Source organism: Saccostrea echinata, unplaced genomic scaffold, assembly GCF_033153115.1.
Source record: "Saccostrea echinata isolate AGI-Se365-2 ecotype Australia unplaced genomic scaffold, CSIRO_AGI_Sech_v1 ptg000016l, whole genome shotgun sequence".
NCBI lineage: Eukaryota > Metazoa > Mollusca > Bivalvia > Ostreida > Ostreidae > Saccostrea > Saccostrea echinata.
The window spans coordinates 22256604-22400782 of NW_026889765.1; the positions used below are offsets into that span (position 1 = coordinate 22256604).

The 144179-nt window shown below is 31.9% G+C and overlaps 5 protein-coding genes, 1 long non-coding RNA gene and 1 pseudogene across 6 annotated transcripts; 5 read left to right on the forward strand and 2 right to left on the reverse strand.

Moving 5' to 3' along the window:
• The first annotated feature begins 10239 nt into the window (after positions 1–10239).
• On the forward strand, positions 10240–21699 carry LOC133188220 (uncharacterized). Its single transcript, XM_061323596.1, has 6 exons — positions 10240–10311; positions 15636–15778; positions 17010–17151; positions 17602–17744; positions 20024–20201; positions 21013–21699. Exons 1-6 carry the CDS (start codon positions 10240–10242, stop codon positions 21697–21699), a joined length of 1365 nt encoding a protein of 454 aa, XP_061179580.1.
• Positions 21700–39402: 17703 nt separating this feature from the next.
• On the reverse strand, positions 39403–40934 carry LOC133188221 (uncharacterized; annotated as a pseudogene).
• Positions 40935–41553: 619 nt separating this feature from the next.
• On the reverse strand, positions 41554–42997 carry LOC133188222 (uncharacterized). The gene is made up of 3 exons (XM_061323597.1): positions 42859–42997; positions 42619–42780; positions 41554–41930 (listed from the first exon to the last, which is right to left on the reverse strand). Exons 1-3 carry the CDS (start codon positions 42995–42997, stop codon positions 41554–41556), a joined length of 678 nt encoding a protein of 225 aa, XP_061179581.1.
• A 5953-nt stretch (positions 42998–48950) lies between these two features.
• LOC133188223 (uncharacterized) lies at positions 48951–57628 on the forward strand. The gene is made up of 13 exons (XM_061323598.1): positions 48951–48975; positions 49705–49861; positions 51215–51291; positions 52453–52609; positions 53550–53620; positions 54360–54516; positions 54671–54747; positions 55075–55228; positions 55313–55386; positions 55639–55792; positions 56271–56347; positions 56883–57036; positions 57571–57628. The coding sequence occupies exons 1-13, from the start codon at positions 48963–48965 to the stop codon at positions 57626–57628; spliced, it is 1380 nt and encodes a 459-aa protein (XP_061179582.1). The 5' UTR covers positions 48951–48962.
• Positions 57629–60253: 2625 nt separating this feature from the next.
• LOC133188552 (uncharacterized) lies at positions 60254–62272 on the forward strand. The gene is made up of 3 exons (XR_009721308.1): positions 60254–60292; positions 62105–62158; positions 62245–62272. It is a non-coding gene; the product is annotated as an uncharacterized LOC133188552 (long non-coding RNA).
• Positions 62273–62836: 564 nt separating this feature from the next.
• On the forward strand, positions 62837–68589 carry LOC133188224 (uncharacterized). The gene is made up of 10 exons (XM_061323600.1): positions 62837–63018; positions 63135–63211; positions 63344–63500; positions 64135–64205; positions 64319–64475; positions 65047–65117; positions 65373–65526; positions 66761–66834; positions 67186–67342; positions 68462–68589. The coding sequence occupies exons 1-10, from the start codon at positions 62837–62839 to the stop codon at positions 68499–68501; spliced, it is 1140 nt and encodes a 379-aa protein (XP_061179584.1). The 3' UTR covers positions 68502–68589.
• A 15305-nt stretch (positions 68590–83894) lies between these two features.
• On the forward strand, positions 83895–91612 carry LOC133188551 (uncharacterized). Its single transcript, XM_061324020.1, has 11 exons — positions 83895–83945; positions 84040–84066; positions 86048–86204; positions 86372–86424; positions 86667–86823; positions 89919–89995; positions 90147–90303; positions 90496–90563; positions 90785–90941; positions 91273–91340; positions 91491–91612. The coding sequence occupies exons 1-10, from the start codon at positions 83897–83899 to the stop codon at positions 91337–91339; spliced, it is 969 nt and encodes a 322-aa protein (XP_061180004.1). The 5' UTR covers positions 83895–83896; the 3' UTR covers position 91340; positions 91491–91612.
• The last annotated feature ends 52567 nt before the right edge of the window (positions 91613–144179 follow it).

The window sequence follows — 144179 nt, forward strand, 5'->3', positions numbered from 1 at the left end:
TTTTTTTTTTTTGAGGGGGCAATGGAATCTTTGTGCCCACACCTACACTTCGGGTAAAATTGTACAAAAAGAAGATATAGTAACATGTTTACTAGGAAATGCTCGTAGTAGGTTTCAAATTGTAAAAAAAAAAAAAAACTGTTACTTTATTTGCTTCTCAAATATTTTACTCAGTTGACACCCCCACCACTTCCACTTAATGACTGCGTCTTTGGCAGGTTTGTAATGGAAAAATGATCTGAAAAAAGGATACATCGTACTCGTCCATTCCAATTTTTTTTTTATGAGCTACATACCTTCAATTACAGAAACGCGTCACGAATAACATATTATAGACTTTTTTAAGCACCGTCAAATCACTAAATATAAGAGACAGAATTTCATGTAGGGAATGCCCCCCTTTTCAAAACTTGTGTACAGACATGTGGAGTAAATTCATTGAATCTTGATTTTGGTAATCTTAGATTAATTTTATCATTATTTACCCAGTTCTGTTAAGGATTATAACAATAATAACTTGATTTATAAAAATTGATAGTAGTGTACTTCATATTTAAGTAAGAGTTACAGCAGCATAGAATATTTAAATAATAATATATAAATGGTGCCTGTTTTGGAGGGTAACAGTATACACTTATTTCATGACTACAAGGGAAACAGTCAAACTGTTGTCCCGAGGTAATTCGGAAGACCTGGGAAACTGTTGCCCGAGGCCGAAGGCCGAGGGCAACAGTTTCCCAGGTCTTCCCCATTATCGAGGGACAACAGTTTGACTGTTTCCCGAGTTGTCAGGAAATAAGTGTTTTATTACCTAATCTACTATATAATTTCTAAAAGTAATGATATAAACACATCGACAAAAGTTTGTATTTCTTCTTAGTATTTTTATGCACTAATAAATTGATGTATACATGTATTGTTTAGAAAACAACATAATGATGACTTGAAGGTTTGACTATAACACGATGAGTCGGACGTTTAAAGCAAATATCTATAGTGTCAGTGAAAGGAGCCTACATTTTTTCAAAATTACCCTCAGAAAAGGTGTTCTTGGCCTCTTCTTTCAAATGATATTAAATTGAATATACATTTATATGGGTATCAGGATTACTCTTCGAAAAATTGTTTCAAATTTATTGCCATGAAAATGCTTCAATTTGTACATAATTCAATATTATGGCTGTAAAGTACGGGAAATTTATTATGATGTCACAATGGATCAGTTCAGTCATGCAACAGTTCATTCTGTGACTGGGTAAACAGTTTTGGCTGTTTCATGATGTGCAAAAACATTAAAATGAATCAGAAAACAGTTCAAAATGCCTATTTACAATTTATATAGTAGGTTAGGTAATAATTGAAATTGAATGTTACCCTCCAAAATAGGCACCATTTATTTTATTACACTGAATGTCTTATTGATTTAGGATGTCAACAAAAAAATTGTCGATCGTTTAGAAAACTTTCAAACTCCATGCTTCTATTTTTCTCAATAAGAAAGCTTCGAAAAAGATTTACCGACTTCTTTATTTTTAATTATTTTTTTTTGTTTGATACTCGAAAAATCCTTTATCATTTAAAGTTTGTTTCGTTCGCGTATGTTGTTTTCAAGTAAGCTACATCGGACGCAAGCTTTTATTGACGTCAAGTTTATTCGGCTTCTTTCAAACGCACAACTGACGTTTTGGGATATCTACGGCAAACCGTACGCGCATGATTTGCACGCATGTGACATTTTCGTAATGTTACCCGCTGTCAAGTGTGTTGCAAACGCTGAAGGTAACATTACGGATTGTTAAATGCGTCTAAACCAATCAGATTTTAGTGTTTAACAGGAAAGTATAATATACAGTTTGTTACATTTTCAACAGTGAAACACTGTAATATTTATTGAATGAGAGTGATATTTTTGGAACTCTCAAAAGAACGTTTTATTTTCACATTGTGAAAATAATGCTGGTTTCACATAGTGAAAAAAAAAACACAACCGAACGCGCCACGTACATGTAATACAAATGGGAACTTATGGGAAACGATCCCGGATTCTTAAGAGAAGGTTTATAGACCACGGAAAATATAAAAAAAAATTATGTAGTTAAAAAGAATTAACTGTGTCTCAGGGTCTGCATTTCATTTCCGATCTTATTGAAAATCTTGAACTTTTATTTTCCGGTGTTCTATTCTTTTCATATTTGGCCATAAAATTAAACTGGAAACTTTACTCGATATAAAATATGTTTTTAATGAAAGGTCTTCTTTGACTTCTGTATTAATATTCCATGAAGAAATACATGTATTGTATATGTTTAGCTTATGTGATTTAGGTCTGGGATGGCCGTTCTTTTGTTTGTCTATTTTTCTGTAAATACATTTTCGAAGTGCTACATTTTCTACAGTTTTCGTCCAGTTTTAATATAGCTGCAGAACTGTAGCTCCCCGGAAAAAAAATATTGACAGACCGGAGAGCTACAGTGCCACCCATTGAAAAAAGTGTATATTTATTGCGCACAAAAAGTGCGCTTTTTCTCGATAAATTTCTCTGTGTTTTTCAAAGTACCATCTCAAAATATTACTACCCGTGTGTACCTAACATATTCTTTTACTATTTCCACAACAAAACATTCCTTATAGCCGTTGTAAATAGCCCTCCTGGGTCTTAGATATAAACCGTCGAAAATTTTGCCTATGTACACTGCCATTTTGGGCGGCAAGATAATGCGGTCCAACGCGCTTCGTGCAGATATCAAATATGAGAGTTGTTGACAGAAATCAAAGGAATATTTTAATATCGAGCTTTTCTGCAGTTAAGGTAAGAATTTGGAGAAATTTATCCAAAACTGAGCGCAACTTTTTGTGCGTAATAAATATACTGTTTTTTCTATGGGTGGCACTGTAGCTCTCTGGTCACCCATCACAATTTTTTTTTTTCAGAGCAGCGAGCTACAGATCTGCAGCTAGTTTTAATAAAACTTGGAACATAAGTTAGTAGACTACACAAAGATAGAATTTATTAGGCTTATTATATGTACTAGGGATGTCATCGAGTATTCGAGTACTCGACTATCGTTCGGACATAAAGACTATCGACTAAATATTTTTTTTACTCGGTTACTGACGTTAAAAATTTGCTATTGTAATCTAAATTCATCTATAAATCGATTTTTTCTTCGGCTGTTATCAAAGCTTAGACCCTTTGATGTGCGAACCAAATTACTTTCAACTAGAATGTTTACGTACTTAAATTCTAATTAAATAAATTCCATAGTGGAATTTGCTGTTTGCACAAAACTTGCATAATTAAGAATTATCACAGGCTTTTCTTAAATTTTGATTAAAAAAAACAGTCTAACTGTTCCGCTGTCAAGCGGATCAATACATGAGTTGGAATTATAGACACGATTGATCGTTCAATTACTTATACATGTATTAGCATCTGGAGAAGAAATTACAAGCCATAGTTAGTATTTGATAAAGTGAACTTAAGGACAAGATATGCGGTAAAGATTTTAATTTTAATTGATATACAGAAGCATAAAGTATAGGTGTGACAGTGGCTTGATTTGCTATTGAGTGTACGAGCATTTTGACAAGGAATTGCAGACTAAAGACCCCGGTTATTCGGCTAGGCTACCCAAGTAAAATTGACATCCCTAATACGTACATTTTTAAAGATACGTTTATATGTATATACATGTGAAGGAAAAAAACTGTTATTATACTAAAATGTTTAAAGTAATTGTGTTGAAATAGAAACATGTTAATGACTTGGAATATACGCGGAAGTCTGATTTTGCCATCTATGAGATCTTACACGATGATCTGTATCTTGGGCCGAAACTGCAAGTATCCGAAAAAGCATGAGGATTGAAAATCTTTAAGCCAAAATTATGTGTTTTCATCTGCATCCCTCACTGTTTAAAATAATATCCTTACGCATTACAAATATTTCATAAAAAGTCAATGTTTGGTAAATTTTCAAGAAATGTTTTGATGCTTATGTAGTGTTGTAATGATAAACTGATATATCCTGATACAATGTACGTTTGGACCAAAGTCGGTACATATAACCGGTCAGTACGGCAATCCAGAAAATTCCTTTTTATTTGATACGGTTTATAAGTTAAAGCTGAACACGATTCGTAAAGGGAAGAAATCTAGGTTTGTCCACCATATTACTTTGCATTTTCCGTTACCTGTACAGACCCAAAATAAGCAGTTAACTTGGTCACAGTTTAATGTAATCAGTTTTCACCGGTTACGTATTGTATTCTACATAGCTATTGTAAAACTCTAGGGTAGCGACAAAGGTAACTCCTTCCACGGCAGAAAACAAAGTTACCAAAGAAACTTACATCAGTTGCACAGGTCAGTGAAAAACAAACACAAATACACGTAAACTGCAATAAAATGTTTGTTTGTTTGTATGTTGTTTAACGTCCCTCTCGAGAATTTTTCACTCATATGGAGACGCCACAATTTGCCAGTGAGAGCTGCGAATATTGTCCTATACTCGGCACTGAGGGCCTTTGAGCAGTGAGGGATCTTTTTCGTGCCAGCACCTTCTGCGACACGGGACCTCGGTTTTTACGGTCTCATCCGAAGGACCGGTCTCCACGTCCCACAGTGGGATTCGAACCCGCGACGTAAGGATCAACTCGTTACTCCGCGACTCTAGACCAGACGCTCTAACCACTGCGCCATGCGGGCGACGCAATAAAATGTAAACAAAGGTAATGTAAGATAACCAACAGTAACACTTGTCATACATTCCACGCAGGTACCCCTGACAAGAAAACAGTCAGGTATAACAAATGCGAAAAGTATACCCCGTTGCTTATATCGGAGATAGGAAAACTAATATGGCGTATGCATTTTTACGAGTTGTGCTTTGCATTTAAAAGCAATAAACGCAGTCTTTTTTGTTTGTTTAAACGCATTAATTACTGCGATTAAAGAGATGGATCATGTTACAAAAAACATTAAAAATACCCAGTAGTATATTTTTTTTTATGCAACACATAGAGCTTCATTAAAAATGGAAAGCGTATTTTTAAGTCCGTTGGATGGGACATTAAATGGTGCCCCGTGTCAAGGATTACAACAAGATCGTTTCTCTGGATTTCGAAAAAGAGTAGGCTCATCGGGGGCAGCCAGAGAAACCAAAACTTTCAAAAACTGATCATTTAAACAGAATAATCGGCGTTAAACATTAAACAAGCAGTCAATCATTTCAGAATATAAAGATTTTGCTGAATTTCAGCAGAATGGTTATAATTATATTAAAAAAAATTAAATGTGGGGGTTTATGTAATTTTTTTCTTTTTTAATAAATATTATTAAATGGTGTCAATTTTTAGCATAAAGTGAGGCTATTAATTAATCTGGACTTTCACGTTTCACAATAAATTTGCTATATTTTTCACAAGATGATAATAACATTCATGGCAGTTAATTTGATGAATAATTTGGGACCAAGATAAAACATTTCACTGCACAGAATAACTCTGTGTGCAACTTGCATGGAAAAATAGGAATTCAAACTTAACAGTGGTGTAAATTCTTTGAAAAAGAAAAATCTCATTTTTTTTCTGAAAAAAAAAAAAAACTTCCGCCAGAAGATATATTTCCTCTCCTAATGCTTTTGGTATGGAATTTAATCTTGGAATTTTAATTGAATATAGTTTAATTGGCATTGTAGACTCAAAATTTATTGAAGGAACTAAAATAATATGCAGATTTTTTTTAATAGACATCATACCAAAAATATGCTCAAAATCTGAGGAGCGAACCTCTTTAAACGCAGTTTTCTCAGCGGGTCTCCGTTCAATCCCTTACTCCTAAAGTTATACCAAACCTTTTATAATTTTTGATATTTTTTTAACTTACAGAACAGATATGAAAAATGATATATATTTTTCAATATCAACATACATGTATCACGAATTTCTTTTTTTAATCTGTGTGTATCGATACCTATATCGTACAAAATAAAGTTGTATTCAAATTAGGTTGGTTTGTGAGGAAACAATAAAAGAGACATAGCCCGCCCCAAAATCCTCTCTCAGGATCAAATCTTAGAATCATCCTTCAATAATAATCCCCTAAATAATGACCATGATGACCAGTTATCAAAATTAACTTTATTGATTCTGTTCACAATGTACATGTCAGATATCACGTCGTTTGCATTGTCGGTTTTTGATACAGAATACGATAGATGTGTTCGGTATAAAATTTATCACTTCTTTATTGAAAATGTCCTTCCATTGTCAAAATTCGAGAGTTGGTAAAATGGGTTAGTGCTGTCGGACCTGTACGGGCAAATTAAAACCCTGGTTGTAAAATATTCTTCGTTAATACTCAGTCAATTGAATTGAAATGGGTGGATTATGAAGGTCGATTATAATAAGAATATTTATTAAATGGGATGTTTAACTATTAGTAATTCTAATTGAATAATATCAAAGTTGTGTAAAATGGGAGTAAAATTTCTTGTCAAATTAGACAAATATTTCCTTTCAAATACATTTTGTTGAGTGTGTTCAGCAGATAATATTAGTCGGAATATTGCAGTTTTAAATTAGCCTTTTGATGTTTGTTGTGTCGGCATATATCCATCAAAATTCATACAATCTTTAAAATCTTCTTAACTACTGTACATTATGTAAAATTTTTCACAGGGTGCACCCCCTTCCTGTAAATTATTAGGACCAATGCACAGGCACTTGACGCTTTAAACCTTTCTCTTCAATGATAAGAATATCATCATATTATAATGATATTATGGTATGGGATGGACATTATGTGATGAATGAAGTGATTATATACCGGTTTCTGGGTCACTGTAAAAATGTATATATCGAATTATGGGATAACTATATTCACTATACCTGTTTGTGGGTCACTGTATATATGTATATATCGAATTGTGGGATAACTATAGTCACTATACCTGCATGTTTGTGGGTCACTGTACATATGTATATATAAATATATTGTGGGATAAATAAAGTGATAATATGCCACTCTGAGGTTCACTATTTTTAAATATGCATAAAAACTATTGGATACGTAAGCATATATATAGATTAGATATATCTTGTTAAAAATCTCATGATATAAGGTTGATAAGCAGCTCTGTGTTGAAGAAATAAATAATACATTTTGGGATGGACATTATGTGATAAATTTAGCAATCATACCAGTTTGTGGGTCACTATATGTATATTACGAATTGTTGGATAAACAGGCGATTACATGAAATATATTGTGAAAATCTCATAACATTAATTTGATAACTTGTATGTTGAATAAAGAACAAAATACGTTATGGATTGGCCATTAAGGGATTTAAACGCGATGATTATACTTGTTTCTGGTTAAATAATAATTACATTTAAAAGAAATTCTGGGATAAGGAGGCGTTTAGATAAAATATCTTGTTAAGAATCAAATAAATTCGGCTGATAAGTTGCATAATGAATAAATAATTAATCCACTTTCGAGTTGGACATTATGGGATCAATGTATAGTACATTCTAATACCTGTTTGATTTACATGTATATGAGAAATTGTTTGAAAAGTAGGCGATTGCAAGAAAAGTGTAACATGAAAGAGTGTCATAATATAAGGCTAATTAGCTGTATATTGATATATAAAATATTAGTACGATACGATAAACATTATGGGATCAGTCTAATGAATGCACCAGTTTGTGGGTCACTACATGTATATCTAAGAAATTATTGGATAAGTATAGGTGTTATGCACAAAATAATATTTTAATAATGTCATAATATTGAATAAATGAATAAAATATGAGATGGACATTACCGGGCTAAGGTAATGATTATACCTATTTTATTTCACTTTCTATGCGTATATAGCAACTGTGGGATATGTAGGCGCAGGGATAAAATATCTTGTTAAGAATTTCTAATATATGGCTGATAAGCTGTATGTTGAATAAATAAATTATGGTAATAGTAAATATATTATGGTAACGGACTGAATTATGGGATAGATGAAGTGATTATACCTGTTTGTGGGTCATTGTATATATGTATATAATGAATTGTGGGATAAATATAGTGATTATACATGTTTGTGGATCCCTGTATATATGTATATAATGAATTGTGGGATAAATATAGTGAATATACATGTTTGTGGGTCACTGTATATATGTACATTGTATATAATGAACTGTGGGATAAATATAGTGATTATACCTGGTTGTGGGTCACGATATAAATATGTCTATAATAAACTTTTGGATATGTAAGCATATACGTAAGATATTGTCTTTAAAATCTCATAATATAAGGTTGATAAACTCTTTATTGTTTAAATAAATAATTCACGAATGGAAGGTCATTATGTTATAAACGTATTGTGATCATAGCTGTTTGTGGGTCACTATATATATACATGTATATAACGAATTGTGGGACAGGCGATTGCATAAAATATATAGTGTAGAATCTCATAATATTAGTCTGCTATCCTATATGTTGAATCAATAAAAATACGTTACGGATTGGACATTATGGAATCAATGCAGTGATTATACCTGTATAATTACTTTCAAAAATAAGAATTCAATGCTTAAATGTGGTTCACTATATATATGTATATAAGAAAATCTGGGATAAGTAGGTGTATAGATAAAATATGCCGTTCAATATCTAACATTGCTTAATGAATAAATAAATTATAAATAATACATTGTGGGATGGACATTATTTGATTAATCATCTTTCTCACTATATATATGTAAGAGATTGTGGTATATATACATATATATATATATATATATATATATATATATATATATATATATATATATATATATATATATATATATATATATATATATATATATATATTGTGGGATATATATATAGAGAGAGAGAGGATATCCCTAAAATATCCTGTTAAGAATCTCATAAATCGTATATCGCAGTGAGTCATTAATATGCAATATGACCCCAAAATACTTGAAAAGTAATAATAGTTAAAATCTTATATTGAATCCCTCAAAACTGTTCTTAATGATTCATTCTATTTTGTACATATGTAAATATACATATATATATATTATTTATATCAAATATTAATTCTTATGTCTTACATTGTGAAATCCAGGACATGATATATATAGCATGTGATAATATTGTGGGTCATAATATTCATAAATAGAACATTGTGCGATGTATATACTTTATCCCACAATGCTCTATATATATGAAAATAATGACCCACAATGATATACAACATTTTTAATCTTATCTCAAAAATTATATTATATATTATATAAGGACCATATATAACGCTTAAATCATGAATATGACATAGCTATCCAATGCAGAAATGCGAGATCCCACAAACCTGTTTAGAAGGTCGTTGCCCACAAACAACCTCATATACCTATATATATATATATATATATATATATATATATATATATATATATATATATATATATGCAAAATATCGTGAAGTATTTATTTGACGATATTGTTTTCTTCTATGTTCATGGTTAGCATCGTCTTTTGAAATCAGAAAAAAAAATTAAGCCATTTAATATAAACTCAAAACATAATTAAAATAAATACATTCAGGTAAGATGCAAGGCAGATAAATAAGAAGTCTGTTCACCTACTTATGCTTGACCCTGATTGACGCCTCAAGGTTAAAAATATACGGAAAGCCATTTCTGTATTCACTTTTTTGGATTGACATTCTATCATATTTCTGTCCTCTTTCTTTACGTATTTTCATGCAATTGATATACAAAATTTTGATAACTTCCTAATCAGTCTTTGTTAAAATAACCAATTCTAAGCACTTTCTTAACTTTCCACCTCTTCCCGATTATAAAGAGAAAGTAATTTGGCCTCGAAAGAAAATTGACGGATAATATATCGATTTGAAAACAATGCGGAAATTTGCAAAGCTGTGAAAGTTTCAAGTATAGAAAAATCAGCTAAATTTTGAAGAAAAAAACTCCTTTGAAGAGTATATATATATAAGAGTATATATATATATATATATATATATATATATATATATATATATATATATATATATATATATAAGGAATAACAAAGAAAGATATTACGATTGAAGGCTATGTTATTTCTATAATAGATTTCAGTTTTTGTCTTCCATACATAATAAGACTCTTTGTCCTAAAATTTGGGTTATTTAATTATCTGGGCTACCAACTTGAAAATATGTCGGAGAAGACAGCTAAGCAAAGAGTTGCTGTGATAGGGGCAGGTCCAGCTGGACTTTGTTGTCTGAAGGTAATGATAACTTAAATGTTATTAAAGGTTCTTTAAATAAATATAGTTCCTTAAAAATGCAAAGATTTTAACACGGTAATTCCGAATACCAAGGATGTATTTAAGTGTGTGGAAGTGCAAAAATATATTATCATTCTGAATTTATTTTCGAAAACTATGATAACACCGCCTTCAGTCATATTACAGTTACATTCATTTCAGTACTAGTCGCCCGCGTGGCGCAGTGGTTAGAGCGTTTGCTCTAGAGTCGCGGAGTAAGGAGTTGATAATTACGTCGCGGGTTCGAATCCCACTGTGGGACGTGGAGACCGGTCCGGATGAGACCGTATAAACCGAGGTCCTGTGTCACAGTAGGTGCTGGCACGAAAAAGATCCCTCACTGCTCAATGGCCCTAAGTGCCGAGTATAGGACAAAATTTGCAGCTCTCCACCGGCAAGTGGTGGCGTCTCCATATGAGTGAAAAATTCTCGAGAGGGACGTTAAAACAACAAACAAACAAACAAACAAACATTTCAGTACTACTAGATGAAATGCCACGGAAGCGATGGGAATTGAATTTATACCACTACCGACAGAAAAATTCCAATGATATATATTGTAGTTTTTATTGACAGCTTACAGGCTTTGCAGGAAAAAATACTTGTTAAAAATCCCGCATTTAGCTTTAGAGCAGAAGTAGATGTACGTCATCCCCCACCCCCTTTTGTAAAAATTTGAAAAATAACAATTTCAGTAATTGACGCTTTTTCTGAAACCTGTAATACTACGTTATGGATTTTCTACTTCAGGTGTTCTTATTTCATTTCCATCAAGGACAAAAGCAGCGAAAATGCACATTTTAATGATAAATTGATTTTTTTTTTCTATTTTGGTAAACATTAGATTTTAACGCCCAATGAATAGGCCAAGTATTTGATACAAAAGACTATATTCAGAAAAAAAAAACAAACAAAAAAAAAAAAAACAAAAAAAAAAAAAAAACACCATGAAATGTATTGATTAAAGCACAAAATTTTAACAGCTTTAATATTTCATTACTTTTCACTTTTCATGTAAGCAAATTTATTACGAAGTACAAATTGTACTTCGGGTTCGTTGCCACGATGCTCTTAGTGAAAAATACGCAAATTTTACCGATAAATTCATTAGGAAAACCTACTAATAGTCTTTCGATATATAAATAAATTCACAAGTTATAGTGCTATCCATGATTAACCATTATTTCAATGACCATTCGCACAAAAGCTTTTTTTATGTACATGCAGCTATAATCGCCTCGTTTTTCTGTTTAACATCGGGCTCGATGCTATATGATGTTCTAGAAGTTTCCGTCAATATTAAGATCAGTGAATGAAAAAAAAAAATAATTTGCACATTTCCCTTTTTAATCGGTTATCACAACTCATTTCTTTTATATTATTTAAATCAGGTTTTGATTGAATAATTCAGTGATGGCCTTTTGTGAAATAAATGAACGATTGCTTGTTGTCAGTTTCATTAAAAAATTGGCAGAAACTTAGATCCGCCAACCGGAACCGCCACCGTACTCACGTTTTTGTTATTTCATGGCTGTTTATAGAAAAATGAATTAATGTACAATATTGACTATGCCAGTGAAATCTGAATATAGTTTACGGACATCATCTTGTACTTGGTGTATTCATAGAGGAGTTAGTAAGAACACTTGTGCACCCGTTTCGGAGTTTATTTGCAAAAATTATTAATTTATAAGTATAAATCCTTAGCTTAAGCATGTCCCCTTTTGATTTTGAGGTGAAAATGTTTAACGTCAAAGCAAAACATTACAAGTGTTTAACTTCAAACTCACAAACATTTGGAATGTAGATTGTAATTTTTTTCTGGATTATATATATCAAATAAACAAAATCGGGCATATGAATTCTCTAAATAAGCTTGTAAGGTTAACTTCCTTCATATTTTTTCTGATGCAATTACAATTGTTGGTTTAAAAAGTAACGTCATAAATTTATCTTCATTTCTAAGAGATATCTTAAATTACAACACTGTTCATAATTGTTTTAATCCCACTGTTTTGAATTTATCTTTTTTAATTTGATACATTTATATTGACCATAATCCTTAAACCCGTCAACATTTTATTTTGTTTTTTTAATATGCTTTCTGCATTCTTTTTATGGATATACTTTTGTTATATAGTATTTCAAAATTTTCCTTCATAGATGAATGTCGATATTTTCGTACTGTATAAAAAAATAGAAGAAGTCGGCATTTTTACCATGGATCGGACAGAGTACAGTGCCAACCAGACCCAATCTGACTCTTAAGCAGTCCCAGAAAGCAATCCCCGGGACTGCTTCTGGACCGCTCTGGAACTGCTGTGGGACTGCTGTGTGACTGCTCTTGGACCGCTATGGGACTGCTCTGGGACTTCTGTGGGACTGCTCTAGAAATCAGACCCAGCAGTACCAGGGACTGCTTTGTTCACTCATGCGTGAAAAAGGTTCTGAGCGACATGATAGCTCCGCCCCTTGTTTATTCTGAATTTGCAGGCTCCCTGTTGTTGTTTTGTTAACTTTCAACAGAGAGGTGTTTAAGATAAATAATAATAAAAATAATAATAATAAAAACAACAAGGATTTCTTACAAGATTTTAACAAGTAGAGATAGATATACATGTAATTACTATATGTCTTCAGGGGCTCTAAATTTACACAATTGTAGACTGTCTATAATTAATTTTTAAAAAATGAAAGTAGTTAAAAAGGGAAGTCCGGAGATGATTTTTATCCCCTAAATTAAACTTTAATACAGATGTTGGAAACTAAATTATCTAGGTCTATTTAATGAATTAATGCTATAAAATTATGACCTCAAAGTTTGCATTAGCACTTTTAAAATACAAACAAACAAACAAACATGTTATTACAGTAAGATATTCAGAGGGCCGTACTGTCCTGGATATTTTTTTAATTGAAAAAGCTAAAATCATGTTAAAAAAGCTATTTTTTCCGACCTCATTTAAAACCTAATAATTTATTAAAGAACCATGAAATAAAGTTATTCTACCATTCTTCCGTTATATAAACAATGTGAACAAGTATTGGGGGATTTATTTATGAATTAGTTTTTAATTTATAAACAAGTTATCAAAAAGTACATTTATTTAAAAAGTAAACATTTGAAAATATCGGGCATTGTGTAGTGTCAACACCTGAGGTTTCAATAGCCTTTGGGCATGATTAGCAGAAAGTCAATGAATGGTATCAGTGTTACACATCACTGAACATGCTGGTCAACAATGACACTAATTTCAATCTATGTACATGTACTGCAAAAAATATTTGTTTCAATAAATGTCTATACTAGATTTATTTCGGGATTAATTAATTTTAAACATAACTTGAGGGTTTTATTCGCGTGATTTACAGATGTACACTCGAACTTTTATATAATAAAACTATTAAAAATGAGTGTTATTGTTTTCTGTTACATATAGAATCTAACGATAATCAATTTGGCAATTCAGTGAAAATAATCATGACTGAAATATAGTACTCGGCAAAATTTAACAAAGAGTTTTTCAGAAGCCCCAGTACTTTCCAGTAAGAAAAATGCATTCAGAGTATAGTATAGGAATCGGCCTTGCTCTATAATTATAAGATCTATTTAAAGCTAATTCTGATAGGAAAAAATGATTCAAGTTTAATTTTCTATTAAAATAAATAAATATGGAAACCAATATCAATCACAGAAAATAAAGAGATTGACTTATTTTGGTGAAAAATTAATATACCACATAACTGTGTATAAATAATCATATTATTAGTAGGTGTGAACGTCTTTTTCTTCAATATTTATTATTTGTTTCTATACACATACTGTGATTTTCTTAACAGTTCAGAAATGACTGTCACATAAGAATTGTAAATATTTGTTGTTACTGCTCAGAAAGAAATGCATCATCAATTTCCACTGCCTTTTATAGTTACATTGTTTATTTGTATTCTCATTTCTGAGTAAGCTCCGCCCAATAAATTAATTAACCCCGCCCACTGGGACTGCTGGGACTGCTGGGACTGCTTTCCGGGACCGCTGGGACTGCTGGGACCGCTGTGGGACTTCTCTGGGACTGCTGTGGGACTGCTCTGTAACCGCTGTGGGACTTCTCTGGGACCGCTTTGGGACTGCTTTAGCAGTCTCAGAAAGCAGTCCCCAGGACTGCTGTGGGACTGCTTTAGCAGTCTCAGGAAGCAGTTCCCGGGACTGCTATGGGACTGCTTTGTGTCAGGTTTGGTCTGGTTGGTACTGTACATATAGAATCGGGCACTCTGAATATGCTTTAACAAATAAAATCATATGTAAATCCCTCTTCAATTAACACAACAAGTTACAGATTCGCGTGACAGTTTTCAAAAATGCTGTGTAAAAATGCAATCCAAGGTGGGAGGTCATATTTTTGTGATACAAGTATACGTTCAATAATTAATGAACTATCAAAATTAATTACTCAATATAAAACCAAATTGTTAAAATATTTATTTAAAAAAATTGAAGATTAATTTAACCTTTCAACTAAGACTATGATATTAGAAATGACCTTAATAAATAGCCTCATTCAGACAGAAACATAGTATACTTTCATAATACCAGGTCATAGTCCGATGCATAGTGAAATTGCGTCCATTCCATGGTAAAAATAAAGCATTCAAGGTATGTGTTCGATGAATGGTGAATTCATTATCAATCAACTAACTCTAAACAAAGTCATTTTGGTGGAATCTGGTAGCCAAATCAATTTCTTGATTATATAGATTTTTGTATATTCTTTCAGTGTTACATATAACCGTCACGGTAGCTCAGTTGATAGAGCTCTCGCTCCGTGTTCGGAAGGTCGTGTGTTCGAATCACGTCCGCGACTGACCAAAGTCGATAAAAATAGGTACCAAATGTTCCTTCGCCAAGCGCTCGGAACTTTGAAGTGAAAGTTGCGGGTCCTTCGGATGGGACTTAAAAACTGAGGCCCCGTGTTTTCAACGATAAAAACACGATAAAGAAACCTCACTGCTCAATGGCCCTGAGTGCCGAGTTAAGGTCTAAATTTGAAGCCCTTCACCGGTATGTGGTGACGTCTCTGTATGAGTGAAAAAATTCTCGAAAACAATCAATTAATCAATCATTCATACGAAATGTGAAACTACTGCCTCAGAGAAGCACTGGATCTTAATTTAATCGATCATAAATTCTATTTCTAAACTAATCTGACCCCATGCTTTATAAAGAACGTGAGTAAAATGAGAAAAAAAAAATAACTGATCTGAAATTGTTAATATTTTCTTTGTAGCATCTTTGTGACAATCTAAACATCTTTGAACCAGTAGCGTTTGAACGTAATTTTTGGCCTTGTGGGTTATGGAACTACACGGACCAGACTATCAAAGACGATTTCGGACTTCCGATACACTCTGCTCTATACAACAGTCTAAGGTAAATCCATGTTCTGTTTTCTCTTAAATGGTTGTTGAAAACCGGGAAAAAAGTTACATGTACATGTATATTAATGTCTAAAAGTCAGTCTAACTCAATCATTTCACAGCAAACACTTGTGCATTAACTAAATCTCTAGGTCAGCTTTTCTTTTCAGTTTATCTCCACTGTTTCTCTGTGCTCTCCTTTTGGGATGCTTTTTTTAATCTAAATATAGATATGCAAGAGGTTTTACTATCACTGTGATCCATTATAATTATGGATTATCTTTTAAGTGAACTAGATGAGACTTGTATATGAACTTTTGAGCATGACTTCTGTTCGTTATCTTCGAATTTCATTTTTGGATGTCTTCTTTGCTATTCTAAAACAAAAACATTGACTGTTCTTCATCTAAGATGAAAAAAGGCGAAGATAACGAGCAGTGATCAATCAATAAACAATACAATTCTGTGAAAAGGGCATAAAACACGGACCCCTGGAAATTCTAGAGGTTGGATCAGGTGCCTAGGATGAGTAAGCGTCCATGTTGACCTGTCACACCCGCCATGAGCCCTACGTGCATGTATTGATAAGGTAGACGGGACATTCCCTAGTCAAATTCAATATAAAAACAAAGGCCTAACAATTGGTATGAAACAAATCAGCCAAAATACGACCCAATGATAGGTTATATTATCTAACAAGGTTAATATAACGACCATAGAATTAACTAAATGACGACTTTAAACGAGGTTGTTGAAATCTCTGTAACATCAACTTATTTGTCAGTAACCTGCCTAGTACTCAGAGCATGCTCTTGGGTATCAAATTAGTTGGAAGATGTAAACACCATAAGACAAAAAAGATTTTGGTCTTTGTCTCTTCTGGTTACTTGAAGTCATTGCTTCCCTAGAAGATCCAAATTATTACACTATGCAATATCCATAAATTGACCTGATTATTTTAATTACATAGAAAACATTCTGGTGCATTAATCTAAAGTTCGTTAATCTTTAAATTCTATATGACAATATTACATGGTAAGGCGTGTGCTTGCAGTGATTATCACTATGTTACATCAGGGTTTTGGTGTTAATTATACCACTTTATCGTTTTCTGAAGGTTGAAATCCATTTAAGAAAGGATAAAAACACAATATCTAATAATTTCTGTCAGTTGCAAAGCTTACATATAATTTTCCAATGACTATGATAATGATTTTTTTAATGTACAATGCACATATCTACAGAATAAATCTCCCAAAGGAACTACAAGAGTTTCCAGGTTTCCCCTATCCTAACGAATGGATTACTTCCTACATCACACGTCAGCAGTGCTTGCAATACCTCAACATGTTTGCAGACAATTTCAAACTCAGACCATACATTAGGGTAACATTTTATAACTGGCATCATTGAATTATAACATTATGTATCCATTGCAATTTTCTTCGTCTTAAGTGGTGTACAATATTCACGATATGCGGTAAAAAAGTCATACACTCCACATACGATTAGTTAAACTAGCTGTACCAAACAAACTTGCAATGTATAAGGTTCTCTTTTGTTAAGATATTAATGATTAAAGATTTCACTAGCAAAGATCATAATATGCTATTGGTGTTAAAAGCAATAGAATACAACCTTCAGTGTGATTATGATACTATATTAATCAAAAATGAAAACTGATACATTGATAAAATTGCATTAATTTTTGGAACTAAACAGGTTTGGACGAAATTATTAAAGTCTTTGGTATGTAAAATTAGAAACACGAAACTGGAATTAAATGGGAAATTTCTTTTTGTGCTTTTTATAATTCTATTTCTTTCTTCATTGAAGACGCATACCTTTGTTCACGATGTTAGACCATTCAAAGAAGTACAGGAAAACGGCCTTGTGAAATGGTTACTGACCTTTTCTTCTACGACCAAGTTATCAGATGTCAAAACGGAAGTGTTTGATTCTGTTCTCGTATGTAATGGGTATGTTCAAAAATGATTCTTTTTTAATTTTTATTGCAAACAAAAATGACTCAAAACTTTAGCAGATTTGATCAAATTGACCTGATCGAAGGACATTGTAACTGTGCTGGTATAGTCGTAGACGTCACAGCCAGTTAACCATAAAACAATGAACTACACACATGGATTCGTAAACTGTATTGAATTTGTGTTAGTGTTTGTGTGGTAAAAGGCTACAAATTAAAGAAAAACAATCATAAGAATTTTGACAAAGAATCTGAATAAACAATGTCATTTACACAGTTCAGTTGTATTTATAATACTGATAAAAAATATTGTGCACGTATGAAACAGCCGTAAAAAGTTCGAATACAATGATATGATCCGACATTCACAAGAGATTCGCTTTATCAAAGTTACCATGTGAGCAAAATATCTGCATACAACGTACATGAAATTAGGTGAATTCCAGCATGTTCCAACAATCTCAATTTTACAAGTAAACAATATGTGCATTTACCTGATGCTAATAAACATTCACAACAGACTAAATTTAATGCAAAAATATATAAACGAAGTCAAAACTTACACTGTAGTAGGCCAAACTTCACATTACAATGCTTGCAAAATGTTATACTGCCTGGGCGGAAATAGTAAACAAACCCTTTTCAGGTACTTATTAATTCGACCCAAAAATTATTCGTATGATAAGCATCACAGTAACATTTTTTTTACTACAAGTAATCCGATTATTTTTTGAGTATTAGCATACTTGTATTATATTTTTCTCTGAGTTGTATACAATTCCGATGAGATGAGATTCTTTTTTCTCAGGGTTCGCTTCGCAGTACAGTTAATGTGCGCAATGGAAATATCGGCATTTTTGTGATTAAAAATATATTCTTAATCAGGATGGCGATTCTTTTCAGTACTTTATTGATTTCCGACAAATGTAATTATGGTTAATAACTACATATTGAAGACGATAAGATTTCATATTTAGACTTGTCACGTGATGCGGCAGTCACGTGATATAACACATATACTGGAAATATTGAGGTCACCTATAAATTTCACTAGTTCAAGGGCATAATCAAGTTAAAATTTTAAATTTAGAGTATAAATATTTTCAACACATATCGAAGTTTCTGAAAAGTGCTGCGATCCTCTATAGATTCTGCTATTTCATTGTTAAAATCATATTTATATGACCGCATTCTGTATTTTTTGCTGGTCAACGGTATTAAATATAGAAATAATTAATTCATTTTCAAGATTTCATCAGGATCGCAGCACTTTTCAGATACCTTAATACTTCTAGAGTTTATATGTAAAAGCTTACTGTGATCCATTGAGTGTATGCCCTTGCTCTAGATCGATTTATTAAGACCCTTACATTACCCTCCGATGTACTTGCATACAAATATACGGTAGTATCAATTAAATAGGAAATATACGGAATATTTATAAGTAAAATCATAAAGAAGACATCGCATCCAAGTTAATGACTCTTAAATATCTTTAAATAATATTTTATTTAATTATAGGATACATTTTTCGGTGTTAAAATATCTCTTGATCCGCCTCTCACTGCATACAAACTGCGTCAGGTTTTAAGAAATGACGTCACATCGACAAGTGCATCGCGATCAGTGACTTGTTTATACCTTGCTATGTGGAATTTAACTAAAGACAAAACAGGGTGTTATAGTAAGTTTAGATGTAGTTTGATGGTTTCCTATAGTTAAAAATAGCAAATCATTTCATTTTCTAGTATTTTTAAGAATTGTTGGTTTTGTATGATGTCATAGTTAACTTTTGTGTCAAACCTAAGATATAAACATAGGTAGTGACTTTTCCTTCGCCAAACGCCAGGCATTAGAAAGTAAAAGTCACGGGTCTTTTGGATGAGATATTAAAAATCGATGTCCCGTGTCACGGTAGGCGTTGCCACGAGAAAGAACCCTCACTGCTCAATGGCCCTAAGTGCCAGATATCTGTCTAATTTTGAAGATCCTCACTTGTATAAGGTGATGACGTCTTTATTTTAGTGAAAATTCTCGAATGGGACGTTAAACTACAAACAATCAATCTTTCTTTTTCTGGAAATGAACCTTATGTTTTATCATAGGAATTGTGTCTCTTTTCCTCTGGGTGTTTGAAGGCTAATTTTAATTTAAACAGAAATGGCAGTTGTTTTATTCAGAATAAATTTACTACTTTAATGATATTGTTCTAGATGAATCTTTGAGTAGAAGAAACGTAGCAAATTTGCGTTTTTTTTTAAATGTAATTTTCAGACGTGAAAGCAAAGCGTACAATCCAAATATTCCCGGAATGGAATTGTTTGAGGGAAGAATGATACACAGCAAAGAGTTTAGACATGAGGAACATTTTGACGGTCTTCGAGTTGCAATTCTGGGTTGCAGTTTTTCAGGAGAAGACATATCAATGCATGTAGCAAAATTTGCAAAAAAGGTACGAACCTTCGACTGTTCATTTTATCCTTTTCTGATCACAGCAATTGCATTTTAAATCCTTTATAGTGGAATGTTATGCTTAAGGTACTCCTCTTGGAACGTTGTGAAAAAGACGTGTTGCAGATTGTCTTTTCATGTAAAACTTTGAAATGATCGATACGTATTAGAAAAGTACGGTATATCGGGTATTTTCTGCGGTTGGAAACGTATACATGTATGATTTTACCTCTAAAAGGTACAGGTAGAAGATTAATTTCTGCGCTTTTGAAACCTGTGGTTCCATTGCACTGCAAAAATTCATTTAAAGAAAATGACAACCAGATTTTAAATTTGACAAAATATTGCAAAGTTTTGAATATTTTAAGATTGACATGACCGTGGTCAGGATGAATCAGAGATTATAAGAAGGTCAACTGCTCCTCTATCTTTAAGTTACTTCGTGAATTATTGGATTTTTTTAATATTTAAAATATGATACAGTTATCAATTACAAATATATATGTGAAATCAGGCAAAAAATTACCTTGAGGTTCGTACCCCTTCCAGGCTTGGGAATAATTGATGATGAGTTTACAAAATATCCTAATTTAAATTTTAGATTATTTTGTGATTGTAGTTTTGGGGGATTTGTTCTTTCCGCAAAATACCGTAATAATTGGATAATCACAGAAAGAAAACCCCTTATACGGCAAACTTGCAGATATGTTGTGATAACATGTAGAATTTTTTGATACAGTTTGCGGGAAAAAAGCAAATTCATAAATAAGTTACTTTGTATACATATTTCTTTTATTTACATATCCCAAAAGGTATTTGCATGCCATAGACGAAATCCAAAGGAGTTCCCGCCGTCTTTCCCAAAAGAAATAGAACAAAGGCCCCCATTTGTCCGTATGACAAACGATTCGGTGGTTTTTCCCGATGGCAGCTGTGAACAGGTGGATGCTGTTATATTCTGTACCGGATATCGTTACTCATTTCCTTTCTTGAGAGATGATATCATAACGATTACAGATGAACGCATTCAGCCAATATACAAACACATGTTTCATATCGAATACCCAAACCTAATTTTTCTTGGAATTTCTCGTCAGTTTTTAAACTTCCCTCAATACTATGAAATGGCAAAACTTGCGGCACTGGTTTTCGCAGGAAAAGTGAACCTTCCGTCCAAAGAAGAAATGAGGGCAGAAAGTGAAGCTGATTTCCAGTCTCGTCTGAAGGAAGGGAAGTCGCAGTCTTTTGCCCATTGCTTCGGGGATTTTGGTCGACAATTTCGATATAACGAAGAACTTGCACAATTAGGTGGGTTTGATCCACTCCCACCAGTTCTTGAGATGATTTTTCTTGACATCGCGGATGAAAGATACATGAATCTTTCACATTGTAATGAGTTTAACTATCGAATTACTGGACCTAAATCTTATGTTTGCTTGAACCCCGAGAAGATTAAAACAAGAGAATCAAAGGCTGAAAACGTTGTGAATGATAAATAATCAAGCAAATCAAGATTCTTGAACATTGTTCATTTTTTATTTCTTTCATACTGATAGAAACTGCATAGTCTAAGATTATCTCTGTATTCAAGAAAACAATTTATCATTTCAATATATCAACTTGATCAAGTGAAATGCTATTTTTTTTTTACGTATTCTGACTTCTTTCGGAATATCTTACTGTTTTTGTTTTGTTTCATTCTGAAGAAAAACTGTGCCATCTCAAAGCTTTATCAAACGGCTATACATTATCAATTCTGTTCAACTGTAAAATTTTTATTAAATTAACGCATTCCAAAATCAAAACAGAAAATCTTTTTTTTTCTGTTTTAGGCATTTTGCCCTTAGGTATTGACAAAATCTAACAAAAAACACAGTTTTATAAGATATTTATTGATAAGATTGTAAATCTTCAGCATTTTTCTAATAGAATAACGATCTAGTGTCACAACCAAATTGAAATGTAAATATATAGAGGAAATATTGACAATTTAGCAAGATTTTAAAGGGTAAATTTCCCCCAAAAGAAAATCACTGACTCACATCTTAAAGATAGCAAAAATCTACTGGGTAAATTTCCTCTCAAAAATGACATTGATACAGTTTACCTACAGTATTTCAAAGCAAAAGCAACCATCTTTTAGATAGCAAGACTTTACGGGGTAAATCCCCCCCCCCCTCCAAAAAAAAGTATCACTGATAAAGTATTCACTCTGTCATAAAAGCGAACATTGCACTCTGAAAATCGCAGAACTCTACAGGGTAAATTTCCTCTCAAAAATGACATTGATTCAGTTTGTATACAGTGTTTGAACGCAAAAGCAACCATCTTGATGATAGCAAGACTTTACGGGGTAAATTCCCCCCCCCCCCCCCCAAAGAAAATCACTAATACAGTATTTATGATTCGCAAATATCGTGAAGATGGCAACAATCTACAGGGTAATTTTTCTCTCAAAAATGACATTAATACAGTTTATACACAGTATTTCAAAGCAAAATCACCCATCTTTTAGATAGCAAGACTTTTCGGGGTAAATCCCCCCCCCCCCCCAAAGAATATCACTAATATATTCACTAATTTTACAAAAAGCGAACATTACACTTTGAAAATCGCAGACTCTACAGGGTAAATTTCCTCTCAAAAATGACATTGATTTAAATACAGTGTTTGAAAGCAAAAGCAACCATCTTGATGATAGCAAGATTTTACGGGGTAAATTTCCCCCCAAAGAATATCACTGATAAAGTATTCACTACTCTTATAAAAAGCGAACATTACACTTTGAAAATCGCAGAACTCTGCAGGGTAAATCTCCTCTCTCTCAAAAATGACATTGATTCAGTTTATATACAGTGTTTGAAAGCAAAAGCAACCATCTTGATAATAGCAAGACTTTACGGGGTAAAATTCCCCTCAAAGAAAATCACTAATACAGTATTTATGATTCGCAAACATCGTGAAGATGGCAACAATCTACAGGGTAATTTTTCTCTCAAAAATGACATTAATACAGTTTATACACAGCATTTCAAAGCAAAAACACCCATCTTGTAGATAGCAAGACTTTACGAGGTAAATTCCCCCCCCCCCCCAAAGAATGTCACTGACACAATATTCACTACTATTACAAAAAGCGAACCTTACACTTAGAAAATCGTATAACTCTACAGGGTAATTTTCCTCTCAAAAATGACATTGATTCAGTTTATATACAGTGTTTGAAAGCAAAAGCAACCATCTTGATAATAGCAAGACTTGACGAGGTAAAATTCCCCTCAAAGAAAATCACTAATACAGTATTTATGATTCGCAAACATCGTGTAGATGGCAAAAATCTTCAGGGTAATTTTTTGCTCAAAAATGACATTGATGCAGTTTATACACCGTATTGCAAAACAAAAACATCCATCTTTTAGATAGCAAGACTTTACGGTGTAATTTTCCCCTCAAAGAATATCACCGATACATAATTTATGCTTCACAATATCTTGGCGGTAACAAAAATCTACAGGGTAAATTTCCTCTCAAAAAATATTATTGGTACAATTTATCTTATACGTAGGAAAAGCGAAGATTACACTTTGAAAATCGCAGAAAACTCTTCAGGGTAAATTTCCTCTCAAAAATGACATTGATACAGTTTATATACAGTAATTAAAAGCAAAACACCCATCTTTTAGATAGCAAGACTTTACGGGGTAAATTTCCCCCAAAAGAATATCACTGATACTGAATTTATGCTTCACAATATCTTGGCGGTAACAAAAAATACGGAGTAAATTTCCTTTCAAAAAAATATTATTGATACAGTTTTTATTATACGTAGAAAAAGCAAACATTACACTTTAAAAAAGCAAGTATCTACGGAGTAAATTTCTCCCCAAAGAGAATCAAAGATACATTATATATTATATTGAAAGCATGAACAAACATTACAACTTGATGATAACAGGACTTTAGGGGGTAACCCCCCCCCCCCCCCAAAGAATATCACTGATACAATTTACATTATTCACAGAAAAAACAAACATTACGTACATATTTAAAACAACAGAACCTTACAAGGTAAATTTCCTCTCTTAAAATAATTTGATACAGAACTTACTTTTTACAGAAAAAAGCATACATTACATCTGTACATCTTGATGACAAAAAGACTCTCTGGGGTAGATTCATCTCAAAGAATATCAATAATAAAATATATTATTCAAAGCACGAACAACATTACAACTTGATGATGGCAAGTTTCGATCTATGAGTTAAATTCCCCCTTCCCCCCAAAATATCTCAAAGATAAAGTATACATTTTTCACAGGAAATGCAAACGAGGTCTTTGGGTAGACAAAAAGTACTATTTAAAAAAGGAAATACAAACTTAAAAAAAATCTTGATGCTAGCAAAACCCTACGGGATAAATTTACCCTCAAAGAATATCAATGTCGCAGTGTAATTTTATAAAAAGCAAAATCAACAAACATTACATCTTGATGATAGGAAGACTACAAATACCCCCTCCCCATCTTAACTAAATATTTTTATGAGTTAATTTCCTCAGTATCTGACAAACTGTTCAGTTACATCGAGATTATGTAGTTACAGTTTAAATTTTTTTAATCAAACTAGTTTACAATATCTTCATCTCGTTGACATATTTTCAAAACTAAGAAATAGTGTATTAATTTTCTCTCAAAATTTTAGATAATTTTTTTTTAAATTCGGTACTTTTTATTCAAACCAATGCAGAAATCAATGTTACAAAGAAAACGTCTACAAATTTTGCTACATTTTTTTTTTTTTTAAATTGCATATAATTCACAGTTAGAGTTAATTTTAACGGTTACTTTTCAATTATTTTGCAGATTTGATGACCCCCTGCATTTTTATCAAACCGATACACACTCTATTACCAACATTTCTCCACTTGATAATTTTCTTCTTAAAATTTTAAGTCTCTGATATTTTATCTTTCAAGCAAAAAATAACTTAAAAACGTACATGTACTACACGGACGCTTTGCATTTTACTTTTTTGCTAGTATCACTTTCAAAATGATGATTTGCTAATCCTTATAATTTTGTTAAAACCTCCAAAATCGTTCCAAAGGTAATTTCTTGTAATATAATAAAACATCAAGAAAAAGAAATACAATTTTACTTCTCCCTGATTTAAAAATGAAACATAGGGAAAAAAATTAATGACATAAAATTTTAGGATAATGAATGTATAAATTTTATATTACAAACGATGTTCCTAACTAAATACCATGCAAGCTGGAAAAACTTAATATCAAGGTTAACATAATATTATATCTTGTAAAAGTGAAGCTTCTCGCATCTTTCTTTCCCTGTTAAAGGAATAAGATTTTCTTTTGTCTCCCGTTATTCTTTCTTTGTTTAAATAACGTCCTATCTCTGACCGAAGTTCCATTTCTATGCTTTTCTACTGGCTGATGCAATAGACAGATTGCAGATTGCATTTTCCAAAGGAAATCTGGCAACCATATTCTGAACCAATCCAAAATCCACCTAAGGATGAAATTTTAAGACTCGTAAATCACCTCATCATATAGTTTTTCAATTTACTTCAATTTTCCAAACCCTTAGGGAATTTTATACGATTTCATGACAGGCATGACGGATTTAATATTGTGCACAAGAGTAGAGTAGCATGTGCCTGCTCTGAATTTTTGTAAAACAACCTATCTGTTTATTTGGTATGGAAATTTCATTCAGTATTCTAAAGACCCCCCACCCCCCGACAACACTTATACACACATACATTGAAATGCTTCTTTTGAGATTTATGCTTATTTGTGATATGAGCTAATATTAAAAGATTATCAAAACAGTTAAATTCACTTACTATAGTATTTTATTTGTAATAAGAAAAGTTCAGACAGGACGTATAATTACATGTATTACTGATGCCCTCTAGGTCCATCACGAAAGTTTTATTTAAGGGGAAGTGCGAGAGGTAACTGAGAGCATATAGTTTTACTGCAACCTAAATGTTGGTTAAAGTGTTTAACATTTCAGCTTCAGTTATTTCACGTAATAAAGAAAGCAACCAAGTTCCGAAATCTTCATGCTGGGCAATGGAATGGTAGATAGGAACAAATTCAAATGCAGATACTGCTTATATATATATATATATATATATATATATATATATATATATATATATATATATATATATATATATATATATATATATATATATATATATATATATATATTAATAGTGACATTTATATATTTGTATATTTACCTTTAATGATCAAGATTTGGTCTTGAATTTGTAATTGTTCCATTAGCACAAAACAGTCACTTTTGTATCGAATCGTCATAAAAGTACACTTTTGACACACTCCTTAAATACCTGTATTCAGGAAACTGAGAGGTCATCTAGCCTGGTTTCCTTTCCCTAAATTGCTTAGTGTTCTCTGTGACCTTGGCGTGGATGAGGCAAGGAACAAGGAAAACGGACGCCGCGCATATCAAAACGGCCAGTAATATTTCAAATTCCCAACGCACAATCCATCAAGTATGAATCTAGGGTATATTATAGGGAAACTAACAAAATCAACTGTTTTCATACAAAAATTAAAATAAACACATTGCTTTCAAGAAAATTATTGAACATATTGAACTGAGGTGATCTGTTCCTCATTTTACTGTTTACTTTCCCGCTGCGTGAAGTCCTGTTTATTCAACCCGTTGTATTGGATAGCATTGCGGCCATGTCATAAATCTGACCATAGTTAGGCTGTTAATTCTATATTTTCTCAGCAGCTAAATCTGTTATCTATCAAACCTAAGAGCATTCTGTGGATTTTCTCAGGTGTAGCTTTAGACTGAATTTAATCAAAGTGCAAATAACGCTAATCTTTATATTACCCATGCGAGTGTTGCGAGACAAATGATGTTAGCAGTGTTGAGGGAAGGATCAAAAACTTTTACAGATTTTAAAATTAAAGCTTCAAAACTTAATTTTCAGAGAACAATTTGAGGCCCAGTTTTTTTTTTTTTTTTTTTTTTTGGGGGGGGGGGGGGGGGCAATATCCTACGGGCTCAATAATAATATTGAATTTAAAATGAAGCATATAATTATAGGAAATAAAAGAGTTAACAATAAACAAAGTAAAACAAAAAGGAAATTAAAATAAATGTTCGAATCTGTAACCTTTAATTTGATGGTAGAAGGTATAGATATGTCATAGGTTACTAATTTTACCCCATTTCATTGACCACGGAAGTATTGCCAATTAAAAACACAGTTTTCCCCCCTTAAATATGTCTAATGATGTATACGGGTGGATTGGGCTGAATCTAGGGCATAGAACGGAGGGAGAGTGTGTGATGAAAAGAATTGAAACTTAAAATATTGAGAAATGTTGCCTTTGAATGCTTAGTAGGAAGGGTATAAATAAGTCATGTTTACCTTCTTCTCAAGGGGTAAGTGAAATATGCATCGTATGGGGTACATGTAACTCGCTGTGTCCTAGAGGGATTTGCACATCATGAATTCTCCTTAGATTCAGAAATATTTAAAGGCTATAATAAAAAAATCGCTAAATTCCAAGAAAATTTTCATTAATTTTAAATAAAATTGAAATAAATTCCTCATGCAAAAATGTAGAAGAATGCGTGGTAGCAAAATAATTAATCATATCAAAGGAAATGAATGCTAAAATTATCAATGACATCCGAAGAATATATTTGTAAAAGTAATTTTTTTCCTTAGATCCACCTCTCCAAGATTCTGCCATCAATTGTCTCAAATCACTCTTAGGGGAATATCAGTGATTAGCGTTAATAGCACTTATATTGAGTTCAGCTCACAGCTAAATCGGACGGGATTTCTTGGGATGCACAAGCTGCCCTCTTTGAATTTGGTGATTTTTTAAGGTAATTGAATTTCATTCCATTATACTAAGTTACTTGTTTTACATGTACTCTACTGCAATCGCATATGCATAATTAATTCACGTGTCAATAATTATTGCACTGTTGAAAATGTTTTTTTTCAAAATGTAACAAAAATCATGAACAGTTATTCCTTTCCTAAGAAAGTTCATCTATCTATACTGCTACTCCTTTAAGTTAAAACAAATAAATTAAAAAAATAGATATTAAAAAAGCAATATTGATAGAACTTTATTCCGAATTTAAAAAAAAAAAAAAGATTTATGAGTACATCATTCTTAACATTAAAAAAACCTTTGCATTCTTTGTGTATTTCTTTATATCTTGTTATACCATACTAAGCAATAAAGTGTAAAAGAATTTTTTTCTTCTAAATTAATTGACTGAATTGCATGGCGACTTCTGCAGGATGGGCGATGCGATATCATTGCCTTTGAGTACTAAAGCATACATACTGAGCGTACATTGCTACTAATCGTTAACCAATGGGTTGAAAATCTGATAGCCATCTATACTTGGCTGCGCGGGGTTGTTTTGTATAACGTGAAATAGAGAAAGTCATTATAAACGATACGTTTTTAAACTAAAATAGAATGACCTTGACTATGACAATCGCAATCATCTCGGACCTTTCCGGCATAATCGATTGTTGAAAATGTCTGCTAAGTAACAATTCTGTTCTTTGACAATTTTCATAAATAATTCTGCCTATATGTGCAGTGTTTAAATATTCAATTATTAAAATTAATCACAAAAATGTTATAATAAGAAGTTAGATGAGATTAATACTCGAAAACCACTCGGGAATTCCTTTTTTTCTTCTTTCTACTTATTAAATGTACGATTGCCGATATGAGCTTGTTTAAAATAATGGTACACGGCCTCTACCATGTATACCTAAGTTTTTTTTATACATGTACATTTCTCTTAATCTGTACATATACGCATGTACATGTTTACAAAATATTACGTGTTATAATTTGGGAAAGAGGCATGTAAAGATAAAAATATGAACAGAAGTAGATAGATTTCGTCACTGTAATTATGGTACATGAAAAAAATCTTATGTTTAAATTTTTTGTCTATCATTCTTTCATTAATTTTTGCACTTGACATCTGATACTCCGCAAAGAATACAGTTAGGAAAGATAGACACCGGCATGTAGAAAGTAATTAGAAGGTGGATATTTTTTCTTTAATTTTTAAAATGATGTACAATATATTCGAGTTTTAAAGTCAAGAATACGTTTTATCAATATTGCGTTTCATTAGCTATTTTTTTTTTTTTTTTAGTTTATTTTTCTCTTTTTCAGCCTAAGGTTGTGTCAGTGTAGAAAGATCAACTGAAAAAAGAATAACTGTTTAAAATTTTTTCACATCTTTGAAACCACATATTTTGTAAAGTAATAATAACTGCCACATGAATAGATGATGCAATTGCAGTAGAGTATATGTAAAATGTCACCAAGTTTTAAGGAGGGCAACCTGTGCTTTTTATAGATCAAGATGTGGATGCTGAGAAAATGGAGAAATTATCTTAACTTAGGTCAGTTTTATGACATGGCCGCAATGCTATCCAGTAAGAGGGTTGATTAACATCTGGAATTCACGCAGCGGAAGAGTAAACAGTAAAGTGATGATAAAGAGATCACTTCAATTTTTCTCTCGCAACCACCCATTGATAAATTCACTCATTTTCCTTGAAAGCAATGCGTATAGTTGATTTTGTCCATTTCCCTGTAATATACACTACATGATGAATAGTGAGTTGGGAATTTAAATATTTTTGGCCGTATTGATATGGCCAGCGTTCATTTGCCTTGTTCTCTGGTTCATCCACGCCAAAGGTCACACAAATTAGGGAAAGCAAACCAGGCTAGATGACCTCTCAGTTTCGTGGACGCAAGTACTTTAAGAGTGTTTCAAAAGTGTACTTTTATCGACGATTCGATACAAAAGAGACTGCTTTGTGCTGGAACTGAAATACAAATTCAATTTTATATATGTCACGACATATGTATGTTTTAGGAAGTATCTGCATTTGAATTTGTTCCTGATCTACAATCCAATGCCCAAGCATAAGGATTTCGGAATTTGGTTGCTTTCCTTATTAGTGAAATAACTGAAGCTGGAATGTTAAACCCTTAACCAACATTTAGGTTGTAGAAAAACTATCTGCATATGCTATCAGTTACCTCTTTCACTTCCCCTTAAAAAAACGTCCATGATGGACCTAGAGGACATCAGTAATACATGTAATTATATGTCCTGTCTGAACTTTTCTTATTACAAATACAATACTATAGTAAGTGCATTTAACTTTTTTGATTATCTTACGATTTAGACCTATATTACGAATGAGCATCATTCTCAAAAGAAACATTTATAAATGTATGTGTGTATATGAGTGTGTGTTGGAGGGGATCTTTAGATGAATGCAAATTCCATACAATATAAACAGAAAGATTGTTTTACAAAAATTCGGAGCAGGCACCTGCTGCTCTAGATCTACTCTAGTGCGCAATATTAAACCAGTCATGAAATCATATATAAATGCCTAAGGCTTTGGGAAATTGAAGTTTATGAGACTTAAAATTTTCATCCATAGGGCGACTAAGGATTGGTTCAGAATATGGTTGCCAGATTTCCTTCGGGAAATGCACCCTACAATCTGTCTATTGTATCAGCCAAAAGAAAAGCATAGTAGTGGAACTTCGGTCAAAGATAGTAAAGGAGGACGCTGTTTAAACAAAGAAATCGTATTCTTTTAACAGAGAAAGAAAGATGCCAGAGGGTTTTTTTTAATGTTTTTGTATTTTTTTCTATGTTTAGAAGGCGTAATATTATGTTAACTTTAATATTTAGCTTTTCCAGCTTGCATGATATTTAGATAAAAGTATCGTTTGTAATATAAAAATAATATATTATTCATATTCTTTGATATGAAATTCACTCCGAGTCTTTTTGTCATCAAGATGTAATGTATGCTTTTTTCTGTAAACAATATATACAGGATTAGTTTATTTTATGAGAGGAAATTTACCTTGAAAAGTTCTGCTTTTTTCAAAAAGTAATATGTGTTTCATTTTGTGAATTATATAAACTGTATCAGTGATATTCTTTGTTGGGGGCGGGGGGGGGGGGGTGTTACCCCGTAAAGTCTTGCTATCATCGAGTTGCAATGTTTGTTCATGCTTTGAATAATATATGCTGTATTATTGATACTCTTTGGGGGGATTTACCCTGTACATACTTGTTATTTTCAAAGTGTAATGTTTGCTTTTTCTAAGTATGATGTAAACTGTATCAATAATATTTTTGAGAGGAAATTTACCCCGTAGATTTTTACTACCTCCAAGATATTGCGAAGCATAAATTTTGTATCAGTCATATCCTTTGGGGGGGGGGGGGGATTTACCCCGTAAAGTCTTGCTATCTAAAAGATGAGTGTTTTTGCTTTGAAACACTGTATATAAACTGTATCAATGTTATTTTTGATAATAAATTAACCCTGAAGAGTTCTGCGATTTTCAAAATGTAATATTTGCTTTTATAAGAGTATTGAATACTGTATTAGTGATACCTTCTTTGGGGGAAAATTTACCCCGTAAAGTCTTACTTTCTAAAAGATTGGTATTTTTGCTTTGAATTAATATATGGAAACTGTATCGATGTAATTTTTAAGAGGCAGTTTACCTTGTAGATTTTTGCTATCTTTAAGATGTTGTGAATCAAAAAATCTTTATCAGTTATTTTCTTTGGGGGGGGGGGGGGGATTTACCCCATAAAGTCTCGCTATCTAAAAGATTGGTGTTTTTGCTTTTAATTACTGTATATAAACTGTATCAATATCATCTTTGAGAGGACATTTACCCTGTTTAGTTCTACGATTTTCGAAGTGTTATGTTCGCGTGTTCTACGTATAAGATAAACTGTATCAATAATATTTTTTGAGAGGAAATTTACCATGTAGACTTTTGTTACGGCCAAGATATTGTGAAGCATAAATTCTGTATCAGTGATATTCTTTTGGGGGAAATTTACCCCATAAAGTCTTGCTATCTAAAAGACGGATGTTTTTGTTTTGCAATACGGTGTATAAACTGCATCAATGTCATTTTTGCGAGAAAAATTACCCTGTAGATTGTTGCCATCTTCACGATGTTTGTGAATCAGAAATACTGTATTAGTGATTTTCTTTGAGGGGAAATTTACCCCGTAAAGTCTTGCTATCATGAAGATGGTTGCCTTTGCTTTCAAACACTGTATATAAAATGAATCAATGTCATTTTTGAGAGGAAATTTACCCTGTAGAATTCTGCGATTTTCTAAGTTTAATGTTCGCTTTTATAAGAGAGTGAATACTGTATCAGTGATATTCTTTGGGGGGAAATTTACCCCGTAAAATCTTGCTATCTACAAGATTGGTGTTTTTGCTTTGAAATACTATGTATAAAATGTATCAATATAATTTTTGAGAGAAAAAGTACTCTGTAGATTGTTGCCATCTTAACGATGTTAGCGATATTGTATTAGTGATTTTCTTTGGGGGGAAATTTATCCCGTAAAAGTCTTGCTATCATCAAGATGGTTGCTTTTGCTTTCAAACACTGTATATAAACTGCATCAATGTCATTTTTGAGAGGAAATTTACCCTGTAGAGTTCTGCGATTTTCAAAGTGTAATTTTCCCTTTTTCATAAGAGTAGTGAATACTGCTTCAGTGATACCTTCTTTGGGGGGAAATTTACCCCGTAAAGTCTTGCTATCTAAAAAATGTTTGCTTTTGCTTTGAATTACTGGAGGTTAACTGTATCAATGTCATTTTTGAGAGGAAATGTGCCCTGTAGGTTTTTGCTATCTTTAAGATGTGAATCAGTGATTTTCTTTTGGGGGAAATTTACCCCGTAAAGTCTTGCTAAATTGTCAATATTTCCTCCAAATATTTACATTTCAGTTCATTTGTGACACTAGATCATGTTTCCATTAGAAAAATGCTGATTTTCACAATCTTATCAATAAATATCTTATAAAACTGTGTTTTTTGGTTAGATTTTGTCAATACCTAAGGGCAAAATGCCTAAAATATAAAAAAAGATTTTCTGTTTTGATTTTGGAATGCGTTTTAATATATTCAGGGATATTTCTTCTTCAAGTTATGCATCCTATATATTAATATTTACAAACGACGATAATAGCCTCATTCACGCCTCAACAAATGTCGAACTCAATTTGTACACAGTGAATGAAGTTTATTTTTTTTTTATTTGGAAAGCTTTTTTGCCAGGATTATTTGCACATCAATTAATCTTAACAATATGATTGGAAATAAAACTAATTGAGCGCGTGTGGAAAAGAATGCCTTGAAAGATAATGTATTTATTCATCCAGTTTCATTTCTGTTGTTTTGAGATGAAGTTATCAGGTTTTTCCCCAACAGGACGTTAATATTGGCGTTCCTCATATAGCTGCGATTTCTGAGTGGTTTTAAAGGGTACATGTAGAATGCGTTCCGCTATTAAAAAAAATGCAGAATTCTCTAAATTATTTTCTTTTCTTTCTTTTTCTCTTGGTTGTGTGTGTTGGTTTTTTGTTTGTTTGTTTGTTTGTTAGATCTACTGGAACTGGACACAGAACAGAAGAGCTTCTGCGATAGTAAGGTGTCCGTCTGTCTGTCTATAAACAATTTTTCAAAATGCTACTCCTCCTATAGTTTTGGTCTGATTTCAATATAACTTGGCACAAAAATAGACTACACTATGATACATAATTCTTTGTATCGGTTTTTGATTTCGATGAACGGTGTTGTCATGATTTCTAAAAATAGAAGTTTCTGTGAAATACTTTCAAAACGCTACTCTTCCTACGGTATTGGTCTGAATTCAATATAACTTGGCACATTAGATTACACTGAGATACATAATTCTTTATATCCATTTCTTGATTTTGATGAAGTGTTGCCATGGTAACAAAAAAATGAAATTTCTTGGATATACTTTCAAAACATTACTTCGCCTACAGTTTGGTCTGACTTTAATATAATATGGTATGCATGTAGACTACACTGAGATACATATTTGTCTTTATTGTTTTGTTGATTTTGATGAATTATGTTGCCATGGTACATGTAACTAAAATCGAAATTTCTTTAAAATTCTTTTAAAAACTACTCGTTCTATAGTTTTAGTCTGATTGCAATTCATCTTGCCACAAAAAAAGAGTAAAACAAGGATTATTATTTATTTATTGCTGTTGCAAAGTTTCAAGTCCAAGTGCTACTTTTCTCTTCCTTTGTTATAAGTTCAAACTAGCAGAGTCGCCCGCGTGGCGCAGTGGTTAGAGCGTCTGCTCAAGAGTCGCGGCGTATGGAGATGATCCTTGCGTCGCGGGTTCGAATCCCACTGTGGGACGTGGAGACCGGTCCTTCGGATGAGACCGTATAAACCGAGGTCCCGTGTCTCAGTAGGTGCTGGCCTAAAAAAGATCCCTCACTGCTCAATGGCCGTAAGTGCCGAGTATAGGACAAAATTTGCAGCTCTCCTCCGGCAAGTGGTGGCGTCTCCATATGAGTGAAAAATTCTCGAGAGGGACGTTAAACAACATACAAACAAAAAAAACAAAACAAAACAAAACAAAAAAAAAAAACAAAAAAAACAAAAAAAAAAAAAAACAAAAAAAAAAAAAAAAAAAACCACTGCGGTGTCTTTTATTTCTATTTCAATGGGAAAAATTAAATCCACGAAGATTTGAAACTGAAGATTTTTAACTGGTTCAACGTCGTCTATATATCTACATGTGTAATTGTGTAAATACCCTTAGACTTGAGTAGATTTTAATAAGCTTTAAGCAAGAAGTCTTTACAATATTGTAAACATTATAGTATTCTTAAAGGTAGATATCCATATCTTTTACTCAGAAATATATTTTTGTTAAGACATTTATTCATCAGTTTAATTTCTTCTAGTATTCAATAGCCTTTGATTACCATGAACAATTATTTAATTATTATTTTCTATTTTTCGAGCAAAAAATGCTCAAAACTTAAGTTTTAGTATTGTTTTGTGAAAGTCATTATATGCACAGACATGCATCATAGGGCTTGCGACTTAATAGAATATGTCTTCCGTTTAAAAAGATGAATGAATATGTTTATATACATTGTAGTGATGTAAAATTCAATCAACAGAAAATAGTACGTTGGATGAAAAAGGGCGTAAACCAATTTTTTTTCTTCAATTCTTTTTTTATCCAGAAATTGACCCCCCCCCCCCACCACCACCACCACCACCACCATCAAAAAAAAAAAAAAAAAAAAAAAAAAAAAAAAATGAATTCTGTAACGTGCCTCAAATCACTTTATAGCGCACTGGATATTTGCTCGAGCATAACATGAAAATGTGATAATTATTGCCAAATCATTTCATTTAATATTTTTATATTTCTTCCCTATTTTCTCTCCCCACCCCTCTCAGAATTAAGGTTCGTTATTCCTATAAGGAGGCCAAGTGTAATTATTTCTACCCTAGATATTTTGATAAATTTTCTTGAACGGATTTTTACTATTATATTAATTATTTTAAGATAAAAATATTAAATGTTTACCATCCCGATTTCTTAGAGGGCCACCTAAAAAGTTGTCAATTTTTACTATTGGACACTATGGGAATTTGTTGGAAAAGCGCCAAACTATCTCATTTTCCCCATATTTTTGTATTTCTGCTCTACAGATTTCGTTTTCAGTCAAATACATGACAGTTATTGTAAAAAGTCAGCAAATTGTGAAATTTAAAAAACGTTGAACATCTGGTTTGTTCTAGTGAAATATATGGAGACTAGGAATTATTACAAAGTTTATTTTTTCCCAATGCCCAATACCTCTAAATTTGCCATATTGCGGCATACATTTTGTATATCGCTGCAGATGAATTATTTTGGTAAGAAATAGCAATGTTTAGATTGCTGGTATGTTTCTTTGATGTTTTATCAAGAGTGTTTAATACAATGTACATGGACGTCTTGACTATTCAAGTCAAGCATCATTCTTCATGCATTGCTTACAGAACCGGAAAACAGTGACGTCGTGAAAGCCATTTCAGTATATATTCCAAAATATTGTCTTAAAAGCACATTTTAAGACCCATAAACGTTACAGATAATATTAATTTTGTATTACAATTACAATACTTGGATAGGTGTTATATTGCAGATACGACTGCATGAAGCTAAAAAGCTGCGCAAAGTCATGTGCACTGAAATTAGACTCGGCCTCGTTTATTCTCCATATCTGTAGACTGGACAATTTTATTAAAACTGGTTTAATATAAGCTAAAGTTTGTAGACATTGCAAACAGAAGTCAGGGTTATACAACTCCCACCAATAAAACAAAAGTAACAACACTGTTTCCTTAACATGTTTTCTGAAAATTATGAATATTATGAATATACTTCTCCCAATCTTTCTTTTTCTGTCTCTTTCTCTCGCTTCAGTGACGATGAAACAGTTCGTAGCTTCGAAAAATTGCAAAAGTAATATATCCAAGGTTCAAATTCCGAATTATCTAGAATAATTTTCATTGATTATTAATATAACAAAGGAAAAGAAATTAAGATTTTATTTTAAAAAGTCAGTGTGACTGATAATCTGGGCAGACATGCAAGTCTCAAGGTAAAGGGAGATACCATGCTTTTGTTTTCTGTAATCAGTTGTGTTTTTACCACAATATACATGTACGTACTTAAGGTGATCATATAAAAGCAAAGCAATAAATAAAAGCCAAAAACAATAACGATTACATTTTTTCTATTCTGATGGTCATATTTTTTTTTAGTGTTTTGACCAATCAACACAAAACTCATATTAGGTCTTTAAGTCATAATAAGCACCAAACATATCAAAAATAAAGTCAACATCAACAAGCATAGGCAACAAAAGTCCAGAAAACGGTGAATTAAGTAGAAATTTTAAGAGTGAATTCAAAATTTTTGAAAAGGCACTTTTGCTCATCATAACTTTGTACTTAGTTACTCTATTTATTACCCAGCAGCAGAGAAGAAGATTTTTAAAGAATTTATGCTTTTTCACTATATAATCTATAGAGCCCCGCCCTAACACCAGATCCCCTGACCCTGGGGCCATGCATTTCACAATTTTGGAAGAGGCTCTCTTGCTCCTGATCCTGGGGCCATGAATTTCACAATTTTGGAAGAGGCTCTCTTGCTCATCATAACTATGTACTTAGTTACTTTATTTAATACCCAGGAGCAGAGAAGATTTTCAAAAAATCAATGCATTTTCCCTGTATAACCAATAGAGCCCTAGCACCAGAACCCCTGGCCCTGAGGCCCTGAATTTCACAATTTTGGAAGAGGTTTTCTTGCTCATTATAGCTATGTACTTAGTTACTTTATGTAATACCCAGGAGCAGAGAAAAAGATTTTCAAAGAATTAATGCATTTTCACTATATTATCAATAGAGCCCCGCCCTTACACCAGAACTCCTGACCCTGGGGCCATGAATTTCACAATTTTGGAAGAGGCACTCTTGCTCATCATAACTATGTACTTAGTTACTTTATTTAATACCCAGGAGCAGAGAAGAAGATTTTCAAAGAATTAATGCGTCTTCATTATATAATCAATAGAGCCCTGCCCTTACACCAGAACCCCTGACCCTGGTGCCATGAATTTCACAATTTTGAAAGAGGCACTCTTGCTCTTCATAACTATGTACTTAGTTACTTTATTTAATACCCAGGGGCAGAGAAGAAGATTTTCAGAGAAATAATGCACTTTCATTATATGATCTATATAGCCCCACCCTTGGGCCAGAACCCCCGACCCAGGGGCCATGAATTTCACAATTTCCTAAGAGGCACACTTGCTCATCATAACTATGTACTTAGTTACTTTATTGAAAACCCAGGAGCAGAAAAAAATATTTTCATAGAAATAATGTACTTTCACTATATGATCTATATAGCCCCACCCTTGGGCCAGAACCCCTGACCCTGGGGCCATGAATTTCACAATTTTGGTAGAGGGCTCAATGCTTATTACAATGATGCCAACAGTTTGACTGCTTGATGTTCTGGAGTAAAGAAGAAGATTTTTAAAGATTGCATTATTTTTGGTGGTTTTATACCTCTCAGGCCCCAGGGGGGCAGGGACCATGAAATTCACATTTTTGTTCCCCTTCACCCATAGATGCTACATGTATATGCCAAATTTGGTTGAAATTGGTAAAGCGGTTTCAGAGAAGAAGCTAAAAAAGTTCAAATGTTAACATACGACGCACGCCGACGGACGAGAACGGATAGCTATAGGTCACCTGAGTGACTCAGGTGACATAAAAAAAACAACACTAGTTTACAGATTTAAATTTTATTACTCCACTTATGATTTTGTGTATATTCTAAAAACAATTGGCCAGTACCCTCAGTGCAATGATTGAAAAAATAATCATACGTAAATTAAAACTTCTTAGTAAATAATGAAATTGGCTCTTTATTCTTATTCTATGCATAGAATTAAGACTATTTCTTGATACGGAATCATTTTTATCAAATGGAGCCAATTTGCCTGTATTTTTTTTCTGAAGGCGTGATCACACAATGCAAGAAAATGGAACTTTCTAGAAATATTATGATGTGTCGATCTTTTTAGTGATACATTATTAATTATCTTTCAGATGAGTATCAGAACATATTGATATTGTTTAAAATATATACATACATAAATAATTGATATCGAAAAGAAGCAGCAGGGAATTTGAGTTTTATATTAAGATAATGAAATCTGCCCTTAGTTGTAAAATAACTTAGAAAAATAAATATATTCGTGTATTTCTTGGCTTTTGAACACATATTCATTTTTAATTTTTAAAATTAGAAACAATATTTGGAAAACATTCGATAGATCTTTGAATTACTGCATTATATAAAAAAGAAATTTTATATTAAATTCATAGAATGTTGAGAACTGAAGACCGCCTTTTATGAGTAAGAAAAATTTAATATACAACTATCAAAATCAATACTTTTATTCTGTTGGAGATGTTTCTGTTGGTCAATTAGAATGAAATTAATAAAAGTGAAACATAGTGAAAGGCTCTACTCAATACAAATGAAAATAATGGATAAAAAAGAACCCCAACAATTCTGCAAGCATTTTCCATCTGAAATTCTTATTCAAATGTTAAAAATGGAATGAAAAAGCTTAATTGAAATCTCATTTTTGTTCTTTACATAAAAGGTTCTCTTTTAGCGTTGAAAAGTTTCAAGACTTAAAAATTAGACGCTTTTTATCGCCAATTCCATCCAGATCTAAGTCTCCAAATCGATCTTTGACTCTTCGTTTAATATTTTGGCAACAACATCCAAGGAAAGCATTTCCTCCAGCGCATGCGCCACCTGCCACAGCAAATATCCAGTACCATTCTTGTCTGTTGTATTTGTAAGCAAATATTGTTACTCCAACTCCGGTACATCCAACTAAAGGATAAAAATTGTCAAAGAGATAAGACACTCTGAATGAAATTGGTGATCAAAAATACATTCTTGCATATAACTTAGGTTTAGATTTCGTGATTTAAAATCTATAATAGCAACAACAAAAAAGATTGAATTTAAAAGATTTTTTGGTAAGTAAATCAATTTTTAACTGAATTTAATTCAGTTCATCATTGAGAGAATGAGCGCAAGTAGTTCATATAAAATCGTTTCCGTAGGGGCTTACATGAGATGAAGTGAAGTAACACTTCAATATGATAACATTTCAAATGGCAATATCCCTTGGATTCTACAGCAACGAAGATCGTGAAAAGGGTCCAACACCACAACAGAGATTCAACGCTGGTTGAAATAACCATGCAACTGAATGCAATTTTTATCGAACAATCTGGAAAAAAAAAGTTTTTCTACCATTTTTTTTAATAAGAGGCAAACAACTTAAGATCTTTTAAGTCAAATAATGTAAAAGTATTCGACGTTTGAAATGATATTATAATTATGGAAAGGCAACGGTGAAAAACACTGAAATCTTTATTTTCCGAAACTGTATTGCAAACATTGATGCAGAATTTCTGAAAAATTTGAAATCAGTATGTGTATATTGTAGATTATTTTCAAAATTGATACACAATAAACAATAATCTTTGTTATCAAGTCGCAACGAAGTTGGAGGAGAAATATTTACAAGTAACCCGCTTGTGAGCATGTGGGTGAGTGCTTGCGTGACGGAAATAATAATTAACATCGGCATCAATGTGCTCTTTTAATGTGCTCTTTTGTGAGAGGAAGCTACGCTTTGCGATGCAATTGTTACGAGATATATTGCTTTCAGATAAATATTCTAACCAGATCAAGTTGCTTATTCGTTCAAGTAAAATCAATTAAAAATGCTATACTTACCTGTTTCTTTGTTGTCAAAAGCTTTAGGAAACTTTGTAGAAAAAGCTATCAAAGAGGGAACTAACAAAAACACGCTGATTTGAGAAAGCATGGCGCCAACTACAGTCCTAAAGAGGAAGAAGCGCGAAGACACCTCGTCCATCATGGTTCACCTGAGAAACAAAGTCACAAAGGAAAACTACAGTATAATTATCACATGTACAGATTTGTAGTTGTAAAATCATGTTTTAGAATACATTCCTCTAATTTAATAAGATTGTGTAGAAAAAAGTCTTACCTGAGTCTTGTTTAATCTGTTATGATACAACCAGTTTCATAAATTTTTAACTTCTCATGAGTGTTATGTTAAAAAAATATCTACTACCGTGCTTGCTTCTCTATGAAATAGATAGTAAACATTTTACTTGTATTTTCCGGAACATCAAAACAAGATTTGTTTCCGTTTAAATTTCTACTGGCAATGTTTTTGTACTTTCACATATTAACATATGCATTCAAGAGTTTGAACGAAGTGTAACTTTACAAGATAGTCTTAAATAGATTTGTGCATGTGTGGACTTTTGGCACAATTTTATCCAATTGTGCATCAGTTTGTACAATGACTACATGTTATACTGTATATTGAACAAATGATACATATTTCAGCTTCAGTTCATCTAATATCGATCACATATATTTTAATTTTATTGCAATTATGTAATCAATATTTACAGACCGATTTTTTTTTCAAACATCATATTTTTCAATTAAAGTAAATAACTGGCAGTTAAATTATTCTGTTTTTTTAGTTTCTTGGTTTTACAACTCACATTGTTTCGAAAAAAAAAAAAAAAATATAAGCATGATGTGACTTAAAGACCGTTCATGATACTATGGTCTTAGACATGTTTCAAGAAGTGTTTTCTGTTTACAATATGAGAACCAAAAAAGATAAATAACTAAATACATGTTAGAATTGCACAGTTATTCTATGTACATGTAACAAATTCCGTCGCATTTCTTTTTTCCCATTTCTTCTTCAAAAGTTCTGCATTTGTATTCCAACATCACTTTCTTTCAGGGATATCAACCCTGTATTTTCCTCTCCAATCATTTTCTTAATACCCAACAAATTTTCATTCCCTGTTTTAATTTCCTTTTCTTTAATGAAATGTCCTTGCTCTTGTTTTCCCCAACTCATATTCTCAGTCGCTCCTTGTATATTCCCTATCATTTTCATCAGTCTAGAATCCGCCATATCCTCTCTTCGTAATCTTCGATACTCTCTCTGAAATATGCAGGCAACAAAGCAGTTGACCATGGAAAGGAAGGCGGCTATGGTACACATGTTCCAGTACCAAATATTAGGATTCAGTTTAACGGCATACACAGTAACCCCAACGAAAAGAAACATACCTAAAAACAAATTGGTACATTTATTTATTTATTTTTTTTTGTGGACATAAAAAAATTCCAATATCATGTTTTTACAGAGGTTTTACATTTCCTTTTAAGAAATATGAGCACATTTATTTCATTTTGAAAATTTTAATTTAGACAAATTGACGGAAAGTCTAATTTGTTATTCCGAGAGCAAAACAGCAGCTTTGTATTTTACATATATGCTCTATTGCAATTTGAATTACTTTTTACATGCAATTCTCAACTAAATAAAAAGGTTAAAGCTAATTCTTAGCAAAGTTATTTTGGTAGTAAAAGTTGGAAAAGTTAATTTTGCATCTTACGAAAATGCAATTTTTCAAAGATATTACTTTAATTTTATCTTTCAAAGTTTCATGAAAATAATACCGACCATATTTTATGACAAAATAATTGGGTTGAACACATAACATCATACCTCATGATGATTTGTAAAAAAGAAAAAGAAGACAAAAAAATATTATCAAAAGTTCAGATACTGATTTGATATCAAATTATATAGCAAATAAAATGAAGTATCCTCAAAAAAGCGTATTTAAAAAAAAAATCTTTATTGTACAATTAAATGTATCCCTGTGTTAAAATTTGTTTAAGCTTTTCTGACCTCATATTTGTAAGACAATGAGATTTGTTTTGTCAGAATAAAAAGCTTGCTTATACTTACACGACGTAAAATGCAACAGAACAACTAAATGGTAGCAATTTATTCGACATCTTCCCTTGCAAAGAAAGGCAAACCCAAAACAAGAGGATTTCAAGAAGATGAGGAACACTTCCAAACAAGCCGCAAGGCAGAACAAGGCAAAACTTCCTTTAAGCGAACAGGCTGAAACAAAAGAGTATGGGACATATACACAAAACAAGAATAACTTAAGTATTGTTTAACCCCGTGATGTACACTTACATGTTTCTAGATCGTCAAAAATTGTTGGATTGTCGAGATACATAAAAACTATAATAGGCGCTGCAGTTCCTATCGTGAAAACAGAGGTTACGATTCCAAATATCTCGCGAAAATAGAAAAAGCCCGTTTTTCCCTCCATATATTAGTGTATGTTATAAACAGACAAGTTATGTTTCCTTTGAAGCCATGCGTGTGTTTAACTTTATCATTTCCGGAAATGTACATCATGTACATGTTTATGCTAGTTTTGTTTGTCATGCATATTTTATCAGAAACGTTTATGTTTATTAATCAGTTTCCGAGTGTTTTATACTTATTATTGAAGAAGCTTAAACTTCTCTTTGTTATAAGCTATAGTATTTGTTCATGGACTATTTAATTTACTTTAATACTTAACAATGATACATTTATTTGGTAGCATACATGTTCTAGAAAATTATACAGCGTTATAGGTAATAATATCCCTTAAATTCAGTAATTTCGTGGAATACACTTTAAAGCACTTTTTAATTGTATTAATCTTCTGTAAAAATAATATGTTGAAAGCCTACATTGTTCAGTATATTCTAATTTTCATCTGTCACTGGTAAAATATTGAAGGTTTGATTATTACAACTTATACATGTTTTATTGGAATTTGAAGAAAAAAAGAAAAAGAAAAAAAAAATGTTAGAGTATCAAGTTTACAGTTATTGCAAGCAAACTTTTCTATTTAATTCTGAAAAAAAAACTTTATGAAAAATATAACCTGCAATTAAGAAGAGAGCACCGATAGAGCACATGCTTCCAGTGCACCGTAGAAATCTATGTGCATTGACAAGAATTGTGAAAATGATAACTCTATTTTCATATACATGTAGTACAACTTATTCTTATATGAAAATCTCAGAAACAAATAAAATTAAGAAATGAGTAAAAATTCTTCATCTTTTTCTGTATTGAATGTTCTTCAATAATTAACAATTCTTCCTTGCTTACCCAAAGGCATAATTTTCTGGAAAAGATACCTCGATCTCTTTACGACGTGAAGAGGTCAATTATGTTCAAGTGTTTGTCATTCAGTTGGCATACAGATGTATAACCATATGAATAATAACATTTTTATTATCTGGATGAAAATTAATTCTTTACCTGTTCTTTTTCAACCTATTTGTTCTTTTCCGAATGATTTTTTTTCAATTATCAGCAAGTGCAGATATGCAATGTTAATCTTGAAAAAAATAAATGGCTTGAAAAAAATAACAATAGAAAACATTTTTAACCACGAAGCGCATAAAAGAGAAACATACTTTAATTTCCACTCCCAGAGATTACGATTTGTTCATTAAAGATCGTGTGGTATAGATTAAAATTAAATGGGGTCATGGCATTTTGTTGCAGAAAATACATCGGGGATACAATTTTCGTTTTTTATTTACATCATCTTTTTAAAGTAAATCCCACTGTGTCTTAAGCGCAGTAACTCTTTTTGGGGTGTATTATGAGATATGAATATTTTTTGACAACGGTTAAACACACAGAAAAAAATCAATGACTTCATATCCATTCAGCAGACACTTCTCTCTGTAATTTAAGTTAACCACAAAGTGTACATACAAGTATTATACCATGGGGACTTTTTTATTCAAGAAAAAGTCCCTTTGATTATTTGATTTGCTGCAAATTTCTTCATATAAGGTGTTTTTTTTTTTGTTTTTTTTTTTTTTTTTGTTTTGTTTTTTTTTTTTTTTTGGTCAAATAGCGATAAGGTGATAATATTACAAAAAAAAAAAAGCTTTAGATTTCCATAGAAATATAGGTATCGTAGTCTATGTTCATGTTATAGATTGCTTGTGAAGTGTGGAAAAGAAGTGATTATCAAGTATATATCATATATATACTTATTTGTCTCAGCAGAATAAAAAATATCATAATTATAGAGCATAAGTCAAGCTTAAAAATGTATTTATAATTTCTGGTTAAAGAAAATGAATATAAATTCCAGATTCTTAAATTTCGAGCCAAACCACTGTTGATACAAATAAAAAAAAAATAAATTAAAAAAAAACCCCACTTTTTTTAACTTCTGAATAAAAAAAAATCCGTTTACCAAAAAGAAAACGGGGGCAAAACTGAATTTTTTATTCTTTAGGACCAAACTCTTTGCATAAAACCTCAAAATGCTTTGTCTGAAAAAAAAAGACAAAAACAGAAGCTATTCTAAAGGAATGTTCACATATTAACGTGACTTTCCGGGATGGTTATGATGCCTTATCAATTTTCGTGACGTGTGCAGAATGGACTGTCCAGAGAAGGTCATTGTATGAGGTATATAAAACCATAGGAGATGACGACCTCTATCTTTTGATCGAGGTTACACTGAAAGGTACAATTATCTTCTAAATGTAATATCATTCATTCAGTAGGAGTATTGTTTCTGTAATTTTATATTTCAGTGCTAACAGAATTGTCTTTTTGTTAGAATTCCATACGAGTCTTAAAGGTTCGATTTAGATATTTTTCATGCTTGGATTTTTGAAGGGAAATGATTTATTGAACGAACTATTAATTTCTTTAAGTCTATTTAAGAAAGACAATTAAGCATAGACTTATCCTTTTTGGAGTACAGGCTATTTTTTTCCACCTGAAATATATTCTTTTGTAAACCCATCGACGTGTTCTGTATCTATTCTAGATCATAAGCTGAGGGGCATTTCCTTTGCATTGAAAGAAGAATTTTTTTAAAATCTTATTTTCAGAAACCATGGATACTTTAAATTTGTTTTGCTTTGTAATAATTAGTTTTTCACTAATTACAATTATCAGTTTTGTTTTATATTTTAGTTTAATCAGAAAATATCAAACCAAAGGAGAAAATGGTTTTCACTTTTTAAGTGTAGAAAAACCTGATTTAATTACACCAGTGCATGTAAAACACTAAACAAGATTAAACTCATATAAAAACTTCAAAGATCCTCAGTATGATCTACAAGAAGCATAATTTTTTTATAGCCCAAAATAATTTGTTTTATCGAAAATGTAATGTATTACTATCAGTTTAGATATACTACCAATCTAAAATTACAGAATAAGAATGTCTCATTTCTCAGATAAAGTCGAAAATGTTTTAAAAATGATTTTGTAAGTATTTTTATTTTTTATGAATATGATAAAGTAGCATAAAAAAAGAGGATATTGCAAAGTTTTGCTTGTGCTTGAAAATAAAAATGTCTGAAATTCCGACTGCCCCCCCCCCCCCCCAAAAAAATACAAAATACTTTCATAAGACTGAAAACGTGAGCATATAGCGTATGTAAAGGGGCTTCTGATTTTTTTTTTTTTACCCGAAACTCTGTCATAATTTTAAAGAAAAACTTCCCATATTTTTGGAATAATTTTGGTTTTTAAGCGCAAATGTGATCAAATTTTACTATATAGTCATTAAAAGTAGCTGAAACTAACCATCATATGTAAACTGTATAATAACAGAACGACAAACATTGCCGTCCCTAAATCAAGGATAACGTCCCGCCTAAAATACCCTTTATGTGTATATTTAGCATTTAAAAAAAAATGTATATTAGTTCAGCCTCCATTCAGTGTAAATCATGTCTGTTTCATGTCGCTGTTTCTTTCAAAAAAGTCCACAAATAAAATATAGTTTTTCCTTTGAATCTAATGTCTACTACATTTTTTTTTCTAAAGCAAAATCTGCAATGAAAAAGACTTGTGCTACGTAAAACTAACATTGACCTCGGTCTAGATATAAAGTTTCATTAAAAATTTGTTTGATTAGCTTCTTAGGGACTGTCTAAAATAGTACGTTTGCTGATTACATGTGTATTATAATTTAAAAAGCTATCTCAAAATGAAAAAAAAAATGGACAGCATTTCCTTATTTTTATCGAATATTACAAAAAAGAATTCAAAGAGAAAACAGAAAAAAAAATATTTGCCTCTTTCTAACTATTACTTTTTCAAAAGCATATACATATCTTATTAATCGTTTTAAAATTTGATTTTAATTACTTCCTTCTAAAGAACCTCACTTTTTGAGAATACCATGCATTTAAACACACGTATATAAAAATGAAAATAAATAAATAAAAGAACTTTACAAATTATTTTTTTTTTCACTCTGAAGATTTCAAAATTATGTTAATTTTTAAATTGAATTTTAGTTTTAGAAATACCATAGGCCTATTTCACAAAACTGCCAAAAGTACGCATTGAAAGCCTTAACAGTTGTATAAAGGTTTGATTTTTCAGGATAAAATGCATGTAAAAAGCGAGTGCATCCTATGTTCTTTTTACTCTTAATGGCAGTTATATACATGTAACAGAACATTGAAAATAACTAAGTGAGGGAAACTTAATCTAGAATTTACTACGCATTTTTTTACTCGTTAATTCTCCAGTTTAAAAAAAAAATAAAGGAAATAAAAGAAACTACGGTTATATTGTTCTGCCACCTGACTCAAAGTAAATTTTTAAAACTAAACATATTTGAATGTGTTTTTTTTTTCATATTTATATGGATACTTACATGTATGTGAATTTTATAACATGTGTTATTTGGGGAAACAAAGAGAGTTATCTCTATAATTTTGTTAAAAATTGCGTTTTCACTAAATAAATCAACAGAAAACTGAAAATATTTTAAAAATATCTAACCCCTCCCCCGTTAAAAAGATTCCTTTTCACAATTTTTTTTTTGAATTGTTAATTCATAAATCCATACTAAAGCCTTTATTTTATTACAGTTTCAAATGAGACTGAAATTTTATCAATTTTATATGTTGAATTTTACATAAGCTAAGTATACGAAAAAGATTAAAGGGTCATATATCAATGTCCATGAATATTTGAAAATCTGGTGATGTCTTAAAGCCCCATTTCGATAGATTAAATTTTCAACACCCTCATAAAATGAGTCGCAAATAAGAGAAATTAACTTTAACTTAATTACTGATTTTTTAAATTATGAATAAGTTACTTATGAACTCGTCTTTGCATTTAAGCAACTTTAAATGGTCAAATTGCCATTTATAATGAATTAAATATGTGTAAAATGTTGATGGGAATCGAGAATTAGCTTGCGTTTATCTTTACGAGATGTTACTGTGTAGATTACTTCATATACTTTCCTGTGTTATTCCTTAAGCCAATTTAATCTTTAAATTTTAAATAAATATGAACGAACAATTTCAATCGGTCACATAATATGAAGTGCTGAATATTTCGATGTCTTCAAATGTGTGAGGGAGTATTTGGAGTGCATATAACCTTTAACTCTGTACATTAAATCTTTTGGTGATGTTTAAATGTCAACATTAAATTAAAAAAAAAAAAAAAAACAATACATCCCTATCATAGAGGAACGACGCATTAGAATTCATTGATACTAGAATATCCGAAAGTTAAGGTAGCATTCCCTCTCCCTGATTATGAAAACCAACGTCTGTTTATTTCCCAACTGTGATATTTGATTTCCTTGATAAGAATAACAGTACTTAATCAAACATCACGCTCGGCACAGATAGGACGATTTCGTGTTGTGTACTGTATAAACTCGTTTTTGTTTTAATCAGGCCAGCAAGATGTATATTGTAAAAATATAATATGATGCCAAGAATACTGATAATGTAATTTTTAGATTATTAAATATATATTTATTGTCAAAATGTAATATTACACTTTGGAAACTGATAATGTAATTCTCCTGCAGATTAATGGATACATGTTTATTTTCAAAATATAATACCGGTATTACACTTAGGAAACAGATAATGTAGTTTTCAGATTATTTAATGCTATATATGAATCAGACATATTGGACATGCCTCATAAAATCGACGCCAAGAATCAAATGGTGGAGAAAAGAAAAATCTTACAGTAATTTGAAAATCATTTATTTAGATATAAATTGCTCTTGTTAATTTCAGGAAACAATGAAATTCCTGTGTATCTTTCTGCTTCCAGCAGTCTTTGCAGCTGGTAGGTCTTTTTTTTTTTTGCTGACTCACTCAAAAAATATTCTGGAATTTGTAAATTGAAAAATGAAATATAATACATAACTAATAAGTATCATTTGATTTTTTTCTTTTGCAGTTCCTAATAGGAGAATGCTGTTTGACAGTGAGTCAATTTCAAGTGTCCGAGACAAGGATGACTCGCGACCAAATTATCAAGAAACAAATAATTGAGATAGCAGAAATAACTTTCAGAACTATTTTCCCAGTAAAACAACTTGTAGGAACATACATCGCTATAGGTTTAGAAAGTTTTCTTGTCAAATCAACTCTGAAACGCCAACAGTAATATTCACAACTTGGAAAGTTCAACTATTGTTAAATGAATTTCTTTTATAGCATGTATTTAATATCTCTATAGTGAAGTTGGTTGAAGAAGAATTTTGCGTTGTTTCTTTTAATTAGTTTCTTTGTAATCTAAATATATCTATAAAATGAAAAAAGCGGTTTACTAAACAGACACCAATGAAAGGTCTCCATCATTTAGTTCTTTCACGTACATGTAAATGAGAGAAATTAATTGAAAATTTATCATAAATTTGTTTTTCGCACATGTTCTGCATGTTGAAAATATTTTCCAATTTATCAAAAAATTAAAGAATAAATTTGTTTTAGAAACAATATTTTCTAATCGAATTGTGAGTTTCTGCTGTCATACTCAAAGAAATGAAAAAAAAAAATACATGGAGTGGTTGATTGATAGACAGTACAACCATAGAAGTAACCAAAATTAAAAAAAAAAAGGAAAAGTCAAATAAAAAGATTTGTAATTCAATATTTTATTTACTGAAAAATTTATTGTGTTTTTGGGAATCAAAGTAATTTTGTCTTTCAGCATTTCTAAATGGTCAAGAGGCAACACATCTTATTGACCAACTTGTGGCCACATTATCATCTGATGATAGCGAGGCAAAATGTGAGCAGGAATGTCATACACTTATTGCAGACCAGAACTCACTTTTCCAGCATCTCTGCCCATTCATGTGCCACTCGTAAGTGTGTTACAGTTTAGCTTATTTATAGGGGTAATGATATAACTTATGATATAATAGACGAATATCACATTCGTAAGAGTTATCTCCCTTTGTCGACGTAACGCTCATTTTTCTCTCTATATCCTTTATAACTGTAATTATTTTCAACCTTAAACCGCTATCGGACAATTTGGATCAGTTCCCGTATTGTCATAGTATTGAGAAACATAAAAACAAAAACATATTCATATAGATTTCATTTGTAAGACATTGCCCCATAAAGTTGGTATTGGTATAAAAGAAAAACTGTGCATACGCCAGTTGACCCTAGATTGACAGCGCAAAGGGAAATAACTTTTTAAAATGTGAAAGTGGTCCATTAAGACAGGAGATATATTTAAAATTAGATCTCATTTTAGATCAAACGTAAACATATAGTTCCTTTTTTACACTGATGTCAGAAAAGTACTTGATCGCCTCATATACAATGTAAGACATAAGAATCCACACATTATATTCTTTTTCATCCAATATCAGAATATGCTTATCCCTGGTTCCCCACAATTTCTCGGACAATTAATGTACGATAGCATACGTTATTTTCATTTTTTTTTTCATTTCGTTATATCCCAGTGAACTTAAAATTAAAGAAACTGCAGAGTCTTCCACATCTGTTTTATGTTTGAATGTTTGACGACTTAAGGTGAAAATAATCGACAAATTACTAAACTGTATGACAAAACAGGTTGAATTCAGCTTTTCAATCGTCAACTTCCCTTATTTATGTATTAATATTCCAACATCATCTGCATATCTTGTCTTCCAACTGATTCAATAAGCAAGAACATGCTCTGAGCACGATCAATTTTCAAACTGAGGCAAGCTGCTGACAAAAATTTGATGATACAAGGATTTCAACAACACCGTGTAAAGCAAGATACCAAAGGATGTTATTTACTATATAATCCTATTGGAAATCACGTTCTGCCGATATTTCATTTTTTTTTTGTCTTTACCTACCATAATCAATACTTAAAACAATTGACAAAGAGTTTAAAATCAGGAAAAAAAAATTGATAATTATGGTTAATTTGTTGTATATTACGTAGGGATAAAAAAAAACAGATGAAGGAGAAACGTGTCGTCAGACCTTAATGCAATGTGTTCTAATAGGAGATAGATGCCTGAAAGGGCGTATGGTTTGATTTAAAAAAAAAAGTTTCTTTTTCCATTCAAATAAAGCAAGTAAATCAGAAATCATCTGATTGATTGTCAGCCTCTGGACTAAAACAACCACATTCTCTTTATTTCCATTGAAATTAATGGCCATATTTGATTTAATATTAAAATATTTACTATTTTCTAACATAGAGCCCAACAGGCTTTGTCTGGACTTCATCACACAGACCCAGCTGCTGGTGCCCCAGCAAAACGAATGCTGTTTGATAGTAAGTGTACTAAAACACAAAACAACATGTTTAATCTGTTCAATATTTTGCACTTATTGTACATAGAATATTACAGCGAAGGAGGGCGCTTCTTTATTATACATGGGAATCATTAGCACGGGTCCTAAACTATTTTATGATATTGTGATTAAATACTAAAAGGATAAAACTTTGTTAGTAATAAATGTTAAATATGGAATTGTGGGATTGATTGATTGATTGTATGTTGTTTAACGTCCCTCTCGAGAATTGTTCACTCATATGGAGACGCCACCACTTGCCGGTGAGAGCTGCAAATTTTGTCCTATACTCGGCACTTACGGCCATTGAGCAGTGAGGGATCTTTTTCGTGCCAGCACCTACTGCGACACGGGACCTCGGTTTATACGGTCTCATCCGAAGGACCGGTCTCCATGTCCCACAGTGGGATTCGAATCCGCGACGTAAGGATCAACTCCTTGCTTCGAGACTCAAGAGCAGACGCTCTAACCACTGCGCCACGCGGGCGATTGGAATTGTGGGAAAACTCATACAATTCTGTTTATTTTGCAGCATTCCTGAACAGTCAGGAGGCTACTCGTATAATCGATCAGCTTGTAGAAACCTTAGCTACTGATGACAACGAGGTTAAATGTGAACAAGAATGCCACGTTCTGATCGCTAGTCAGACCTCACTTGTCCAACATCTTTGTCCTTTCCTATGTCATTCGTAAGTTCTGTAAACTTTTAAGAGAGTCTAGAATTATGGTTTTGAAATCTAATATAGTACTAGCATAATGCAATCAACAAACAAACAGCTCTATAATAATGTTTCCTTGCAGAGCTGTTAATGCCTTGAATCATCTCCACAGCCCCCAGGCTGCTTCAACATCCCCAGCAAAGCGAATGCTCCTAGACAGTAAGAATTGTTTAAACTATTTACTAAGAAAAGAATATGAGTTTTCAAAGTGCACAGTATAGTTCAAAAGATGAACTATACTCGTATTTCCTCTGATTTAATAGTTTTCTTCTATGCTGATGCTGCAATGTATAGGAGTTTTGAATTCAATTATGTTTGTTGAATTTTTTAATAATCTCGTATGCTAAAAGACCTTGTATTATAAAGAAATTATAGTCGCCGTTGATAAAAGACACAACCATAAAAGTGTGTTATATTTGCAGCCTTCTTGAACACTGGCGAGACAGGCAAACTTATTGATCAGCTAGTGGCTACCCTTAGCTCAGATGAAACCGAGGTTCAGTGTGAGAAAGAATGTCACGTGCTGATCAGAGACTCAACTTCCGTCTTTCAGCACATGTGTCCATTCCTGTGCCACTCGTAAGTATATCAAATATATAAGAAAATGTTCTTAGGACATCTTGCATATCCTTATGATAAAATTTTTTTAATGGTTTAATGTGTGTTTTTTCCTCCATGACAATAATCCTAAAATCAAATAAAAACGTGATAAAATGTTTGTTCAAATGCATTCTCTGCAACTTTTCTTGTACACCATGTATTTTCGCTGTGCAATCAATGCAACTCTTCAAAAAGTACATTGTATTCTGAGGAGTATTAGCTATCGTAAACAAATTAAGATATACATTCATAGTTTTCATTTATTGAACAACTTTAATTTTTTTAGTTATAAGAATTTAAGCATATTCGCTATTTACCATCAAAACAAAATATATTTTCCATATACGCATTGCATAAAATACCTGTCTGATAACTGCTACAGTGCGGAAAATTTATGCATTTATTATGAAATTTTACTTTAGAATTAATTTATATTTTTATATTATAAATTAAAACTCAAAACATATAAATTGATTTTCATTTCTAAATTTTCAGCCTGCACCCCCCCCCCACCCCCCTTCAAAATAAAGTATAAGATGTTTTTCTTATATAAGTAAAATCTTTCATAAAAAGATAAATGTGAATATACATTAAATGCTAATTATCTTCGGTGAAAACTATCGAATTCCCGTTCATTATGAACTCTTGGCTTTGATTAAATGTAATACCCAATACATCGGGAATGCGATATCAATCGTAATTTGAAAAAAAGATAACATTACATTCGTGCCAAGGATCCTTCTGAATGTCCATCAACAAAATTTATATATATATATATATATATATATATATATATATATATATATATATATATATATATATATATATATATATATATATATATATATATATATATATATATATATATATAATTAGTCTTAAAAAAATATGTATTCAAAACCTCTTTTTTTCATTACAGTGCTCAGGCTATCGTCGCTAACATCCACCATTCAGGGGCTTCAGCTCCAGTCAAGCGTGTTTTGCTCGGAAGTAAGTTTTTAAATTCCATGCATATGATTCCATCCAGTTATGTGAATTTAATTTAAGAGTGACTTATTTGACATATGCCTAGTGCAGAATCATAATGGTGATAAAATAAAGCAAATACTAAGCAGCATTTGATATAAATGACAGCAGAGTCTTCTGGTATATGTATTATTTTTCACATTTCAGGCCTCTAAGTGCCCTCTGAAATTAAGGCGCCAGCTGGCTCCTTTTCAAAAAAAATTAGTCGCCAATGCAAATTTTTAGTCGCCAGGCCATTTTTCTAAGGCGCCAACTTTAAAAGTTAATAGAATGTAGAGACCTAAAACATGCCTAAGAAAACACGACATGTCCATTGCTAAAAATAATTTCCTCTTCTTTTAAATTTCTTTTCGCTTTTTTAGAAAAAATGTTAAAAATGTCCGGAATTCGACGATCGCCTAGTCAATTTAAAATGGTCGCCAATTTGGCGACTTATGGAAAAATTTTAGTCGCCAATCAAAAATTTAAGGCGCCATGGCGACTAAATTAGTCGCCAATTAGAGCCCTGCATTTGATAAGGAATTTCATCTTTGAAAGGCTTAGCTTGAAATATTTTAATGCACTTGCATGGATATTGTCCTGTAAAAAGACAAAGCTTTTATTAAAGTATATATAATTTCAACCTTTGAAAATGTTTCGACTAAATTAAGTTTTTGAAAATAATAAGATTAAATTAGTTATATTTTCTGCAAATTTTTGTCAGATTTTCTGAATACAGAAGAAACCTCCAAGATCATCGACCAGCTGGTTACAACTCTTGGATCAGATGACTCGGAATTAGCCTGTGAAAAGGAATGTCACGTGCTTATTACTGACTCTACTTCCGTTTTCCAGCATATGTGCCCTTTCCTGTGTCACTCGTAGGTCAACAAGTACAAGAATTTCTAAATTATTTTTTTCTTAACAACCCCCGTTTAATTTTTGCATTAGAATGTTTAATATTTTTGAATGGCATGACATTATAGATTATAGTTTATTGTGAGCCATTTTCATTTTTTTTTCTTTGTTTTAAAGAGCTCAGGCCATCGTCAACAACTTTCACCATGCACCTGCCACTGCTGGCACTGTACAGAAGAGATTTTTGGTCGACTGTAAGTGGTTTATTTTATTTATCAAATACTGAGTAAAAAATACAGTTTTTTTCATTCGCGATATGTCTGACGTCTCAGAAGCCGTCACAGGATGAAATCCTGATATTCCTTCAATTAAATGATTACTGAAAAGTCTAGAAAGGTGGCTGAATGGCAAAGCTCTGTTATTCAGTCACCTTCCAGTTAACTGAATATTAACTGAATATTAACTGAATATTGGATTCCATCAATGTTAATTATACACGACAGAAAAGGCATATTTTCATAACAGTGAATATGAAATTAATGATTAGAGATAAGATTTCAACGTTCTTTTCTTTTGTAAAGCTTTCTTGGCTAACCCTGAGGTCAATGTTTTGGTAACAAGTTTGGTGGCTGTTCTTGGATCAGACCCAACAGAACAGGCCTGTGAGAATGAATGTGTCACCATGATTCATGCTGACAATGTATTGCACCACCTTTGTCCATTTGTCTGTCATTCGTAAGTTTTATTAATTCTAGTAGATATGCAAATTTGTGAACATTTTTATTTTTTTTCTAAATATAAACACGTGTGCATTTACAGATTTCAGCAACTTGTATCAAAAGTTCACTTAACCCAGCCAGCTTCTAACCCATCCAAAAGGTTCCTTATCGATTGTAAGTCATTAAGCATAAGTTTATAAGAATATTCAAGAGTTGAATTCTCAAACGAAACAAAGGCTAATCAGTGTAGTATTTCACACATTTGGAAGTATGATTATGTGTACTTATCCTGTGCAGATCTTTCTAATAAACAAGCCGCACAATGTTTGTAGTACATGTATATGATTATTCCTCGTTGCCTGCTAGCTTAAATGCATAAAATTACTTTTTTTTTATTAAGATTGAAATGTGTTTTATTTTTCAAAGCTTTTCTTAACAACCCAGAAGTTAATGTTTTGGTTACCAGCCTAGTTTCCACTCTTGGATCGGATCCAACAGAACAAGCCTGTGAACAACAATGCGTAACAATGGTGCATGCCGATAATGTGCTACATCATTTGTGCCCATTTGTGTGTCATTCGTGAGTACAGTTAAACAAGTTCACATTTTCTCTTCAAAAAGGCATATAGTCTTTACGGTACTTTAATATTAAAGTATTTTCTCTTGCATGGTATTTTGAACATTCCTTGATTAAATCAACTAAGGATATCAGAAACTTTCTGTAGCTCCCCATGCGATTACCTGTATTGTTATTGTATTTACATCATTTTCAAGCATCTTTGCATCATACGAATAAGTGATTGCAATCTTTTAAATGAATTACTTACCTTAAGAAAAAAAAAATCCACGTTTGTATATACGAACTCGATTTCTGAAAACTATGAGAAAGGCACATATTCCTTTATTTGTGAATAGATCAAATATATTACATGTATATTGAATTTCTTTGATCATAGCCACAAATAAAAAAAAATTGCTTTTCTACAAATAAGATAACATGTTATTTAAAAAAAAAAATCAAACTTTATTGCATTCATTGAATTCCAATTTTACTTCAGCTTTCAGCAATTAGTACAGAAGGTCCACCTTTCCCCAGCAGCATCCAGCCCAGTACAGAAACGATTCCTTATTGACTGTAAGTTTTATTTAACAGTTCTGTTTTTAAAAACTTTACTTCTGTCCAGAATCAAATCAGACGACTACAAACACTTTGGCAATTTTTCGTATTTTAATTTCAATAATGTCTAGTTGAATATTGTAATTGTAAATCAAATATAAATCATGTCCAAAACCAAAGAACAAGATCAGAATAAAGGTAAATCTTTTTAAGGACAGATGATACAAAAAATGGATGCCTGGATTTGTATATATTTGTGGACCTAATTTGCTTGTAAATGATGCAAATAATAAATTTCTAAAATATTAAGAAATTGTAAACTTTCTATGATGTTCAAAACTCTACCTTTCTGCAACCATCCTTATTAATCTATATAACTTTTTTGTCACTTTATATATCATTATTATGAAACTTTTGATGAAAAAATTAAAAAAAATATGCTGTTAAACTTATTCATTTGACTTATATAAACATGACTTCAGTTGTTGTTTTCAAGATTTTTGATAAAAGTTTGTTTGTATCATCTGTCCTTAAGATAGAACTTTTTTGATAGCTCTTCTAAACAACCCAGAAGTCAGTGTGATTGTGAATTCCCTTGTCTCTACCCTGGGATCTGATCCCACTGAAGCAGCCTGTGAATCCCAGTGTACCAACATTGTCCACGCAGATAATGTCATGCACTTCCTATGTCCCCTTGTCTGTCACTCGTAAGTTTGTTCTCATATTCACTGTGCAAGAAATATCAATACTAAGCTTTCAATCTTAAAACAGAGAGTAAGAGATCAGAATGATATTTATTCTTACAATTCTTTCTGATACAATTTCCCTCAAAAACCTCCTATTCATAAAGACATTTCGCCAAATAAAAGACGAAGTTGTGTTTGGCTTCCCTGTTATTTTTGTGTGTGTGTGTGTTTTTGTTTTTTTGTTTTTTTTTTTTTTGTTTTTTTTTTTCATTTTGTTACTTTTTCATGTTCTGTTTTTTTAAGCAAATTAAAATGTTTTATTTTGTTCTTTAAATAAATGTGAGAAGGATTTTTCTATGGTACTCCTAGTATATCTAATCGAGAAATACAGTGTAGAAATGACAAGTTAAATTATTTTGTAAGATATGAATTGGTATCGAGAGTGTGCTTTACATTGTATTAAAGTTTGGGTAAAATCCTATTATTGTTGGTACAGTTTTCTTTGTTTTTGACATTACATTCTAGGTTATAAACATGTTTATTTCTATTCCTCAGGTTCCAGTCCTTGGTACAAAAGGTGCATATCAGTGCCCCATCAAATCCAGCACAATAAAATACCTGTTATGCAAAGCTATTTGTATATGTTTTATATGTTGTTTATAATAAATATTTTATGGGTACACTTTTTTTTTCAAATTTTTCTCTTCGAAGATTCTGTTGTGAACAATTGCAGGAAACCATGTATTTTGTCTTCAATGCCTTAAAATGCTGTAAAACATCGTTCGTTTAGCAGATATTACTGGTAAGTATCTACTGGTATATAAAGTATGCCTTTCTTATTTAAAATGATCCATGGTTTCATCCATTTTATCAAAAAGTATTCCCCCTAAATTATCGTTCACACATTATACATTGTTTAAAACCTTTAGCAGAACAAAGTAAAGTAACAAATTTACCTTATTTAAAGTCTCCCTCTTCTACGGAAGACCTTCTCTTTATTCTTAAGTTTCCTTTTTTTTCCCTTTTATTATTATTATTATTATTTTGCGCACGCAATTTCTGAAGAAGAAGAAGAAAAAAAAACAGCCTAATGGATTGCAAAATCACTTAAGCCCTAAATATTTTCCCTATTTTGTTGACCTTACTTCTCGTCCGGAAATATCGTCGATTTAATGGTTTTTGAAGAATCCACAGATTTTCTCATGAATGCTCTAGATAGAGACCTGACACTTTCAGGAATGGTAGAACTACATTGTCTGTGTTCACATGTGCGGAAAATATGTTATTTTTACCGAAACTGCCGACATTTCATTGTTTTCAACACTTTTTTCTAGAATATTTTTATACTTGTTTATATCCTATAAAACAATATAGAACAATGCTGTTTTTGTATGTATGTATGTTTGTTTTTATTTATTTATTTATTCATTTTTAATTTTATTTATTTATTTATTTATTTATTTTTGGTTTTTGTTTGTTTGTTTTTTTTTTTTTTTTTGGTTTTTTTTTTTTTTTTTTTTTTTTTTTTTTTTTTTTTCAAAATTACAAGATCTTTCATCTGATTTCAAATGAAAGGAGCTGGCCCCTAAAAGAGGAATATAGAGAGTCCGAAAGATTATACTCATTTTAAAATGAACTATAGAGAATTTGCAATTAATTATTGAAACAAAGTTAGTTAGAATAAAAAATGATAGCTGTTGAGAAAAGTATTTGATGACGTCACTTTCGGTAAAACCGGAAGTTGTCGGAAAATCTATATTATTTGGGGGTGACTTAAGTCACCAAAAGCATCCGGCCTCATTTTCTTGTCGATCAAAGTCACTTCCAGTCAGACGGAAAATAGTTACAAAAAGATTATTTGCGCAGGTATCGGCACAAAATTCAATAATTTAAGTCATTGGCGACGTCCGACTGTATTTTTCTTTGTTCGATGTCACTTCCAGTCATACCAAAAGTAATTACAAGCGGCTTTCTTTTACAATTAGCCCCTTGCAATTAAATGATTTAAGTTCCTGAAGACGTCCCACATCATTAAAAGTCGAGTGCTCTTCAGAACAGTGTTCTTTTGTACACACTCATTTGCAAATTCTTCTCCGAATTGCAGCATCGAGCTTTGCTCCCGTTCTTCTTCTTCTTATTTTAATAATTAAATTCAGTTAAAAGAAAAAATTCGAAAAGAATTCTCTACTTTCAATAAATGAAACTATTCAGATATCTTGCGTAAAACACTGCTTTTAGATTCAAGATTTACAGTATTGAATCTGAAGTTTAATTTTTTTTTTATGTTCTCTCTATTAAATATTATTGCGTGTCTTATCTCTAATTTTATTTCGATTTCTTCATGACATTCCTAAAAGGTGCCCTGAACTGTTTCGCCCTAAGTTGTCGATAAGAGTTGTTCAAGTCTAGTAAAATTATAGATAAGGATGCATTAAAATCAATAATTCTATTTTAAAAAAGATATGGAGTGGAATAAGTACAAACATGATCTTTTTAATACAAGTATATAATATGGTCTTCTTGTTTGGAAACTTCGGCAGTCCAAACCACTGTGTTGTCTTGTTCAATATATTTTTAAAAGGATTCTCGTGTCGCTTTTCATTGACTATGTCAAAATCAGTGTGTTATTTCCAAACACTGACATTGTTTTTGTAGAATGAAGTTTATATTTCAAAGTGACTACACAATGGTAATTGGACTTTTGTTTTATTAAACATTTCATGTCTCTTGTACTGAGAGATCGGGAGGAATCTCAATTACAATTGGTTTATACTAGGGTTAATACTAGGGTAAACTGTAAAACTTATTAATAGTAAACTGTAAGAAAACTAGCTCTCAATTAAACAATGAACGGAAATAACAGGAAGTGCGCTAATGATGTTGAGTAAAATAAAAATAATCAATGAATAAACAATATTGATACGGTCTTGTTATTGCGTATGTTCCTATCAACATGAAGTACGAAAAGATTTTTTTTCTGTAAATATAGAATACAGAAACCTTTTTAAATTCTTTTGTAGACTATTCAAAATATTTGTAAACTAATCAAAATCATCTTTAAATTCACAATATGCAATAACTCTTTATTTCACAATACACTTAAATATTGGAATTGTTTTATGATAAATATTTGCACATATATTCTTATCAATGCACGAAGTGAGTTGCCTGATATATCATCACGTATGGAAAGACCATGACCTCTCCCAACTACATAAGAATGCATATTGGACAGTATGAAAGGTTTGTTGTTCAGTCGTTGTTGGAGAACAAGGAGGTAAAGGATTTTCAATTCTCTATGAAGTTTTTACAGTGACAAAAACAGACAATTTAGGATATTTTTTTTTTCGAATTCTTATAGTGTTGTTTTCGTCACTTATCGCTGATTGAACAAGTCATTATAAAAGCACCAACTTTAATAAATTATGTAATTTGAATTCAAAACACTAATTTCAATAAAATTGTTATCAAAGAAAATTATAACGCAAAAAGGAATAAACTTTTTTTTTAATTTTATAACATTTAACGTTGTGATCAAGCCAATAAACATTTTTTGGATTAATTTTTTTTTTAAATATTATCATATAATAAAAGTTACGAGACATTGCAATTAACCCTATTGATTTTTATTTGGCATTGGATTTTTGCGTTGCAAAGAAGATATCAAATCAAATATATATTTTAAGCTTTTTGGAATGAAGTAGTAAAAAACGGATACTAATTGAAAAGAAATACTTCAGCATTGAATCATTTTTTTTTTTGGAAGGATGTAGTACCATTACTGCAACGGTGTATGCAAACAAATTGAAAACCATTGCAGTTATGAGACTGCATCTTTAAAAAAAAAAATAATGATTCAGTGCATATATTTACATTTCTAACTTCTTTCCTTGACTAGAAATGTAATTTATATTTCAAAATCCCCGTATTATCCTTCGAATTGGGAAAGTTACAATTAGTGGAAAAGCCATCGCAATAGCTTCTGTCAGTGTGAGCATGAATATTGATTTTGGCTGATGACTTTGCACTTGCATGGCGTTCAATGTTTCAAAATAAAATGCATACTTCAACCTTTTGATCCTTTGTTTATGGTGTTTTGAATGCCGTCGTTTTTCACAGGCCATATTAGCCAAATACGGAATGTAAATATATGAGCATATTTGTCACATTGCATTGGATCTCATTATTTTCTGTTTGGGAAGAGAAAAGGAATAGTAATCATAAACATAATGTTTTAACTTTTTTGAATTGCTGTCTTTCCATAAATATTATCTTGTTTCTTGAAAGTGTATTGATTAAATTCAATTACTCGATTATATAAATATGCAACAAAGATTTCTGCAGCAAACATATCAATGTTAATAAATGTTTCTCTTTAAAAAAATCAATGATAGAGAAGGGTATATTATGGTGGCATATTTCTGTCTCCCACTTGTCATATAATTATGTCGACTTGTCAGATCGTTTTGTTGTCATCACTGACAATATATCTTTGACAAGTCAACATAAAGATCTGACAATTCGATGTATTATCTGATAAGTCAACATAATTTTCTGACAATTCGACATAATATTCTACAAGTCAATATCAAAATCTGACAAGTCGACATTACATCTGACAAACCGACTTGTCAGAAAACCATGTCAGTGACTTTAACATGCTGTTAAAACAAGATAACAAGTTCATGGTTGTAACGATTTTTATGTGACAAGTCGACATAATTACCTGACAAGTGGTGGCAAAAATATGCAACATACTAGATGTTGTTCTGATATCCTGTCAATCAATTATGACTTCATAAAAGATATATATTCTGTATATTACTCAAATTTATATTCACCTACAGGGAAATAATTTTTCTTCTCATTATTTGGTTAATTTTGTGTTGATATTGATTCAAATTTTTATTCTAACTCAGAAAATAAAAATATCAATCTATATATCATATTGCTTTGCTAATTAAGTGATGTCATTTTTTCAATTTGTAAGTTCACCCTTTGATTTTCCTGTATGCATATAAAAAAAATGAATAGCTTGTTTCAATCTTTTATTGCAACAAAAATGTTTAATCTCTGAATTTCGCTTTAGGAACAATGAAGATTTTTATTCTTTTCATTTTGCCGGCTGTTTTCGGAGCACGTGGTATGTATGGTTGTCTAAGAATTGGATATGAGCTATTTTAAAATCATGCTGATATTTTGTTTTTATTTTAATTTATTTTGTTTTAGTTCCCCAAAAAAGACTTGTCTTTGACAGTGAGTATAACATTTGTACACAATTGTATGGCAATAATATTTAAAAAAAAAAATAAAATAAAATAAATAAAAAAAAAAAAAAAACCATGTGTTGACAAAGTATATGTTTTTTAAGTCAACATATTTTTAACATAAAGATCGTATCGTGTTATTCTGTCAAAACGTAAAAAAAGACACCCATTTGTCTGATAAATAGATATAAAATAACTAATCTTTTTCATCATTTTCTATATGACATTTTGGAACTGCATTATAATGTTGTTGTTTTAGGGAAAAACTTGCTTCATTGGAAGCATTTGCTTGCATTGAAAGAAAATTTTCTTTAAAATAGTATTTTTTTATTTAGTGACAAGAAAGAGAAAAGATTAAAACAGTATAATGATATTCTATTTCCGGTGTCGAAAAGTATTTTACATATTTAGTCTTACCCCATAAGTTCTTCATCGTTTCTTAAACCATCAACAATCCCGTGCAATTTTTTTTTCTATTTATATATTTTACTGGTGCAAATATTCCCTGCTCTTTTCCCTTTTAACTATCGATCATTAATCATGAACAATTCTACATGTCAATATTTTTTTCACTTTTAGCTTTCCTCAATGGGGAAGAAGCCAAACATCTTGTTGATCAGTTGGTGGAGCTACTTGCTACAGATGATAACGAGGCTAAATGTGAATCACATTGTCACACTCTCATTTTGAATCAACAGTCTGTATTCCAGCATCTGTGTCCCTTCCTCTGTCATTCGTGAGTTGAAAATAAATCATATTGAAAGAGAATTAACTTTTTCTTAAGGTAATGGAAAACTAGTTTCTTAATGTCTAAATTTTAAGTGGATTAACATTCCTTTCTAATTTATCTAGAGCCCAAAATGCACTGAATCACTTACATAGCCCAAATACAGACCCTACCGCTACAGGAAAACGTCTTGTCCTTGATAGTAAGTTTGTGTTTATGATTAAATTGTTCACGTTTGTGTAACGACAGAAATCGGAATGTTAAAATATACCGCAAGACGTTGGATCTTACACAATTATCCAAAAATTATACCTCCATAACCTTCTACTCGTAGATTTCCTGAACACCGAAGAGACAGCCCATCTTGTAGACCAACTAGTCGCTAACCTGGGAACAGACGAGAACGAGGCTGCTTGTGAGAAAGAATGTCATATTCTTATTCGAGATTCTACATCTGTCTTCCAACACATGTGTCCATTCCTCTGTCACTCGTAAGTTATATGGATTTTTACAATCATATTATAATTTTTACAATCCTCTTTTATATTGATGCCCAAAATATATTTAAAAGTTAGTAGGCAGGAAGTTTAATGGGTATACACATGTACCAAGACAAATCGTTTGATGGGAATTGAATACAAATATATGTTTAGTATTGTAAGGTGCCGGGCTTTGATGTCGATACATGTATTTTACATGTTAACGAAATTTGATTTACTGACGTTTTGAACTAAACTCATATATAACCCAATCACAAATGCATCTGTTTACATAGATCAAAGCTAGAAAATAACTCTTAAGAATTAAATCTAAAAATATTATAATTAAAAAAGATGTTCATCAAAGGTCCATCTATAAAAATCTTTATCACCAATGAAGGAAATTCAATGAACTCAAAAGTAATTAAAATTCTTCTTTCACAACATGAGCGAGATAGAACGATGAATCGCTTTCCGGTTGGTCCATTACTTCCCCCCAAAAAACGTCAATATCATTTGATGAATATTGATTATATGTTTGAAAATACTACTGTCACTTATGCAACTAAAAAGAAGCACAATTATGCTGAATAAAATGGATTTTATTTACATTTTGACCTACTACTGATAAGTTTTATTTGCACAGAGCCCAGGCTGTCATCAACAGCATTCACCACACACCTAGTGGGACAGGAAGGAAAAGAGTTTTGCTTGACAGTAGGTTATTTATTTTTCATAATGTAAACAAATATGTCAAGACATTATTATGCAAGTGAAACTTAATACTTATGTACTTATATGAATTTCAAACCTCAGTCTTCTGCTCGTAGACTTCTTGAACACCGCAGAGACGGCCCATCTTGTAGACCAACTAGTCGCTAACCTGGGAACAGACGAGAACGAGGCTGCTTGTGAGAAAGAATGTCATATTCTTATTCGAGATTCTACATCTGTCTTCCAACACATGTGTCCATTCCTCTGTCACTCGTAAGTTATATGGATTTTTTTTTCAATCGTATCATCTGTAATACCGAAGACCCAAAACTTGTAAGCTAGTGGGAATATTTCTAATGTGTATGTGCATTTACCAAGATATACCCTTTTATGTCTTAATGTCTTTTATTGTTTGCCACCAGGCTTTCATGTCAATGTTTTACTTGTTAACATAATTCGATTTACTGACTTTGTGACACTGAACACAAATTCATTTGTTTACATCTTGTCAAGACCAGCAATTAACTCTTAAAAGTAAATTCTGAAAAAAAAAATTAAACGATGATTAAAGTTCATCCTTAGCAATTTTTCTCTCCAATCCAGGATTTTTTTTTCAAATAATCAGACCTCTTCGACGATTTATAGAAGTGAGAAAGAAAGATAAATTGTTTTTCGGTTGGTTTTGCTTTCTTTTTTTGAAAGTGACAGTAGTGTTTTATGACTATAAATTTCAGCGTTGTATATAATCCTGATATTGTTTGACTGAAAATTAGCAATATTTTAATAAATTGGCCTAGGGATCATTAAGATCTACTAGTGATTTCGATAAACTGTATTTGCACAGAGCCCAGGCCGTCATCAACAGCATTCACCATACACCTAGTGGGTCTGCAACTAAAAGATTTTTGGTCGACAGTAGGTGATTTATTTTTCGTAATGTCTACTACTCGTATGATAATAATCTCATTTATTTTAATGAATATCATAACTCTTTTCTAGATACCTTAAAATCATATTGATGCATTACTATGCTTTTTCTTTTTTAAATCATAATTTATAACTTCATATAAAAAGAATATTGCGTTTCATATTGTGTTTAAGCCTTTTTGGATAACCCCGAGATCACTGTATAAGTAACAAATTCTTTATATTTGTTCATTTATATTTTAGCGTTTTTGGCTAACCCTGAGATCAACGTTTTAGTAACTAATTTGGTTGGAGTCCTTGGATCAGACCCAACTGAACAGGCTTGTGAGAATGAGTGTGTCACATTGATGCATGCCGACAACGTGTTGCACCATCTTTGTCCCTTTGTCTGTCATTCGTACGTTGTTCTTTTTTTCATTATTGAATTTTCATTTCTTGCATCCAGTGGTGTCATGATTAACAAAAATAATAATTGTATTTTATTGAAAACATCGGAAAATCGATGGTTAGAGCCCCTGAAGCAGCGACAGACCTAAGTCAATTTAAAAAAAAATAAGTTGCAGCTGATTGTTTGTGAAATGCTCAGCATTTTGAAGTGAAAATTGTGGGTCTTTCGGATCCAAGTCCCCGTGCCTCAGAAGGCTTCCGCATGATAAAGATCATTCACTGCTAAATGGCTCTGAGTTCCGAGTATAAGTGTAAATTTGATGCCATTTACAGGTACATGTATGAGCTTGCAAGGGAAATAAAACAACAATCGATCAATCCTACTTTTATTGCATTTTTTTAAATTTGTTTTTGAGGGAAGAAAAGTTGTAGTTTTTTTCCAATGAGAGCACCACTGTGATTTATTTTTGCATTGATTTGATAGTTTATGATAAACGTGATGACATAAACTTTTCTTTGGGGTCAATGTCTCCCAGTTGATTCTACACGGAAGAGCATAATCTACATACGAACAATTTCTAAAACAAGTTGATGAAACAAGGATATCAACAGTCTCGTTTGAAATCATCATTTGGCAAGTACTATGGTCGATACGATGACCTTGTCAGTAAGTCTATTATCAAGTCGAATCTGTCCGACGTGTTTCATACTTACTGTTAGGCCATTATTTACACACTGAACTGTCTACAGATCCTTTTCTTTGTCCGATCATGACACTAATCACACGGCGGGTGTATCCGGTGGACAGGGGATGTATACTCCTCAATGGCTACAGATCCCACCTCTGATGTTTTTAGAGATCCGTGTTTTCTCTGCTCCCAATTTGTATTCGTATTTCAATGGACTTTTGAACTTGATTTGTACTTGATTTCTATGCATTGTCCCCATATTTCATATATTAACTGCAATTGGGGTTTTATAAATAAAATAAATCTGGAATGCAAATTTTAAAATGAAAATAAAAAATGCAGGAAATTTAACAATATAAATATAAAATATTTATTTTCCTGGATGAAAATTATGCAAGAAATGTTTTTAAGAGATTTCTCTGACTGAATTTATTAATTAATATATTTAAATTACATACATTTACTAAATTAGTAAATTTAGTAAATTAGAATTCTTAACACAAGTTTTCCAACAATATATTTCGTGTTAACCATACCTTATTTTACATTTTCAAGATTCCAACAGCTGGTGGCTAAGATTCATGTCAAAGAGCCAGCATCTAACCCATCAAAAAGATTTCTCGTTGATAGTAAGTACTTTGCAGAGTTCATTAAATACCATATCATATAAGATATATGAGAATAAAAAAAATTACATTTTAATATGAATTGATGCAGGTAACATGCCTATCATTTGAAGGGGAAATAAAAGCAAGTAAGGAAGTATAAGAAAAAAAATTTGTCCACAGAGACTGCTTTAAAATCACGTTTTGTGAAGGACGTACAAATGTTATGATGCTTGACAGATTGAAGCATTGTGGTGCAGTATTTTATCGGATCTATCTTGAATAAATAAGCTTTTATATAATATTTCTTTTTTTGTAAGAATATGTGCAAGATGAGTTAATCATTGAATAATTTATATCTTTCAACTTTTGCAGCCCTGCTTCACAACAACCCGCAAGTTGTTACGATTGTGAACACTCTAGCCCAAACTCTTGGATCTGACCCAACAGAGGCAGCCTGTGAGTCCAAGTGTACCAATATTGTTCATGCCGACAACTTTATGCACTACCTTTGTCCTCTTGTTTGCCACTCGTACGTAAACTTCAATCATTCATGTGTCTTTTTTTTTTGGGGGGGGGATAAATATTACGCGGCTAGGATAAGGCTGTCCGATAAATATTACAGTGTACCAGCCGTTGTTACTTCTCTGAACTACCAAGATATGACGTCATTATAGAATATGACGTCAAGCCTCTGCAAACTTGAGCAGTCATGACGGGGAAAGTGTCATAACTTTTACATTCCTTCCCATGGCATGTAGATTTTATTTCGACGTTGATGTTAAAATCAGGTGTCTGAATTGTTGTTTAAAGTTTCTGTGTGCTGTTATGATGGTGATTATTTGCAATACAATATCGTTATTCATTTCTCTTTCTGATAATGTACGTATTCAGGCAATAACAAAAAATGAATATGAAACGCTCCCCCTTACACGTCCGTAGACAGTTAGAATTTATAAATCATGCATATATGAGACTGGCACAAGTGATTAATAAAGATAAACTGAAGATATTCTATGTGTATCTACTGGAAAAGTGTGTCTTCTAACTGAATTTTGCTGGGGGATCGTATGTAATTTATCCTATTTTGTATAAATTGAGATGAAGAGTGGAAAATGCCCCCTTGTACGTCGGTAAGTTGAATTTCTCGTGAAATATTTTCTTAAGAAGTAAAGCTCAGACTTGCCCCCAGCACTTTATATATACCCAATAATACGTTTAATTAATTTATGTAACAAACTATTCTCAATAATTTTGTTTTTCACTTGTGCCGACGGGATTTTTGTGCAACAATTAGGAAATTTTATAAGTGGCTCTCACGTGATCAACACAGTCATGTGACATCACAAATATGCCTTTTCTCAATACGTTATTAAACTCTCTTCACAAATTTACTGCACATCTATACATAGATTACAAATTGAAATCAAAATCTAGCTCAAAATATAATAGCGTATTTTTAATGCATATTAAGCCTTCGGACAGCCTTACATAGCCGCGTAGTAGGAAAAAGAAAATTGTGCAAATCATATATCAAATATATTTTTAGTTGCATATTGTATTTATTTCGATATGTTTACCTTACTTTTTTAATTTGACTATTAACTTCTGAGAAAGTTTGAATTTCTGAATTCATTTTTTTTAATTATAGATTCCAGTCCTTGGTTCAAAAGATACACATAAACGCCTAGCCTTGCCCAGTGAAATGATGCAAATTTATTTATGCATGTTATACATAACGTTTTTTTAAAATAAATTGTTGTATGGTTTACACTATAATGTCTTATTTTCTTTCTTTTCTTTCAGGCAATGTATTACTAATCTTTCTATCAACTCTTTGTTGTCTTTTCTGCAATCTCTCTCTCTGTCTCTCTCTCTCTCTCTCTGTCTCTCTGTCTCTCTCTCTCTCTCTCTCTCTCTCTCTCTCTATATATATATTGGGTTTTTCATAATATATGTTACATTTTTAAATCTAAATTTTTTTTTTTTTAATTTTTATCTTTTTTTAACACAAACTATATATCATTTTAAATATCAAATCCTGCATTTTTATCTCATGTGCAAAAGTCAAGAAAATAATTATATTATAATGTTTAATCGTGACAAAAACTGTTTATTTATGTTGGAAACATATCAATCTTAAGTAATAAATACAACTTTCAAAATTGTTTTTTAAGGTAAAAATTTAAGGTAATCTTCAATGACGTGGATTTTGATGCATTCATATTTTGCATATTTTAAATGTAAATCCTTACAAAATACACGCCGTATGATCTTGAAAAATGTTTAATTTTCATTTAATTTAACGTTTTATTTCATATAAGTTTATATTGTAATGTGTATTGTTTTTATAGATGTGCTACCTATTTTACGCATAAAATGTCCATATAAGAAATGTGGTTTCGAAGTATATATTGAACTATCAAAGTTGTGTATCAAATGTTGAACACACTGAAAGATTTTGTTTGTGATTGAATAAAGATTAAGTTGCAATTAATCAAATAAATTCCAAATAAAAAAGATAATTAAAAAAAAATCAATCAACGTCGAGGATGAAAATATTAATGTAGTTGCATGCTGACTTATCATATAAGTCATATGAAAACTCAGAACGGCTGTATTTATATATATATATATATATATATATATATATATATATATATATATATATATATATACTGATACGTAAATTGAAATAACATCTTAAGAATTGTGTTTAATTATTTTCATTTAATTTCATTTGATTACGCAGGTAATACAATATATTTGATTAAAAATGCTATCTAACGTGTAATACACAAATGTATATATAAAAACTAAGTCCCTGCACCCCCTTTTTTAACGACACTCCATAAAAAAGGGGAAGATTTCAAACAGGTCCTTCCACTATATAACACATATCAAACATTTATGTATATGCATGGACTAATAGATTTCTACAAAGTCCCAGGTACATATTGGCTGTAAGGGTAAATAGCGCTTCTTTCGAACTCTTGAGGCCCGAGGGTTCAATTCTTGTTCCCAGTGCCGCGTCAAGGACTAAGGTGTTTAACGCTGGTAGTGACTGTTCCCTTGCCAAATCCTCAGAATTAAAAGTAAAAGTCTAGGATCTTATGGATATTACCTTAAAAAGGGTGGTCCCATCGCACGATTGGCGTTGGTCAACAAACAAATATCGTGCATAAATCAAAATTGTGACACTTCACCTATAGCGGGTGATTCTTTACCTGGGCAAAAACTGGGTAAAAAAATTCTAAAATGTCGTAAAGCAACATTCAATTATCAATCACATGTTATCTTTAGGAACCCCTTCCCCCCTTGGTATTAATTTTCTAGAACAGAACTGCTGTATCACTACTGGACTTATTATCCCCTGATATTCTGATTTTTCTCTGAAAATCTCTGTCAGCCCTTGTACTTTCACTGTACATTACTGTACTTACCTCTGTACTTCACAGTACATAACAGTACAACACTGTACAGAAGCACAGCATTTCACAGCACCTCCCTGTACTTCACAGTACACTTCCTCTGTACATCACAGTACCCCACAATACTCCACAGTACGCAGCCACTGCTTACCACTGTACGTCACAGATATTAGCTGTACAGATAACTGATCTTCACAGTACATTGCTGTTATTCCCTGAACCCTCATACTGTACATCACAGTACATCAAAACATATTACAGTTTATTCAGTATATACCAATGTACAACCAATTTTACTCTGCCCTACCCTGAAAAGCTTTGTACCCTAGGAAATTTATTTAATATTTAAAAAAAAAATTCTTATTTTATTTCACGGATGCTTTTGAATACATGTATTTCTGAGAGATTAATTTTCAAAATGGATAGAGTGCCTTTGATTTTATATATAACTGAAATAATTATATTGTCTTTCTGACATATTTTCTATTTATCAATAAAAATCTGCATAGATTTTTATTGATAAATAGAAAATATGTCAGAAAGACAATATTAATCTTTTCTCCTCATAGTATTGTATGTTTTTAATTCTACATAATTGTGTACACTGAAAAACTGATTAAAGTCAATGTTATGATTTAGATTTCTGATTTTCAATTAATTCAACTTTTCATCTTCCTTGAATTATCTTATGTGTACAGCGTACATCTACTGATAATTTTCTCTTTATATTCATTATGAAAACAACTAGAATTAATTAATCCCTAATCGCCGTCAAACGTACTGATACACCCCCCCCCCCCCCATTTTTCTCGACAAACTGAGAGAAATTATTGAAAATTTACCGTCTTTACTGCAATACGTCGATAATTATTGACCATAAGTTATATTGCTGGTATTGAACTCCAGAACAGTGCTGATTATCTTGGTTTGTGATGATAAACGTAATAAAAATATATAAATAATTTTATTATTAACATAATTCCCGACTAAAAGAACAAAGTATTAATCTTGCGAATCAAGTTTTAACTTAAGTGAATGTATGGAACCGTTGCTTTTTATCTCTTTCCAAGTTCAATCAATTAATACAGGCCCGTAGGTAGCAATTTCACATTGAGGGGGCACAACCAAACATTTTCAGTTGGGGGGGGGGGGGGCTATGAACTACCAAAATTCCTTGACATGCTAAAAGAAAAAGGTCATCAGACATTATTATTGAGTGGGCACAAGAATGTAGTAGCTATGTTTTCTATAGTATTGTATATATCGGCCCGTGCCCCCCGGTTCCTACGGCCATGTAATAAATTTAATTCAAGAATTAATGATCATTTTATTCTGTTCAATACAATGGGTACGTATATCCGTATGCATGTAGCTCGCTCTATTTCCTTTTACCATTGATTAGAAAAACATGTTTTTAAATATTTCTCAACAAGACAAGCGCCTCTGAATTTTTTTCTCTATGTACAATTTTGTTAAATGTAAAATTATAAAGACTTGGTTTAAAATTAAGGAGTAATTGTACATGTAATTCAAAATATCCCTGCCAACCGCTTTTAAGGATTTTTGGTATCCTCAGACAGATTTCTGAAATGGGTAGGAATAATGATCGTATGACGTTTGTTAAAGCTGATGTTGAAACACGCCTCCCGCCAACCCCAACCCCCTTTCCACCCCCACCCTTACCGAAAAACACTAGACACTTGGTATCAATACTTTATAATAAACGAGGTCCTTACTAAACTTCCTTGCAGATCGAAAATAGTTCGTGAATTTTTAAATACTATATCAAACAATTGTGTCCTAATAAGGCTCTAAACCATTACATATAAGAAAACCTTTAAACGCTTAAAATATGAATAGAATTCACCGAATTACATAAAAACGCTAAATATCTGGTATGCATCAAAGGGATCAGATTTTATGTGTCGTTTTACTTAAAATTTCTTTTACCACTTGGCACAAACGTATTTATCATGTTTTGTCTCAGATCCATATCTCAATCACTAGCCCAAATGATAATCAGCGCAAAGTTTTACCGTAATCTCTCTCTCTCTCATATTATAATGACAGAGGCTGTGAAATCAATGTAAAAATAAAGTTTTACAAGTATATACTGTGCGTATAATTCCGACTGAAATTTGATTTTTTTAATTTATTTTCAAATTATGAATTTATTGAATTATCTTAATAATAATTGCAAGTTCACACAATGTACCCCATGAACATAAGAACAAGGTGTGTGTTTAAACTATACTCATGAAAAAAAGACTTAATTAGACTCTGTTACAACACCCTTTTTGTTGCTTGATATTGCCAACCCAAACTAAAAATTTATGAACATACCCTGACAAACCAAGTAAACAGGTCTTTCGCGGGACTGCACTTGTTTTGTTTTATTAAAGTTTATATCCACACTTAAAGTTCGTTTTCTTTTATATGTTTATAGATATATAATTAATGTAGTTCAGACGACATCACAATAACTTATTATTGTGCGATCTGTCACTTTTCAGTCCCGTAAAATGAGCATCGCACACTAAACCGATCTCTACCAGAAAACGGGGGGGGGGGGGGGGGGGGAGGGGGGGCTGCTAAAATAATTTTCTTTTTTCCCTAAAATGAGTTTCACATTATAAGAGATCATTTCTTTTCATATATTTATCTATTGTGAAGGAAAGTGATAGATTATAAATATTTCAATTGATAATGTGTTCAATGGCTCAAACTTGTCCTTAACCTCGCTGTGGCCGTAATGTTGCGTAACTAACTTCATGTGAACTCCGGCGAGTGCCTTTCTGTATAATGCAGCAGTGACACCTATTGTCTTAGTGTCTCGCTACCGTACACACTCGGATCACCTCAGTCGATTCTATCTACATACAGAGTAACATCACAGACTTTCCGATTGTTTGTTTGATAATTCCGGTATTCATTTCGTAATTAGTATTACTGAAAATGAAACTTGTTTATATACATAACAAAGATTCCGACTGGACTATGAAACATCAATTAAATTTTTTATAAAAGTTTTGGTGTAAACCTTTATGAAATTAAAAGTATTAATAACCGTAATAATTGAAATAAATAGGAAAGTTTTATCATGTTAAAAAAAGAAAATATACAAATGTTACAAATCATGCCACGTAAAATAAAATGAATTCTTCTCCACATTTTAGTATGAAATATAGTATACACTATTTAATTCACCATATTTAGATTAGCGTACAAAATGTGGGCACATTAATACGACTACGATATTTTGCTGTTAAATCAGGCGAGAAATTATAAATTAAAAATAATGATACCGTATCTATTGAGAGGTCAGTCGCTCACACACACAGTAAAAAAAAATACATGATTGTCCGTGTGTCAAAGTTTTGAGAGATCTGAAAAGTTTTCGCCCTAGTTAGTAATTAGACACTTGTTCATTATACTTCCCCGTCCATGTATTTTATTTTTCAATTAAATCAATAAGAAAATGGCACATGCACTTAACGTTACGTATTTTTTTTTTATTATTATTTGTTATCTTCTTAATCTCGCTGGGCTTTACGCACGAATGAAAATGGGCGACTATTTTTTCCCCCCACACTTCCCGGTAATTGCTAGCTATTTTTTTTAAACAAATAAATAACTTATATGGTTTTTCTACGATAGCCAGGTCTCTAAACTTTCATTATAACTGCACATGTGGGTTTAACATCATACGTGGAATCCTCAATGATCAAAATGTTATATTTAATTCCGAAATCATTGATGGCTTGTTCGAGTTGTCTGGAAGATGTCATTGAATCTTCACGTTTTTTAGTCATATTTCTCTCCTCCTCTAGTTGAAGATTGTAAAGTGCGGAACACGGTCTCGATTTTAAGTTCATATATTGAATGCCAAGTGCTATCGTATTCTGTATACGGATCTGCATATAGATATATTTCTCTCACCTGTTTGACCAATGAAGCATTTCTTTAATTGTGAATGCATTTTCTTATGAATATGTATATAAATCGTAAATTATATTAGCTTAGGGTCATATTATTGATAGTGATACATTTGGTTTATACAACTGATCATGAATAAATGAATTGAATTTTCATGCATAGTGTACGATTTTAAGGTATATGTCATAATATGTCCACCAGATTGATGCCAGACCCCCCCCCTTTTTTTTTTACCGCATTGAACTGGGGTGTCGATGGGGACATTTTACTTTTAAAAATTCACTAAATATAGTAGTTATAGAATTTCAAAAATTAATTTTATTTTGTTATTCTCAACTCAAATTATGGGAAAAGAAACAAACAATATTTCATCCAACACTTGATCCGTTGTTTGCATTTTTAGACTTACAATAACCTAAGAAAAATTATACTAAATATAGTATGTCAGCTTTTCAAATTAATCTTGGATATATTTTTCCTCTCCATATGGTCATGAAATTGACAATGATCAACTAATAGCAATGGCCTTAAATGTATATTTACAGATTCAAAGTGCTAAAATGTGTTTAAAGCCACTAAAAATAACTAATTAAAGAATATATTTAAAAAATATATGCGAATTGAACCTTTAAAAAGATATATCTGGAATAAATAGCAATACAGCAAAATATCCTGAATAAATTTCACATTTCACGGCATTTGCAGCAAATCATAAATTAATTCATTCAATTATTTATTAATCAATCTTTCTTTTAAAATTTAATTATAAATATCAAGCTTAATGGAACCAGTGGGGAGGGGGGGGGGTCCTTCCTTTTTTTTTTTTGGCTCGCTAAGGAATTCGAACAGCACGGTGTCCCTCAAACTGAAAAAAAAAATTGTCTGACCCCGGCAGATCCAGGGCTGTCTATCTGATTTCCTTGTCCCACGGAGCTACACGTACAGTTGTACTTTCCGTATAAGTATAATAACATTGTTAGTGAAATTAGGCCTTCCAATGTAATACTCTAAGGGTATGCAAAGTGTATATTGTATATGAAACACAACTTAAAGTTTGGAAACACCAACTAATTTAACACTGATTGATTACCCTTGCAATTAAATTGGCTTATTCTCTCCCCCCCCCCCCTCTTTCTCTCCTTTACAGAGAGGTTCTGTATACTTTTATCTGAAGTGCACTTAGTCTACTATTTACACAGCAAATAACACATCAGCTGCATGTTACTTTTTTCGTCTGAATTTATTATAATTATAATAATTATTATCAATATTAAATTTTCAAATAACTCCCTTTGTTGTTTGTTGTCTATTATATTTGAAGACTTAGAGAAAAAGAAAAAAAAACACAATCCAAATGATAAATAAAAATAAATAAATAAATAAAAATATAATTTTTCATAAATAATTAAAAATAATGAAAATATTCTTAAGTTTTCTTGATGTCTAATTATTTGATTATGGATATCAAAATAAACGTCTCAATACGTACAATCTAAATCTTGTGTTTGTATTTGCGTTTCTATTAATTCGAAAATATCTTAATTTTGAAGCTCTAAAGAAATTATAAATATATTGCTTCCTGTCGTTGTGTAACCACCCCTTGTTGATATATCAGGACACTCAGTCTTGACACCTATTGTTTAAATCTCTGGCTACTGTCCGCTGTTTAATCCACCGTTTTCCTGTTTGGTATACATTTTCTGTTGAGTGTACACGTTAACCCACAACCATGATAAGCCACCCTACCCACTGAATCATTCTTTTCATTTTTTGATATTTTATTTGTATTGACAAATTCAATTCAAACAATAATTAGTTGGGTTTTTTTTTTATCGCAAGCCGTGTTTAAAAAATAATTATAGTGACAGGGTAAATGTATGAGTGAGAGAAAGAGAGACTTAATTTTTTGAGAAAAAATATTTTAAAAATATATAATATACTAATGTTTCAAAATTTTTCTTAATATGTAACTTTGCCTACCAAATCAGGTTGTTAACCGCACTATCGAACTATGGAAAATAACAATGTGACGTTAAAATTGTTCAATGCTATGAATGATAATTATCATATATAATTTAATTGCTCAGTAAATTCAAAACTTTAAGATTAGAGGAATCATAATTATGAATTAAATGATCTTAAATATAATTTATAGGATTTATTTTTTACTTTTTTATGTATGGTGCTAGTGTGTGTTAAGAGTACTAACAGCACAAATTTATCACTCTTGAAATAAATATTTTATTCGCTTAAATCTAAAATACCAAAGGCTTCTGAACAATTAGAGAAGTAACAAGAGATGAATAAAATTTAGGAAATTCAAAATTTAATTTCATTCATCTAATAAGTCTAAAATATTAACAGTATGGTTCAGTGATGTACAGTTCCAAACTGCGATGCGTACATTGAACTTCAGTGGTGTACAGTGCCAGTCTGGGACGCGTACAGTGAGCAACAGTAGTGTACTGTGCTGTACAGAAGTTGAGTACTGTACACGTCTGTGATGTACAGTACTGTACTGTGGAGGCGTACAAGGACAGACAGTGGTGTACTGGGTCGTACAGAGGGGACGTACAGTAAAGTACAGGGATGTATAGAGAATAACAGTGGGTTTGTACTGTGATTTACCGGGGATTACAGTAGGTACAGGGATTATGTACAGTGACTGTACAGTGTTTGTACAGAGAAAAGCAGTACTTAAACAGTGGATATCAGAGTTTATCAGAGATTTTTCAGAATATCAGGGAATTTTAAATCCAGTAGTGTATGCTACCAAAGATTTGTGTTGCATCCTGAAATCCGAATGGACTGAGTTTTAATCCTCCATTACTATTTCATTAAACCTTGAGGAATCTGCCGTCATTTCGTTTTAGGATATTTATAATAAAAACCACTGCATATATTTACAGTATAAAGTATATTTAAAGTATACCACAGCATATAATATTAGACCAACATGTAATTATCAAACCACAGCATATAATTATGAACCCACAGTATATTATAAAAGACCCAGTGCATTCAATTATAAACCCACAGCATGTAATTATCAAATCACAGCATGTAATTATGATCTCACAGTATATACATGTAATTATGGGTTGTTCCCGTTTTGCACACATTTGAATTTAAGGCATTGAAAAAATGTGTGCAAAACGGGAATTTGTCCAGGTAAGATAATTACTTAATTGCTATAGTCTATATCATATCTACGGAAAGAATAGGAAGAAAAATTGTTAATTTTGCACTTGATATTTTAACTTAACTCTTAAAAAAATTATTTTAAAACATAAAAATAATAACACAAAACTATAATTATATTCACATGATACTAACTAGACAGGTTAATTTAAGATTGAATTCATTTACTTATTCAGTTTATCTTTATGAAATAAAGAAACATGGTGAAATGCGATATGGCTATTTGTCTGAACTACCAACTTCATCTTCGGTTGGATAAGTAAAATTCTCATAATGTATTCCCTCAAATATTTATTATAATGCATTGGTGAAATATAGGTAATTCCAGGTAAATCCTAGACGAAGATCAGACTATAATTGCTATCAAAACATATTTCACACCTATTGTTCTATACCTAGTTATCAAATGTGTGCAAAACGGGAACAAACCTAATTATGAGCCCATAGCATGTAATAGTAGACATACAGCATATAATTATGATCCCAAAGCATATAATTATGATCCCACAGCATATAATTATGATCCCAAAGCATATAATTATGATCCCACAGCATATAATTATAAACCCAAAGCATATAATTATGATCCTACAGCATATAATTATGTTCCTACAGCATATAATTATGATCCCACAGCATATAATTATGATCCCACAGCATATAATTATGAACCCAAAGCAAATAATAATAGACCCACAGCAGATAATAAAACACCTTAAACAAGCAGTCATGGCGCTCCATACTAAAGCAGTATTAGATATGTACAGTCCCTGAAACGTTCTACTTTCCCATTTTTCCGTTCGCTCACCGTTCGTTCACCGTTCGTTCAGCGTGCGTTCACCGTTCGTTCACCGTGCGTTCACCGTTCACTCTCCGTTCACAGTTTTGCGTTCACCGTTCACCGTGCGCTCGCGTTCACCGTTCACAAAGCGTTCAGCGTTCGCTCTTCGTTCCGTTCACTTTGCGTTCACCTTGCGTTCAGCGTTCACCTATCGTTCAGTTTTCATTGTCATTCGGAACTCCGTAGTGAAAGGACTTATCTTTTTGTAGGGAAGGAGTTACAGGTTTTTTAATTTAATAACTAACTTATCGTGTTTGAAGAATCATTATTTCATGGGGAAAAATATCTACGATATATATTTTTATTATTCTAACTTAGCTGTTAGGTTATTTATTAAATTACTGGAAACTAATTATTGTTATAAGCACATTCTGTATCTATGTAGAACGATGCTGAAATATTAAATTTAACTAAGGGCAATGTGCAAATACTTCAAGCACTGCAACATTTTGATGTTTTGTTAAAGACGACAAACCGTTAATGGTGATATAATTATCCAAGTCAAATAATTACGCAGCAAAATTACGAAAATATTTATTTCTAACACGTTTTTTTAAATTAATACAGAAAATGTGATAGAACTAGTTCTGAGAGTTATACATAGTACTGCGGATGTCCTGTTAATTTATTATCTTTGGAGCGAATTAAATTGATAGTGTGGTTAAAGGAACTATTTATTTAAAATGTACTGCACTACAGAATTTTCTCTACTATAATATGTAAAGTCTATAGTTATAGAGAAAAGAATTCTCTCTTCACCGTAACTTTATATGTTTGCCATTCGATATGATTAATACCCCCCTTTCCCCCTAAATCGGTTACTTAGTCAGTACTGCATTTCCAGAATATTTTAATTAACATTTTTTAAAGAAAGTTAAGGTCTTTTTAGAACAAAAATTTCAGTTCTCAAAACAAACATGCATCTAAAAAAAGTCACAGAACAATAGTTATGTAGTTCAAAATGTACACGTGTCGGCGGTGGTATTTGAAATTGGCAGAGAGTATGTATCAAATTCAAGTGTTAATGCCCAATGTATTTTATTCATTTATTATTCAAATGTTGGAATCAAATCTAGAAATCATAAAAATAAATGTTATAACTTGTTGGAAGTACTCGCACTCCGTCTTCGGTGTGACGAAACTTTCACACCTGCACAGTGTCGAATGATTTTGATTGACAGGACAAGCACGTGGACTTCGTGTGAAATCGAAGCAGGAACATAAAAACGAGTAAAATTGTCAAACAAATGGATATGATTTGTTGATTAAAAAAAGTTACTTTCACTGTCTGATATATTTAGAAAAAAAAAAATCAGAGTTTTTGTTTGATATAGGTACAAACATTTAGTGAAGCCTGAAAGGAGGGGGGGCTAAAACGAAATCTCTCTCTCTCTCTCTCTCTCTCTCTACTATAACGGCATATTACTATAAACTATAACGGCAAATTACTTAAATATCAAGTACTGAAAATTGAATTTATAACAAATAATATGAATATGTATCTTTGTAATATCTTGTCCGAGTATAACCACGGCCATCTACATATACACGTAAAAGTCTGCTCAATAAATCATCATGAAAAATAGAAATGACACATAATATATTATTATATTAGAAATTTAAAATACGAGCGTATAAATGCAAAACGTCCACTGACCTTTGTAATTAATTTTTTTTTCATTAATTTACACGAAATCGCCTTGACACGGAGATATATGAATGGATGTTACAACCGCTTTAATTCATTCTATAAGTCAGAAGTTTTCTCTGATTTGTTATCAAATAAGAATAAACATTTTTATTTTCCAACTAAAAAAATATCTTTTATACTTCAGCGTTCGATAACAATTGCAATGTTTTAATGCGATAAAAATCGTGTGATTAAAAACTTTATGTGCATGCATCGTCTTTCTTAGGACAATTTTTGAAAATTTATTTTATTGACTTAAATATCCTTTCATTTATTGGTTTACTTATCTATTATTTATTTATTTATTTGGCACCTGAAAATATAATACAATAAAATAGTTTCAATGCAAGGAAAAGATCAGAGGCATTCCGAATATATCGTTCATCTTGCGTTCACCGTTCGTTCACCGTTCACTTTGCGTTCGCGTTTGCGCTCCGTTCGCGTTCAGCGTTCACTCACCGTTCACCGTTCACACATCGTTCACCAAGTTGCGTTCAGCGTTCACACATCGTTCACTCACCGTTCGCTCTGCGTTCGTTCAGCGTTCGTTCACCGTTCGTTCAGCGTTCGCTCACCGTTCAAGTGGGAAAGTAGAACGTTTCAGGGACTGTATGTTAATATTATAGTATAAACACAAGCATTAGTGTTCAGTGTAGATACCAACAAAGGGAAGTGAAACGCCCCTCATTCAATATAATTTAGTTCTTTCTTCAAAAGAAATTTTTAACCAAGCTGTGGTATTTTATAAATTTTAGATTTTATACTTAATCACTAGAAAAGTAACCGAGACTGCTACACACTGAAAAGATCCTAACACGCAAGGCTGCAGCCGCCTCATTGCTTGTATTCAAATATAACATAATGTCTTTTTAAACAAATTTCAAATTAGATTTTATTTGCATCAAATTGTTTGATAACAAAAAAAAAAATTGATAACCAAGGTAATCAAGACTGCTACATACTGAAAAGATCCTAACATGCAAGGCTGCAGCCGCTTCATTGCCTTTTTTTTAAATCATAATCTCCCAATGTCCAAATTACTACTAAGATACGATTGCCATATTACACTATCTTTTTTAACTATAAAAATACATTTTCCCTCTTGGTTTTGCAAAATTTCTCACAGTAATACGGCTCATCATAAATTTCAATGCATTTTCAGTTGTATCTAGAATCGACAGTGAAATGTTAATTCTACTCGAATTCCATATCAAATCCAACACAATCATTCTGCAAATAAACAGATGTTTTAATATATTTTTTTTTAAATTTTTGTCTAAATAAAAAATGTATAAGCTTTCTGTGAAATATGTAGTATACACAGGTTCAAAGTATTTGACCGAGACAGAGAGTCGACAATGTAATCCAATAGGATTTTTGTTACAAATATCCTCCAGTGTTTAAAACATTGTAGAAATATCAATGTTAAAATAATCAATCCAGAGCTGCTTTTGTTCAATTACTTTATGTCTCGTATATACGACATAGCAAAATGATTTTACTTGCCAGCGTTACGCTTCCGTAAATTTTCCAATAATGTATTTAAAGTACACAGATTTATTGCATTTACATTACGTCTATCTCAGAAATTTCGTTTTTGTTCCTGTTTCTGTGTGAAGCTGAGTGTGCTTGCAAAGAAAGTCTGTAAAAATATAATGAATTATACATTCCAACCTGACTAAATTTAGTTGTTGTAAAACCAAATCAAAATGACGTGTTTTGGTTTGGTCCAAATCGGTAACGACCAAAGCATCAAAGCCTGACTTTGATAATTCTAATAAATAGAATCATAAGTGAAATAACTTTGCCAAAAGGTATTGTGTCTGTGCAAAGATATTATTATTATCATTTGTTTTTACAATAATAACATTATTCAAAACTTCTCATCATAAACTTCACAATATACTTAAGTATTCTGACACGCAAAAGAAACACAACAAGCAGTACACTACAAATATTTGAATTTTTTATCAGATGATTTTCAAAAATGAATACAGTAAGGTTAAATTCGATTTAAAAACATCAGAAATTTGATAAAGCTATTGAATGAATATCATTTAACTTTAGAAAGTAACTTATAACTGTCAAGACACCCTCTCCACGCCATTCATTTACAGCGTACCAGACCGCCATGCACAACAATTGCAGCGTCATTTCGACGATGCCTTCGATTTATCAATCTCGACATCTGAGCGAGCGAAATATCCTTTGACATTTTTAAGGGCCTGTTTTTCAGGTAATGAGGTAGAATTTTCTCGAACCTAGCGCAGTGTAGCAAGCCTTGGACTTCCGGTTCATGGACTGTCATTCATGCTAATGGTAGATATGAATTTGTTAAGCCGTGATGTAGTGCATATTTGCATCTGCAACTCTTCATCACCTTTATTTTGAAAATGTCCAAATACATGTAGAGCAATGGAAATGCGTACTTACATGTAAGTCATTTTCAGGAAGCCTTGGCATCGCTTCTGGAAAAGAAAGAATATTGGTGCATTACTTATGATGAACAGATACAAACCCTTAAAACCAAAAATTATTGCCAATTTTTTTTGTTATACATGCAATTTTTGATTTCTGTTTAGCGGGCTCCAGCTTAACTTCCGACAATTGATTGAAAATTATTTAACCGAAATTTCCAAAGATGAAGATGTCCTTACGTTTTAGGTACAAAGTTATATCCTATCTATATTTCACACTAAAATAGGATGTTGCGTTTCTTTTGCCTTTGAGTATATTATCAAGAAATACTTATTTTCTACTTCAATGGCCATTTTGTATACTGCTTGTGGATGTGAAATTTGTTTGACTGTTGAAGCGACGGATGCAGGACTCTTCATTTTTCCAATGAGCAATGGATCATTCTTACGAGATAGAGTCATATGTGAAATACTTTTGCCAAAAGTAGGGGTCAGAGGGACAAAAGATCTGTAACCTGTAACTCTTTAATTATCAAAATTTTGTTATCAATCACGGAAGCAAAAATATTTACCTTAACAATCTATATCTACATATAATAAAATCGTGATTATATGTTTTTTAATTAAGAGCCAAAGGGTCTGAAAGGCTAAATCTTTGACACTTGATATCTCGAAAAGGGGAAATATTTTGATAAGTTATATTAATTAAAAGATGCTCAAAATAACGGTCTAAACAATATGCACAATTTCAATTTTTGCAAATCGGCCTCGTTTTGGACTTGAAGGGCTGACACCTTAATATATCTATTATATATATATATCTCGAAAACGCAAAAGAAATTTCTGAATAGATGTTGAATAAAAAGTCATCAAAATCTCAAGACCTTTCATTTGATATCAAGAAATAGGGACTGATCCCTCAACCTAGGGGCTCAGGTGGGGCAAAAGTTTTTCATCTATAACTCATTAACGATCAATTTTTAGTTATACATTACTGAAGCAAAATTTTTCATCTCAACAATTTACAACCATATATTTTGATAATCGCATCGTACATTACATATGTTATATGATTAAGCTTCAAATCTTATGAAGTGGTCAAATAAAACGTTGTTAACTTAACTCTCCTCCATATATTGCAGGATTGTAGAAGAAATCCGAAATGAATGGAAATTTCCTTAAAAAAAGTATTCTTATCAATACATAACCTTGCGTGAAGTTCGTCACCTGATATAGCCTTGCACGTAGAAAGTACATGACCTACCAATGGTTTAACAGTATGCATAAAAGACCTTAAGAAAGGTTTGTCTTTCATTTGATTTGGAGAACTTGAAGGTAATGTTCACTATGTCTTAGCTATATTCCAATAAACATCAATAGAGGACATTTACAGCATTAAATCATGATTGCATTTGAATGTATAAAAAAAGTGTTAAATATCCAAACACTTACATGTAAAATAATATGATTCTTTGTTGGCAAACTAATACGCTTAAAACACCCATACCACTCATACAAATTTTATCTCAAACTATATATATATATTAAAATTTTCTTCTATTTAGGAACAATGAAGTTTTTAATAATATTCTGTCTTCCTGTGGTTTTTGGAGCAGCTGGTAGGTATTTTTTCGCTGACAAATGAAATTCAATCGAACAAAATTTGTGATGTCATATAAACATATCAGTATATCAATCATACATATTTTTCAGTTCCACAAAAGAGAGTTCTCTTTGATAGTGAGTAGAAATTTCCTTTTCCTTTTCCCATTCTGTCTACGTTGAATTTATAACTGTGGAAAAGTTAACTAGTTCTCTGTTGTTGTTTTTTTTAAAGTAATTCTTTTTTTATTAAATCAAGAAAGATTCTAGACCAAAAAAATGTTAAAGTTCAAGAAATTCATCATGTCATTCATAAAAATATACCATGCAAATTTCGTATCTAGCAAGTATTCGTGTAGTGAAACTTAAACAGTTTAAAGAATATCGATAAAAGAAAATGATTTAACCCTATTAAAGATATAGTGGTCACTTGTGAAATAGGTCCTATGCATTATTTTCGTGTTTTACTATATTAACCTTTATTTGAATTTTCGACAATTGAATTTTCTGATCCAGACAGTGTCCCTTTTAGGGTCGAGTTTTATTCACTGCCAAACATTAAATATTTACATTTCCAATGTCTTTGTCAAAAATAAATTTCAAATTATTAAAATACTTTATTTCTACATAAATCTACTGGTTCATCGATAGGCGTGGTGAAAAAAAAATCACGTGCGGGGCGGGACAAATAAAGACAGAAGCGTTGCTTGTAGCACGTGGATTTGCAGAATCAAGAGCATGTACATGTAAATATAAGGAATATCTGTCTGATTTTTTGATTTCATGACGATGATCAATCGATTTGCTTGCGTGATAATTTTATGCATAAACGCCTTTGGCGTTTATGCAAATTATCACGCAAGCCAATCGATTGATCACATCATGAAACCAAAAAAAAAAAAAAAAAAAAAAAAAAAAAAAAAGACAGTTATTCCTTAAATCAATGCACTTTGCTATATGTATTTAACCTCTTTTACTTAAATTTGCCAACACAGATTTGAATGATTTGAAATCATTATTTTTTTTTCTCAAACTCTGCTTGCAAATAAATAATGACACGGCTATAACGGAATTAGGGTCTTGGATTTACATTTCATTGCGTTTCTCGTCAGGCCTCAGGATCATGCAATATTTTAGATTTAAGTAGGTGCTGTCACACAATCCAAAGCAAAACGGCTTTCTTTTTTTGCTCTGTCGTATTATTTGCAAATTTTGAGCCTCATTTATGGCTAATGAGCATCAAACAGATGTTATCAATCTTATTTGTTCTGACTCTGTTTCATGATCATGGGGTCAGAAAATCAAGCTTAATCTTGATCGTAGTCATACTTGAAGGTAATATTTTAATTTATTATACTTCTGTTAAAATGTTTCATATATAAAGTTAAGAAGGTAAAATAACTATCTTTATAGTCTTAAAATTTCCACACATAGCAAAGCTATACCCCGGGGTATAGTTTTTGCTATCCACCCCTCGGAAAATTTTCATGCAATTTTTGTCGCCAATTTTGATTTCCTGTAATCAATCTATAGACTTATGATGTCATCCTGACTTCAGTAGCATTGTGACGTCATCAGGATTTCAGCTCATTCTAGCAGTGGTATCTTATTCCAAATACTTGTTCAAAACTTTTATAATTTTATTTTTTTTCATGTTTTTACTATCGAACTGTAGTATCAGGTAAGTCCAACCCTCAGAAATTATGATATACATCAGTATAATAAAACGTTCATCCACTGGCTGTGGGTGGGATAGCTCTTTCATCAAACCCTTGACAGGAACTATTCCCCTCGGGCAAGCCCTCGGGGAATAGTTCCTGTCGCGGGTTTGATAAAAGAGCTATCCCACTCACAGCCAGTGGATAAGTGTATAATATTACCAACACTGACGATTTCCTTAAAAAGAAGTTTTGAGTAAAATAGAACGTACAGTAATAAACATACAAGCTTTTTCTGAAAATGTTAGCTTTCACTCCAGCTAAGATTTCTGCAAAAACATATTAAAGGATCAACTTTAGCTAGGATTGTTCTTTGCAATTTCTTACAGAATTAATTCATGCTTGTATAGGAATCATTGACTTCATAGTGAACAAACGGAATTTATGATATCTTTCAACAGCGTTTTTGAACGGTGCTGAGGCACAAAATGTAATCAATCAATTAGTCACATTCCTGTCAACTGAGGACAACGAGGCTAAATGTGAACAAGAATGCCACACCCTTATCGCTAACCAGCAGTCTTTAGTACAGCATCTGTGCCCATTCATGTGCCGTGCGTAAGTAAAGTGCTGTATGAACAATTTACATCAATTATCACTCATTACAAGACTTTCGTTTTTTTTAATAGAAAAAAGTTACAGTACTCTAGCTCAGTGTCACCTGAAAAAAAGTACTTATTTAACAATGCTACAATCTTAGAACTGTCATGCTTTTCCTTGTGTAGAGCCCAGCAAGCCCTTTCAGGAATTCATGCTGGGAAGCGCCTTGTGTTTGATAGTGAGTTTGATTTATGCACATCTGTCTTACAATCTTAAGAGGAATATCCAACTTAATATCATTAAATGAACTTAATTTAAAAAAAATCCTACTTTCATTGCCCCAAGAATGTGTCTTTACCGCAGTGTAAAGGAAGATTTTTTATATACATATTCAACATTACACTTGCAAATGAATGCTTGTTTTTTTCCTATATGGGCTGAAAAAAGAACCTTAAACACGAATGATATATCAATTTTCAGCCTTTCTCAATGGCGAGGAGGCCAAACATCTCGTTGATCAATTGGTGGAGCTACTTGCTACAGATGATAACGAGGTGAAATGTGAATCACATTGTCACACTCTTATTAGAAACCAACAGTCTGTGTTGCAACATTTATGTCCCTTCCTGTGTCACTCGTAAGTCAAATTTACGTCATACCTAGACCTTGAATTTTACCCAGTAAACCAAACTATTTCTTTTTCTTGAATGAAAGGACAAGGTGCGTTTGGTGCCAAATTCAGCCTCGTGTCCAAATTAAATGATATTCCCCAAAAGTCTTTCAGTGTCATTAAATTATCAATAAAATGTTTGTACAAACGTTAATTAATGTTTCATATTAATGTAAAAGTAGCATAGTTTACGATGACATACCGCTTTTTTTGACGTTGCCTTTTTCGATAATAAATCCACCATATTTGTATATTTCATCGCGTTTATTAAATCTCATTTTCATAAAAGTACATTGCATTGTGCAAGTAATAGCCTAAAAAGATCATGCTTACTAAATTAATTACTAAATTAATATTTCATAATTAAACAAAATCTTTAAATCAATTTGAATGATCTGAAGTTTGATTTTTTTTTCGAATTTTAAGAAAGAAACGCTGTATATATGCATTGTGTATTTTAAGTTTATCTGTCATATCCCGCGCCCTGCATCGGCACAATCAAAGTCATTAAGACGGTTCTTTTTTTTTTTTTTTTTTTTTTTTGTTGTTATTAACTTGACCAATTTTAACTTTCCGAATTTTGTAAAAGACAAAAAGGATCGTTAAACCTTTTCTAGGATCTTTATTGCATGTCTGTAACAAAATCGATGAATTTGGTGTACATGTATATCAGTTTTGGCCGGCCAATTTTCAGCCTTCCTGTTTTTAGCTCTACTGGTCAGAGACCAGAAGAGCTTATGCGATAGTAAGGTGTCCGTCGTCCGTCCGTCTGTCTGTGTGTTTGTCTAGCTGGGCTGTCTGTTTGTCTGTAAACAATTTCTTAAAATGCTACTCCTTTTACAGTTTTGGTCTGATTTCAATATAACTTGGCACACAAGTAGACAACACTAAGATACATAATTCTGTATAAATGTTTTTGATTTCGATGAACGGTGTTGCCATGGTTACTAAAAATAGAAATTTCTGTGAAATACATTCAAAATGCTTCTCCTCCTACAGTTTTGGTCTGATTTCAATATAACTTGGCACACAATTAGACTACACTAAGTTACATTATTCTGTGTATCGGGTTTTGATTTCGGTGAACGGTGTTGCCATGGTTACTAAAAATATAAATTTCTGTGAAATACTTTCAAAATGCTACTCTTCCTACAGTTTTGGTCTGATTTCAATATAACTTGGCACACAAGTAGACTATACTGAGATACATTGAATATCTTTGATATACTTTCAAAACATTACTTTGCCTTCAGTTTGGTCTGATTTTAATATAACATGGCATGCAAGTAGACTTTTTTTTTATTTTGATGAATGATGTTGTCATGGTAACTAAAATCGAAATTTCTCTAAAATTCTTTTAAATGGCTATTCCTACATTTTTAGTCTGATTGCAATTCATCTTGCCACAAAAAGAGAGTAAAACAAGGATTAATATTTATTTATTGCTGTTGCAAAGTTTCAAGTCCAAGATCTACTTTTCTCTTCCTTTATTGTTATAAGTACAAACCAGAAGAGCTACAGTCTCGACAGAAACTTCTGGTTTTGTTTTGTTTGTTTTGGTTGGTTTTGTTTTGTTTGTTTGTTTGTTTTTTTCTTTTCTTTTTTGTTTGTTTGTTTGTTTTCTTTTTTCTTTTTTTTTTTTTTTTTTTTTTGCATTTTATATTCAGAACCCATAGTTTACTTCTCTGCAAATATTCCATAGCTTGATTAACATAAGTTTACCTGTATTTACCTATTATAACATTTTATTTACGCTGTCCAGAAGCAAAACACAACCTTCAGGGGGAAACTGGAGGTGGAACACTTCTTTTCTTTCTTTGGTTTGAACAGTTTCACAAATATCGAACAGCAAAGTTATCAGTTGTAAATTGATAATTTTTTCCCAATTTTGCAGCCTCTTCCTTCACGTGAAGCCAGCATGTTTTGACGATGTTTTATGCATGTTAACCTATATATCTTCCCAACGTTTGTGAACAGGGACGATTTTACAAATGCTTGATATTGCGAATATGTTTACACGTAGGGCTGCACATAGAAGACCTATAGTCCTACCAGTCTTTTAACGATGTTTAGAGATTTTTGATTTTATTCATCTTCGTGGTAGACACTTCCTAACAAAGTCAGCGGCCCTGAGTCAACACGTTGCCGTGGGACCCCTGATTAACTTCATTTGGCATTCTTTTCTGACTGCAGCGACGTTTTTATTATATGTCAACAAATCACAATTAATGTTATATAAGTTTAATTACCCTATATTATATACTCGTTAATATTCAGTCTGAAATGATTATATTGACGCGGGCATTATTGGGCTACAGAAAATAAAATGTAAAATAAAACTATATATTTAACAAGGTGAAAATACAGTATTTCTACCTGAACTACTACTTTTTTTCATTCACTTAACTTACAAATTTAATCACTTTCATTTAGTTCAGGGAACGCTGAAGTACATGTAAGATGCAATATAATATAGATCCAATGTATCGAAATTCGAACAATGTGTAAAGAATTAATACAGATCAGATCTTCATTATATTGATGTGATAACTTTATCAAGGCCTTTTCAGCGATACCTGATGAGTTATAATCTCAATATTATGCTTGGTACATAGCTTATTCAAAATATAACTTAGGGCAAAACAGCCCACCAATATATAGATCTAGCAATACAACGTCTATTATATGTATGTACACTTTACTGCATGCTGTACACACATGAATACATTTAAAAAAAATAAAGTCCACACAATATTAACATCGTAATTTTTTTTAATATAAAATGCTTTCAAATCGATGTTTCTCAAAGTGGTGATATTATGCGAACCAATCGAAAAAAATACTTGTAAATAAATTTTTAAAGATTTTTCCGAAAATATGTTTTGGTTTATTTTTTTTTTAAACTAAGATACATCCAACATTTATTTTCTATGTAAGGATGGATCTGATTCAGCGTTTACCTATTTTTTTTTTAATTCTTAGGGCCAAATATTATATCAAATCACCTTGTCCATTCAAAATGCATCTTTTTTCTTAATAGTCATTACCTTTACTCCCTCTAGAGCTCAAACTGCATTGGCGCACTTACATAGCCCTAACACAGATCCCACTGTTACTGGAAAGCGTCTGGTCCTTGACAGTAAGCTGTTTCACTTCTCAAAATCCTTTTCTCTCTCATTCTTTTTTAACACTTATCTGAATAAAATACACAACAAAATTTAAAGTCCTTTATTAGAAAAACTAGACATTTTTCGTTACTTCTGAGTTTATATAACCTGCTCTATTTATAGATTTCTTGAACACCCAGGAAACTGCCCATCTAGTTGATCAGTTGGTCGCTACCCTTGGCTCTGACGAAAGTGAGGCTCAGTGTGAAAAAGAATGTCACGTGTTGATCAGAGATTCAACTTCCGTTTTCCAGCACATGTGTCCGTTCCTCTGTCACTCGTAAGTTAAAAGAACAAAATTTATCTTCCAAGGATGTAGTAAATGTAACATAATGTTAAAAAAGTGCTGCTTTTCTCTCCCATTGCATAGTAAGACAAAGGCACTTTTGAGATTTTTTTCTCTAAATATTTAATGCATAACGTACTTTATTTACCTTGACTTCATTTCTTCATGATAGATCATCTATTTCAGAGCTCAAGCTATTGTTAACATGGGACATCACAATACCCCTCCACCAGCCAAACGCTTAGTTTTGGACAGTAAGTTTAAAAAAAATGACTACCTGCATGATAAATTTGAATCGATAATACAGTATTGTCACATACATAGCTGGGAAAACTTTTCTTCGTTTACTGGTCGATAGGTCATGTTAATTACATTTTAAAAATTGAAATGCTAGTGAATATTTTTCAATTTAAAGACAATACAAACTGGGCTGTCCATATTTATTATTGATAAATAAAACAATATTTTTAATCAGCTTTCCTGAATACCCAGGAGACAGCCCACATTGTTGATCAGTTAGTTGCCACCCTTAGCTCAGATGAAACCGAGGTTGCGTGTGAGAAAGAATGTCACGTGTTGATCAGAGACTCAACTTCCGTTTTTCAGCACATGTGTCCATTCCTGTGTCACTCGTAAGTAAAGAAAATAAGAAAAGAGGTCAATGTGTTTATTCATCTAGAGACATTTTTAAAACATAACACGAGCATCAACTTTTAAAGATCTTCATAGTTCATTGTTTCACATCAATGGACTTTTGAACTTGATTACTATTATTTCATCAAAAGAATTGTGCTAAAAAAAAAAAAAAAAAAAAAAAAAAAAAAAAAAAAAAAAAGAATTGTGTTTCCAGGCACTTTTTCAGACACTACTTTGCATACATTTTATTCATTTGCTATTTAACGAGTGAAATCTAACTCATGATTCTGCATGAATTTCTGAATGTTTGTTACCTCTTTGTAATAGAGCCCAAGCTATTTTTAACAGAGGACATACCACCGCCGCTACCGCAGTCAAGCGTTCGAATCCTTGAAGTAAGACTTTTAAATTTTTAATGTTTTCACGAGTGATATTTTCAGGATATTGTATAATTTTTTGTTTTTCTTCTTATATGTTTTGCCATAAGCGTAAAATGAAAATGTTAAGCATGTTGATTTATGAAAACTCCTGTTTTTTTCTTACAGATTCCTACAATTGATCAACAATATTCTCTGGTAAAAACAATTTAATTTAGTGAAGAGTATGTTTTGTAGTAGTGTATTTTGTACTCAAATTGCAGAAATAAAACTTTTTTTTCCTTATAAAATAGAGTTTTGTACTGTCCCCGAAAAAAAGAAAAAAAAAAAAAAAAAAAAAAAAAAAAAACATACGTGTATACCTTTATAAAGGACACAAATGGGGATTTTTCACGGCCTTATTAAAATGTGTTATCGGGCCAATAAGGGCCCAAATAGTTTTGAATGAGTATGCAAACACTGTCCACATATGTAATTGACACGGAAATAGTCCATTGCAAAAATTTGTGAGCAAAAATGTAAATTCAGTGGTAAGATGAAAAATAAATATGTTCGATGAAAAAAAAAATATCAAATTACACTAAAGAAGATCAAAAAATCCTATATGTCGGCATGTGGTTTCTCTGAAAGCACTATGACTATTCAAACATTTTAAGTAACTATATTAGATTTTCGGGGGTTTGATTCGATTTCTCTTTTTCAGTTGCACATACAATACACTGGTAGACAGACATATCGGCTGAACGACACCTCGGCCCTGACAGGTCGGCCCAAGATCATTGACACGTCAGCCCATATACAAGACACCTCGGCCCAAGCAAAATTTTGTGATAGAAAGAATTAATCTAGGGTCTGAATTGATATTATTATAGATATAATATTATTCTTTTAAGTGGTGGATCCAGGAATCTTGAAAAGGCGGGGCCCGACCAGTTTTGTGTCTGGGTAGGGGCCCACGGCCACACCAAAAAAAGTGATTTATTAAATCTTATATATATATTGGACACAAAAGGGGGCGGGCCCCCTGCCCCCCCCCCCTCTAAATTCGCCAGTGCTTTCTGACTATTAAACGATTTTCTTCACAAAAATCAAATTGAAAAGGGGGTCTTTGATAGATAATTGGTTCATTTCTAAAACTAAATAACTAAAATCAGATAAATCCTTAACTTGCACGTCTCTCTTGTGGAAAATGTATGAGGCGCCGTTTTGGAATTTACTGCCAAAAAGTGATATCACCTATTCGAATAGGTAATATCACCTATTCAAATAAATGATATCACATATTCAGCTTCTGAATAGGTGAATAGGTGATGTCACCTATTCGAATAGGTGATATCACCTATTCGAATAATTGATATCACCTATTTGATTTGAATAGGTGATTTGAATATGTGATATCACTTGTTCGAATAGGTGATATCACCTATTCAAATTGAATAGGTGATATCACAAATTCAAATAAGTGATATTACCTATTCGAATATGTGATATCACGTTATCATTTTGAATAGGTGATATCACTTATTCGAATAGGTGATATCACCCATTCAAATTATTTATGAAATAACAACTGCTCCCAAGACTTTAGCCTTTAATTCTCATTTACTTTCACTTTCGTTTTATAACTTACCGTTCTTGGAGACAATGGATTATAGCTTCGAATTTAGTTTTAAGCCCTCCCAGTAGAATTTGTAGTTTGTTTTGCTCACAAATTATATTTATTTCACATATCTATAATGTAGACTATAGGAAAAATCGTGAAAATAAATAAAGATAATAACTGTTCCATACGGAAAATGCCCCACTTTACATAATAAAGAAAGATATGCCACTCTGTTGTACCCCAGCTTGGTATGATTTATAAAATCTATATAACTTTACAAGGTTCGATAACATAAGATATTTAAAATGTCTCGTACTCAGTTACTGGAGAAAACAGAGCAGCCCGAATTTGCTTGGTTCCAATGGAAATCTAAATAGTCTTGAGGAAGGGAGCATTCATTATTTATTGTTGTAAGAAATGCAAATAGGTGATATCACCTATTCGAATTGGTGGTATCACCTATTCAAATTGAATAGGTGATATACATGTAACCTATTCGAATAGGTGATATCACTTATTCGAATAGGTGATATCACCTATTCAGCACGAATAGGTGATATCACGTATTCATTTCCAATTGGTGATGTCACCTATTCGAATAAGTGATATCACCTATTCGAATAAGTGATATCACCTATTCGAACAGGTGATATCACCTATTCGAATAGGTGATATCACCTGTTCAATTCGACCTTGAATGAGAATGAGTGATATCACATATTCGAATAGGTGAAATCACCAATTCGTATAGGTGATATCACCTATTTGAATAGGTGATATTACTAAATGGCAATAAATACCAAAACGGCGCCTCATAAAAATGCGCAAGATATATGCTAAGTAATTCTATATTTCAACACACTAGCTATTTTTCTTACGATTTTATATATTCCTATTATAAGAATTGCATATTAGATCGTTTCATTTTGCATTGTTACTCTGACGATTTGAAACGTATGAGATAGGTCAATGATTCGTGCAAGAAATGGATTAAATTTGATTTTTTTTTTTTTTTTTTTTTTTTTTTTTTTTTTTTTTGCTTGGAGGTTAATGCGATAATAAACAGATGCAGCCTTTATGATTTTTATGATTTTTTTTAATCTACATTTAAAAAGTTCTGTTAAATATTTGATAAAATATTAACTCTCGTAAAGGAGAAAATATTCAATGCATGGATGTAAATGTACTGTCTCATAATTAAGCCTCCTCGTAATTAACCCCTCATTGTCACCAGTATGACACGCACTTGAGACTCCAAAGGATGCGCCGCGACATTTTGTTTGTTTATCAGTTAGCACTCTTATTATATGTCTTCTCATTCCTTGATTATTTTTATCAAAAGAATTGAATTTTATCGTACTGTATCAGTATACATTGTTTCTCTGACGATCTGAAACATTTGAAATGGGTTGATAATCCGTGAAAAGAATTAAATATATATATGGACTACAGGAAAAATATATACATGACTCTCATTTACCTAAAATAATATTTGTAGTATTGATCTGTACGTCATTGTATGTTTCAAAAATCTGTTGATATTGAAAAGATCACTTTGTTTCAGGTAGCCTGGAAGAACAGGCTCTATAAATTACTTTAGCGACATTCATGAATTTATGAATGAAAATGTTTTCTTAAGAAATGAAGAAATATTCAGCGGACGTAAATGTCTTATTTACTGTCTTGCAATTAAGGCTGCTCGTAATAACAGTAATTAACCCTTTATTGTCACCGAAATATGACACGCACTTGAGACTCCGAAGGATAAACCGCAGTACCTTGTTTGTTTATCAGTTAGCACTTTAATTAATTGTATTCTCTCTCCTTGATTATTAAAATTGCCAAAAAAAAATCTTGATCGTTTATTCATATAGTTTTTTTCAGTGATTTTTTTTATTCAAGTTGCAAATTAGAAATGTATGTTAATATATTTCCAAATGGAATTTTGCTTGGGCCGAGGTGTCTTATAGATGGGCCGAATTGTCTGAGTCGAGGTGTCAATGGGCCGAGATGTCAATGGGCCGAGGTGTTGTTGGGCCGAGGTGTCCGACATTCAATACACTTAGCATGTTTTATATAACTTAAAAGCTTCAACCTACATTTAAATTGTTCTAATCCAGTATCTGCAAATTTGGTTTTATTTCATGTGTTGCACTTCTAGATTTTCCTTTTTAATGTTGTTTTCCACAAGTTAGTTGGAATAAATTCAATGGCTGAAGTTTGTTTGATCGAAAACAACAGGACCTTTATTATAACTATTTAATTCAAAAATACATTACTTCTGTGACTGTGGACTGTATCAAATATATCCAAACCCTTACATAGGGCTATGATAAGCTCATACTCAAGTTTTACTGTGCATATATATATATTTAAATCCCTTCAATGGACGGACAAAGAAAAAAATGCGCACAGTTGCCATTCATGTGGGAATAAAATTACATCCATTTTATTGAAATAACAAACTTTTCGGCTTCAACTCGGAAATACTTCCGGCCTGTTAAAGCGTGACAATTGAAGTCAGAAATGAAGATGGTTAGAAAAACTTTTGAACTCATGAACAGATCCTTTTAATAAGTATTTTCGGGGATTCTTTCCCTATTTTTTATGTGCATCACTACTATAATCCTTTATTAAAAATCGTTGTTTTTTTTCCTAAAATCACTAAATTTAAAAGTTATTTTCGGAAGTGTCGGGTAAAAAAAGCATAATGCATAAGCCAAGGAGTTTTTTCTTCTTTCCTAGAAAATATCATTATATATTCTATCTTGAGTTATTTTAGAGAGAACTCGTGGATATAGCGGCATTTAAAAAAATGAATATCGAACAAATATATGACTGAAAGTGAATATTAAAAAAAATTGAAAATAGAAAAATAGAAGTCTACATATGTTAACATGATACACCATTCCTAAACGAAGAAAATAAAATAAATGTGTTTATGAAACGCTATGAAACACTGATGCTCCCTTATGACAACTCAAAGCCAAGGTTAAAGTTTTTCAAATGTAGGTCAAACTCCAAGGTCAAGAGCTAAAAAAAATGAAACCCAAAGAAAAGTTCTGTCGAAAGGAATTCACATGTGAAATATTATAGCCCAAGAACCAACCATTCAGAAAATATGGGCAAGGTTAAAGTTTATAAAAAAAGAAGGTCATACTCGAAGGTGAATGTCCTGAGCCAAAAATGATTTTACCAAATAAAGGTCTTGTCACAAGGAATGGAAAAGTGAAATACGAAAGTTTTAGCAGCAACCTTTCAAAAAATATATTTTTTCCCAATTTATTTCCCAGATCCTAACTATAGCAATATATAAACACTTACACCTAGAAAAAAAATAAAGCAACTGCCAGGGATGGTGCCCTGACTAAGCTCCTTCTAAACAATAATAATTTTGTCCTATGACATCATGCAATATGTTTCAAACTAAAAAAATATCCCTGAAGACAAGTATTTTCAACAAACTTAGGAATAAAAAATATACTATGAATTAAAAGGTATAAATCATAGCTTTAAGTAACGGCAATAGGGGGAACCACAATACATTTCACAGTCTATTTGCTCCGACCTTATGACAGCACTGGTGGATGACAGGTCTCTTCTCAATAGTATTGTATACAGGAATAAATAATTTTGTACTACGTACATTATTTTAGAAATATTTTCAGAAATATTACGATCAATGTTCACATTTAGATAGCGTAGTACTGAAGAATAGAAGCAATTTTTTTTTTTACATGATTGTATATGTTGTATTCAGTTTCACTTAAAGAGTCTAATCTACATAACATTTCATTATTATATATTGTTTATGCTACATAATTAAAACGTTAATTAAGAGATTTAGTTTTATCATTTTTTTCATGTGAAAAACCAACAACAATATGTTTCCACTGAATTTTAAAAGATAAAAAGCTGCTTATAGTATTCCAAATATTAGACACATTATCACATTCAAAAACAAGTTCTAATATAATTGTATCGGGGGCCGTTACAGATGTTCCCCAAACGCTCCCCTTACTCCCTTTGGGCCCCTTTCCTATATGTCTCAACAAATTAAGCATAACTTTTGTATTATAGACTTTTAGAACTTATTTTCAGAAGTATTTTGAAGAAATGACAATGCAAATATTGCACAGTGACCATAAGCAAATCAGATTTAAGTACACGTTGAAGCACATGACCTCGAAAATTACCATTTACATGTTCACAATCTGATAGAATGCCATAATAAAAAGCTCCATTTTAAGTTTCAAAGAATTTCACTGAAAACATAGGCAGTTATAGCAACATGAACATTAAGCAATCAGAAATCAGCGCGCGTGCATGCATGTCCTTATATCAATTTCTGAACATATAACAGTACATTTAATGAAACCAGTATTTTGAACTTTTATTATGTATACCTACTTTGATTTTCATTTTCTTTCGTTAACAATTAAGAATGTTATAAATACTAACAACCTTAGTCAATCAGATTTCAGCACAGGTGCTTGAGGGTATTTTCTAGATTTCTCATATATATATATATATATATATATATATATATATATATATATATATATATATATATATATATATATATATATATATATATATATATATATATATATATATATATATATATATAGTGCCTTATCCTGTAACATATGCCAGTGTCTTGGATTTCAAAGAATTATACTGAATAGTAAGAGAGTTACAGCCTTTAAAGTATTAGCCAATCAGATTTCAGCACACGTGCATGCATGTCCTTGCATTCAATTTTGATAGTAGCATAATGTAGGAACCCATTTTAACTATCTATATTCTAAATTTCATTCTGTGATGTTGAAAACTAAAAATTAAAAAAAAAAGTTATAGACTTTTAAATTTTCAGCCAATCAAATTGCTGAACACGTGCATGCGCATATTTTTATAATATACTGTAGGGTTCTAAAATATATACCTTTATCTTTAATTTCAAAGGATTTTGTCAAAAAAAAAAAAAAAAAAAAAAAAAAAAAAAAAAAAAAAAATTAGGAACATATTGAGATATTTGTTTCAGCCAATCAGAGCGAAGCGCATGTGCATGCGCGTGAGTTCATGCTAATTTGACCATGTCAACTTATCTACACTACTATATATATCTCTATGTTTTGAGTTTCAAAGCATTTGATGTGAATATATAAAAGTTATGGCTATATTAAGTAGATTACTAGTAATCATTTCACTCATTGCATGCATATGCGTGCAAAATGACCTTCGTTCCGCACATCTACGCAACATGCCTGTTATCCTAAAAAAGTTTCTTCTCAATTTGGATAAGTAGATTCCGAGAACACTTGCGGACAAAAAATTACCGGAGAAAAAATTTAAAAAAAAAAAAAAAAAAAAAAAAGGAAAGTAAAAACAATAAAACTTTGTTTGGGGAACAGAATTAAGTGTCTTACTTTTTCTACTTTGTTACAATGTACACACATACGTGATACATCTTTTTTCCACTTACTTACATAATACAATATTCAATAATATTTAGCTGAGTTCTGCTATGTGTTTATCTGCTATATCTTTAATCTTAGAAATATAAGCAAGTTTAATGATTTTTCAAATAAAGGTGAAACTCAAAGGTCAAGGTCAAGAGGTCAAAAAGGTTAAAGTTTTTCAATAGGTAAATTTCAAAGGTCAAGGTCGAAAGGTCAAACGTTGGGACCCTAAAAAGAGTCTGGACACATGAAATACACATGCGTATTAAAAAAACCCTAGTTCCAACCATTCAAATTGCACCCAAATAAAGGTCTTGTCGCAAGGAAAACACGTGTGAAATACGAAAGCCATAGCAATAACCATTCAAAGGTTATGGGCAAGTTTAAAAGTTTTTAAGGACAAACAGACAAACAAGAAAATGGACGGACAAACCAAAAACTATATGCCCTCAAATCTTCGATAAAGGGAACATTAAAAATCTTTGGAATAGGCTAAGTAATTCTTGATGCTGTAGGAAAGGGGAGTAAAACATTTATAGGAAACAGAGTGAAATCAGTAAGATCTTCCGAAGGACGTCAGAATACCTTTATAAATTAAGGCGGAAATATTCTTTACACAAGCCTTTGTGATTTACTCGTAAAGCACATTTCAATTACCGTATACAGAAATCGTTTATTCATGTACAGTATGATGATCAAAATACTGGTTTTATTAAATGTACTGTTATATGTTCTTACTGAAAGATTGACATATGCGAGTTAAGTTGTATAACGAACTGGAAGAAATGTTTTGTGATTTATATTAAAAAAAATGACCGTTTTAGTTGTTCTTTTCAACCCTCTGGGTAAAGTTTTCAATACCATTATCACATTAATTTTAGTTATTGTGCTATTGATTGATTGATTGTGTTTTATTTTCTCATTCATAAAGAGACGTCAAGATGTAGCGGTGAAGGGCTTCATATTTAGATGTTTACTCGGCATTCTGAGCCACTGAGCAGTGAGGGTTCTTTATAGTGTCATCGGACTTCGGTTTTTAAGATCTCCGACGAAAGACAGGGGGCTTTCAGTTGCAGTGCCGGGCGCTTAGCGAGCAGTCACTTCCTATGTTAACGTTTAAGGTTTGTGCAGGACTTGGAAGGGGATCCAACCCGGGACCTGTTGATCACAAAGGGAGCGCCATACCACTAAGCTCCAGCGAACGGTACTGTCATTAAATTATTTTTTCCTGAAACACAGAACGCCAAGAAAACTTCCTTCCACCCTGATTCCAAGCTAGATAGAACAATACCTAAATTGTGCTTTGGTGCATTGATATATTTGCTAGCCAGGGAAAATTGGATAACCTATTCCAACCGATAACATATTGTTGGTTAGCATTCGGTTACTCATTGTTTTTAACGTAACTATCCTACATGTACTCTCATCCAGAACATTATCCATTTAAAAAAAATATAATTAAAATGCCAAGATCAAGTTTGTGTGTGCCGAAAATAGCACCCCAGTCTTTCCAAGAAGAAATCAGTAGGCTACACAAGTACTAGATAAGATAACTGCAGATGCTACATACAAAATGTAATCATTCTAAGCCATTTAGTATAAAAATATTGAAATACAATGATGTAGTTTCCAAAGTAGGTCACTGTGACATACTTCTCTAATTGACTCGGTATGTTGACCTAGGATGCATCAACTGAAAACGGTTGATGTTTCTAGGTTTCTTATTATCTAAAACATTTAGATATAGCCATGAAAAATCAAAAGGAGATCATCCTGACCTATGTTTTGTAGAAATACTTTGAAGACCCAAGATTCATCAATTGACAAAGTTTGGTGATTTTAAGCTACTTTGTATCTGATATATCTGAACCATTTAATATAGCCAAAAGAAGGTCACTCTGACCTACTTATTGATTAATGTACTCCCTCCAAAGACATAGGAGCAACCTCTCAGTATTCGAAATAATGAACTATTTTTTTTTTTTAAATTATCAGCTCTTTAACTTCAGAAAAAGGTCATCGTAACCTAGGTTTTGGTTTAAACAATTCATAGCACTTACACTGGCATGTTCAAAACTGACAAATTAAAAAAAAAGTAGGTCACCGTGGTATTCTCTTGAGTCAACATGACATTGGGGTTTCTGAGATACATCAAACTGACAATATTTGATGATCCTAGTCCTTATAGGGGTTAAAATATCAGAGTTTAACAAATCATCCTTTGGAAGTGACCTTGAGACCACGTCATTTGCCCCATGGTGATGCCTTGAATAATTTTTAATCTACAGCATATCTTCGTCTGTCGGAATGTGTACGTTGGCTGATAATCTGCCCAGTGGTTCTTGATTAGAAGACGTTTTATGAACCACATTTTTGTTATTATTTCTCTAATTATCGCCCTTGTTTAACGGTCATATCGTTATTTTTAGTCAAAATGAAAGCCCTTAGGGCAAGGATACACTGTGACAAATATGACAAAAATTGTCTTATTCCCAAAAGCTGTCGCACATCGCTTTTCTCTGGCTAATTTCTGTCAGATATTTGTTTAATTATACCCTGTTATATTCTATTCCTTGAGGATACCTAGATGCTTTTGTTACACTTTATTTTCTCTTTAAAAAAATGTTACTTTACGTAATGCCAAACTGATTGTTGTAAATGTAGTAGTAGTAAGAAGTAAATTTTATTTATAGTCGGAATATATACATTTAACAAAAAACATGAGCTTTAAGGCTCTTTTACCGACTAGTAACATAGAAACACATTTAGCACAAATAAAATGTACATATACATATAAGAGAAAACATGCTTAAATTTGACATAGACAGAAGCACATAAAACACAAGAATGGAACTAAAGACACTGGTAAACACACATAAAAAGGACATAAAAGACACAACATAAGAAAGCACACAAACACACACATATATAACAAAGATCATGCACACACATATATAAGAAAGAAAGAAAAAAAAAAAAAAAAAAAAGAGGGGTTAAGATAGCACTAATATAGTAAAATCATAACTTAAAACCAACAAACAGTAAGCTACAAAGGGGGAGACATCAGGTATGAGGCTTAAAAGTCTGGAGTCTGCAAGAACTACATTTACAATTTATTTCTCCACACCAAGATGAAATGTAGTTTGAAAATACACCGGATTCTGTGATAAATGAATACAGAAGTAACCAAATATATTCAATCGTTCTTATATGCACGTAGAAAGCCTTTTTTTATTTGAGGCAAGGAAGAGAACGGTTTGGTAGTTATACAATGAGCAAGGATTGCATATCAAAAGAACTTGAAGAGTAAATTGAGAAAATCAGATACTGACTTTTTTCCCTTTGTGAAATGAGTAAGGATGTGTGATAAAAGAGAGATTTATCCAGCAAATCATACTGGCTGGCAATATCGCAGGTTATATTAAGGTTGTTCGAAGGATTGAAAATGCATAAAAACCCACTATTTTATTTCGGGCTAGGTTTTGATCTCCAATTGCAAACTACATAAATGTATATATTAAGTACAGCCAATTTGCGGAGAAAGTTTAATCAGGCATGATAATAACCCATTTTGGTGAAGTCCCATGATTTTATTGATCACGTGACCGATATTTATAACATCGACAGAAGTGATAAACACAGTAATTATGAACGTTATGTTAAATTAATTATTTAATCGTGTCCTTTTAATATGGATATTGGTAGGAGCAAGTCTGAATTTTACTTATTTAGCGATTTCTTAAAAATGCATGCAAAGCTTAATTTGTAGATTGTATATTTATAATTTTGCAACTTTTTAAACAGCAGTCTTCTAAAAAATTGACAATCAAAGAAAAATCAAGAAACAAAACAACTCCCCTCTCCCCTTAAAAAACAACAACAACAACAACAACAAAAAATGCCTTAACTCCAGGGGAATCTTTTTCTAAATTTTTTTTAAATGCAATCATTTGGAAGAAATTAACCATACTGAAAAAAAAGTTCAGGAACTATACAACCGATTAATGAATTTTTATATTTAAACTATAGCAAGACTGTTCTCCCAAAAAGTTGGGTGGGGGCGCCCCCTCCTCTACTCGCACTTATACTACCGGCCTATTTGAAAAGGCTATATATCCAAAAGTGGAAAGGCGTTATTTTATTAATAAATATATGAAAGATTGAATCTAAGCCATCTTTATTTATGCAATTTGAAAAGTATTTTCTATATTCATGCACGTCTCGCAGACAACTGTTTGCATGCTTATCAAAAAAGTCAACACTGTACTTGTGAAAATCTAGGATATATTCAAATGTAGCTTGGGGCTTTTCTGGTCATGTATTGAAAATTCATGTCAAATTTGAAAATATTTTTTCTCTCCTCTTGGAAAAAAGCAGACAAACTATTTGCATGAGTAAATGAGCAATTAACTTTCAACCAAATTTGTGAAGTCCATGACCCTTTGTAGAGGTGTCTGGCATCACAGAAGGACTAATGTGGTTTAACATCGAAAATATAATACACATTTAAAAATAATTTTTCCTGGAAATCTAATAATATGTTTAAATATTTTATTTTGAAAATAAGCTCTATAGTTAATTGTGAAATTCATGTCCCGAGGGTAAGATTTCAACCCCCGGGGTGGGCTAAGTTAGCCATGTATTGAAAATAAAAGGCGTAATAACGTGTTATTACGCTTTTTTCGCATAATTACGCCCCTTTTCGCATTGTTGCGCCTTTTCGATAGGCGTTATAACGCCTTTTAATTTTTTTCTCCATAGTTTGGTCCTAATAGGGTTTCATATCTCTGCAAGGTCTCTGTATTTATTTTTTTCTGATTTGCAGTCAGCTGTTTGATTCTGAGTTGCCATCAAATTATCTGTTTCTGTTGAATTTATACTGATTACTGTTTTGTCCCAGAATGAAAACTATAAAATTACTAAAATTTCGGTCCAAATGATAATTAAAAGAAACTTAGCAGATTCCAAAATTGGTTCTTTACATGAGTCTGTTACATGTATACAGTGATTTATTCTTGGTGATTATGGTGCAATCCTTTGAGTGTTACATAGAAAGCGACTATCATTCACATGCCTCGAAAAATCGATCTTATTAAGGTTCATCGATACTCTGATAAGAGAGATAACTCTTAATGATTTAAATGTCTATAATACCTTTATAAATTTGTCAAGTTGAAGAGTATTTTTGTCTAATAAGAAAAAATAAAGTCATGCTAGAATTGTTTGTATTTAACTTAAATACATTTCCTTTGGAAAATCATAAGAGTTAGAAACATTTTATACGAGTGAGCAGAGGGTTTATGAACCATAATTGGACTACTCACCATTTTTTGCACCACATAAATCAAGCAAGCATCATCGAATTATTCTACAAAATCCCAAGAACACAATAATTGCATACAAAAACCACTCATCATTCTATAACGAGAATATTAGGAAACCAATGTTCTTTTTCTTGGTATATGATTCCATGCAAGGTGTGGGCGTTTCCTTGGAGGTGGAATTTTAAAGAAGAGAAACATGGGACACAGCGCTAACCTTACCCTCCTCCCCCGTTTATCATCCAATTATTAAAAATTCCATCTTTATTCACCAAAAAATACAACCCTATATTGCGGCCCAATCCTAGCTCCTAACGGTCATGACATAACTAAAATCAAATCAACACATGCTGGGCATGCCTCAACATTTATTAAGTCTAACGTGACCTTGTTTTCCTGCAGAAGAAATAATTCTGCACAAGTTAAAGATCGGGACCTGATTCTAGCCTTACACTTAACATCCAGTGGACCTAGTAGTAAGTCTTATAGAATACATCTATTTTATTATGTACATCTCATCGAATAGAGTTTACTATATGTAGGAAATTGCCTTAATGTTTATTTCTTCCATATTAACTTCCTAAACATGAAGTGCATAGAATCGTTGTCATGCTGCATTGTACACAGTGTCTTGTGGTTGATGTTGTTTAACTTTTACTCTTTCACTATTGCAGTATATGAAATAACATGTAGACATTTTATCAGAAAAAAAAAAATTAAGTAGAGAAATATGCATTTTGAGAATGCATGCATGCCACTATTAGAGTACTTTCATGTAGTAATCCAAGTTGTACTGTATGATTTCATCGCCATTTATAGATTCCCTTGATAAGAAATCCGATTTTTAATGTATTCTTCATTTTCAAATACGGCATACATGTACTACAAAATAAAGAATTTAAGGCACAGTGTCTGCTTTATCATTATATACAATGCATTGTAACAATTGGTTCACGTTTAAAATAACAATAAAATTTCAGTGCTTTCTTCCTTTAAATAGATTTAAGTATTTTTTTTTTTAACTTCAAAATTTAGAATTCAATTTCTCGTCTTGCTTATGCCTCAGCATTGTTTAATGCACATTAGTATTTTTCTGATACTATCCTTTAAAATTGTTAGAAAATGTAGCACAGGAACCGCGAGTGAAGCACACTGAGCTTAATGGTAGAAATGATTAGGCCGACATGGCTACCTCCTAGTTATACCTACTTATTGAATACGCCTGATTAAGGTAAGGGTTAGGGTTGTAGTTCTTTTTGTAGCTCTAGCAACACCGTATGTATCTTACTGGTTATAAAATATAAAGTTGGTATTTTTATTTTTATTAATTTATTTAAATGTTATATTACGGTACACTTTTAATTAATCTTTCTAAATTTGATCCAGAGTTAAATTTTCTTTTGGGTAAATGTCAATTTAGATGAATATCATTTCCGTGAAAAATCCTGCATTGTGAATTCCTTGGCTGCATCAAAGAAATAGTTACAGGAGAGATTTGTTGCACAACATTGCTTTATATTTAAACTATAAAATCATTATGAATTCTTTGTTTATGCGGAGGTGAACGGTTCGCAATATTGCAAGGAAAAACACAGTAAAACATGTTTTGCAAGAACACGGATTTAGCAAATTTAAAGATGCTGCGAAGTTTCGTTGAGTCCAAGGTAATTTTCTATACAATTTCTTGCAAAACAGTGAGGTTATAAAAAACCATAATATAGCGATTTTAGGAAAATGGCGAGTGATTTATTTACCTTAGATGTTAAAAATATCGAAATTTAGATCCTTTTGAGGGAATTTTTATATATAAGGTCCCAAAATCTCAAAGTATTACACTGCATTTTTTTTTCTTAAGTATTTATTATTGAAATTCTATCAAACAGAAATACTTCAGTTCTCCAAGGTAAGCTTGTATTTGATACTTCAATAGCATATTCAGAAGTTATAATTAAGAAGTTCAACATGTATATAGCAAATTTGCTATGTTTTACTTTTACGGATTTGTCATACGAATATAACAAATTAGGATTTAGCAAATTGAATATTCAGGAGAAAAACAGAAGATGGGTTAAATTAAACTGAATTTGGACAAAAAAAGTTAATTGCAAAATTATATTTTAGTCCTAGTCATAAGTCCTTTAGTTAAACAGGGCCCAAGACCTCGTTATAACCAAGTTTTACTGTACCATTGCAAGCAAACAAGTATTGTATCTTTTTTAATTACTTCAACCGTTCATCCCCGTATAATCAAAGAAATGCTTGTGCTTGCTTATATTTATATCTTTCTTTGAATAATGCATTTTAAGAGGGTGAAAGTGAGTTAAAAAGTACATAAAATATTGTACATGTACATGTATTACCAAATGTATTCACCGTCACGGTAGCTCAGTGGGTAGAGCGCTCGCTCCGTGGTCTGAAGGTGGTTTGTTCTAATCACAGCCGAAAATGACATAAAAAAGTAGAAACCGTTCCTTTGCCAAGCCCTAAGCACTTTTGAGTGAAAGTTTCGGGCCTTTCGGATGAGACCTTAAAAACTGAGGCCCCGTGTAACGGTAGGCGTTGGCACGATAAAGATCGTTCAATGCTCAATGGCCCTGAGTGCCGAGTAAAGGTTTAAATTTGAAGCCCTTCAGCGGTAAATGGGGAAAGAATTTTTCACTCACATAGAGACGTCACCATATATAGAGGCATCACCATATACCGGTGAAAGGCTTCAAATTTAGACCTTTACTGATGTTTTCTGTTGTTTTACACAACCAATTAATCAATTAAATATATTCATTATATATAGATATACCTTAATCAACAATTCAGTTATATCAGATAAAAGCATGTTTTGTTCCCTACAAACATTGGCATTTACTACTATAAAATGCAAAAAACACAATTGAAAAATGTTCATCGTGTACTACACATGCGTACATGTAGCTTCAGAATAAAAAAAAAAATATTCAATAGCATTTTTCTTAATATGGATCTTTTACATAAAGTAACGATGAATATTGAAAGTCCATCTATAATTATTATTCTAGTGTTGTATATTTAATTGACTCTAGACATTCAAATTAAATTCTTGTGAATGCTGCTTCAAGGAACTCCATCAAATAATTTCTATTTGTCATTTTTAGCATGAACAAAATCTTTTTTTAAATCTATTTCTAAACTCATTGTCGATCCCTCGACCTTTAGATTGGAGGACGAACGCTTTAACCACTGAGCTATCGAGGCTGTTGAAAATGGTGTGAAATATAACAACTTTATTTTTAACAAAACTTGTTTGGAATGGTTAAAGGTACCTGTACATGTATTGAAATAGTATGTTTATATTTATCAATAATACAAATAATTTTATTTATATATTTTTGAAAAAAGAAATTTTTATAAAGTTTTATATTACGTTAATATTTCTTAACCGTGGACCGGAATTCGGTGTGATCGTGTGAAACAACCCTTTGATTTTAAGTAACTGAATTCCTCGTTCTGTTATTCGCAGATTTATAAGCATGAAAAGATTGGAATTCAACAGATATAACAAAATTTTGTTATAAAAAAGGAATATATCATCGAAAGAGAACGATGGGGGAAAAAACAGATTATAGTTCTTATATATATGCTGCGGCTATTTACGATTTTTTGACAATCTTTGCGTTACAAGTAAGTTATAAAATATTTTTGTACCATATCATCTTCAGTTTTAATTCTTTTTTTATCATTATGGGTATCAAAATAATTGTCTTTTTGTGTACAATCATAATTTCTAATTTGTTATATGCTTGCGTAAATTTTAAGTTTTGTAAAAATAATATATCATCAAAATCTGTCACTGTACGTTCCCGTGTATAGTTTCTTGTTAATTGACCGGGGACTAGTGGGCACACCTAATCAAGGTCTGTTGTCTAACTAGTCGATATACTGTACACTAATTATTTTACCCCGCTTCTCAATGTGTATAAATCTGGTCGGATGCCCTGTTTAATCTGATCGGCTGTTCTTCTGAAAATTGATTTTGAAATAACAATCATTGAAGACCGACTATATTTTGATCAATTTTTACTGCTGCATTATTTTAAATAAATTCTTACTTCTGCGGTATTTTAAAAGAAAGGAAAAAATAATGGCACTTAACCACGAATTAATTCAAATTATTCATGAAGTAATTCATTGATGGGCAATATAATCTATACCTATATTATTTTTTATATATCTTAAACATTTCTCTACCCAAAGAAAAATTAAGAGACTTAGAGATATTCCAGCAGAAAATGACTTTAATTACAACATTTCCTATGAATTCGACAGCGGAACGTGGCTCTCCAAACACGGAAGGAAAATATGTGATTTTTAAAAAAAAAATATATATATATATTATGTATTTATGGATAAAAATAATTTTAACACAAGTATTCAAACAAACTGATTTTAGGTAGCGAAAATTTCAAGGCATTTGGTGAAGCTGTTCTCAGTTCCCGAGTTTATACGCATTGACAAAAAATGTTAGAAATAGCGAGAACAAAATTATGAATTGAATAAGTATTTGCGTAAATGATTCTGAAACAACTTCAAACTTAACAAGTTAGTTTAAAGACTTGATACTGGATGCGTTAAGGTGGTTTGATTAAGTTTGGACATTAAGCCACCATTAAGCTGCAGCTTAAAGGTGGCTTAATGGTAGGTTAATGAACTTTGGACATTAAGCACCTAGAAGCTGCAGCTTAATGGTGGCTTAATGGTGGCTTAAAGGAATTGACTTCTATAAGCCACCATTAAGCTACCATTAAGCCACCACTAAGCGATTGCTTAAAGATGGTCTTTCGTCCTGTTTGTGTTTTTCATGATGGATGCATGCTCTTTTCTTAAGAGGTCATTTTTGCGTTTTTACGGGGAAAAAATAACAGCCAAATAAAACATTCAGTATTAATAATAATACATTTCAATAGCAATATGTTGTTTGTCGTATATATACACGTGTAGATTTGTATATAATTTACATGTAAAACGAGTAAGATTGCCATGAAAGTTTCTGAGGCAGGTGACTTACTTTGAATGAAATCTTTTCGACTTAAAGATATATTTCACTTCTGTAAAAAAAAAAATATGATTTTTGATGTTGCATACACAATGCTTTCTACTTATATTTAGCTTCTGTTCTACATTTGAAAATATATTTCCTTTATATTGGACAAATGTGCCTTTGTCGTGTTTATGAAAATGTTCACTGATCATCAAATTATACTGTAAAAGTCCAGCACATCTGTCTGGGAAAGGCCAACAAACATTAATATTTGTGCTGCAGATCATCTTTTTCAATGAAAAGCGAAAAGAAACACCACAAAATTATTTTTCCACAACCTGCTAGATACAAAATTCTTCCTAAATATTTTTATGTAAAATTTTGATGCCCAATTACAGTGGCTGCAACGTTATTGTTGACAACTTACACGAACGATCACGTTACACGAACGATTCCGCACGATTAACGCACGATAAAATCTGTTACACGAACGATCTTTCACGCACACGATTCTACACGTTACATGATCTTACACGATTGCTAACGCAAACGCACGATTCTTCACGCAAAATAGTTCAAATTCTTTAGGAATGGATATTATCAAAACGAAATAAGGCTTAATACTTATTTTAGATTTCAAATAATGATTGATATTATTTCATCGACTTTGAAAAATGAAAAAAAAAATAGAAATGGATATTTCTGGAACTAAATACATGTAAGACTTATTAATTATTTTAGATTACAAATAATTCTTTACCTAATTCACCGACTTAATAAAACTTTTTCCCTTCTATCAGAAGATGTACATGTAGGTGGACCGTGAGTTTTGATTGAATTGAATTTCATGATATGCAGAAAGGGATAAGTTGGGGGAAAATGGCATGAAAATGAATTAAAGTTTAAGTTATATCCATGTTTCTTTTTGTGAATCTCTAAAATCAACAATTATTTTACAAATCATTTATTTGCAGAAATTATAATAAAAAATAATTAAAGTAAGCTCCAGGCCTAGGATAAACACTGATAAACGAAACCCCGACAATCATGTCGTGTACATTCACATTCGCCGACTTAATATTTATGTACATGTAAGCACTGAGAATTGTTTATTTATTAATTTGTAAAAATATCTATTTTTGATCTATTGATTTTAAAAATATCTTGACAATAATTAGCAGTAATCATAATTAACATCAGAGAAAAAATCCTTAAACATCTAAGTACGGTTTATCACAAAAAATCACGCTATTTAACGAGAACACAATATTGTACGACTTACTATATTGCTTATTTCCAAGCGATAATTAGTTCGTTCTGCATTCAATTATGTAAATCGCGCTTCATTTATTTTATTTGGATTGAAAAAAAAAAAAAAAAAAAAAAAAAAAAAAAAAAAAAAAAAAAAAAAACCAGACAAGCGAAATGCTTGTTTAACAAATAACATTCCGATAAAAACTTACAAAACGAAATTTACACGTTTCTTAACGCACGATCACGCACGATTAAAACCGCAAACGATTGAGTCTGATACACGCAGGATCTCGCACGTTACACGAACGATCACGCACGTTACACGAAAGATTCTACACGATTGGTTTGTCAACAATAAACGTTGCAGCCACTGTATAGCCCCATCCTTCCCCTGGGGGTCATGGTCTGAATAAAATTAAATCTATAGTTTATAATTATGCTTTCACATAAGTTTAAACTTTTCTGGCTCAATGGTTCTTGAGATGATTTTTAAAAAAGACCCCACTACATTTTCACTAATTCTTTATTATCTTCCCTTGAAGGTGGGCATGGAGTATGTTGTTTTATCAGATATATCAAGCATTATGGTATCTTGGCATATAATAGTGGTGCTCATCAATCCTGGACACCATTTCCTAACTAAATTCTTTTCTCTCTCCAGTATTGCGAGTAATGATAAATAAAAATCGTGTTTACTTATTTATCTGCCACACACACACACACACACACATACTGATGGACGACAATATGTGCAGTGACGGTAGGTATATATTGTCGTCGACGACAATTTGTACAAAACGACAATATGTACCGTCACAGGTTTGCATATCAAACGATCTTGACAAATAATTGGAGAAAATCAGATGTTTAACAATCATTACTGACTTTTTTCCCTTTATGAAAGAGGGAGAATGTGTGATAAAAGAGATATCTATTCAGCACATTATATAAGTTGGCAGGTCATGTAAAGGCTGTTGGAAGATTTAAAACTGCATAAAAAAATAAATTATTTTATTTCGGGCTATGTTTTGATCTTAAATTGCAAACTCCATATATGTTAATAAGTACAGCCAATTTGCGGAGAAAGTTTAATCAGGTATTATAATAACGCATTTTGGTGAATTCCTATGACTTAATTGATCAAGTGGCCGACACTTATAACATTGACAAAAGTTATAAACACAGTTATGAACTTTTTCTTACATAAATTATTTAATCGTGTCTTTTTGTATATAGATGTTGCTCGGAGCAAGTCTGAATTTTACTTAATAAATAGCAAATCTGAATTAACACTAGATGGCGTGCAAATCTGTAAATTATAGAGAACCGAGTGTTCAACTCTGTACTTTATAAAAACAAATCATGTAAAGCTTAATTTGTAGATTGTGGATTTGTAATTTTGCAACTTATTAAACTATTCTGTGCTATTTTAGTACGTTGCATTACACTAACGCAAACAAGGATAAACAATATTTAATGATGCTGCGAGTCTGAATTTTAAAGAAACTTTTATTCAAACCTTATTTCATTTCTTCCATTGTTAATGTGCTAGAAGAATTAATGGCACCCATAAAGCTAGACACTTATACAAAATAGAAGAGAATCCATTTAGTAATCGTGTAACTGTTAGAAGTTTTCTGTCCTATATTGCGGCCCCACCCCAGCCCCTAAGGGTCATGAAATAACTAAACTTGAGTTAACACATGCTGGGCATGCCTTAACATTCATTAAGACTGACATGGCCTTGCTTTTCTGAAGAAGAAATAATAGTGAACAAGTTGAAGATTGCGACCTGATTCTAGCCTTACTTTTAACATCCAGTGGACTTACATTGTAGTAGTAAGTCTAATAGAATAAACCTGTTTAATTAGGTACATCTTATCGAGTAGAGTTTACTATATGTAGGAAATTGCCTTAATGTTTATTTCTTCCGTTTTAACTTCCTAAACATGAAGTGCATAAAATTGTTGTCATTCTGCATTGTACACTGTATCTTGTGGTTGATGTTGTTTAACTTGAACTCTTTCACTACCTCAATATATAAAATAACATGTAGACATTTTATCAATAAAAAATAAATAGAGAAAATATGCATTTTGAGAATGCATGTATATCACTATTAGAGTACTTTCATGTAGTAATCCAAGTTGTACTGTATGACTTCATCGCCATTTATAAATTTCCTTGACAAGAAATACGATTTTAAAGTTTTCTTCATTTTCAAATACGGCATACATGTACTACAAAATAAAGAATTTAAGGCACAGTGTCTGCTTTATCATTATATACAATACATTGTAACAATTGGTTCACTTTTAAAATAACAATAAAATTTCAGTGCTTTCTTCCTTTAAATAGATTTAAGTATTTTTTTTAACTTCAAAATTTAGAATTCAAATTTCTCGTCTTGCTTATGCCTCAGCTCTGTTTAATGCACATTAGTATTTTTCTGATACTATCTTTTAAAATTGTTAGAAAATGTAGCACAGGAACCGCGAGTGAAGCACACTGAGCTTAATGGTAGAAATGATTAGGCCGACATGGCTACCTCCTAGTTATACCTACTTATTGAATACGCCTGATTGAGGTAAGGGTTAGGGTTGTTACAGTAGTTCTTTTTATAGCTTTACTAAAAGCGTTTGTATCTTACTGGTTATAAAATTGAAAGTTGATACAGTACCAACCAGACCGAACCTGACACAAAGCAGTCCCAGAGCAGACCCGGGAACTGCTTTCTGGAACTGCTAAAGCAGTCCCTCAGCGGTCCCGGAGCAGTCCCACAGCGGTCCCAGAGCAGTCTCACAGCGGTCCCAGCAGTCCCAGCGGTCCCAGAAAGCAGTCCCAGCAGTCCCAGTGGGCGGGGTTATTTAATTTAATGGGCGGAGCTTACTTACATATGAGATTACCAATAAACAATATAACTATAAAAGGCAGTGGAAGTTGATGATGCATTTCTTTCTGAGCAGTAACAACAAATATTTACAATTCTTTTGTGACAGTCATTTCTGAACTGCTAAGAAAATCACAGTGCATGTATAAAAGCAAATAATAAATATTGAACGAAGAGGACGTTCACACCTACTAATAATATAATTATTTAAACACAGTTATGTGGTATATTAATTTTTCACCAAAATAAATCAATTTCTTTATTTTCTGTGATTGATACTGGTTTCCATATTTACTCATTTTTATAGAAAATTAAATTTGAGTTATATTTTTCAATCAGACTTTATTTAGCTTTAAATAGTTCTTATAATTATAGAGCAAGGCCGATTTCCATATTATACTCTGAATGCATTTTTCTTACTGGAAAGTACTGGGGCTTTTGAAAAATTCTTTGTTAAATTTTGCTGAGTATTATATTTCAGTCATGATTATTTTCACTGACTTGCTAATATGATTATCGTTAGATTCTCAATGAAACAGAAAAAAATAACACTCAGTTTTTAGTGTTTTATTATATAAACATTCGAGTGTACATTTGTAAATCACGTGAATGAAACCCTTAGATTATGTTTAAAATTAATTAATCCCGAAATAAATCTATACACATTTATTGAAACAAAGATTTTTTGCAGTTCATAGATTGAAAATAGTGTCATTGTTGACCAGCGTGGTCAGTGATGTGTAACACTGATGCCATTCATTGACTTTCTTTTGATCATGCCCAAAGGAGATTGAAACCTCAGGTCTTGACACCACACGATTCCCGATATTTTCAAATGTTTATTTTTTAAATAAATGTACTATTTTAATAACTTGTTTATAAATTAAAAATAATTCATAAATAAATCTCCCAATACTTGTTCACATTGTTTATATGACGGAGGAATGGTATAATAATTTTATTTCATGTTCATTTAATAAATTATTAGGTTTTATTTAAGGAGGTTGGATCCTGCCATCAAAAGTAATGAGAATTTTTTATCAAGTATATTTTTAGAATTTATACACATAGTTTAATTAAAAATCAAAACAAAAGATGGGGGTCAATGCACTTCTTTTGGCGCTACAGAGCATTTAGTTTGACCTTTTTGCACTGTAAATACGTCTTACACATAAATAAATTTTTAAAGTTTTTCCTCTAATATTTTTTTATTCAAATAAATTATGGGAACAAACACAGTTTTATTTCATCTTGAATAGACACATTAAAATTTGTGACAACGAAAAATTTTCAAATTACTCCGCATGTTCAATTATTTGACCTTTTTGCACTCAAAAAATTTCATTTTTCTGGCATTAAAAATTTAACAAGCAAAAAAATCATTTGAAAGTAATTACATTTTACAGAATTTAAAAAGAATGGTTAAAAGTATTTTATATATTCAGAAAAGAAAATAAAAAGTGAGGGTCTGTGATGTTAATTGTTAGATATTATTAAAATAGTGCTAATTTTAAGCTTAAAATAGGGACATTTTTTTTCTTGATTTTCACAATATATTTGCTATATTTATCAAATATAATGATAGAATTCATGACAATTTATTTGATATATAATTTAGGATCAGTATAAAACAGTTCACTACACAAAATAACTCTGTGTGCAGACTGCATGTAAAAATAGCAATCCAAACTTAACATACTTTAAATACTTCGAAAGAGAAAAAAATGATCATTTTCTTCTAAAAGACCTTCCGCCACAAAATATAGTTCCTCGCTTAATGCTTTTGGTATGGAATTTTATCATGAAGTTTTAACTGAATATAGTTTAATTGGCATTGTAGAATTCAAATTTATTGTAAGAATTAAAATTTTTGCAGATTTTTTGAAATATAGGTTAAGATATAAATCTGCTCAAACGCTCAGGAGCGAACCTCGTTAAGGGCAGTAAAAAAAGGCATGGAATGCGTTTTTTTTAGCATGGTTTTAGCTTTTTCAATTAAAAAAAATCTAGTACAGTACATCCCTCTGAATATCTTACTCTAATAGCAAGTTTTTTTTAATGTTGCTAATGCAAACTTTGAATACATAATTTGATAGCATTAATGAATTAAATAGGCCTAGATAATTTTGTTTCAAACACCTGTATTAAAGTTTAATTTAAGGGATAAAAATCATCTGACTTCCCTATTTAGCTACTTTCATTTTCTAAAAATAAATTCTAGACTACAATTGTGTAAACTTAGAGCCCCTGAAGACATATAGTAATTACATGTATATCTGTCTCTACTTGTTAAAATTTTGTAAGAAATCCTTGTTTTTTGGGGTTTTTTTTTTTCATTTTTATATGAAACACTTCTCTGCTGAAAGTAAACAAAACAACAACAGGGAGCCCGCAAATTCAGAATACACAAGGGGCAGAGCTATCATGTCACTCAGAACCTTTTTCACGCATGAGTAAATAAAGCAGTCCCAGAAAGCAGTCCCCGGGACTGCTGGGACTGCTGGGTCTGCTTTCTAGAGCAGTCCCACAGCAGTCCCAGAACAGTCCCATAGCGATCCCATAGCAGTCCCAGAGCGGTCCCAAAGCAGTCCCGGGGACTGCTTTCTGGGACTGCTTAGGTGTCAGGTTGGGTCTGGTTGGTACTGTATATCTATTTTTATTAATTTATTTTATTATGTTATGGGGCACTCCTACGTTATCTTTCTAAATTTGATCCAGAGTTAAATATATTGTTGTGTAAATGTCAACTTAGATGAATATCATTTGCGTAAAAATTTCGGCATTATGATTTACTTGACTCAAAAAAGAAATTGTTATAGGAGGTATTTTTTGCAAGACATTGCTATATATTTAAACAATAAAATGAATTTTTTGTTTATGCCAGTGTGAACAGATTGTAATATTGTAGGGTAGAGGAGAACACGGTAAAACTTTTTTGTATGGGCATGTATTTAGCGAATTTAAAGATATTGCAAAGTTTTGTGGAGTCCCCAGTAATAGGAAAATGGCAAGTGATTTATGTCCCGTAGAAGTTAAAAATAACGAAATTTACATCTTTTTAAACGATTTTTTATATATAAAGTCCCAAAATCTCATTGTATTACACTGTAATTTTTTTTCTTAAATATTTGTTATTGAAATTTTATTAAGCAGAAAACTTAAGTTTCCCAAGGTAAGCCAGTTTTTGTTACTTATGAAACGTGCAAGGGACATCACTACTTGTGAATCCCCGCGGGCTCGTACCCGTGATAGAAACGGATAGCCCTGAGATACTGCAAATATGTACAATGCGCAGTGTTAATCACAGGATACTGCCTAAATCTATGGCTTTTATCGGTAGCGTACAAATGACACTGGCAGGGAAGTCCACACATCAGCGCACTTCCACAAGGGACAAACAGGGATGACCCCACACCTGTCCTTGCGCAGTGACAAGCAGGGATAAACGCACATTTGACACTAAGGAAACGGTTCTAGACTAGAGATACTGGCATGGATGTCCGCACACCAATGCTCTACCACAAGATACAGGCATGGAAGTCCGCACACCTTATCTTGCGCAGCAACAAGAAGGGATATCCGCACACTTCCTGCTAAGAGATGCCAAGTCCAGAGCAGGGATGACCACACACTCTGGAAAGTAATAAGCAGGGATGTCAACACACTTACTACTCAATTCTATACAATATAAGCAGGGATAACCTCACACTTACATGTATTAAATCGGGTTTGTCGAGTAATACCTTTAGAAGCTCTCTTTTACAATTGCCAGTAAAAACCCTATATATCTCAAGTACCATAAATTATACATATTGATTATTTATTTACAAACTAATAAAAATACTAATTAAGCTTACAATTAACAAATCTTTATCAAGCCAACTAAAGAAACATACAAAGATTATAATTGATAACTGTAACTCGAATTCAGCGTTAACATAATATTAATTAAAGCCTATATAATAAGTAATTAAAAATTAACAAGGGCGATAACTCTCGCAATAATAAAAATGAAGAATACAGCTTTCCGCTTCACTTATATAGCATATTCAGAACTCATACTTAAGAACATGTACAATGTATATAGCAAATTCGCTATGTTTACTTTTACTTTTACGAATTCTTTATACCAATAAAACGAATTTGAATTTAGCAAATTGATTATACAGGATTAACTTTTTGTTTGTGACCAAAAAAAACAAAAAAACAAAAACAAAACAAAACAAAAAAAACCCAAACAAACAAACAAACAAAACCCCCAAACAAACAAACAAACAAAACCCCAAACAAAAAAAAAACAAAAACAAAAAACGAAAAACAAAAACACAAACAAACAAACAAACAAAACATAAGATGGGTTCATTTAAACAGAATTTGGACAAAAAGTCAATTGCAAAGTTATATCTTAGTCCTAGTCGTAGGTCATTTTGTAAAACAGGGCCGGAGACTTCATTATAACCGAGTTTTATTGTACATAACCGGCGTAAGCAAGTATTGTATTTTTTTCCAGTGACTTCAACCGTTCATCCCCGTATATTCAAAGAAATGTTTGTCGTCGCTGATATTTATATCTTTCTTTAAATTATGCGTTTTAAGAGGGTGAAAGTACGTAGAAAGTACATGAAATACTGTACTTATATTATCAAATGTATTCACCGTCACGGTATTCGCTCCATGATCGGAAGGTCGTGTGTTCAAATCACAGCCGCAACTGACCTAAAGAAGTAGCAACTGTTCCTTTGCCAAGAGCTCAGCACTTTTGAGTAAAAGTTGCGGGCCTTTCGGATGAGGCCTTAAAAAACAGAGGCCCAGTATCAAGGTAGGCGTTGGCACGATAAAGAACTCTCATTGCTTAATGGCCCTGAGTGCAGAGTAAAAGTCTAAATTTGAAGCCCTTCATCGGTATATGGTGAAAGAATTTTTTGCTCTTACAGAGAAGTCACCATATATAGAGACGTCACCATATGCCGATGAAGGGCTTCAAATTTAGACCTTTACTGTTGTTTACTGTTGTTTTGCATAATCAATCAATCAATAAAATGTATGCAATGTATATAGATATATCTTAATCAACAATTCAGTTACATCAGATAAAAGCATTTTTTTTCCTACAAATATTGGCATTAATTACTATAAAATGCAAAAACACAATTGTAAATATTCACCGTTTATTACGCATGCGTAACTTCAGAATAAATAAAAGTGTATACCTTTAATGATTCAATAGCATTTTTCTTAATATGGATCTTTTACATAAAGTAACGTTAAATATTGAAAGTCTATCTGTAACTATCATTCTAGTGTAGTATTTTGAATTTCACAAGAAGTAATTGGTTCCAGACATTCAAATTAAGTTCTTGTAAAGGCTGCTTCCAGGAACTCCATCGAATAATTTCTTCTTGTCATTTGTAGCATGAACAGAATCTTTTCTTAAATCTATTTCTAAACGCATTGTCAAAGAATCCATATATAAATGGGTTGATTACGTTGTTGAAAAGATAAAAATTATTAATAAACACAAGCAGCTGATGGAGTGGCATTGGTTTTCTAAGGAAAAAGTATGGATCTGCATTGAAGTGTATGTCCAATATTAACCTCGGTATAAAACACACGACATTTAGTACAGTCATGATAAAGAACATCCAGGACAAGCGATTGGTTGTGATGACTGTTGTGATAGACCGTTTCATTACCCTGGGTTCCTGTGCGTTTTCTTGGTTTCGACAGAAATTTAAATCATCTGCGTTATGCGAAAGGCTGTAATCATCTTTTATATAAGATATAGGATTTGTTTGTTTGTTTCTTTTGCGTATTCTTTTTACGACTAAGGTATAAATCATGGCCATTGAGGAACTCCAAAGGAACGAATATATCGTCAAAATATAGTAATAAGTATTTGAACTAGTGGCATTTTGGAACCGTTTCTCTGTGCCACATATATAGACTATTTCTGTCTCATTCACCGATCCTTTTGACCTTATCAAAATTGCCCTGGATCCAGAAAATATATACTTTGGAACAGAGATTCCCACAATGAAAAGTCCTGTTACCACCAGAAGGGTAATTTTAACTTCTTGTGGCAGCGACTTACAATGAGGTCTGCAAATCAAGATATACCTGTGGACAGCGATGGCGAAGTAAATGCAACCGGAAGTCATAACAAGAAAAGTGCCTATAAAACTGTTGATTTTACATGCTAGATCTTGGTCTGTGGACTCATAAAATTTCTGAATCTCGGAGGCTAATTCTGCAAAACCATTATAGTGAAGTGTGATTAAATCAACAAAAGCCAAGAAAGGAATAAAAAGGCGTCCAGAACTAAATACATTCTTCATGTCCTTTATATACACTATTATCACGGAAACATTCCCAAAGCTCCCTACAATGATATATAACACAAGGATAATGACATTTGGCAGGTAATGATACAAAGATTCCTCATTTGATATATCCACCGATGCTTGCATTATATTCTTCTAGATAGCAATTACAATATACATTTTTTTTCAGCGCTGAAACCTATGAAAATCTTTTATATATCCGGAACAAACAGGAAAAACGTAGAGGGAAATCCCGTTGGTTATCGTTTTTGTTCTACCAATTGTTGACGCAAATATGAATCATCTTTCCTGCGCTTTTTTAAGCGCCCTTTTATCACTTTTGTTGTCGATTATGTTGATTTTGTCTGAGAATGATAATTTCTATTTTAACGGAATTTTTGATTGATCTCTTCTTTCCTTTTTTCCATTCAGAATTTGTTTCATAAGAAACAATAGATACTTTAAAAAGTTTCTCTCAGGTTTCAAAGGATTTTTAGTTCGTTTCACTTTATATGACGTTTGAACACAAATACGAATTAATTTCATTCTTTTCCAACGATATGAAATAAAGCATTTTATAGTAGTATAAAAAAGGGTTTGTTATTTTATTTGAAAAAAGGTGTATAAAGAAGATTATTCGACTAATGAGAGACAAGATCATTTTTTCCACAGGTTTCTTTAACCAAGTACAGCCTGGCCTTAATTATGATGAATGCATGCTCTTTTCTTAAGAGGCTATTTTTGCGTTTTTACGGGAAAAAAAAAGAATAACAGCCAAATAAATCAAAAATGTTTATTACAGTTTACCTTAAAAAATGTAGATTCGTATATATTTTACATGTAAAAAAGAGTAAAATTACCATGAAAGGTTCTGAGGCAGATGACTTACTTTGAGTAGCTTATAACTATTTTTAAAAAATGGATAAGCTATCTACACTACTGTAACTAAAAAGCACTGAGAATCTAACAAAACACTGAGGAAGTACTGAGTTGTACTGAGAAAACCCTGAGTGGTACTGAGCCTGGTACTGAGTAAACTGAGGTAGTCCTGAGGAGCACTGAGGTTTTCACTGTGGAAACTGAGGACATACTGAGAGGCACTGAGGTTTACTCTGTTGGTACTGAGGGGGTACTGAGGGATACTGAGGTGGCTCTGAGGGAACTGAGCTGATACTGAGTAGCCCTGAGGTTTAAAACCGTGGCTACTGAGGTAATCCTGAGTGACACTGAGGCTATTTGTTTAAAAAATTACTATTTTCTTTTGAGTTTTATTGTAATATAATGGTTAAATTTCTTTATTTTAAACTCTCCTCAAATCAAAATGTGTAGGTACAAGTATTTTGAAACCTAACATCATCAAATTAAACTGGAATTGTTTTTGCTTCTCATTCATTGAATTAAATAAATTATTTGCATTTGGAATTTTAAAGGGATATTTAATTAAGTGTTCTACGCATATATTTTTTGAAATATGATATCTGATTTATTTGTCTTTGATATCAACCAATTAGTTAATTATTTGTGAAATTTCTTTTTTTTTTTTTTTAATTTATTTAACCAATATTAAACATCATGATAAATAGTTTATATTGTCCAATAATCTCGATCCTCACCTGAATGTTTAGAGTGAGTTACGATTCTTCTGTGCAAATACAGGAGTCCTTAATGTCAGGATAATGGCAATGTTTCAAACATATTCGATTGCACGGCACACATAAAAATTTTGATGAACATGTTGCAACCTTTCCCTGTAAAACATAATATCAGTTAAAAGTTACAACGATTCTGAAACATCTTTTACTTGAAAGTTTCTGATGATCAATATCATAAAAATAAATAATAAATAGATAAAATATTATTTAATGAATAAATAAATAATTAAAGCAAAAACTTTTTAGATGATCTTTAATTGAGATATATATAGAAAAATAAAGCGGTGATGTGTCACAACTTAACTTAACAACTTATTAAAATAAATTTTACTGTATATTAAAATTATATGAAATAGATGTATTTTGACTGATATTATCATTTATTGCATATTTTTAATGCTATTACTATTATCAATATTTAAGCTGTTGGTGCGACATCTTAAAAAGAAATATTTCGAATTTCAAAATCATATCCCGTATCTCATTGCATTGTCATGTTGTAAATTTACCGGGTCAATAAGTAAAAGTAGGTGTCACTTTGTAAATTTTGTATTTACTGTCACTCGGTTAATTCAAAATTTTACAACATGCATGAAAGCATTTGAAAAAAGTTTTTTTTTTTTACCTATCGCGAATTATGAAAATTATTTTGAAAATGAACATGGGGGATAACTGAAAGTTTTGTTATATGTGCTTGTTATTAATTAAAATGAACACCGACAGCAGTAAATAATACCGGTAGGTTTTGTTTTATGCTCAGGTGATATTTTGTAAGAAAAAGTTTGCCGATTATTTCAGCACACACGCAAATGAAAGTAGAAGAAAGTAGTTAGAATCGTTAAAGGAATTAAGATATTCAAAGTTTAAAGTTTGGGATCTATATGTAAAACACAATGCGCTAAAATTGTAATAACATGTAGTTATATAATATCAAATCATGCAATCTTCGATGTTTGGAAAACAATTGATCTGTTAATCAGACTGATGGCAAGTATACTTAAATTATATAACCCTCGCTTGATTTACCAGGAACTTATCATTGTCATAGCTGCGTATACATGTTTTCTTGGTGATAACGCAAAAATAAGACATTAAATACAGTAAATGAAAATAAATTATTTCTCTGTTTAAAATCCAATTTTTGTTTTATTTTGACTAGTTCTAATTATCCTACAGTATTTTTTCAACTGTAATTAGGTCTTACTGCCCATCTGTTATAATACTGTACAGTACATATAATAATCACGAATGATTCAGTAGACGTTCTAAGCTTTAGAATCTTATATCCTTTCATTTTGAAAAATAACTAATACCTTCGGATTAAAAAAAAAACTCAAGCCATACTATGAACGCTATTAAAAAATATAGCTTTATCGGAAATATTGTTTAATGTATAATTGTGTACAATTAAAAGTGTTCCTTTAAAAGATGATTTTTATTTAACACAGCAGCGTATTTAAATAACATGAATATGGATATTGTACACAAACGGAAGCCCACTGAAGTTCTACGCAGACGCTGACAAACGGAAGCGCCGTGAAGCATTATACAAACGGAAGCGCTGTGAATTACACAATGCGGTAGCGAGAAAATAAGACAATAGGTGTCACTGCTGTATATATACAGAAGAGCACTTGCCGGATATCACAAGCAGTCAGTTACGCAATGTTGACGTGACAGGTAGACTCAGAACAACCCCCTCTTTTTAAATTTTCCCTCACACATTACAGAATATCATTTAAAATACAAAAAATCTAAATTAAATTTGCGATACATTAATAATTTTTTTTTTCTTGATAATTCAAGTTGGGAGTTTCAAGATAAAATCTAATTTATTTTATTTTATTTATTTATTTATTTATTTATTTATTTATTTTTTTTTTTTTTTTTTTTGAACTACTTGTTTAGTTTAGGTTTATCTCTACTAATCCGATCAGTTATAAACAAATATCTAAAATACAGTGTGCTTGATTAATTAGAAGTTTTCAGTAAGCGATACATATTATCCAACCCTCTCAGGGTCCCCTTTCAGAATAAAGAAATTAACTGAAAAAGAAAGAAAAACTAAATATATTTGAAAATTCATTTTGATGAAAATGGAGAATATTTAATGTTTAACTTTGATTTCCATAAAGCAAGAATTAAGTACCAGTTTTCTTAGTCAGATAATATGTAAAATTCAATGTCTTCTGATCTGATCTGCAATAATTTCTATACATACTTTACACTTTTGTTAATATGACAGCTGCAATGTTTCCGTTTTCTTAACAGAACTTTCTAAATATCCTGTTATTGCAATAGTCATAATAATAAACATGTTACCATAAAGAAAAAAAAAGAACACGAGGCTTGTATTGCCTTTCATGTTAAATCAAGTATACAGTATAATTAAGTGTTTGGAATTAATGTGTTGTATTTATGAATTTCTCTTCAACATCGTTTACATGTACGATGTACTTAAAAAATACGGCAAAATTTTAGTAAATTTATTTTCTCTCCATTCAGGAAAGGTCGTGTGATTCGCTGTTCTATACGGTCGGATGTCTCCGTAAATTTCAGACATCGGGAACGAGCATCAAAATACTTTATTTTCAGCAATGGTTTTGTTTAGAATGTTAACAGGCGACAGTTAATGGCACATCAACTTTTTTTTTCCAAGTGGTTACTGTCACAGATAGTAGTACTTATTCTTGAACTGGTATGTAATATCGGTATATGGACAGTTTAGTGGAAATAGAAAACCATGTAGTATAAGAATGACAAAACAATTAGAAAATACAAATTACATAGTAGTTTCATGCAGTCCTACACGTATAACCACCTGGGATTCACGACACTTTTCACTGAAAGACTGGACAGGAAATAAGCATGTCACCGTAAAAGTATTTTTTTTTTATGGCCAGGTTATTGACAAGCAAATATTGCTGCTTTTTAAAATAGTATTCATTTATTTAGATAAAATGGTTCTCGAAAACAAATGAATAATAAGTGGTAATTTAAAATAAAAATGTCCCTGTACATCTGTATATTTCAGTTAGTAAGTAAACAAGCACCTAATTCCATGCTTGCAGACAACCACGTGTTAAACATGTTAAAGCCAGGTATGCATGTGACCTTGACATGACTGTTCTAATTCATGCCGATGAAATAAGTAAAGAAAATCATGTACATGTATGTAAAGCATAAATATATTGTTTTATTTTTGACAGCTCCCTATTACCTACACTGTAACTGGCCTTATTAACAGGTATCTAGAAACCACACTGTTATATTTGATTTCCGTATCACTTTCAATTTTTACATTGTACATTGAGTGGTAGAAGGAAAATATTCAAATTCTGTGACATCTCTACAAAGTAACAAATGAATTAATTGACCGTAAGAAGTAACGCGCATACATTTACATGTAAGTTGTATTAGCTGTTTATTATATCACATAAAACATGATAAAATGACTACCGGTATTATACAGTGAACGGGGGTGGGGTGGGGTGGGGGGGGGGGGCACTGCATGATTGACGGGTCTGCATACAGTGTATAACATGCGCGGCCTAATAAAAGTTTAATGCACAGAGATATTTCTTATTCACAGAAAATTTACGTTACACGTATCAATTTTAACATGTGTAACAGTCGAGGAGAAACAGTGACGAATTATCATGTACATTCACATGCACAGCCCGACTTTAATACATGTAGAGCCTTTTTGGTCATCGCGCTGTCATATATTTACAGGCTCCTTTAATTGGCGAATGCTTTAAAAAAAAATCTGTCTCTATCCGATTTATGCATAATTGTCACAGAAATACTAACGACGATGGGAGTTTGCCATTAATTCAAGTGTCTACCCTTCAATTAATTAACTACATGTATAATGCTGACAATCTAATGCAAGCCAATGTGTACGTAGTGCTAAGGAGGGGGAAGGGGGGGGGGTATTTTCCTGATAATGTTCATAAACTGGAAACCCATTTTCTTAACTGTGATGAAGGAATTAAATCTTGCATGTACGGAATTGCGATGTACACTGTGCATGTATCTGTCAATTTACATTTGTTCATTTTTTTTGTTTATCATGCTGGAATTATCATTTTTACGTTGATGTACATGTATATATTTCATGCCTCTTATGATAGAGATGCTATAATAAGTTTTTCTAAAGCTATTCAACGCTTTAATTTCCAGTATTTCTTTTTCATGCAAAGGTGAGGACAATTGCATACAAGATGTGAGAAATAAAAAAAGCATAGATTAAATACATTTTGGCAAAGATCACAGACGTAGTTGCAAGTTAAGTCATGCAACCCCCCCCCCCCCCCACACACACACACCCGTCTTTCTCTCATGAGATAAATCATTTTAATTTATACTAAATAAAAGAATTGATGAATTCAAATATAATTCCATCAGACTGATTTTAAACTTACTGATCATTTATAAATATTCTGTCAGGGCATTGATCCTTGCTATCTGTGTGATTGTTTTTTCTTGGGTAGTTTCACTTTCACCTGACTTCAGTTTTGTACATTTAAAGAACGTGTCTGCATGCGTAATTTTTATTTAAAAAAAAATCTTCCTAAGCATTCTAATTCTATATACATCTACCCACAAATATTTCATTTAATTGTGGATTGTTTTCTCTATTTAATCTTTTAATTATTGAATATTGCAGTCATCTTATAAAATATCATTGTAGAAAAATTAAAAACGACTATGAACTTCACAATGCCTCAAATCGCCTAAAATTGACAGGTAGGATCAATTCAGAGAAATGGCTACCTCGGAAGTCAACTTGTAAATTCTGTGTACACTCTGAATTTCTATGTTGCGTAATTACATGTAAATAACCTCTGTCTTTGTGTATTTTAGGCGACACCTATATAGCCCTTTCCCTGCTACCGTGCATCACTGAGTGTCCGTTAGCTTATTTCCGGCTGCGTTCGGCACCCGTAAAGAATTAAACTACTTTAGTTAACTCATTACTTTACTTTAATCTTTGTTCCCAACTTTCAGCGCCCTTATAATGAAGCTGCTTAAATCATTGTTTTCATTATAAAAAGGAATTTTAGTAGAAGTATTTTTAAATCATTTGTATAATTTTATGCCGAAGAAACATTTTAATTTTACGCAAACTTTGAATGCAAATTATCAAGTAAATCAGATTTGTTGTAATTACGATAACTTACATCCCCCCCCCCCCCCCCGAGGCCTTTTACTATATATTAATCTTACTGGAAAAGATTTTTTAAATTAAAACTTAACTGAAACATGATATTGGATAGTGTTAAACAATTTTCATGCTATAATTGTGATATGTAGATGCCATGTTATTACCATTCACAAACCCAGCACTTTAGATATTTTGTAACACTTGCCACTCAAAATAGAAGCCATGTTAAAATATTTTTTTTAAGTGTGCACAAAAGTGCATTAGTTTTTTGGTAGCTGCTTACTTCTTTTATTTTTTGACATTGAATCCCTTTTCACAATTTCAGATTTTATTTAAAATTTCACAATAATAATCCTCTACATTTTCTTGAATATTTGTTCGCTGCATTTTATTTCCGGGATTTTACACTGCTTTTACGGCAATTGTTATTTTGTACCTTTCCAGAAATTTATGTCGGAATAAACTTTAACAAAAGTAAATATTACTTAAAAAAATAATTGTACACTTATTTTAAACCATGTTTTCCGAATAAAAGTATTACAATACACTGTATATAAATGGAGCCTAATTAAAGGTTTTGCTTGAGTTAAATAAAAACGCGTTTTTCCCCAACTAAACTCAATGTCAACCGAATAACATGTACATGTCAAAATTATTTTGGATATTGATGATTTATTCTATAAAGTCTTTTAATCTGCTTTTATTGCCAGGAAAGTACTTTATAATTAAAGTCGTAGAAATTAACTTTAAAATGTCGGAAATGAAACCATTAATATTTTAGAGGATTCATTCCATTTTTTCACTTTAAATTTTCAGATACTACTGGCTCTTCTGAAGAATAGATATTCAAATCACATGTAATACAATTCCTCTACTTTTAATAAGCTCTACTTATTTCTGCATAGAAATGCAAAACCTAGACATGGTTAGATCACTTGATTCTTAATAATTGAGGTTTTTATTTAAGGAAATTATTGTTTTCAATAGTCTACTTAAATCTAAATTGAAATAATACTACAACACAATCTTAAAAAAAAAAAAAAAACTAAGACCCCAGAGTGTCTCAGGATTACCTCAGTAGCCACCGTATTAAACCTCAGGGCTACTCAGTATCAGCTCAGTGCCCTCAGAGCCACCTCAGTATCCCTCAGTACCCCCTCAGTACCAACAGAGTAAACCTCAGTGCCTCTCAGTATGTCCTCAGTGTCCACAGTGAAAACCTCAGTGCTCCTCAGGACTACCTCAGTTTACTCAGTACCAGGCTCAGTACCACTCAGGGTTTTCTCAGTACAACTCAGTACTTCCTCAGGGTTTTGTTAGATTCTCAGTGCTTTTTAGTTACAGTAGTGCTATTTTTGAAATATTTATGCCTTAAAGATATATATATTTCACTTCTGTGAAAGAATATAAATTTTGATGTTGTGTACACAATGTTTTCTACTTTTAGTTAGTTTCTGTTCTACATTTGAAACCCCCCCCCCTTACACTGGAGAAATGTGTTGTTTTTTTTTTCGTGTTTAACGAAATGTTCACTGATCATCATTTATACAGTAAAAATACAGCACATCTGTCTGGGAAACCTCAACAATGATGTGTGCTGCAAATCATCTTTTTCAATGAAATGCGAAAAGAAACACCACGACATTATTTTTCTACAACCTGCTAGATACAAAATTCTTCCTAAATATTTTTATGTAAAACTTTGATGCCCCATTATAGCACCATCCTACCCCCGGGGATCATGATTTAAAAAAGAAATCTGAATCTACACTAGATGAGGATGCTTCCATATTCATATGAATTATTATGGCTTTTCTGTTCTCGATAAGAAGATGTTTTTTAAGATGTCAAACAACCTTACACTGGGGGTCATGATTTTAACAAATTTGAATCTACACTACCTGAGGATGCTTTAATATCAATATGATAAATTATGACTTTGTTGTTCTTGAGAAGAAGATTTTTTTCAGCTAAATATTCCTTTGTAAAACTTCCATTGTGGCCCCAGGTTATCCCTGGGGGTTATGATTTGAACAAATTTGAATCTACACTATGTAATGAGGGTTCCACATACGTTTCCACTTTTCTAGCTGACTTGTTCTTGAGAAGAAGATTTTTAAAACATTCCACCAAATTTTCACTTATTCCTGATTATCTCCCCCTTGAAAAAGGGTGTTGCCATTCACATAAAAAAACTTGAATCTCGTTCTCTCAAGGATATTTTGTGGCAAGTTTAATTGAAATTGGCCAACTGATTATTGAGAAGTCAAAAACGTGAAAAGTTTACAGACGAGCGGACGGACAAACAGACGTCGGACAAAATATGATCAGAAAACCTCACTTTATGAACATCCTTCTGTGACTTACTTTGTCCCCGACTGTTCAGAAGCGCATTTCATAATCCAGATTCTCAGAAAGTAAAATCGGTAGAAATTAATATTATGCATGAAAAAAGCGAAAATACTAAACATGACAGGGCTAAAAAAGAAAAGCCTTCGAAAGATACTGACCCAGCTCAGTTTTTGCGAATGATATCGAAGGCTTACTAAATTGTGATATATCTCATTTCACTGAACAGGGGAGGTATAATTTTTTGAAATACCATTTCCGTCCCGATGAAAACGTTACACAATTTTTCCAGTAATTAATGGGGAAAAATACACAATGACTTTCCAAAAATCATGGTTAACAAAATATCCATGGCTATTTTACAGTCCCATTTTGGGTGTCGGGCTTTACAGATATTGCATACTGTTTCCACCACAAACAGGTCGTGTAAAAAACTGTTCTTGATTCATGACTTTTTTCACTTGCCCAGGGTGTAGGGAGTTCTTAAAAGTCACCCATGCTGCGGTTATCATAAACAATTTGTTGTCAAAGGAAATTCTTTTGCTGCAAGTATTCAAAATCAAAAAGGAGAGTAATCGATATAAACTTTACGAGGCAAATGAAATGATTTAAAACACAAATGAACACTACTTAGACGCATTATCGGTGTTGATTTACTTTGTGACAAACAAAAATATTTCATTAAGAGGACACAGGGATGACAGCTCATCTACTACCGGAAGAAACGGGAATTTTCATGGTATTTTATACTTCATAGCTTAGAATGATGACCTTCTCAAGCGACATTTCTTGGAGGGTAAAAAGATATGCACAAAACACTTCAAAAACAATTCAGAATAAACTGATATCTATTATTGGTATGTTATCAGAAATCGTGTTATTGCTGATGAAGGTACAGACTCTTCAAGTAATGAGATATTTTCTCTTTAATTTGCTTAAGATTGTCATTTGAACCCTGTTTAGAAATAAAGGAAATCTTTCTTTTTTTTCTTTTTTTTTGTTATTATTATTATTTTCTTCATCTTGAGGGAATCAATGGGGAAAATATCGCAGAAATTCTTTTGAAATCACGGATTACATGTAACAATGATATCGACGTAAGTCAATGTAGAGGACATTGCTATGATGGAGCGTCTGCTATGTCATCAGAAATAGTTGGAGTACAGAAGCATGTGAGAAACTTATCACCAAGAGATATCTGTGTACATTGTAATGGTCATGTTTTAAATTTGACTCTTCGAGTAAGCTCCAAATTAGAAATATGATTGACAGTATCAATGAAACATCTTCTTTTTTTTCCCAAAATTCTCCCAAGCAACAGCGTCTTCCAGAAGCAGTCATTGAAAATCAGCTTCTTAAATCAATGGTGCAGAAACTATAGAGAATGTGCAAAACACGTTGGGTCGAAAGGCATACGATACCAACCAGACCCAACCTGACAGAAAGCTAAAGCAGTCCAAGAGCAGGCCCACAGTGATCCCAGAGCAGTCCCCCAGCAGTCCCAGAGCGGTCCCAGCAGTCCCAGCGATCCCACAAAGCAGCCACAGCAGACCCAGTAGGCGGGGTAAAAATTTTACGGGCGGAGCTTTGTCATAACTGAGATTATACAGTGTATCAACAATGTCAGTAATATAAAGGCAGTTGAAATTAGTGATACACTTCCTTTTATTTTTAGGAAAAAAAGGTGTTATATTTGACATGTTACATGTTGCGCAAATTCACATTTCTTATGTGACAATTATTTCTGAATAATTAACAAAATTACAGTATATAAACCAAGAATAATAATAATAATAATAATAATAACAACAATAGAAGAAAAGATACTTTCACACTAAATACAGTCCCTGAAACGTTCTACTTTCCCATTTTTCCGTTCGTTCACCGTTCGTTCAGCGTGCGTTCACCATTCGTTCACCGTGCGTTCACCGTTCGCTCTCCGTTCACAGTTTTGCGTTCACCATTCACCGTGCGCTCGCGTTCACCGTTCACAAAGCGTTCAGCGTTCACTCTTCGTTCCGTTCACTTTGCGTTCACCTTGCGTTCAGCGTTCACCTATCGTTCAGTTGTCATTGCCATTCGGAACTCCCAAGTGAAAGGACTTATCTTTTTGTAGGTAAGGAGTAACGGATTTTTTTTAAATTTAATACTAACATATCCTGTTTGAAGAATCATTATTTCATGGGGGAAAAATCTAAGATATATATTTTTATTATTCTAACTTAGCTATTATGTTATTTATTAAATTACTCTGGAAAAAAAATGTTGTTATAAGCACATCCTGTACCTATGTAGAACGATGCTGAAATATTAAATTTAACTAAGGCCAATGTGCAAATACCTCAAGCACTGCAACATTTTGATGTTTTGTTAAAGACGACAAATCGTTAATGGAGATATAATTATCCAAGTCAAATAATTACGCAGCAAAATTACGAAAATATTTATTTCTAATGCGTTTTTTTTAATTCAATTACAACAGAAAATATGATAGAACTAGTTCTGAGAGTTATACATAGTACTGCGGATATCCTGCTAATTTATTATCTTTGGAGCGAATTAAATTGATAGTGTGTTTAAAGGAAATATTTATTTAAAATGTAATGCACTACAGAATATTCGCTACTATAATACATGTATGTAAAGTCTATAGTTATAGAGAAAAAAAATCTTTCTTCACCGTAACTTTATATGTTTGCTATTCGATATAATTAATACTCCCCCTTTTCCCCTAAATCGGTTACTTAGTCAGTACTGTATTTCCAGAAAATTTTAATTAACCTGTTAAAAAACGTTAAGGTCTTTTTTAGAACAAAAATCTCAGTCTCAAAACAAACATACATCTAAAAAAGTCACAAAACAATAGTAGTTCAAAATGTACACGTGTCGGCGGTAGTATTTGAAATTGGCAGAGTATGTTTCAAATTCAAGTGTTAATGCCCAATATATTTTATTCACTAATTATTCAAATGTTGGTGTCAAATCTAGAAATGATAAAAATAAATGTTATAACTTGTTGGAAAAACTCGCACTTCGTCTTCGATGTGACGAAACTTTCACACCTGCACAGTGTCGAATGATTTTGATTGACAGGACAAGCACGTGGACTTCGTGTGAACTTGAAGCAGGAAAATAAAAACGAATAATACTGTCAAACAGATGGATATGATTTGTTGATTAAAAAAAAGTTACTTCACTGTCTAATATATTTAGAAAAAAAATATCAGATTTATTGTTTGATATAGGTGCAAACATTTAGTGAAGCCTGAAAGGAAAGGGGGGCTGAAACGAAATCTCTCTCTCTCTCTCTCTCTCTCTCTCTCTCTCTCTCTCATTTGTCTGTTTGATAAAAATTATAACAGCATATTACTTATATATCAAGTTCTGAAAATTGAATTTATAACAAATAATATGAATATGTACATGTATCTTTGTATTATCTTGTCTGAGTATAATCACGGCCATCTACAGATACATGTAGAAGTCTGCTCAATAAATCATCATGAAAAATAGAAATGACACATAATATATTATTGTATTAAACATTGAAAATACGAGCGTATAAATGCAAAACGTCCACTGACCTTTGTAATTAATTTTTTTTAATTACTTTACATGAAATCGCCTTGACACGGAGATACATATATGAATGGATGTTACAATCGCTTTAATTCATTCTATAAGTCAGAAGTTTTCTCTGATTTGTTATCAAATAAGAATAAACATTTTTATTTTCCAACTAAAAAAATATCTTTTATACTTCAGCGTTCGGCAACAATTGCAATGTTTTAATGCGTTAAAAATCGTGTGATTAAAAACTTAATGTGCATGAATCGTCTTTCTTAGGACAATTTTGGAGAATTTATTTTATTGACTTATTTATTTATTCATTTATTGGTTTATTTATTTATTTATTTTTTTTTTTTGGCACCTGACATTTTAATACAATAAAATAGTTTCAATGCAAGGAAAAGATCAGAGGCATTCCGAATATATCGTTCATCTTGCGTTCACCGTTCGTTCACCGTTCACTTTGCGTTCGCGTTTGCGCTCCGTTCGCGTTCTGCGTTCGCTCGCCGTTCACCGTTCACACATCGTTCACCAAGTTGCGTTCAGCGTTCACACATCGTTCACTCACCGTTCGCTCTGCGTTCGTTCAGCGTTCGTTCACCGTTCGTTCAGCGTTCGCTCACCGTTCGAGTGGGAAAGTAGAACGTTTCAGGGACTGTAATAACATCCGTAGCTTATTAATTTGACATCAAATTAAACCAGTTTGATTATTAAATTTGGTTTATTGATAATGGTTACCGTATATTTCTTTTATAGAAAATTAATAATGTACTAAATAAAATGAATGGCTTATTTTTACACTAGAATTTAATGACTTTGAAATAGATCCTACAATTATAGAGCAGGGCCGATTCCCATATTATTCCCTATACGTTTTTCGCTGAAGCTTGAGAAAATATATCTTGAATCTGATGACAGTTAACTTTTTATAAAAAAAAGTGTAATATATTCTGGCTTTCATTTTCATTGACTTGTAGATTTAATTATTGTAAGAATCTTTACGCAATGTAAAACAATGTAAAACAATTTCACTAAAATATTTCCTGAGCCCTTACATGTACATGTAAATCATGCAAGTGACTACCTCGGATATTTCAAAAATTAAATAATCCTGAAATACATTTATACCATATTTACTAAAACAAGTGTTTTTGCAGTCTGGAGAACGGAATGAATGCCATTGTTAACCAGCATGGTCTTTGATGTGTATCACTACTACCCAAATAACACGCGTGGATTGTCTGCTATTCTTGCCCAAAGGCGATTAAAACCTTAGCCAGCTGTGTATACATTTTATGCACTGTGTATTGCTTTTAATCGGCCAGACAATGCAGTTGTTACATGTGTATGTGTATCCTGTTTTTTCCTCAAACGTTTAGAAATAAACACTTTCCAGTGCACCATGTAGCTTTGTATATTTTTAAAAATTCTAATGACGTGATTGTTTCCTTCTTTAGGACATAGAATAATGTAAACTTTGAGTACATAATTTAACAGCTTTAATTAAATAAATAAATTGCTTGGTTTCAACCACCTGCATTTAGGCGGATTAAAATTTGTGACTTCCGTTTTTTTGAACTGGCAAAAAACTTTTTTAATTATTATAACCAACATTTAATTAATTTGTCTAATTGATTTTACACTGAAATGGTGCAAAATCGGCGGTTGACGTATATTAATATCCCATTTTTCTTCAGTATCTAACTTGTTAAATGTTTGGAAAATCCTTGTGGATTTTACTTTTACAGCTTCTCTGCTGAAAGTAAAGAAAATTACCATACAAAATGAAACACAGGGGGCTGGACTTTCTGGGATTGCTTTCTAGAGCAGTCCACAGCTGTCCCAGAGCAGTCCCGGGGACTTCTTTCTGAGACTGCTTCGGTGTCAGGTTGGGTCTGGTTGGTATTTTCTATGCATGTACGAGGGTTGTTTGGAAAAGTTCGCGGACACATTGATTTTACGGAATATATATTGTGTACTTTGAAGAATGGCGTATATATAATTAAATTCTTATCTTTTGTTTATTGGTGTATAAAAATCAGGTCCATTTACTAAAATTTTGAAAATATACAATGAATTTTACTGTGCAGTCTTTGGATTCATGGAGCAATTTTTTGACGTTTTATGACTCCAGACCTGTAAAGTTTTTCATAGTTCTAAATATATTTCATTCTTATATACTTTTCATTACTCTTTATTACTTAAAAATTGAATAATTAGGCCTATATCAAGACATGTTACATTTTTTTTCTAAAATGTTTTTTGTGGCGTATAGGGTATTAATGAGATATAACAACGCAGCTAGGTTAAGGACTCCCATATTTACGTCAGCCTATGCAGAGGTTCGGGAAAGCTCTATTATGATGTCAAATTCAAACGATACAAATGATTTTCGATAAATAAAAACCATTTGTTCTTTTTAAAACACACTCAAATACTTTTGTTCCTCAAAAATATTGTACAGATAGATGGATATTGCAACTTATCTTGCCATAATAGCACTTAGCGTATGTAGAATGAAAGCCAGCTTGATCTCGCTGTACTTACTGAGATGACGTCATTTCTTAATTTGACACGCAGTTTCTCTGTTCTTGAGGCGTGGATCAAGCTTTTATCGGTGTATGCAAAATTAAACTAAGTAAGAAACAAGCTTAATCGAACCAAAATAGAGACATATTCTGAAATATATTAATCCACATTTTATTGTCAAACTAAATTGATTATGTTTAAACTTTATATATTGTCGTAGGGGGCACATTTGTACGGTATCGTGGTAGAATGACAGGTCTAGCCCCTCGAAAATGTCAAAAGTTCAACGATATCCGCTTCACTATGAGTTCTGAATTTTCAAACACTTGTAGCTATTATTCCTAGGCCTACAATTTTGAAAAAGTGCTGGGAGCTGGTTGTGCATTATTTATTCTGTCATGTTACATTATTCCAATGAGTACTACCTCTATGCCCGGAAATATAGAAAGACAGCTAGATTTTACACAATTCCCGATCATGAGGAAGTTGCTCCCAGCACATTTCATTTTAAGAAATTTGTCTCAAACAAAACAGAATAAATTATATAACGGAAAGACACCCATATATCGTTGAACTTTTAGGATCTTTCTAGTAGTACATATATGTTCTAATTTTAAACCTATCACGTGAGAAACAGCTGGTTTAAGCGATGTCGCTTTGACAGAACTCAGCAGAGACGCAATCTTTACAAATGCAAACACGACAATTCACATTCATCAAAACTAATGCTGTTTAAAAAAAAATAAATATTAAAATTGTATTTAATTTCTTGAATATTTTAGGGCGTATATTTCATGGGCGTCCTTAACCTAGCTGCGAAACAATGTCTACGCAGTTCAACAATCAGGTATGAGAAGCAATGCAAAATTTATAAGCGCAACATCCATGTGATAAGAAGGATATTGGTGTTTGGCAGGAGTTGATAATCAAAAATGTCAATCCTTCCATTCTTACAAAGTTTCTACCCCTTATACACTTTGGTACTAGATACGTGTAGGCAATCCCCAGCAACATCTAAAAATATTTTAGTCTCTTTCGGGCATTTTCCTGTCTGTACACATATTTTTTTAATAGCTCGGTGCTCCAAGACGTTCAATGACGTTTCGATTCTTATCTTTGTTAATACTCATTGATTATCTATAATTAGCGATAAAACAGTCATATTTCCTCTGATTTAATTCAAAATTTCGCCAAATAACGTTTTCTTAATATTTTAGCGACAACTAAAATATCATAAATCTTTATGCGCTACAACAGTGCAATTTTTAATTTCAAAAAAGTCTCTGTAATGTAAAGGTGCGAAAAAGTGACATGCTTCGTGATGCGTGATTTATCTAAATAATTTAGCTGTTTATTTTTTAAAGATCATCGGAAAACACCAAATCTTTGCATATTAAATGGAAAATACAAGTCATTTAGTTTTTATCTGCAGAGTTTTACTGATTTTATGCAAACAGCGCGCTCACATTAGAACTTGTCCGCGAACTTTTCTTATAACCCTCGTATATACATGCTTTGAAAAAAAAGACCTCAGCGTGTGTAAACAGTTGATATCAAAGCCGTATACTATATATGGTTTCCGTATAGCGGAAATTTGATGAAACAGTTACTGTAACGGCATTTGTTCATGATGGTTGTCGAGTTTCCGCAATGCGGAAACTGTACAAAATTTATCATTTGCTACTTCAAACCCTGTCATGAGTGTAGATCATTAATGTAATGCCCTAAGTTTCTAACTCCAGCAAAATTGACCATATCTCCTTCACTAAACATAAACTACAAACCTCAGTAAACAATTCACACAGATCATATAACATTCTTTTAATTTAATTTCAACAAGATGCCTGTTTAATATCAAGAAAATCCGGAAGTTTTTTTTTTTTAAATATCAATTGTCAACTACATGTTTATAATATGACATTACAGAAATATATCATTTATGAATATGATAAACGATACCAAAAATATATAATAGTGACAATGGAGAGGAGGAGAGAGAAAAAAGAAAGAGAGGGGGGTAGAGTAAGGTGAAAAGGGAAGAGAAAAAGCATTAAAGAGGAATGTTTGTTAATTAATGTACCGGTAAGAGTATATCCAAGAAACTAATTGATTTGATTACTTTTTGTTACACTGTGTTTCAGCGCAGCTATGTTAAGGGAGAATGGTACTGACAAGTCCTAATTTCAGAGTAATTAAAACTCTAAAACATCCACATAAAATGAAAGAAGTACCTTTATATATTTCATAAAATATTATAAGAAAAGGTTCTAGTGAGTAAATCAAAAATTATGATGCACTAAAATAAGGGGGGTAACTCTGTATGATAAAGTGATATTTTTATAACCAATTTTTAAAAAATTGAGAACAACAATAAAAACAACATAAAAATATTTTTTTGAAAACGATGTCATCCACAATATTGAAATTTTAATTTCAAAACAAAATAGTGCAAGAAAAAAGCCAAAAAGACAAATTAATTTTGATTCATTTATATCATGACAATTTATTGGGAAAATGGGTTCATGTATATGTACAACGTATTTTTTAATAATGAAAGAATAATTAAAAGTTTGATATCTTATGCTATATTTATAGTGATTTGCTTGCTTTACAAATTGCTAATAAAAAATTATAATGTTAGTGTGTAGTTTTGGAGTAATGTGCTCCCGAATTTCCTGACCCGAATTTCCTCTGCTCAAAAAGCTGTTATAAAATGTTAAAATAATGAGATTGCAATTTATTTACTTGCTTAAGGTTTCTAACTCTCCTGATTTTGTCGTTTTAAACTCAAATTTTTATTATAGTTATTATTTTTCTCTTGTGACACGGCGGGCAATGCTTTTCACCAGATTTTTGCCGAACAATCCGAAAATCTTCCGATTTCCCGGTTTGGTTTTGTACATTATCGTGTACATGTCACTTCCAGTTTGCAACTCGTATACAAAATGCCGAATCGGAATCAAAGTTGAAAGTAGACTTGGAGGAGGTGTTTACAATTATCTATGAATTGTTTTGAACAAAAACAAAAATAGAATTTGAAACTCCAGCTAATAATTTCTAACGTTTTAGTGGAACGGATGAAATAAAGTGAATTGACGAAGACAGAATGCTCGAGGCTTATTGTACATTCGTTCTATGTCTCCATGTTTAATTTTAATTAATAATAAATCTTTGTCTTGAATGAATATTTTCCATCTTGAGCAATATTGAAAGATTAGATATGATTCAGTAACTATTAACTAACCAGCTATTAAACCGAGGTCCGTAGAATGCGGGGGGGGGGGGGGGGTCTGAGTAAAGTATATTGTTGTAAATTTTTCCTTAGATGCTAGTCTCCAATGTCGAGCACTAGCAAATTCCAGGATTTGGATAGTGAAATTAGGTGTTTTTTTTTATATTTGCTTGTCAGATTTTTGAGAAATATTGCCCCCTTTTTTGGTCTTTTTTTCCTTTATCAGATTTTTTTTGGGAAGTTGTCCCCCCCCCCTTTTTTTGAAATTGTTGCTACAAGTCTGACTAAACCATCATACATGCTGTTGAAGCTAGGTAAAATAGTGACACCACCACAATATACTACACTGTACTTTGCTATGCATGTGTACAATATGGTGTAGAGTAACAGCAATATTTAACAAAATCAGATAAAATTTTAAGAGCTAAAACCACAAAGTACAAAAATAGTCCTTCACTAAAATAGATGAACTTATGTTTTATAATTTGAAGGGTTTTAAACTATTTATCTTAAATATCTTTTTCTAGTTTTCTTTTTATGGTTAAAATAACCTTTGTTTCTCTAATAATAAGTATCATAAGTTTACAAGTCAAGCAGTAGGCTTGTAGCAACGGTTTCAAAAGTGGGGGGGGGGGGCACCTTCCCCCAAAAAAATCTGTCAAGCAAAAAAAAAAAAAAACTAAATTCACCAAAAATAGGGGAGGGGCAACTTCCCAAAATAATCTGATGGGCAAAAAAAAAAAAGAAACCAAACTTATTAAATGTCCATTTTGTGGAAATTGACAGTGCTTGACCTTGTAGCAACGGGGGGGGGGATCACTATAGCAAACTACTATACTCGGAAAAAGTAGGTCCCCCCAGCATTCTACGGGCTTGAGCAGCTTTGTAATACTGCACCTGACATAACTCTCACACACTGACAGGAGCTTATAAATGAAGATAAAAACTTACAGTACATGACGTGAGGCAGCTTATTACCTCCTCAATGTAACCATATGCATGAGGGACGGGAGATTATTAATACAAGAAAGTTGTAGGAGATTATACATTCATGACATTGGGTCAGATTATGACACAGATTTGAGTCATAAGCAATTTTTGTGTCAAGTATCAACTACCAATTAGCCTCCATTTGAGAGTAATAGACCAGGTACAAATAACACACCTTTTCTGCCAGAAGCCTTGAACTTGCTGGAATGACCTTGAGTCAAGGTCAGTTACGCAATACATACATGTAACCTTAGGTTATATGCAATATTTACGATCAGTATGAGCATCTCATGTTCTCCATACAAAATACAGGAATTCAATGTTTTTCTTAAAATGACATTTAACTTGATCAAAGGATCTTGAGTCAAGGTCATGGCACGCATTTGGATCATTAGCAGTCCTTGTGTGCCATTTTCATCATTTTTCCAATGGAAAACCTTGTTAAAAATAAGGAAGATGAATTTCCCAGGTTCTACTCTTTTTTTTAACATGCAGTGTATTTAGCATCTGTTCATACAATGATAAGGTAATGAAATAATTTTAATAATGAAATGTATTTAATATTGCAAATTTCATGAGAATCAAAATATATTAACATATTGAAAACTTATTTGCTCTATCTACAATTAAAAAAAAAAGAAAAATAATTTGTAATTTGACCAGATTTGAATAAATGAAAACTTATTACATTTAGTACCAAACACTGACATTGTATCTAAAAATGATGCTACAGACATGGCAAATTCTGATAACACCAATAATGTATCCACAACTGATGTCATGGACATTTCAAACAGACTGAAGATATATGACTCTTTTCATATAAAACTCTGGGGTCTTTCAACTGAAAAAGTCTGCATTCTGAGATAGAATCCACTTTACTTTTTATAACGAGTCACACACAGTTTTCAATTCACATCTTCCATCAATAACTCCATATCGAATTTGTTGGCAATGCCAGTTTTAAACTGCATTCGATTAATACTGGGACATCATAGGAAATGATAGTGTATCCAGTGACTACACTTTTCTTGTCGTTACTCAAAACTTTAGTCTAATTCTGATTGTTACAAGAGAAACTTCTATGTTCACTTGTTATTGTACACCTTCATTCCATTTATTTTTAGACCTGGAATTTTGTCTGCCTGTTTATTGATTGTTCTTTGTGGAAAAAGTTGAAAACTTTTCTCGTCTCATTGCTTATATGATCATGATGTTCCCGCTCTCTGTAAGAAACAATAATCTTGTTTTAGTTATTAGTGCAGGTGATAAAATAATTTTCATTTTAATAACAATCAAATGATCTTGTCCACCTGATCTAGTCAATACAGGCCTACAGAATGGTTGTGTGTGTTGGGGGGTGGGTGGGTGGGGGGGGGGGGTCTGTCCTCCTAACTTTTTTCTGAGAATAGTATTTGGCTATAGAGTAAATTTTCATTAAGATGTCAGTTGCACCCCCCCTTTTTTTTTTTACTAGAGGTCTGCATCAATAAACTTGTTACATGTATATGGGCAGTTAGGGATTTCACATACCTAAACCTGTTGGCTTTATTTCAAACATGAAATGTTTAATAAGTTAATAACTATGAAACATACAAGTTGTATGTCCCTATGATACTATAAATAAACAATAATTAAGTATGTTTGTATTTATGTATAATTCATAATATTTAATGTCAAACCTAATATACCAGTTAGTATTCATCAAACGGTTACAATTCTTGCATATGGTTAGTGATTGGAAATTGGGATTTTTTTCATAATTGATTATTGGAATAATGGGATGCACTATAATCGAAAAAAAAATTGATTAATTTCAAATATTATATTTCTTCAATTTCAAATGTAGAATAAATTGTTTAGAAATTCTGGAGTGATTTCCAAAATACATTTTTGAAATAGTTTGTATCATTGGATTCATTTATTAGATTATTATTTAGGATTTAGTTAAATTCAAAGAAGAATGAATCAAAAATTAAAGGAATAATTTGCATTTAACTAATATTTTGAGTAATCGATTATCTATAATCGGGGACCATTTCAATTAGATAATTGATTTAATCGATTAATCTTTACATCACTACATATGGTACTTTCAACTTTATCTAAAACTTGTCATGGGTATCAACTATGATATACATGTATTTGTCTAAAAGTGACACATAGGTCTGATTGACTGATTACATGTATTTTTATGTTTTTCTTCATACTGTAATATATCACTACATGTATAAAATACAATTTACTTGCTTACTAATTGTGAAATCTAGCCAATTATCAAAGAAAATAATCTAGTAAGTAAAGCCAAGGAAAATGATTGGTTAAACCTGCTTTGTTTCCACTTTTATCATGTTCATGCTTGAAAAATTTAGAGTTCCGGTAGGTACTGGTAGGCATATTTTTAATTCTTTTTTTTTTGCGTGGACTTTTTTAAATAAAACAACCAAGTAACACTGATGTCCAGTCTATGCGAAAGTTTTTTGGACCACACAGGACATTGGGTCCTGTGTAATCAATGAACACACAGGACCGAATCAATTTTTGTTGGACCAAAAAACCTAATGTAAAAAAGTGAAAAACATGAAAATGCAGAGTAGTAAGCCTAACACCTTTTCTTTTACAAGGGATTGCTCCCGCATAGTACTGTAGATGGTCCATACGGTTTTAATCACCTTCATTTACGTATTTGGATTTGTGAGAAATTTTTTACTTATAACGAACATATACATGACTCCCCATCAAAATAATAATGCTCAAAACTGGACATAGACACATCGGACATTCTGGTCCGGTGTAAAAAATGACGCATCGGACCAGAGGCACTACACATCGGTCAGGTCTGACGGTCCGATGTCTTTTGCATAGACTGGAAGTCAAAGAAATAGTGTTTTATTTATGGTGGAAATTTTTTTATACATGCTATTATTGGGGAATTTAAAATGAATATTCATATTTTTCTTGAAAAAGCATTTTAAAAAAAATTGGGGTCAGCTGCAAAATAGGGTGGGTTCACTGGGTTGTGAAAGTGGAAACAATTTTGCCAAACAACACCACAGCCTAACATTTTGACAAATGTAAATGTAATTTAATGGTAGCTGATGATCCATAAGTTAGGATATCACAGCATGAAAGAGCTGCTGAAATGGCATGGACATTTTAGAGCATCTGTCATATCACCCCCAGTTCCATAACCCTCCTTCCAAGTTTCCAGATAGCAGATATTAAGGGTTCCAGATCCTGTTCCATCTCAACTTCATGTTCAATGTCCACAATATTAGGGATACCTATTCAAATAATATACATGTACTACTAAATCTATATAGCTGAGATTTCTTCCCTATCACTGCATATATGTAAATGTAGATGCAGTATAAACAAAACGAGTGTTTTATTTTATTTTCATATTGTGTGGTCTACATGATTATGATTGAGTTTCACATACTCTATAATATGTATTGATGCTTTTAGCTTTCATGAACTCAGAAGAAAATTCAATTAAAAAAATGATTATAGTCAAAATTGCAATTCAGACACTCTACCATCAACATAACTTGGAAATTAATAAGGAAAGAAATAATCTTAATAAAAAGAAAAGTCCTGTTTTAGGCCAAAGAATTTAGTGGTAAGTATTATTTGTGTTGTAGTGTAGTGAATTTTTTATCTAGTATGTTTTGGAAGAAAATTGTCTAGACAGTGTCCAACACCTTGCATCTGGTTACCTTCAAATTTCATTGAGTTATAACTGTGTCTCATATGACATAACATTTATAATAAATTATTGTTTCTTTTAATATATTTTCTATGTTTGCTAAATTTAAAAGCATCAATACATACATGTAGACATGATAGAGTACATGAAACTCGAAACGTTTTTCCAAAATCAAGCGCACCTGAATAACATCTATAAATTTTTGAATTTTTATTGATTCACCAACATTCCGGAATGCAATCATGTCACACAATATAAAAATAAATTGCAAAACAGAATTGTGTATAAATCATGTAAATTACCCCCTCATGTGTGCACTGGTAACCAGTGGTATTGTTTTTATTATTATAATAATATAGTGTAGTGCTCTTTATCACTTTTTTGAATCTATATTGTAAACAACAACTAAGGAAGAATGTAACAATTTTTAATCACAAAATCTCTGCTTTTTTTTGAAAAAAAACTTTAACATGAATCGTCACTAATTTATAAATACAAATACAAATATTTTATTGGCACAAACACAATTACAGTAATTGGTAAAGGCCCATACAGAACACATTAATAAGTATAATAATACAGTAGAACACAACTAGAATACAAACAATTGGTGTAGCAAATAATGTAGTGTACTCATCAGATACTAGGTGATTCATAACAATGTAGTTACTCATTTATAGCTAGAACATTTTTTCTAATATCAGATATTTGACATAAAAATGAAGATAATATTTTAAGAACCCTTTTACACCTGGTTTTCATCAATGATTTTAACAAATTGTCATTATTATGGATTGTTTGGTTGAAATTAGGGAAAGTAGATAATTTTGTTTTGAATATTTTTCTCTGTGCTTCATATTTCGGACAGAGCAAAATGAAATGTTTTTCATCCTCAATATCAAGGTTTTGACAAACTTTACACAACCTATCATTTTTATTAATTTCAACATATCTACCTTTTTCAATTTCTAAATTATGTGCACTTAACCTAATTTTTGCTAAAAATGATCTATCATGCAGTGTATAATGTTGTGAGTTCACTCTTGCCCCCAATTCAGAAAAAAGTACCCAGTTCACTCATATATATATATATATATATATATATATATATCTTATCTAATACCGGTATTTAGCTGAGCCACAATCACTTTTACTGAATTGCTGAGATAATGTTAGTTAAATGGTGTCAAATACTAGAGACAAACCTGGGCAGATCGTTTTTGCTAGGCTAGAGTTGTCAATGTCATGCGTTTGTGATTCGAATGATGGGTTTAATCTTTGCACAGTAATTTTCAGTCAGACGCAGCTCACCATCGCCTTTCTTGAGTCAACGAAGCCTTGCTGTGCCGCTGAATAGATTTGGTTGACGAAAATCCTCGTTTTCTCCGCATTTCATTCTTTTCGAAACATCCGCTTTGTTTACATTACCGAAAAGTAAGATAAGTCGTAAAATTACCTCGACTTGTTGTTAGTTTGAATCCAATGAAATTTTAGTCACATTTTATATGATTTTATATCAAGTATATCTTTAAAATAAGTTGCATTGTAAATTTTATTTCCAACTCTACTAAAGAGATGAACGACATACGATTCATTTACGTCATTCGGAGTTGCGCGGTGGATTCAAAATCGTCACTACCATACGTCCTTAAGGCTTCCCGAAGCTGTAAAATGCGCTCAAAACATAATATGTCATTGCGAGGTCGGTTTTGGTTTTAATTTATAAGTATTGAACTGTAGTACTTCCAATTTATATAAAGGGTTTCCTCGGCTATATATTAGCATATTTGTTATG

What these genes read in the sequence shown, in the direction of transcription:
- LOC133188222 (XM_061323597.1), bottom strand. Translation starts at nt 42,997, where the DNA reads ATGGAGGGAAAAACGGGCTTTTTCTATTTTCGCGAGATATTTGGAATC. An exon ending in TTTTGACGATCTAGAAACAT is followed by an intron (nt 42,781 to 42,858) that starts GTAAGTGTACAT and finishes CTTTTGTTTCAG; the next exon opens with CCTGTTCGCTTAAAGGAAGT. An exon ending in TCTGTTGCATTTTACGTCGT is followed by an intron (nt 41,931 to 42,618) that starts GTAAGTATAAGC and finishes ATTTGTTTTTAG; the next exon opens with GTATGTTTCTTTTCGTTGGG.
- LOC133188551 (XM_061324020.1), top strand. Translation starts at nt 83,897, where the DNA reads ATGAAGTTTTTAATAATATTCTGTCTTCCTGTGGTTTTTGGAGCAGCT. An exon ending in GAAGCGCCTTGTGTTTGATA is followed by an intron (nt 86,425 to 86,666) that starts GTGAGTTTGATT and finishes ATCAATTTTCAG; the next exon opens with CCTTTCTCAATGGCGAGGAG. An exon ending in CAAACGCTTAGTTTTGGACA is followed by an intron (nt 90,564 to 90,784) that starts GTAAGTTTAAAA and finishes ATTTTTAATCAG; the next exon opens with CTTTCCTGAATACCCAGGAG.
- LOC133188224 (XM_061323600.1), top strand. Translation starts at nt 62,837, where the DNA reads ATGTCAATATTTTTTTCACTTTTAGCTTTCCTCAATGGGGAAGAAGCC. An exon ending in TGTCCCTTCCTCTGTCATTC is followed by an intron (nt 63,019 to 63,134) that starts GTGAGTTGAAAA and finishes TAATTTATCTAG; the next exon opens with AGCCCAAAATGCACTGAATC. An exon ending in TGTCCCTTTGTCTGTCATTC is followed by an intron (nt 65,527 to 66,760) that starts GTACGTTGTTCT and finishes TACATTTTCAAG; the next exon opens with ATTCCAACAGCTGGTGGCTA.
- LOC133188223 (XM_061323598.1), top strand. An exon ending in TGCCCATTTGTGTGTCATTC is followed by an intron (nt 55,793 to 56,270) that starts GTGAGTACAGTT and finishes ATTTTACTTCAG; the next exon opens with CTTTCAGCAATTAGTACAGA. An exon ending in GAAACGATTCCTTATTGACT is followed by an intron (nt 56,348 to 56,882) that starts GTAAGTTTTATT and finishes CTTTTTTGATAG; the next exon opens with CTCTTCTAAACAACCCAGAA.
- LOC133188220 (XM_061323596.1), top strand. Translation starts at nt 10,240, where the DNA reads ATGTCGGAGAAGACAGCTAAGCAAAGAGTTGCTGTGATAGGGGCAGGT. An exon ending in CTGGACTTTGTTGTCTGAAG is followed by an intron (nt 10,312 to 15,635) that starts GTAATGATAACT and finishes TTTTCTTTGTAG; the next exon opens with CATCTTTGTGACAATCTAAA. An exon ending in TCTGTTCTCGTATGTAATGG is followed by an intron (nt 17,745 to 20,023) that starts GTATGTTCAAAA and finishes TGTAATTTTCAG; the next exon opens with ACGTGAAAGCAAAGCGTACA.